Source organism: Pogona vitticeps, chromosome 1 (genome assembly GCF_051106095.1).
Source record: "Pogona vitticeps strain Pit_001003342236 chromosome 1, PviZW2.1, whole genome shotgun sequence".
Lineage (NCBI taxonomy): Eukaryota > Metazoa > Chordata > Lepidosauria > Squamata > Agamidae > Pogona > Pogona vitticeps.
Genome location: NC_135783.1, coordinates 246,470,296 through 246,599,931, shown reverse-complemented (window position 1 = coordinate 246,599,931; position 129,636 = coordinate 246,470,296). Strand labels below are relative to the sequence as shown.

The 129,636-nt window shown below is 42.5% G+C and overlaps 3 protein-coding genes and 1 long non-coding RNA gene across 9 annotated transcripts; 1 reads left to right on the top strand and 3 right to left on the bottom strand.

Annotated features, from left to right (window-relative positions):
• Window positions 1–18,595: 18,595 nt before the first annotated feature.
• Window positions 18,596–40,368, top strand: MPEG1 (macrophage expressed 1). 2 transcript variants are annotated; one of them, XM_078383543.1, is made up of 2 exons: window positions 31,745–32,520; window positions 32,900–40,368. In XM_078383543.1, the coding sequence occupies exons 1-2, from the start codon at window positions 32,486–32,488 to the stop codon at window positions 34,683–34,685; spliced, it is 1,821 nt and encodes a 606-aa protein (XP_078239669.1). In that variant the 5' UTR covers window positions 31,745–32,485; the 3' UTR covers window positions 34,686–40,368. The 2 variants fall into 2 exon arrangements, with proteins under 2 accessions (XP_078239668.1, XP_078239669.1); XM_078383542.1 differs by having other exon boundaries at window positions 18,596–40,368.
• DTX4 (deltex E3 ubiquitin ligase 4) lies at window positions 38,072–90,643 on the bottom strand. 2 transcript variants are annotated; one of them, XM_078383544.1, is made up of 10 exons: window positions 89,452–90,643; window positions 80,501–80,611; window positions 59,604–60,363; window positions 55,652–55,713; window positions 54,438–54,599; window positions 50,894–50,955; window positions 49,762–49,914; window positions 47,225–47,386; window positions 46,954–47,043; window positions 38,072–41,174 (listed from the first exon to the last, which is right to left on the bottom strand). In XM_078383544.1, the coding sequence occupies exons 1-10, from the start codon at window positions 89,660–89,662 to the stop codon at window positions 40,941–40,943; spliced, it is 2,007 nt and encodes a 668-aa protein (XP_078239670.1). In that variant the 5' UTR covers window positions 89,663–90,643; the 3' UTR covers window positions 38,072–40,940. The 2 variants fall into 2 exon arrangements, with proteins under 2 accessions (XP_078239670.1, XP_020647948.3); XM_020792289.3 differs by lacking the exon at window positions 80,501–80,611.
• On the bottom strand, window positions 84,256–89,439 carry LOC144586018 (uncharacterized). The gene is made up of 2 exons (XR_013540699.1): window positions 87,698–89,439; window positions 84,256–87,647 (listed from the first exon to the last, which is right to left on the bottom strand). It is a non-coding gene; the product is annotated as an uncharacterized LOC144586018 (long non-coding RNA).
• Window positions 90,644–102,459: 11,816 nt separating the features above from the next.
• FAM111A (FAM111 trypsin like peptidase A) lies at window positions 102,460–117,721 on the bottom strand. Of its 4 annotated transcripts, none has more exons than XM_072985445.2 (5): window positions 115,621–117,721; window positions 111,453–111,570; window positions 109,881–109,954; window positions 106,986–107,097; window positions 102,460–104,513 (listed from the first exon to the last, which is right to left on the bottom strand). In XM_072985445.2, the coding sequence occupies exons 4-5, from the start codon at window positions 107,058–107,060 to the stop codon at window positions 102,615–102,617; spliced, it is 1,974 nt and encodes a 657-aa protein (XP_072841546.2). In that variant the 5' UTR covers window positions 107,061–107,097; window positions 109,881–109,954; window positions 111,453–111,570; window positions 115,621–117,721; the 3' UTR covers window positions 102,460–102,614. The 4 variants fall into 4 exon arrangements, with proteins under 4 accessions (XP_072841546.2, XP_072841547.2, XP_020648064.3 ...); XM_072985446.2 differs by having other exon boundaries at window positions 115,652–117,721; XM_020792405.3 differs by lacking the exon at window positions 109,881–109,954.
• Between the last annotated feature and the right edge of the window lie 11,915 nt (window positions 117,722–129,636).

Below are 129,636 nucleotides of genomic sequence, written 5' to 3'. Positions count from 1 at the left end.
AGGACTGCCTCCTTCCATATGAACCTACCTGGCAGTTAAGATCTAGCCAGGCAGCCCTTTTGAAAGAGCCGTCCCTTAAGGAGGTAAGAGGGATGGCTTGTAGACAAAGGGCTTTTTCGGCAGCTGCTCCCAGACTATGGAATGCCCTCCCGACTGAGATTCGTCTGGCGCCAACGCTGATGACATTTCGGTGCCAGGTGAAAACCTTCCTGTTCCAGAAGGCTTTTAATTGAAATAATATTAGCTGTGGGTCCGATGGCAATTTTTATATATATTTTAATTATATTTTAATTGTTCTGTATTTTTATTGTATTTTAAATGTTGTAAGCTGCCCAGAGATCTTTGGGCAGTGTGGGTGGCATATTAATTAATTAATTAATTAATTAATTAATTAATTAATTAATTAATTAAATAAATAAATAAATAAATAAATAAATAAATAAATAAATAAATAAATAAATAAATAAATAAATTGTACTTTAAAATGTTTCCCCTCCTTTGTGTCTCTGTATATATGTGCAGGTGTGTAAAATTAAATTTGATTAATTGATTAATGAAAGCTTAATTAATTCATACATCCCAAGATGTGCATAAAATCCTTTAAAAACTAGGGTTCCAGGAGCAAGGCATGATGTTCCCACCATGTGGCATAGCACTCAGCCCCTGACTTGCCCACAGTAGCATTGTGCACGCACACACAGAGTCATTAGATTAAAACAAAGGGGAAAAAAGCATTGTAACTTGGAATGTACAGTATGTTAGAAATGACCTTGCACCCATTTGCAGCTCAACCACTGTAAATACATCTTCTTTTCCTTATTGTGAAGGTGTAGTTCAAGCCCAGGTCAGGCTGAACCAAGTGTAGCTTTAGATCTAAAGAGATTTTAGGTATTGAAGCTTGGGCTAATTTTCACTGGTCTGGGCTGGTCATTTCTTCCCCTTCCCCCCTTGGGGAATGCAAATGGCCCAATTCTAGCAAAGTCCTATCTCTGCAATGGCTTCTAGGTAACAGTTTAATTGCTATGCCTTATTGTTCAATCACAGTATTTTATGAGTAGAGGAGAAGGTTCAGAGTCAAAGCCTGCTGTTTGTAACCACCCAGTGTTCTTTTACATATGGGATTTTCCTGTGGGTTCCAGGAATTATGTTGTTCAGTCTGGGGGAGGGAGTACTGAAAACTGTTTGAAAAGTTGAGACACTCTGAATGACACTCTGAGTCATTGGTGTTGCTGTCAAAAGGATCAGTTGGGACTGTTGGGAAAGGGCCTTCTCAGCTTTTGAACTGTGCTTCTCTTCAAGGCTTCTTAAGTCCATGTGATGCATCTTATGGTCCTTCTACCTGGGGTCTGCTACTGCATGTTGCTTCACTTCTTTCTGGCCTCCTAAGTCCTGCTCAATGTTGGTTCTACCTGGATCCAAACATGAGCCTATCTTTTATCACCTGACATCCACACTGTATTCTTGGTCTGTTCTTTTCATTCATCTCCTTCCCTAACTGCAGTGCATCCCTGCAGTGCCCCAGTGACAATACAATTAAGGCTGTATTTAAAAAAAAAAAAAAAAAAAGATTATTGTGATTGAATGCTAAATTGCAGTATTACCAAAACCCAGGTGAAACTGAAGGTGTCCCATCACATCTCTGCCCGGCTCTCTCCCTCTATCTATAGTGCTATAGTTCACAAGGAATGATGCTTGTGGACATAAGATGTTCTGAAACTCTTAGCTACTTCTCCTCTCTTATCAGCAACAAGCATAGACATTTCTTACCTCTTGTTTTCCTGCTTATTTGTTTACTCCCCCAGCCTGTAAACAAAAATAGATGACCTACTTCCATTCCTAGCAATGATGAGAATAAAAAGGTTTCTCTGCGCATCGCTAGGGATAGACAAATCAGCTACTTTCAGTTACTCCTTCTTCCAGGCTTTTCCATCCTATTTCTGCACCAGTGTGAAATTTTTAAAAATTAGGTCGCATGAAAATTTCATGTGCATTCCCCACACAGTTTTTCCTAATATATGCATGTTTCAAGTAATTTTTGCTTAAGATACATATTCTTGCAAGCAGCATTACTTAATACAGTGCTTTCTGTACATTATTTTTCCTACATACATATTTTGTGAACATTTTCTCCAATATCTGCATGTTTTTAATTGGAGAACTACATTGTATAATTTAGAGAAGTACATTTTTCAAAGGATAACTCAATTTCAAATTATGGATTAGTTTGAAAGTGCAAAACAAGGTACAGTAATATTAAAATGTGAACCAAATTCATTGTTGCCCCTCCCCACCTACCGAGCACGTTTGGGGAACAGCCAGAAAACACTGGACTGCATTTCCCATCATCCCCAGCCAGTAGGATCAGTGCTCGGGGATAATGTGAATTACAGTGTGAGAAGACATTTGGAAGCTACCAAGTTGAGAGAGACTGCTCTGATTGGTTAAAGCTAAAAAGCTAAAAATGAGCTCTTTGCAACCTTTCTGGCTCTTATAATATCCTTGGTCAGTATAGATTGCTTTTCAGATTTTCAGCTCTGGGCCAGCCAACATGGAGGCAATTCCTGCTTTGCACTCCTTTGGGACTTGTCCAATAGGGCCTGCAAAAAAAGGGGGGGGACTATTATTTTCTAAAACTTTCTTAAAGCAGATTCCCAAAAGAAACAGGCAACCTTTGATTGAAAACCTAGAAATTCCGCTGTCTTGGAGAGGCACTCTCCTGAGCCACTTTCTACCTTGGTGAAAAGGAGGCTCCTCCGTATTTCTGGCTAGCTTGGAATTTCTGATTTTGGTTTTCAGCAACTTAGGGGCGACTGTGCTCGCCACAGCTGCCGGAAGAACAAGCTGTTCTAAACACAGTCCGGTTGTTGTGAAATAAGCTCTTCTGGTTTAGAATGGCTGGTTCTTCTGGCAGCTGTGGAAAGCACAATTGCCCCATGAAATATATTTATTTATTTATTTTATTTATATCCTGCCTATCTAGTCAATTAAGACCACTCTAGGCGGCTTGGAAAGAGAGTCACACCAATACCACTCCATTGCATCAATGCCTTACTCAAAATTATGCCAACATTCAGATCCCTTACTCAAAGCTTTCTCCGAAACTCATCCCTGAAGGCTTGGTTTTTTAACTACTCAAGAACTCTTCCTTTTGTTTGTCTGAATAGAATTGCAAGCAGCGCAGCCATTCAGCATTCCCTTCCAGAAACCCTGTGGCTTTTATCGCTGGCAGGCTGGTCGAAATTGTTTATTTTCTTTCTTGGTGGTATTGATTTATTTCCTGACTTTCCTCTGTGAACAATCAAACATGGCTGTCTTCCTCTCCTGTGTGGCAGAGGTTGAGAAATAAAAAATTGGCTCAGAATCGCCCATTCAAACCACTCTACCACATTGGTTGGCCTGGTGTCTTCCAGGCATAATCTCTTAGTACCTACCCAGCCCAAATGATAACAAAGGGGATGTGGGAGCAAAGAAGCCAGCAGAGAAGCCAGATGTGGGAGCAGAGAAGCCAGACAGAGAAGTCTGTCCTTTTAACTCTGACCTCTATGTCCTCTTGCATTTTTTTTGACATTTAGGGCCTTATTGACATGCACTTTTCTCTACCACATCCTCACTTTTAAACCAGTGTCGCCATTCATACAAGTTTAATTATCCCAGAATGGTGGATTTCAAGTGTCCACACTCTACATATCTCTACTTCCCTTTCGTCCTTCACTACCATTATCACCACTTTCTTACCCATTTCTTATGCCAACATTCAGATCCCTTCTTTATTTATTTATTCATTTTATTTCTATCCCGCCTATCTGGACTTTTTAGACCACTCTAGGCGGCTTTAAAAAATATACTGAAATTACAAGACAAGGTAAGCATTAGAATTACAGTAGTACTGTGTCAATTTAGCATTAAAGTGCTAAGCTTAGTACTCCTAATGCTAAACGAGAAAATACAATTTACAATTTGTACTGTAATCTGTACCAGTGGAAGCAGAAGGCAGGCAAAAGGAACAGGGGTTCATTCCCACGCTTCAGCCCGCTCTGTGCATAATCAGTGATGTCATCTGTACACTCCAAACAACTGCCTCAAAGGATTGGTAGAAGCGATCACACACAACACAAAGCAAAACAAAGTAATGCAACTGAAACTGCTAACCCCCACGCACACGCACACACACACACACCAAAAGTACTGTTGGGATGAACAAAATATATTGTATATTCATGCCTTCACAGCATTGTCTGACAGAGGCAGCCTTTCCCTCACTATGTCGTCTACATTGGTGAAACTGATGGTTGCGTCAGCTGTGAAAATCACAGGAGCACTTATCTCAGATAAAAGGCACCCCTCCATTCTCTGATGTGGCCTCCAAAAGTACTAGACTTCCAATGGGAACACGAAAAATCATGCGTCACATTTTCTCACCTTTGTAGATCTAGGATGTGTTTCAGGATGGGAAAATAGAAGGAGAAGGGGTTCAAAACACCTCGCGTTACAACACCACTGTTTCAGTCTGTGAGACAGGGGGCGAGAGTAGTAACCCTCTCGCCAAAGTGCTGTCCCTCCCCCACACTGCCGAGAAAGAAATACAGACATGCCCACTTCATCCCCCAAGAGAATAGAACAGCAAGGGACAGACACGCAAGATTTAGAAAGAGAAATACAAAGGTTAACGGTTGAAGGAATGACGAGAACAGAACGGAAGAAGAGGGTAGAGATAGAGGCGGGAGCACCAGATATAAAGAGGAGGGAAGAACAGTTACCTCCAGGTTGGGAATGGGTGTGGATGGAGGATCTCTGGACTGGAGCTTGGGAAAGGATGAGGGTGCCCAAAGAGGAGGCAGATTACAGGAGAAAGAGAGAGATCCCCCTAGACCATCATATTGGGGAGAAGCAGAAGCCAGGGAGTGGAGATGAAAGCTGAGAGAGGAGAAAGAAAATGTAGAGAGAGAAAGGAGAGAGAGGTTGGACTGGAGGGTGAATGAAATGCAGAAGAAGGACTACCGGGAGGACCTTGGAAGACCCTCACACCCGTTGGATGCTCCGTGTGGGTGGACAACTGAGACGATGACACCATGACCCTGTTGGAAGATGATGTGGGACAGGCGGTAGACCCGAACTTGTCTAAAGACTGGCCGGGTCCATGGGATGCAGGTGAAAGGAACCCGTTCCTAGATGAAGAATGGAAGTCCCTGACTGACCCGTTGTCGGAAGGAGAAAGACGTTGGGAAAACTTTGTTGACACTGGTTATTTGTTAAACGCGCTAATAAACCTTACCGCTGTTTCTAAAGTGCAGAAATTTCCTGATTTATTTGAACAAAGAAAAGAGCCTAAAATTGAACCCTCACACAGTTTTATTTAATCTGATGGGAAAATCCCTGACTATAAAGCAATGCATTGTCTCTGGATTATCTGAAGGAGGTCAAGCTAATGAGGAACTTTCACCGTTTTTACTGGAACGTGGCCATAGCAATGTGTGCCTAGCTCAACATTAGTTTGTGCTATGCCAAACTAGCACTGTTTTAAAGACTATGAAGTCCAGCAACCAAGATGCAAATTTCACATGAGGAGGTAGGTGGTCCTAAGACCTAGGGATGGGAAATGCATGGCCCTCCAGATGTTGTTGGACTATGGCTCCCAGCATTCCTTCGATCAAGCCAGCTATGCTGGTTCAATCCAATGAAAATTGCAGTTCAGCAGCACCTGAAGGGAAGCCACGTGTTTCTCATGCATTTTTAAATGGTTCTGACTAAAATCTAAGGAGATGGGAGCTTTCTGCTTGGTTGGCTTACCTCTCAATCCTAAAACCACCATGCACACACCTCTAGCTGTCTGCCTGTGTTCAGGTGGAAGAGATACTTTAAGAGAAAAGTGTGGGTTGTTGCAATGGGGGAAGACTTTCAAGTTTGGCAACCCTAAGGCTATTCTAGGTCTCATCAATCCCTGCACAGTCAGTTTTCATGTGAAGGACAAAACACTCAGGCCCTATTGACCTCAATTGCTCAATAAAAAGTAAAGTCCTGCTTTCGAATCCTCTGGCTATTTCATTCAAACATTTGTTTGTTTGTTTGTTGTGGGTATTTTGGGCTCTTTGGCCATGTTCTGAAGGTTGTTCTTCCTAACATTTCGCCAGTCTCTGTGGCTGGCATCTTCAGAGGACAGCACTCTGTGCTCTGGTGTAGTTGGCTTGGGAGTGGAGTATTTATGGCTGTGAAATGGGCTTTTGTCTTTTTCTCTAGGTGGGTGATTAGTGTGTCTTGTTGTGGGTGTATTGTTGTGATAAGAAGGAGAGATTATCTGTCACTGTGGTTGATGGGTTTCATTAGCTGGTATTTTGTGTGTAGTGATCCCCAATCCTTGTGGCTGGGTAGAGTTTGTTGACCTTTTGCACTCTGTATTTCTCAGAGCTGGGAGCCAAGTTTTGTTGAGTTTCAAACTTTCCTCTTATTTATTTATTTATTTATTTATTTATTTATTTATTTATTTATTTATTTATTTATTTATTTATTTACAATATTTTTAGCCGCACCATTACCAGTGGCTTCTTTGTTGAAGTTCTGCTGGTGCTTGTGGATTTCAATGGCTTCCCTGTGTAGTCTGATGTAATGATTGCTGGTGTTGTCCAGTATTTCGCTATTTTGAAATAGAATTTCATGTCCAGTTTGTTTTAGGGCATGTTCAGCTACTGCAGATTTTTCTGGTTGTTTTAGTCTGCAGTGTCTCTATTGTTCTTTAATTCTGGGGTGGATGCTTCGTTTTGTGGTTCCAATATACACCTGGCCACAACTACAAGGTATCCAGTATACTCCGGCAGTGGTGAGGGGGTTCCTTCTGTCCTTTGCTGACCGTAACATTTGTTGTATTTTTGTGGTGGGCTTGAATACTGTTTGTAGGTTGTGTTTTTTCAAAAGTTTCCCCAATTCTAGCAAAATGGGGAAACTCCCAAGCCAACTACACCAGAGCACAGAGTGCTGTCCTCTGAAGATGCCGGCCACAGAGACTGGTGAAACTTTAGGAAGAACAACCTTCAGAACACAGCCAAAGAGCCCCAAAAAACCACAACAACCAATAGATCCCTGCCATGAAAGCCTTTGTAAATATATTTGTTTGTTTATTAATTCATCGATTCACTTGCTTGTTTATTTAAACTATTACTAAACCACTTTAAAGTGCAAACACTCTTTAAAAGCCTCTTAGCACACAACACTTACGTTTTATTAACATCTAATTTTCTTGAAACAATGCGTTAACAATGCTAGCCTGGGCATGTCTCTTTAGCCATAGGCAATGATATTCAATGTGTTTGTCTAGGAGTTTCTCCCACTGTACTTAATGTGGTTTACTGCAGAGTAGACATGTGTCCAGTTGCTGTGGAAGTCACACCAAACATGTTGGAAGAGTTCCCTGTGATTTTCCCTCAACTGGCTTAAGAACCTCACTGTGTGTATCTGATATAAACCCTCAGCCACTGTAAAATTCCTGTCTGAACACCTGAAGAGGTCCCAAATAGCACCAAGAATGTATGCAAAATACTGTGTACCCATTCTTGGGTCTACTGTTTGCATTACAAAGGTTTAGGGGCCAATCAAAAACATACTAATATAGAACTCTATACTCTTGATCATATGATTGCTACTAATAATGAATTGCCGTGTCTGAAGTACTTTCATGTGCATGTGTGTGTAAGTAGGTGTGTCATGTAAATATATGTTTCTAAAGGTTTCAACTTAAGTTTAGTGTTACAATGTGCTGCCTGTGTACTAGAAATGTCAAAAGTAATCATAATTTAGAACATATTATGACTCAGAATACTTGGTGCATATTAATTATGAGAAAATCCTCAAGGCTTAATTCCCACTAATTAACTTAGTTGCTTTCCAGCACTTTACGGGGGGAATTAGCATGTTAGAGAATTTGGCAATGAATGCAAAGCTCATTAAAAGTAATAAAAGACCCAGAAATAGAATAGATGATAATATAAGGATTACAAAATAAAGAAATGATAACATTTGAAGCATGTAAAGACAAGAAAGCATGAGAAACGTCTCTCTCTTGATGGCAGGGCAAACACCCTCAAACCAGGTGGGAGCTTAATTGATTATGAGAGAGGGCTCAGTCTAGAATCTTAAGGGAGAAAGACAGAAAAATGAAACTATCTGCTTTCTAAGGCCAGCCAAAGAAAGGTTGCTGCTTGAAACAAGGGACAAAATGCCCCTCTACTGTTTCAGAAGTTGACTGGACTGACACATTCAACCCAGCCCTCCATCATGCCTGAAAGAAAGGATGGGAGTTTAGGACACACAGGACCCCCTTCCCCACTTGGAGGGTCTATTATCCAAGAGAAGAGGCAGACCCTGGTGCTTCCTAGTCCTCACTGCCTGAGCCACTTGCCTTGCTTTGCCTACCTAGAAAACTCTGGGGAGGGTTGCTATAAGAACAGGAGCAAGGCTCGCCCTAGTTTGCTTCCAAACCTCACGGAAAAAGCCACGTCTTTGAAACAGCTTCTGATGAGGAAATCTTTGCGATTCTTCTTTAAACCAGGAAAAAAAAATACACTTCCCTCACAAAGCTTTCATTCTAGCGCTATTTCTTGGCGCAGGGGTAACTGAAGCCTTAATTGAATGCTTCTGACCAGGAGGTTGCAATCAGTAAATGAATTTCCACTGGGAAAGCATAGCGCCCTCCTCTTATGAACTAAGCAGAGAACAAAAAGCACACAAAGTCAAGGATTTTGTGGCTGACATATCGAATTGAGCCTTACATCATAAAGAAGAAGACCAATAGGGTCCACCCTGGAATTGTGTACAATGCATGCACACACAAAAAGCTCCTACTTACCTGTATAAGCTTCAGTCTCAACTCCCCTTTTTTGTCTTTATCTCAGTGGCTGAAACTCCTAGTCATGCTGGGAATTTCATGTGGATTCAGGGAAAGTGAAGGTGTCAAATGTTTCCACGACACGCAGAATTTTCTCCCACACAGGCATGGTTGTGAGGGTCCGTTATTCTTCACCTCCCCCGAACAAAATAAAACAGGAGACGTTTTTGAACCAAACAATTTGTCTTCATTTATTAACTGGGGTAAGGGAATAGAAATGTCTATCAGCTTGGGAATGAACTTCTCCTGTGGGAGCAACGGCTCGTACAGGGGCACCCAATCTTCATCAAATGGGTTGCTTGACCTCGATGCCCATGGGCCAGCCTGAACCCGGGAGGGTTCTTCGGGTTCGAAGTCATCCAGGTCCATTGTTAATAGTGGAGTTGTCTCTTCATGCCCTGTATATCCCCAGGGTACATGGTTCTCTGCCCCGGTGAAATCCCAGGGTCCTGGTAATAACCCAGTTTCCTCAGCTCCTCTAGATGCCATATTCTCTTTTCTTCTCTCTCTTTCTCTACTCTCTTCTTCTCCTCAACCAACTTGCGCCACCACTCTCTAGTCTCCCTTTCTCCCCAGTACGAGGGTCTTACTGTCATTTCCCTCCTTCTCCTCTCCTCCGTCTCTCGCTTAGTGAGACGCACCTGTTCCCACTTGCCAGTCCAAGGGTCTTGGATGGACACCCATTCCCATCCACCCTCCTCAACGTCCCTCCGGCGACTGACTTCTCCCACAGCTCCCTCCTCTGGATCTTTCCATCCCCTTCCCGCCCAAACCAGTGGAGTCTGGGTAGATATTGTTAACCCCTTCATTCCCCGTTCTAAATCCAAGGTGTCCACAGCCTGATGTAGCATCCGGGGTGGGAAAGGCATGGGAGCGGTCTGGGTGCCTACGGAGGCTCTAGGGCGAGACGGCACTCCCAACATCACCTCACGACCCTGGGTACGGGTGTCACAATGGTCTATTATTATTTTTGGCTGCCTCAAGCAGAGCAGAAATGGTGGGGCCCACCCATTCGCAGGAAGGTGCATATTGCAAAAACCCAAGCAGGTTGTTTTGCTGTAAGAGAAGAGAAGTCTTGCAAGTCTCTCTCCCCATTTCTAGCAGTAAAAATATAAGATTAGTAGCCGAAGTCCCAACGTAAATCACTGAGCAATCACTGCTGAAGTGGAGCTAAGCAGGTCAGACCCGTCAGAGGCCTTGGTGGGAGAGGGAGAGAATAAATGAAATCAGGGCAGAAGAAGCAGGCTTCTCTCAATCCAATCTTACTCATGGGCCTGCTGGCACCAGTACCAGTGGTGCTCCCCAGCCTCCCTAAACCCCCAAGGTGCTTTTAACTTTCCTTCGTATAGCCTCATTAGTCTTGATTATCTGTTCAGACAATGATGCTTAAGAGAGTTGAGAAGGAGTATAAATTGAGGAACATCAGTGTCAAAATGTTCAGAAAGTCCCTTTAAGCCCTTTAGGATACATGGGGGGGGGTGTGATTTTACAATGTTTTGAGTTCCTCTCAGTCTCTATGGAGCCCCCTATGTCCCCCCCAATTTAATTGTTTAAACTTTTTTTATATACTCTAGAGCACAAAGGTGTTTTTCCTCCATTTAAAGCAAAGCAAAGCGTGCTGCTTATATACCGCCCCATAGTGCTTCAAGCACTCTCTGGGCGGTTAACAAGTTAATTATGCAGGCTACACATCCCCCCCTCAGTGAGATGGGTACTCGTTTTACCGACCTCGGAAGGATAGAAGGCTGAGTCAACCTTGAGCCGGCTACCTGGGATTGAACCCCGGGTTGTGAGCACAGTTTTGGCTGCAGTTCAGTCGTTTAACCACTGTGCCCCAAGGCTTTTAATTGCATAAAACTTGTTTACAAAGCTAAACCCATTTTTTAGTTAACAAATAACCATTGCAGTGACCTTTTAAGAAAAGGCAGATTAGCCTGTTCAGCCACACCCCACCCTTACCCCAGGATCATATTCTGAGTGGAAGCAACAACACAATGGAAAGGAATAATCAATGGAAACCAAGGATTTTTTTTTCTAGCTGAGGTTGCTGCTAGTGGTCAGGGAATGGCCTAGAGACTCTGGGCAGCTGTATTGGAAGAGCAGCAATTCTGCAGCAATTCAGGAAGTTCTTTTTATGCAATTAAAAGAAAATTCCCCTTTTGCTGCTGGTTCTTCTTCCTCATTTGATTTACCACCTACACATCTGTCTAGAAACAACATACTGCAATATAATTTTAGCAACCTGATCTGAGGTTCAACAGAACTTTTCCTTATTCCTGTACATTTTGTGAGATGGTGAGGTTAAATACTGGTTAACTTTTGCCAGACAAAAAGCTCTAAATGTAGGTTTTCTCTCAACCCTGAGTTGCTGATCTGACACAAGGTTCATAGAATTGTACAAGATGCACAAAGGTGTTAAGTGAAGATGCAATTCTAAATGAAGGACATGGAACAAGTGATTAAAGCTAAGCTAAACCAAGTTCAGAAACAAAATTTCTAGGCTCACATTTAGGTCTCTCACCCCCTTGGGTGTTTGGTCCATGGGCTGCTAGAAAATCTGAAAAATGTTCCTTAGTGCCAGTGCATTTGCCAGCCTCAGGTGTATTCTGAGGCATGAACAGTTGGGATAAAAGTTCCAGATAATTGAGATAGGAATTATTTCTGAATTAAAAGACATAAAATCAAGTGGCATTATGATATTGCAATAATAAGCAAGAACTCCCTTGGTGCAGCCTCATTAATTCTGATTATCTGTTTAGACAAAAGTACGTTTTGGAAAAACTAAAGGTGAGACTACACTGGAAAGTCGAAATGGAACAATTTGGCTTTGCTGCAATTTGATTTGCAGCCTGTATTATGTTTGAAATCACAGTCAGTGCTCACACAGGAGCTGCAAATTGATTTGGAAGTTTACCATCCATACTGGATGCAATTTGATTCACATTCCAGCCCAGAGCCTCCACTTCTCTCCTTCTTTCCCCTGCTGATCCTTTTATGGGGCATAAATATGGGAAATAATAATAATGAGGAACCAGCACTGTGATAGGATGATCTAGCACTAATCTCATATATATGGGAAATGTTTAAAAATTTTTAAAAATGTGAGGGATGATTGGGGGAAGGAAAGAATGCAAGGGTATGTTCCCCTTGTCCTGAACATCTCTTCCCAACTGCCCACATCACTGAAACTCCCACCCACCCACCTGTCTTTACAAGAAAGTATCACACAATTAACTACGTGGAAAATGTGTATTTGAATCATTCCCACTGGAAAAAAGTATAAGTCCTCCAGCAAAAGGGGGAAAAAGCTGCTCTGGGAGCAAAAAGGGCTTGACCAATTCAAATCAACCTTTGCATCATGTAGTTAATTAAAAAATACTTCAAATTTACAAGTTTTATAAGCTAAGCCAAGCCTTTGGTGTTTGATTATGTAGTCACAGGCTAAGAAAAAAGAGTAACATCAAGCAGATGAAGAAAAATCAAGTAACATCAGTGTCAAAGGATCAATTAAGAAGTAAAAAAGATCCATAACTTTGAAAGAGTCTTCTTGTTGTTGTTATTCCTTTCTTTCCTGGACGCCAGACAGCTACACTGACTTTAGATGCCAAACACTAAACAAGGATGGGTTGTACCAAAACCAGCCTCCAAGGGTGACGAGCCAGTAAGCTCTTCCTTCCTGCACCTCTTTTTCTACTTCTTTTACCTTTAATTTATAGGCATCCTTCAGTGTCAAGAGAATATGGTAACGTGCTCTGAATACTGGTCTTGGAACAGCGTCTAGTGTGGCTGAGGTGTAAAATCTGTGCTTTTCATTTCATGTTATAAGACCCAAAAAGTATTCTATTTTTTCTGTGTTTTGTGCTTTATGATAAACCTCTGATGGGAGACATGGAAGGAGACTCCCTGAAGAACGCATTTGGGTGTCTCCTGGGTAAAGACTGGGTGCAAGCAGATGAGCAGGAAATTATTCGCATTAGGGACAGTTTATGGAGTCGTCCGGTGCAAGCTATTTGCAAGCAATCAAATTACACGCAGATGATACCAATCAAGTCTGACTCTGATGTGTGCCCCAGATGGCTCTTTTTGGTCCTGTGGCAGGGCTACTCTTTTTTGACATCAGGCTGGAGCAAGTCCCGCACAGACAGACAGGCCACTTCCAGCAAAGGGACTCTTTTGGGGGTGATTAGACACAATCCTTTCTCACCATTTGATCTCACTCTGTGTCCACTGACCCTTCTGCCCCAGAAGCACCAACATAAGACAGCTTGGTGTACAAAAACCACTACCCCCTGATACCTTAAAGCTGCAGCCTCCAAACCTCTTACTCTGGTGTCACCTCACTGAATTCTGGGGAATCTGTGGCTTTCAGGTAAATGACGGACTCCTGTTTCCATTGGCCTTACCAGTGGTGAGGGCTAGTAGAAATTGTAGTTCTACTAGTAGTAGTACTACTGGTTTCTTACCTTATTGGTACTGGAGGGGGGAAAATTCATTTTATAAGCAGTCCAAATTTGTACTCACTTTCTGTATAGTATGGGAAGCATCACTGATAGCCGCAGAGCCAGCTGGTGAGTCCTTTTCTATGATAGCATTCCTCTTCAGTGAATTACTTAAAACAGGGCTGTCTGCCTTCATTGTAATTCTTCTGGTGCTTTAGTTTTTTTCCACAGTACGTGGCCGACAGCCTAGTGCACAGCTGGCCCTGTAATGAGGGGAAATGAAAGTGACAAAAAATCTAGGCAATCAGAAGTTCTGATGCTCCCATCAGTACCAGGCCCAAAAGCAAATGTAAGTGAAGCCGAGGATGTCCAGCATGGCAGTGGGACCTCCCAGGATACTCGTGTTTGCCAAAGAATGCCATATGCTGGCAATAAGATCTGGACACACATACTGGCTGAGGGATTCTGGAAGCTGTTGTTCAAAAAAGTAACTTTTTCCAGACTCTTAGCAGTTGGCAACCAAGAGGTTAAGTTCTCAGGTGAAGTCTACTGCGCATTATCCGAGGAGCAATGTCACTGCATTGTCATCTTGCTGTACTATTTCGTTCAGAAAGAATAATTCTGTCCAATGTATTCGCGAAGGCTTTCACGGCCGGGATCTAATGGTTGTTGTGGGTTTTGCGGGCTTCTTGGCCGTGTTCTGAAAGTGGTTCTTCCTAACGTTTCGCCAGTCTCTGTGGCTGGCATCTTCAGAGGACAGCAAACAGCACAGTTTGCTGTCCTCTGAAGATGCCAGCCACAGAGACTGACGAAACGTTAGGAAGAACCACTTCCAGAACACGGCCAAGAAGCCCGAAAAACCCACAACAACCAATTCTGTCCAACTTTCACCAAATCATTTAAAGTGGAGTCACAATAAACCGCAAGGATAGATGCATGTTGTCAGAAAAGAACCCTTCATGTGCCAAACCCTTTCAATTTGCTCATTTTCGCGTGGTAAATACAGTACTATATCATGACTGCAAACATTTCTGTGAGCTCCAGAAAGCTACCAGAATTCCTCAATGAGGTTGCTGTCATATTTTTGCCTAAATCAAACGTTGTTATCAGGAATACTTGAAAGAACAATAAAATTCCTATAGCTGCTCTGATTTCTGCTTTTATGCAATTTTTAACCAGCTGCAATCCTCGTTTTTAATCAACTTTTTTGTACTAAAAGAACAGCAGCAGCAAAAGCTAGAGAGGATGTGGTTTGGTGACATGTTCCACTACAAAATAATACATATTGTAATTTCAAATTCAGCATATATTATTTCTATGCAAGCTAAATATCTATTTTCAATATGTTATAAGCTGCAATATTTTTATAAACACATCACTTCCTGTATATTAAAATTAATGTAGTATTTCAGATCTAGAGGACATAACAAATAAAGTTGCAAGATCCAGTCACTCAGTCAGAAAAGACTGTAAGTTCTGGTTTCTACTAACACAATTGGCAGATAAGCTCTAAAAGCTCATAAACATTCAAAGAGCAAAAATATATTATATTTGCTAAATAGGTGTGGTTGCCCAGCTTGTGTTCCATGCAGTTAAATCTTAACAATACATGTGGTCTTGCCATATTGTCTGGAGGTCGTTCCCACATGTAACAACTGATTTTGTCATAATGCCAAGTGACACCAGGTGGTGCAATTATACAAAGCAATACAAGCCTGCTGTCAGACTGGCTTTGGAAACAGAATTTGTCACAGAAAAAAAAATGTATTTATCAGGTAGGATGACCATGTGCCGTATCCTATGTAACAGAGCATAATCTTCTTTCTGTTGGGGAGCACTCTGTATTTGAAAGACTGACCTGCCAGAGTCCATTTTAAAACTAAACGTCCCGGAGAAGCCAAGGCAGCAGCTAGCCCTTGGATAGCTGACTGAGCAGGTACTTAAGTCACCTAGCTACAGTTTTCCCCCACTATGGTGGAATATGTTGTATTTTTAGTTAAATCAAGGGTGGGCAAAATGGACTGCGTTTCCCAGAACTCCTCATCATTGGCTATGTTGCCTAGAGCTGATGGTGTTGGAGTTTTATTTGCAACCTACCATGTGTTTGTAGTCTGAGTGACTAGGAGGGATTTTTTTCTGGGCTGGGGTAATTGTCACAATAAGACAGCACTAGCTAATCATTCCTTCCATATATGAATGTTTTTGAAATTCAAAGAGAGCCCTGGCTCTCTGCTGAGTGTTCTTTTCCTTTTCTTTTGTGGATTGGTAGCAGCTGTTTGTTTGTTGTTGATCTGTTTGGTTGGTTGCTATCTGTGCAGTAAAGAAAGCAGCATACACAAGCCTGAACTTTCAAGCAACTGGTTTTTGTGGTTTTTTTGGGCTCTTTGGCCATGTTCTGAAGGTTGTTCTTCCTGACGTTTCACCGGTCTCTGTGGCTGGCATCTTCAGAGGACTCCTGTCCTCTGAAGATGCCGGCCACAGAGACTGGCGAAACGTTAGGAAGAACAACCTTCAGAACACGGCCAAAGAGCCCGAAAAACCCACAAAAACCATTAAATCCTGGCCATGAAAGCTTTCGCGAATACATTTCAAACAACTGTTAGCGATTTTTTAAAAAAATCTTTCTCCTATAAATGTCTCTGAGTGAGTTACTGACACTTCAAGTGCCAATTAATGAGAAAGAGGTGGGTTCTAGGGAAATTGTAGCTATTCTCCTCTGTTAGTATCTATGCTTTTACTGAGAAGCAAAAATAATTTTTTATCCGGAAATTCAAAACTCTGCAATAGATGGGAGTTGCAGACTGGCAATATTTGAAAAGCTGCCCTTTGCCCACTCCTGGGCTGAAACTACACTACTGAAGTAAATTGAGAAACGTACGGTAGTTCCTGCAAACTTGTAACTAATATCCAAGTTGCAGTGTTTGTACAGTGGGAGAAACTGCAGTATGCATGGATATGAACATTGTTGCTCTCGGTGTGTCAGGAGCTGGGTGTGATGTCACATGATCGAAGCATCATGTCCAACCCCCTTTAATTATTTTAAAACGTGTTTATGCAGATAAGCGAGTTTAAATACAGATGTGCTTTTTAAAAAAGGGAATTGTTCAGGTGAACAGAGGTACAAAGGAAAGAAATTTGTCCTCCATATGTGCAAATGGAGGTGCAAAGCAGGGGGAGAAAAGGAAGACATGACAGCGAGGGCAGACGTACAAGGCAGCTAAGGAAAGAGCAAGGGGTGGTGGTGAGTTCTGGGTGGATGGGAAAACACAGGCATAGAACTGGTAGGAAAAATGAGCAGTGTTATACTGCCCAAATGGCAATGTATCCATAAACCTATTACCTTGGCTATTACCACAGCCACAGAAATTGACATTTTTGGCAGCAGCAGCAACAATAAAAAGCATTTCAGTAGGCCTTTGCCAAAATGAGAGGTGAATCCCCTGTCATCATGCGAGAAGACAAGATCGAAAGAGCACTACAAGCCACCTGAATTACACCCCTAGACAATAAAAGGAAGTCCATGGCCAAGCAGCACATTGTATGGGTAACCACATCCTTGTTGTGACTCCCTTTTTAATGGCCAGGCGGGAGGATCCCACAGCAGCCCCTTTCCTTGAACAATATTTAAAGCGTTCAGCTGTCTCTCCTCAGGATGGGAGCACCTGTTTCCTGTAGCTGAGGCAAGTCATGTGGGCTGTGGAACAGCTGGGGCTGCAGCCAGAGGCTGGCGGGGGAGGGGGGGGAGGGGGAGCCAAAACTCACCGAGAAAAGACAGAGAGCTTCTTTGACATTTTGCAAAAGCGTCCAAGTAGTGGCATAGTTCAGTCTTCTCAGTATCCTCCCATATACTGCATACTCTCTGGAATAGATCCCCAGTGCCAAAAGCATCAGGAGAGGACAAGACTTATCCTGAGATTGGGTGGCTTGAAACAGTTATGGAGCAGAAATTCAGCCCCAGAACATGTTTCCAGGCCATGGAGTATGAGATACAATAACAGGTGTGTGTTTGCAGTAAGGCGAGGGCTGCCAAAAATTTGGCTCTGGGGCTCTACAGGACAGTAGCAAGTTTTGCATCCATTTCCAGTGAAAACAATGAGGTGGCAAATCGACATACTAGCCTTGCTGGTCCCTCTGTGACTATTTATTTTGCAAGGACTGGAGAGAATTTGCAGCACACTCACCTACCCTGCATCGCCAGTGGCTCTTTGGTAGAAGCTAAGGTAAAGGTAAAGGTTCCCCTTGACAATTTTTGTCCAGTCGTGTCCGACTCTAGGGGGCGGCGCTCATCCCGCTCTTCAAGCCATAGAGCCAGCGTTTGTCCGAAGACAATCTTTCCGTGGTCACATGGCCAGTGTGATTTAGACACGGAACTTGGTAGAAGCTATCATGGTTAAATTCCCAACAACAGCAACAGCACACTTTTAAGGACGAGCATAATCTGTTTTATAAAAAGTTTGAACGCAGAAAATAGCTTTCCACTTGGGAAAATACACAGGACACAACGGTTTGTGGGAAGAAGAAGGATATATTTTTTTAAAAAGCAGTTTTCTAATGTTGTGCAGCATTGAATGCAACTCTATGTAGGAAAATATATAGATTAGCAGGGATCAGACTGACACATGCGGCTTTGCATGTGTAGACGTGGTCTAGAGGGGGGTATAAATAAATAAATAAATAAATAAATAAATAAATAAATAAATAAATAAATAAATAAATTTGCCTCTCTAACCTCTGTCAGCAGTGCAGAATGCAGTGAGGATACAATATTTAGTTGGTTAACTGGCATGTATATGTTAATGCCTAATTTGTAAGCATATTATTAGTAAAGGTAAAGGTAAAGGTTCCCCTTGACAATTTTTGTCCAGTCGTGTCCGACTCTGGGGGGCGGTGCTCATCTCCGTCTCCAAGCCATAGAGCCAGCGTTTTGTCCAAAGACAATCTTCCGTGGTCACGTGGCCAGTGTGACTTAGACACGGAACGCTGTTACCTTCCCACCGAGGTGGTCCCTATTTATCTACTTGCATTTGCATGCTTTCAAACCGCTAGGTTGGCGGGAGCTGGGACAAGCGACAGGCGCTCACTCCGTCACGTGGATTCGATCTTACGACTGCCGGATCTTCTGACCCTGCAGCACAGGCTTCTGCGGTTTAGCCCACAGCGCCACCACGTCCCTAAGCATATTATTAAAAAAAAATAAAAATAAAAATAAAATAACCATTTATGCATTTATCAAATGCTTATTTATCAAATGTATATACTGCCTGAATGGCAGATGTCCTTGGGGTGTTTTGCAATAATAAAACTTCAATAGACATCTCTCTACAGGGTTATACTGGTATGCATATCGTTGGTCCGGGATTACCTTGAGAAATCATCCCCTCATCTGAGCCGTTGGAAGCACATTGCACCGAGCAATCCTATATGACCACCTTAGCTTTGGAATTGTCAGTATGTTCAGGTAAAGAGGCAGATTAAATTGGGTAGAGTATTTAATTCCCAAATGAAGTGGTGAGCATTTCTGCCTAGCATCCTCTTGGAGGGGGTTCCAATCTTGCTGAATCAATTTCTCCATAAGTAGTCGTGGCCTTATTGTGATTATTTCCTGTTAGAACTTGATACTCCCTCCCATTTCTTCTTTTACTGTCCGAAATACACAACAGCAAGAGAGCGATTCCTCCAAAAATGGCTACTGAAACATTCAGCCTTCTCAGATACCACAAGACTAAAAGTACTTTTGACCAATCTTTGCAAAAATTGAGTTGTAGATGTGGCAAATTTCTTTTTTAACATATTTTAAACTCCAAAACTTGACGTGGTGTATGTATGGCCCATGGGCTATTAAACCTCAATAAACTTGAACTTGAAGTACTACACATAGTGACTGGGCTGGATTGGCAGTGGTGGATTGGCTGTTCAAACAATTGGGAGAACGGATAGAATGTGAACAGTGTGCTAATGGGCCGATACACTGTCTGGCTGTAGAGATGCTGTTTTATATATCCAGAAATATATCAATTTATATAAATACATATAAAAAGGGTATATGTGTGAGAGAATTTCAATTTAAACTCGAGACGAAAAGAGGCATGAGATAGATGAGAGCTCTGTTCTGGAAGGCATTAAGCAGGGTTTTAGTTTGTAGAAGTGATTGTTGTTAGGCCAGAGTCAGGGGAAACACTGAGTTGCTAAGAGCTGAGCTATTAGAAATAGCTGAAGTGTCTGTTTGTGCGAAGAAGCTGTGAAGTCTAATGGATGTTCTTTTTGGAACTTGTGTAAATAGAAGCACCTATACAAAAAAAATGTGCTTGAACTAGGAACAGAGGGGAAAGAGAAAAGGAAAAGAGCTCTAGACTATCAGATGAAAAAAAAACTCAACATGGAGGCTGAAATCCTGTTGTGCAGTTATGCCAATAGCGTAACATTTGCAAGCAACTTGCCATACTTTATAGTAGTGATCCCCAACCTTACGCCTCCAGATGTTCTTGAACTACAACTCCCAGAAGCCTTCACCACCACCTCTGCTGGCCAGGATTTCTGGGAGTTGAAGTCCAAGAACATCTGGAGGCCCAAGGTTGGGGACCACTGCTTTATAGGACTCAGCATGTGACAGATAATGCCTATGGAGATTTCTTAACTTACAGCAATTTGTCTCTCAAAGTTACACTTGCATAACTGGGCCAGAGGACTTCAGCCATCATAACAAGCTGGTCCTAAGCTTTTTCAGACTTGAAGACTAACACCAATGCTTTGACTCATGTCTAGAAACAAACCAGTAGCCAATGCAGTTGACATAGAACTCGCGAAATATATGAGAAATAGCCAATCCTAATGAGCAGCCTTTTAGTTCTGTTCTTAGTAACAGATCTTTCTGAACAGTGGGCAGTTCTGCAAATTATGTGCCACATAATAAATAAAAATAAATAAATAAATAATGCTTACAATGAAAGGTTACCAGTGCACAGATAGCTGTCATAGAAGGGCCAGAGCTGGTATATCAGCTGAAGCTAATAATGGGCACTTTTGTTGGAGCAATTTGGAATTTGGTTATTCCCTTTCCAGCGCAGAGAACAGCATGAAAAGATCTGCTTGTCTCACCCTTTTTTCTTGGAAAAGGACAAATCATGGAGTCTGCTTGCTTCTTGGTTAAAGGAAACAAAAACATTTACTTAAAGCTCATGGCTTTGTTCTTTTACATATATGGTATGGCACTACGATTCTTTTTTGGTAAGCAGAAAAGAGAGGAGAGAGGAAAGCCAGCTAACAAAGGAAGCAACCGGAAAGGGGGGTTGAGAGAGGGTCCTGGAGCATTTAAGGAGACTATTGAGTTGCTTTGAGCTATGAATGTAAAGTGTCAATCTGGGTGCGACCCCTCCCTCCACCCCAAGTAGTTTCTTACTGGAGTCTTGTTGTGCAATTGCACTCATTATTATTCACAAAATTTCATGTGCTATCCGGACAGAGCTGCAGCTAGCAATTTTGGTGCTTGTTGCTTCTCTGGCCTGTTGGTTGAACTTGGGGCATGTGAGATGGGCCTAAGCAGGGAGAGGAATGGGGAGGAAATCCTGGATATGAGCATGAAGCAGCCATATTGTTTCCATGCTGGGGCCAATCCCTGTGCCCGCGGAGGTGAGACCGGAGGCAGCACATACAAGTTGGGAGAGGAAAGTTTTGTGTCCTTCCAACAACAAATACCAATGGGCAGGTCTGTACCTTTCCAGCAGTACTGTAGATTCATTGGGCTCTCTGCACATCAGGCAAACCCCCAGCTGTTCCACCCTGCTTCCACCTCTGAGTCCACATGCTTTCTGCTTGTTCCACTTGGAACAGTCTGGTCTCCTCATCACTTCTTGTTTAGCAGAGCTGGTAGCATGGCATATCCCTCTTAAGAGGACTTGGTTTGCAGATTCCTCGTGTTCGTCCCTTGGACTAAGGGAGCAAATCCCAGGCTTCTGGCATTTCCTCACTTAGCTCCAAAAATGTGGAATTCTCTCTCCAGCACCTTCATATGGAACCAGAATTGGACAAATTTAGATGAGGTTTCAAAATCTATATGTTTAACCTGAAGCCATAAGTGTTTGGTGTGGGGAGAGGTCAGCAACCAGTGTAGTTTATTTGAACTTTTTAGCCCTAATTTTTTTTAGAAGTTGGTTAATTCTTCTTGATCATTTCTTAGTCTGAAGAGCTTTATGTTGACGTACAGGTTGTTCATGCACTCAGGTGTAGACGGCAATATAAATTATTATTATTCCTCCCTTTTTCTTATTTTTTAATTTTTCTTCTTCTTCTTCACCATCTACCACAAAAGACACTTCCCATAAACAGCATTACCAGTCAAAAGGGTTCACATAGCTGCTATGTGGAGTACTTCCCTTATAACAGATTTCTATAATAAGGAAAAAAGGTAGAAGCAGTTGGGAGGAGCACAGGAGGGTTACAATGATTTAGGGATCCCTTATAGAATTCTGTGTGCAGGGTGACTGCACAATACAAGCTTCATTTTCAAACTTCCAGAAAATCCATTAAACAGGAAAGGCAGAACATCTGCATGGCATCTTTTCATAGGTAATGCTAGGGGCCCTCTGTCTGGAAGCCCACACAACCTGTCTGGAAGCCCACACAACCTCTTACACCCACACCCCCTACATTGCGCCTAAAATATATTTCAATTTTGGGGGGAAAAGTCATTCGGTGGTTTGGGGATCTGGCTAGACTTGTGACTTAAGATGTGCTTTTAAGTCCTTGGGGATTTCCCCCCACAAAAATCCTTCTGAAAAGGAAGGCTACTCAAACAGTTCAGAGGTTTCTTGCAAACGCTGGTATATCTTAGAAAATGAAATTTCCTTAAATCCTTGGAGGAAAATTCTAGCATGTGTATAAAAATAAAAATAAAATATAAAATATAAAATATAAAAATATAAAAACTGCTCCTTTTATTTGAATAATTATAACAGGTGTGGACTTTGTTATTATGACTGGTTCCAAGCAAGGCTTTTATCATACCATCACCCCATCTCCTTCACTGAACGTGAGAAGGAGATGACTTCAGACAATGTTGTCTCCCACTCATAATCCTCCCTCATTTGCTGCCACTTCTTCTATCCTTTCCCTTACCACAGAAAATCTACTCAAGAGAATGAGGTGGAATAGCTAGCTATACAATGCTGCCTGTCTCATCATGCTGTGTGAGAAGAACCTCAGCTGACAAATACCATCTGTTTTGTTCAAAACACAATTTCAAGAGATTTTGGGGAAACATTCCATTAAAATATTTAAAATTTAGTTCTTTGTAGACATTCACTCATTTCACACGCTAGCAAGGTTATGCTCAAAATCCTACAAGGTAGGCTTCAGCATTATGTGGACCGAGAACTCCCAGAAATACAAGTTGGATTTCGAAGGGGCAGAGGAACTAGAGACCAAACTGCTAACATGCGCTGGATTATGGAGAAAGCCAGAGAGTTCCAGAAAAACATCTACTTCTGCTTCATTGACTTCGCAAAACCTTTGACTGTGTGGACCACAACAAACTATGGCAAATTCTTAAAGAAATGGAAGTGCCTGACCACCTTATTTATCTCCTGAGAAATCTATATGTGGGACAGGAAGCCACAGTTAGAACTAGATATGGAACAACTGATTGGTTCAAAATTGGGAAAGGAGTAGACAAGGCTGTTTATTGTCCCCCTGCTTATTTAACTTATATGCAGAATACATCATGCGAAAGGCAGGACTGGATGAATCCCAAGCCGGAATTCAGACTGACGCAAGAAATATCAACAACCTCAGATATGCTGATGATACCACTCTGATGGCAGAAAGTGAGGAGGAATTAAAGAACCTAATGAGGGTGAAAGAGGAGAGCACAAAAAATGGTCTGAAGCTCAACATCAAAAAAACTAAGATGATGGTCACTGGTCCCATCACCTCCTGGCAAACAGAAGGGAAAGATATGGAGGCAGTGACAGATTTTACTTTCTTGGGCTCTGTGATCGCTGCAGATGGTGACAGTAGTCACGAAATTAAAAGATGCCTGCTTCTTGGGAGGAAAGTGATGACAAACCTCGACAGCATCTTAAAAAGTAGAGACATCACCTTGCCAATAAAGGTGTGCATAGTCAAAACTATGGATTTTCCAGTAGCGATGTATGGAAGTGAGAGCTGGACCATAAAGGAGGCTGACCGTAGAAGAATTGATGCTTTTGAATTGTGGTGCTGGAGGAGGCTCTTGAGAGTCCCCTGGACTGCAAGGAGAACAAACCTATCCATTCTGAAGGAAATCAACCCCGAGTGCTCACTGGAAGGACAGACCCTGAAGAGAAGACTCCCTGGAAAAGACCCTGATGTTGGGAATGTGTGAAGGCAAGATTAGAAGGGGATGACAGAGGATGAAATGGATGGATAGTGTCATCGAAACTATCAATATGAATTTGACCCAACTCTGGGAGGCAGCGAAAGACAGGAGGGCCTGGCATGCTCTGGTCCATGAGATCATAAAGAGTCGGACACGACTTAACGACTAAACAACAAAGACATTCGCTAACCTTTTTTAGTGTTTGTATACTCACTGTTAGCATTTATATTGTCTTTTAATGATGTTAGCCACCTTGAGTCCTTTTTAGGACAAAGACTGTCCTTTTTAGGACAAATTTCAAAAAAATTATGAATGAACAAATGAATATACAAACTATCAAACAAATGAATTTTGAGCATGGTGGGGAGAATGCTTTAGCACTGTCTCAGTCCATCATTGCTTTCCTTTTGTCTGTACAGTGGGGTCTTGACTTGAGAACTTACATGGAGGATGACTTTTCTGAAGAAAGCAGCCTTCTTTATCCATGGAGTCTCTTCCCATGTTGTGGAATGCTGTTTCCTGAACATTGCGGACAACCTGCCTGGACAGGGGAAAATCTCATCTTTAGAAAGTTGCCCTCCACACATCATAGAGAGCAACAAAAAAGAGGCAAAAGGGTATGGTACTCCTGCTCCTCATATAACTCTCATTCTTTATTAGAGAGTGCCTGAGAAGGCATATAAAATTGATTTTGTAGGCAGATGTTTAGAGATAGGTTCACAACACAATAAGCCAAAAGGAGACCAAATGTAATGATCATAGAAAGAGAACAAAACCTGAGAAGCAGGGATAATTTGTCTATCAAGTTGAAGGTGTCTGGTCCATTCACAAACAAAAGGAAGTGTTTAAGAGCAAATCTAAGGGCAACATTAAATGTAAGACCCTTAAACTCGAAATCATCAAGGATTCCAGCTCTGTCTCTTATGGTTTGAACAAAAAAAGGGCAGTTTTTCTCATAAGATTTCTATTAATCATTTCACCAGTTAAGGTAGTTACACCTGTACAGTACTTGCTTTCTCCATAGCATTTCCTTCTGGCCTAATGGTTTACAATTTTAAGCACACACACAGAGAGAGAGCTAACTGAAGGTGACCTTTATGCATCTCATAAAGTGGACTGTTGTCAACAAAAACTTATGCCATAATAAATTTGTCTTTAATTACCACAAGTCTCTGCATTGTTTCAGCTGCAACAGGCTATCATGGTTCAATACATTGTTTGGCCTGAGGTTTGAGGTGAGTGGATATTTGTGCTTACTGTTTGATCACACTATATTGTTTACAACTCCAGGACACCAGAGTTTTGAGAATAACCACTGTTAATAACAAAATTTTCTGTACTTTAGTGGTGAACTTTTGACTTCTCAGATATTTTAGACTTCTTCAACCAGTACAGTAGTTCAAACTACCATGACCAGTGGTAAGGGATAATGGGAGTTAAGTCCAGTAACTCCTGAAGGGGCAGAGATTGTCCATCTATTCCCTAGAATCCAGTTTGTAGAGCACAACAGTAAAAAAATAGAAAGTATATAGTTCACATATCTTCCTCTCTGAAATCAACTTCAATGGCAGATTTTATCTTTTCAAAAATGGGTAGGTTAAAGAGGAGAAAAGGGGGAACAGCTTGAGAACAGAGATAAACCCCAGATAAAGATCTTTCCAAGAAATACAAGCATTTGCCTCCCATTACATTCTGAAGGAAATCAACCCTGAGTGCTCACTGGAAGGACAGATCCTGAAGCTGAGGCTCCAATACTTTGGCCATCTCATGAGAAGAGAAGACTCCCTGGAAAAGACCCTGATGTTAGGAAAGTGTGAAGGTAGGAGGAGAAGGGGACAACACAGGATAATACGGTTGGACAGTGTCATCAAAGCCACCAACATGAATTTGACACAACTCCGGGAGGCAGTGGAAGACAGGAGGGCCTGGCGTGCTCTGGTCCACGGGATCACGAAGAGTTGGACACGACTAAACGACTAAACAACAACTTTTTATCCATTAGATAGGAAAATGTCTGAGTTGAGGCAGTATCTTATCAGTTTTTGCTTGAGAACTCCCTTAGTCTAAATGTGGAGTAGATTGTATTGCAAAATAACTGATGGATATTAATTCAGTGAACTAGCAAAACAGAGAGTAAATTGGGTTAAATGTTGTATTGCAATCTTGGGTTTCAAATTTTAATGTAAGAGAAAACTTAAAATAGCAAAAGAATCTACAGTTTGGAGGTAGGGAACAAAGTGTTTGACCTTGGCTCTCGTTTATTTTTGCTGTCTCAGTGATTATGGCAGCAAACGCAGCATAGCCACAAGACATAAGCAGCTGATTGCCCTGTCCTGACCTAACAAGCCAGTTGCTCTGCATGATGTTAGGAAGCCTGAGAACACAATGGCTGAGATTCTGTTGGTTCTTGTGGTAAGCTGCAAGTGAAGTAGACCTACTGAATCAATGAAACTTACATAAAGGAATCAACTGAGTTATTCAATAGGCCTACTTCACTTGCAGCTTACCACACGAAGCAACAGGAGTTCGTCCAGCATTGTTTTTATGTGCCATCAAGTGACCTCCAACTTAGGGCAACTCTATGCATTAATTACTTCTAGAAGATACTGGTATTAAAAAACATGATCAGGTCCTGAAAGCAAAAAGCCATGGCTTACTTTATTAAATTAAATTATTCCATGGTAGAGTTTCCACTTTTCCTACTACTTTCCCCTTTTTCCTAGCATTATTGTATTTTCCAGTATTTTTTGTTTACTCATGATCTGAAGTATGGTAACCTTAGGTTAGTCATTTGTGAATTTCCCTTTGTTTTCTGGGAGCTTATAAAAAAGGCATCTTGAGTTTCCTGTCTAGTTCTTATTTTCTACTTCTTCACAATAATTGTTATAATAGTTCTAATGATTTTAATTTGTCCCTATGTGCAAATTACTGAAAAGCTGAATTTAAGATGTTGACCCTATTTTTGCCACCTTTTAATTTTGCTTCTTGCAAAATGCACTAGACTTGAAGGAAAACTAATTGAGTAGGCTTTTCATGAAGTCTGATCAATATCATTTGATCAGACTTTACATTACATTGCTTGTGCAATGTCTTGTGTCATCTGGTTTCTTCTGAATTTGTCATTTCCAGAGGATCATCCCTTTAACCTCTTGTGCATATCAGCATCTAAATAGTTTTTCAGCTTTATTCCGGTGGCTTCAGTAGTGAAAGTTTTTTTTGTTCTTGCCCTCATGTTGCCTCTGACTTATGGAGACCCCATAAATGGGCGACCTCCAAAATGCCCTCTGCTCAGCAGCGCTGCTCAACTCCTGTAAACTCAAGCCAGTCGCTTACTTAATGGAGTCCATCTTTATTATTTATTTATTTATTTATTTATTTATTTATTTATTTATTTATTTATTTATTTATTTATTTATTTATTTATTTATTTATTTGTATGCTGCTCTGCATTTGTGCTGAAGCACTACTCTGGGCAGTTTACAATAAACAAAAGAGAACCAAGAGAAAACTAAAACTGCGTAAGACCAGTATAACAACTCACCAATAAAACCAGATGGCACTAAAGCAACAGAAAAGAAAAGTGGCAGTCAGCTAGGATGGATGTAGGAAGCCTCCCTGAGAAGCCATGTCTTCAGTTGCCTCCTGAATGTCCACAGGGAGGGAGAGCCAGGCAATGCTCCTCCGGAAGCTGGTTCCACAAAGTTGAGGCCACACTGGAGAAGGCCTTACTTCTAGTAGATGACCTATGGGCCTCCCTCAGGGGGGAGCCACTCAGAGAAGTCTCACCTGTGATGATCTAGTGGGTCAGGCAGATGACATTGGGGAAAGACACTCCAACAAGCAATGTGGGCCCAAACCATGGATTGCTCCTATTTGGCCTTCCCCTTCTCCTGCTGCCTTCAACTTTTCCTGACATTACTGCCTTCTCCAGAGAATTTTGACTTCTCATGAAGTCAGAGAATCTTGACTTCTCATGAAGCCCTGATTTGCTCTAGGACTCACATGTTCATCTTTCTCGCAGTCCAAGGTATCTGTAATTTCTCCTGCAGCACCATATTTCAAACGAATCATTTTTTTTTCCTGTCAGCCTTTTCTTGGTTGCACACCTAAATTTGGTGAGGAGGTTTGTGAGCATCAGAGAAGTTGAGAGCAATGCCATCAGGAGGCTAGACTCCATTATGAACCTGGACTCCTATCAGGGTCACCCAAGGGGGAGTGTTTATAGCCAAGGCACCAGACTAAGATTATCCACCCTCTTCGGGAGTAACAGCAGCATCAGCAGAAGAGAATGGATAGTTCCAATGGGGATGGAGATGGAGAAACCTCTAGGGAGGGCAGCTACTGATCTGTAGCAGTAGCTGAAGGTGAGAATGGTGGAGGATCTTTGATAGACAACTACAGACATGCAAGCTAACTTTTGTTAGTATTGCTGAACAATACATACCTTTAAAACTCTATGATGAGACAGTCCAAAATGAAAAAAGAAATATTGCTGGATAATTATATTCTCAGGTCAGAAATTGCTCAATCAGCTACAGGGCAAGGGCAAGGGACAAGTACAAACAGTGCTATCACTAATGATGCAACTAGAGTAAAGCCAAGAGGATAGCTCAGGCAGTTAGTGGCTATAATACAAAGTTTGACCAAATAATATCAGTCAATCTCCATGGAAAACCTATGAAGATAACCATTATTCAAGCCTATGCTCAACAATTAGCTTGAGTGTCAGCTCTTTCATCTGTCCCAGATCCTCTACTACAATCACCTTTCACTGCTGCTGTTGTCCAATACCTGCCCTTCAAGAATTCCTTCACCCTCAACAGTGTTAGCATTAGCAATTCTTTTCTGCTGATACAAACAGTGGATTTAGGAAGGGCATAGTTATCTTGTGTCTCAGTTTTGACTATTCTAGACTTTGGTGAATATGCTAGGACGCACGAGTCTCACGTCCTCTTGATGTTGTTCTCAGCTTCCCTGACACACTCAAACCTCCTCACCATACTAAAGTGTGCATCCCAAGACAGAGGAATACACCAAAGCAGGAGAGAAGTTACACAATCAGTGGCTGCCTAATGTTAATGGAATGTCCATGTTTAGTTCTGAACAGATTTCAAGAGCAAATGTCCATTTGTCAAGTCCCCTGCCCCTCCCTTGGGCCTTGCTCTTGCAATGTTTCTCTTCATTCTTATTGACGTTTCCTGTATTTATGAATCTTTCTAAATCCCCACCTGTGAGGGCTAACCACACATTAAAAATTGTGTCAGCTAAATTGGTTTTGGAAAGAGGAAGTTAAAAACAAAAGAAGAAATGGCACAGGAGAGAGCAAGAACATTACTCTTTATTTATGATATGAAACTAACATGATGATGACAGGAATGGTTAATGGTGGAAGTCAGTGCTAACTCTGTTTCCTAACAAACCAGGCAAGCACTCTTTTTCAAATAAAAGTCATCACATTAAATTATAAAATGATGACATAAAGATTATGTGTGTGACAAGTCTCTCAGCTCCCACTCAACCCTTTCCTCCCAGGCTTGCTCTCCTGGCCCTAGATTTACTGTATTTTGTTTCCTGCCCTCTGTGACTAACTGGCTCAGAACATTCGCAGTTTCATTTCTGCTGACAATGCATTCATTTCCACCTTTTTGCAGAGCCTCAAGGGATTGACTTTGGTCATGAGCAAGTGAGAAGAGGAACTGAAGGCCCGAGACCATCTGTATAGCTTATTATATTAACAGAACAAAGTAATTGTTCCTGTGCAGGCATTATCTATCTATCTATCTATCTATCTATCTATCTATCTATCTATCTATCTATCTATCTATCTATCTATCTATCTATCTATCTATCTATCTATCTATCTATCTATCTATCTATCTATCTATCTATCTGTCTGTCTGTCTGTCTGTCCGTCCGTCCGTCCGTCCGTCCGTCCGTCCGTCCGTCCGTCCGTCCGTCCGTCCGTCCGTCCGTCCGTCCGTCCGTCCGTCCGTCCGTCCGTCCGTCCGTCCGTCCGTCCGTCCGTCCATTCATTCAATCATTCAATCATTCAATCATTCAATAAATTTATACCCCACCCATCTAGACCAAAGTCTACTCTGGGCAACTAACGATAAAAAAATCGAGTAAAAACAGTATAATAAAATAAAAAAAATAGTAATATAGTTCAAGATGGGGAAAAGAAAACAAAATTAAAGTGAAAGGCATGCCCTTGTGCACATATATGTACACATAGCCTTGTGCTGGTTGGCTACATTGGAACCATCTCCTAGCCCTTGGTGTGTGACATTCTTTCAGAGGTTGGAGAAGTACATGTATGGAATGACAACCCAGAACCCTTCCAGACAGCATAGTCATAGACCAGGCTGGTCCTGGCATTCTAGGAGGCATGCTCCCAAAAAGTCACTTTCCCAAACTCTGTGTTCTTTCTGAATAGCCCTTTCTGCCTGATAAAGGAAGAAGAAGAGGAAATGAAGAAGAGTGGGATGCAGAGACCATCTTGTGGGGTTGTAATAAGAAGCGGATGGTAAATCAAATGAAATGTCATAGCTTCGACCACACCAAAATGTAGCTCAAGGAGAATGAGAGATACTTCTGTGCCATCAAGTTGCTTCTGAATTATAGTGTCTCTAATAGGGTTCTGAAGGTTTGTGAGGTGCTCAAGGAGTGGTGTACCATTGTCATCCTCTGGGGAATTTCTAGGGCTGAGAAGGGGTTTGACACCAGGTCTCCTAAGCCAGTGATTCTTAACCTTTGTTACTCGGATGCTTTTGAACTGCAACTCCCAGAAACCCCAGTCAGGACAGCTGGTGATGAAGGCTTCTGGGAGTTGCAGTCCAAAACTCCTGAGTAACCCAAGGTTAAGAACCAGTGTCCTAAGCCATGGTCTGATATTTCAAGCAGCACACCTGGTTCTCCTTTCATGCCTTGCTGTTGTCATGTGCCCTCAGGTTGCCCCCCAACATATGGTGATCCCATGAATGAGCAATCTCCAAAATGTCCTGTCCTCAACAGCCGTGCTCAGCAATTGTGAACTCAAGCCTGTGGCTTCCTTTAGGGTGGTCAATCCACCTTGTGTTTGGTCTCCTTTCTGACTGCCTTTCACCTTTCCCAGCATTATTGCCTTTCTAAAGAATTCTATATTCTCATGACATGCCCAAATTAGGACAGACCCAGTCTCATCATCATCATCATCATCGTCATCGTCGTCATCGTTATCATTATTGTTATTTTGCTTCCAGAAATAGTTTAAGCTTGATTTGATCTAGGAACCACTTGTTTATCTTTCTGGCAGTCCAGGGTATCCACAAAGCTTTCCTCCAGCACCACATTTCAAACAAATCAAATTTTTCCTGTCAACTTTCTTGACTGTCCATCTTTCACACCCATGTATGGTGATTGGAAATACAACAGTGTTTCGTACATTGTTGTTGTTTAGTCATTTAGTTGTGTCCGACTCTTCGTGACCCCATGGACCAGAGCACGCCGATGTAATTTCGTACATTACTTGGCAGCAAACATATGGTTCCCACCAAGTGTATCCATAGGTGCAGAGCCACAAGAATATTTGCCTCTTTGACATGCATTATTCCCTTAGTGTGGAGGCAGTTTCCTTAGGCTCACTGAGGCACTGTCCTCCCATCTGATGGCTACCATCTGTTTGAGGTCTGGTCTCTCTTCTCATCCTGGCAAACGAGAGCAGTCATCAGCTGTTTGTAACCAGGATCCCGGCTTGCATAAGGGCAAGCATGCAAAAGTGGGCTATCCCATATTACTGCACTAGCTAGCCTTTGTGCTCTGCTGACGTCCAACAGGATTCCAAACGAGAAAGCATGGAGATGAAATTTTGTATTTCAAGGATACTGTAAATCAGTGGTCCCCAACCTTGGGCCTCCAGATGTTCTTGGACTACAACTCCCAGAAGCCTTCATCAGCACCTCTGCTGGCCAGGATTTCTGGGAGTTGAAGTCCAAGAACATCTGGAGGCCCAAGGTTGGGGACCACTGCTGTAAATGGACTTTGAGGTTGAGATGCTGCTATTTGCGATCCAAGCATTGCAAAGATGACTGCTTCTTTTGGGGTGTCTATGTCTGAAATACCTCCTAAAAGGTTAATAAAGAAACAGACATTTGCAAATGCACTGCTAGTCTCCTTGCTATCTCTCTTCCAAAAGCAGAGGAGCCATATTTGTAATTTGATGATATGTGTGCAATTGTGTGACTGCCAAAGAATTGATGCTTTTGCATTGTGGTGCTGGAGGAGGCTCTTGAGAGTCCCCTGGACTGCAAAGAGAACAAACCTATCCATTCTGAAGGAAATCAACCCTGAGTGCTCACTGGAAGGACAGATCCTGAAGCTGAGGCTCCAGTACTTTGGCCATCTCATGAGAAGAGAAGACTCCCTGGAAAAGACCCTGATGTTAGGAAAGTGTGAGGGCAAGAGGAGAAGGGGACGACAGGAGACGAGATGGTTGGACAGTGTCATTGAAACCACCAACATGAATTTGACCCAACTCTGGAAGGCAGTGGAAGACAGGAGGGCCTGGCGCGCTCTGGTCCATGGGGTCATGAAGAGTTGGACACGACTTAACGACTAAACAAGAACAAAAGTGCAATTTTCATTGCTTTAATTACATTCAGTACTCTTGGTACTGGTAAGGTGAGGAAAAGAAAGCAAAAACTTTCTTGAAGGTTCCTTCAATCTGAGTAGGGAAAATGCAAAGCAGTAGTTTTGCTTCCTGTTTCAATTACTAGTTAACCATGAAAAAGAGGAAGCCTCCACTCAGTTATTCACTTTGGGACGGGAGCAGTGTACACCCTTCAGATGCTTGCTTTTCTTCTGCACTTTTTGAGGCATGAGTAAGTTTAGCACCTTTTTCTCCTTGGCCCTCATATTTGGGGTGGGCTGGGCAATGGACCAACCTGCGAGGCATCCTCCATTTATTGGATTACAAGGATGTATGCAAGCGCTGAAACTCCCTGTCCTTGAAGTTCTTCCTGGAGGTGGCTGGGACAACCTGAGGAATGTGGATATGGGGAGAGTGATCAATCTGAATTACTCTTTGTGCAAAACTACAGAAGATGGGTCTTATATCATCCCCAACGAGGTCTTCAGCATTGCCCTCAAGCATAGCTTTTTGGAGATGAACTCGGAGATCATTGATTCTTGGATGGATTACCAGTGTATCACCGCCGCTTCTATTAACTTAGAGCTGTCTTATTTGAATATTAATGGCAGGTTCTCCAGTGATTTCCGCAGGATGAAAACACACCAAGTGAGAGAACAGGCTGTAACCACCAGGGTTCAGGTCAGAAATTTGGTATACACTGTAAAATTTGACCCTGCAGCAACCTTAGATGAAGGTTTCCAGCAGCAGCTTTTTACCATTGCTGGTCATCTAGAAAACAATCAGACTCGAATGGCTGACTACCTGGCAGAGGTCTTAGTGCTGAACTACGGGACTCATGTTATCACTGATGTGGATGCTGGAGCTAGTCTGGTCCAAGAGGACCAAATCAAATCCACCTTTGTGAAGGACAGCCAATCTATGAGAAGTTCCATCACAGCTGCTGCCGGGGTTTCTTTCCACAACACAATCAACTTCAATGCTGGATTTTCAGTTGGCACAGAAGATTTATTCACCAAGCAGTACCTGGCCAACCGCACCAATTCCAGGGTGGAGAGCATTGGAGGATTTCCTTTTTATCCTGGCATTACCCTAAAAGCTTGGCAAGAAAGCATCACCAACCACCTGGTGGCTATTGACCGTTCTGGCTTGCCTTTGCAATTTTTTATCACCCCAAAGAACTTGCCAGGATTGCCCCATCTTATAGTGAAGAAATTGGCCAGGACTGTGGCGTCTGCCATCTCCCGCTATTACAGTTTCAACACTTACCCTGGATGCACAGATCCTGCCTCACCCAACTTCAACTTCTATGCCAACACTGATGACGGGACCTGTGAAGGGACAATGACCAACTTCACTTTTGGAGGAGCCTACCAAAAGTGTGCTCAGCTGGAAGGACCGGATGCTGCCATACTCTGCCAAGGCCTGGAGCAGAAGAACCCACTCACTGGAGCCTTCTCCTGCCCAGCAGGCTATACCCCCATCCGACTGAGCTCCCAGCAACGGGAGGAAGGATACAGCCACTTGGACTGCCATCGAGACTGCTTTGTCTGGAAGTTGTTCTGCAAGCTGGTATGCAAGGATGTTTTCACACTCTCAAAAGTGCAATTTAGCTCTTATTGGTGTGCAGCAAGAGGCACGGTTCCCGAGAACTCAGGATTCCTCTTTGGGGGCCTCTTTACCACCAAGAGCACCAACCCCATGACCAATGCTCAGTCCTGTCCCTCCAGGTATTTCCAGATGAAGCTTTTTGATCAGCTCAAAATTTGTGTCAGCCGCGATGTAAGGGGGCAAAGGTACTCTGTGCCCTTCGGAGGGTTCTTCAGTTGCCAGGTAGGCAATCCATTGGTGGGATCCCATAATGGAACAGATAATGACCCATACCCCAAGAGGTGTCCTGTAGGATTTAGCCAGCACCTGGCTCTGATCAGTGATGGATGTCAGGTAGAATACTGTGTCCAGGCTGGGCGCTTCACTGAAGGGTCCTTACCCCAAGCCCGGCTCCCACCCTTCACTCACAAACCTGTCATGAGCTTCATCGCTACTGACACTGTTATGGTAATAAACAGCAATGATGGTCAAATGTGGGTCAAAGACTCTCAGACCCAGTTGTGGAAGATAGGCAACCCTGCTGAGGTGCCTCATAATATGAAGAAAGGTGTGGATGTTGGTGGAAACCTATCAACAGGGGAGGCAGCTGGGATAACCATCAGTGTCACCATTGGCTTGGCCATTCTGATTGGTCTGGGTGTCTATGGGTGCAGAAGATACAAGACAAAAGAGTACCATGAGATAGAGGAAGAGGAGAAGAGCCTGATCCTGAACCACCCTGCTCACAGCCACCAAAATGAAATGGAGGATGCTCCCCAGCAGATACAGGAAAACCAAACTGTTTAGTCTCTCTCTGTGTGTGCATGTGTGTGCGTGCGAGAGAGAGAATTATGCCAGTTTTTATCTACCTGATACCCCCCAGCTGTGTTAGATTAAAAACCTCATCACCTTCAGCCAGCTTGCCATCATCCTGGCTCTGAATGGCAGGAATTGTAATGTAACTGGTGTTGCTATTAACCGTTCCTATTAAAGTAGCAAGACCATAAGAAAAACTCAGCAGAGAACAGGTGCTTTTAAACCCTTTCTTAAACATTTCTGAAATATTTTTGAACCAATTCTAAAAGGGGAGATCCACTGGGAAAAAGGGAAGTGAAGCAAGCACTCCATCTGGATGAGCTGTGCAGTGTGAGTGGAAGCAAGAGCAAGGTCAGCAGCTACAAAATTCACTTTCCATTAGATCAAGAACACAGGAAGCTGTCCAATATCAAGTCATATTTGGTTTACCTAGGATAGGCTTGTTTAAACTGACAGGCAATAAATCTCCAGAATTTCAGGCAGTGGTAGGACTGTATCTGTACATGACTTTTAGAGAAGTTTAGGACATAATATGCTCACTTGGTGTAACTGAAAGCCTAAACTCATTCTGATGATTACAAGGTGGTGGTACTCTGAGACTGCCATGGGCATACACATGGACTTATTTTGACCACAGGTGCTACCCAGTGTGTCATTTTATTAAAGCAGGTTGGGTTCCCCGAAGGAAACAAGGCAAGTCACTCACAGATAGTTTCAATGATTGAAAGGATACCTGGCAGAGATGCTTAAGACTGGCAGGGGGCTGGTCTTGGTGATCCGTGGTGTCCCTCCAGTTCTGCAATTCTATGACTCTGTTGTTCTTTCTAGATCTCTCTCCTTGAAGGTCTTCTTAAAGTAACCATCGTGTTTAAGATGCTGAATTTTATAGATAGTCTCCAGAGGATGCTCAAATTTCAAGGCAGATGGTGCTGCATATCCAGTGCTGGTAAGCAGCCCCGAGCCAGGAATCTGCATTTTTGTGTACTCAAGCTGATGCTAACAGTGCCTGAACCCAATACAGTGAATATTATGGGATCCCCAAATGAAAGAGGAATGATGCTGTGCAGGGATGCTGCTCTACTGAGTAGATGAAAGCTCAGGAAAAGTACTTTCTCACCTTTACATCATTAAAAGCCTCTTAGCAATTTCCTTTGCTTATCCACTCTCAGCATCCTGTGATTTAGGGCCTGTCCACACTGTGGAATTTGGTGAGATCCAACCAGTGCTTTAAAGATCCTTATCTTCAGTGCAATCTATTTTAATGAAGTACCCATCTGTAAAAGCAGAACAAAGAGCTATTTTGCATCTCAATGAATCATCCCAAAGATTGCATGCCCTAGCCCTGTGCCAGAAAGGTAAGGGCCAGCTGTTAAAGGGATGGCTCGTTTTAAACAGAAGCACAAGCAGAGGAGATCTTTTTTTTCCTGTGCCAAATAATGCTATCCGGGAATCATATACCTCAACTGTACGTCAGTGAGGACAGGCTCTTAGTCACAATCATGCGTGGAGGTTGCAAAAACTGCTACTGCTGCAGACGATGCTTGGCTCCTTTTTACCTCTAAGTTTATATTGCAGCTGGATAATGCAACCTGACAAGGACACTCCACTTCCCCACTCCCTCCCCACTTTCTAACAGAAGATGGATAAGACAAGAACACAGCAGTCTCTGATTTCTTATCTTCTTACTAACAAAACTGTAGACTGACTAATAACAGGAGCAGGCTTTAATTCCCACATAGTAATGCCAGCTAGAACAGAGCGGGAGAAGGTTTAGCTAGCGTTTGGGGGCAAGGGAACACTTTGAATTCCTGAAAAGGAAAAAGAAAGCATGTTTTTGTCCCTTGTGTGTATAGCCCTTAAGCTCCGAGGAGGAAGAGGAAAAGCAAAGAGGGAATGGGTAGGGAGAGGATTCAAAGTAACTTTAAAGCTCAGCCCACAAAGCACAGGGGCTCAGGGAAGCAGAGAAGCTGCAAGCTGCTTTTATCTTTGAACAGGACTGCTCTTCCACCCCCTCCTTTTTCCCTTAAGCCCATGCCACAAATGTAGCTTTGAGTGCACAAGGCTGGTGCATTAACACAATTTTATTCTATTGAGACTAGCTCCTGTGTTCAGTCAGTAGTCTGCGTGCTCCATTACAGGAACATATATCCTCACAGGAAAGGATGACAGGAAAATGCACTCTTCCATAATGTACCAATGAGTCAGCTACGGATCTGCCTGTAGATCACAGCAGGTTGTCTACAGTATCTTAGGTTTTTTGCTTTATTTGATCTATCAAAGGCATATAAAAGTGTATTCAAATATATTCCAGAATGCAAAAAAGATATATTGTGCTCTTTTACAAATGTATCAAACATGTCTGATAGGTATTGGCAACATTTTGCATACATTGCAGCAAAGAATTTATTCTTTCAAACTTGCCTCAGTGTGATTGTTGCATTTTACTTTACTGAGCTGGTGGGGCATCAGTTTTGAAGGCTGTTAAGTTGCCCTCCACAGATTCTGGGGATTCAGATCAGCCCACACCAAGATCCTGTTGCTTAGTGTAGTAAGTGGTCTATAGTAGACCTACTGAATCAGTAGAGATTTGGTGAGTCAACTCTTCTGTAAGTTCCATTGATTCAAATGGGCTTACTTCTACCAAGCACCAAGATGGGCCTCAGCCATCAGCTTGCATTTTCCCGAACCTCTTCCTGACAGACTTTGCACCACAGGCATTGAGCATCCAAAATTCCCAGTGTTGCATTTTAAATAGTGAAGAAAATGGTTGTTGTAGGTTTTTCGGGCTCTTTGGCTGTGTTCTGAAGGTTGTTCTTCCTAACGTTTCACCAGTCTCTGTGGCCGGCATCTTCAGAGGACAGGAGTCAGAACTCTGTGCTTGAAATGTCTGTGCTTTGAGAAAGCAGTGAAGAAAATGTTTAACTATTTAATTTCTGCTTGTCACACAATTGTATATGGCACAGGATCTCTCCCAGGAAAAGAGATAACACAATCCTAGATTACTGGGATTACAAATAGATTCTGAGATTGATTCCAATTGATTTCCTGCTTCATCCCTTCAAAGGATCCGGCCACCACCTCACACTAAAATGTGCAAGATTTTCATTCTAACCACATAATGGAAGCATGTTCCTAAACACTAACGTTCTTCAAACTGTGTTAAGAGCAATTAGTGGGTTTTTCTATTAATATTTGGGCTGTACATCAGCCCTTGTTCCCATTTAGACAATGCCCCTCTGTACTTGTTTGAAAGCTGCTATTCTCCTAGTTAAGCAAAAGTGTACACATCCACCTGTTCAGGAAACAGAAACAATGAACAAAGGACAGACACGCAGATTTAGAAAACACAGACACAAAAACATTCCTGAAACTGGCAGTAGAGTTTTCCTTTTATTGTTACACCCCCAAGGGTGCCATCCTTACACAATGCAACAAACTAGAGACGGGCAAATGCACCGTTCACAAACAACAAACAAACAATATATAGCATGGTTCCTCCCACCATGCCCCCTCCCTCCCTACTTACCTACCACTACCAGCACCCACACATCCTGCTTTTGGGACATGACAAAGACAAGACAGGGAAAGAAACCCTGTCCATCATCCCCAATAACAGTGTCACCTCAGACTGATCATAATTTTCTGTGAAGTATAAAATCCTTAACAGCTGGAGAATTAAAGGAAAAATTAATCAGCCAAAAGTAAAATAAAAGGTAAATTGACTCCCTTCAGATGGGAGATGACAGTCTCTAGAAGGTCACCCTTCAACATATTTACCCTATCCTGGAGGCTAAGTTGCATCTGGGGGAATGCCAGAGTTAACTGAGGAAGAAGGAAGATTCGTGGGGAAGAGAGGAATGACAGTTTTAATATATTTAGAGGGAACATTGAAACCTGCTTGTAAAGAGATTCTCAGTCAAACCAAATCTCTAGAGGGAAGACACAGGTAATTGTGAATTCAACAGGGAAGCTGATATAGGAATTATTTTGTACAATGGAAGCCCAGGCAACTCAGATCTGGTGATATGTCCTTGTTACTATTATTACGGAGTAAGTGATTTAAAGATTAAAGAATGTAAGTCTTATGAGACACAGAGAGTTGGAGAAGGACAAGCAGAACATAATTTTAGCTACATTAATGGCCTATAGGAAGTGATTTCTGAAACCAATTTAGATTTTCAGAAAGAAGCAGGCATACTGGAATGTTAACATCCTCTTGAAGGAAGTGCCACTAAGAGGCTTGAGGCAACATGGACCTAGGAGCCCAATAAAATTAAGAACCTTAAAGACACACCGCAGACTTAACAACCCTTGTGACATCTCTGGGCTTCTCCTCTTTCACGCACACCCAGCCACCACCCATGGGGGCAGGCATGCAGTCAGTCACCTCTGCAAACATGCCCCTTTCTACCCTCACATGCTTCTCTTTTCAACCTGTCCCCTTTCTCTCTCTTCTCATCCGAGCCTACCCAACAAGATTTCACAAGGGTTGTTAATACATTTTAAAAACAACACATTTCCAGTTAAAATACCAAGGGTAGAGAGAGATGTGTATGAATATATCATTGGTCTGGCAATTTCAAAATGGCTGCCAGTCTTACCTATATGCCAAAAAACAGGCAACCTGGTACCCTCTTATGTTTTGGACAACCATTTCCATAAACCCTGACTCTTTACCAGACTAGTTCAGGCTGATGGGATTTGCGTTCCAACACACTTGTGATGTTACCAGGTTGCTCGCTCCTGCCTATATTGTTATGGCAAAGGGCAATCGTCGTAGTAGTCGCACTTAGCCTCCAGGTCTATCTTAAGTACCGTTATGTTATGCATCCTAGCTTCAGTCTTTCTCATACATTACAAATACATATATAAATATATACATATATACGGCAAACCCTCCAAAATATGAGGTAAATAAATTCAAATCAGAATCCAGGGGACTCCCCCATACAAATAGTTCAAAGAACCCACCTTGAGAGTACATGAGGAAAAAAACAGTAAGCATACCACCTCCACCACTTCCATAACTTCATTCTTTTTAACCCACAATAGGAACAGATCAGACATAAAACAACACCTGGGATGCAGTTCACAAAATGGAAAAAGAGTTTGGGCCACACAGCTCTGTTACTGGTCTGTATACCTGACTTTAAGCTAACCAAGCCGATTATGCATCAAGAAACTCAGCTGGATTCAGCAGATTCAGCTCAAGAGGACAAAATACTAGCTCTGATTGGTCTGGAATGGGCTGACTTTGGAGGCAGGTTCAGGTGGCCAGTTCAGAAAGGCCAAGTTCAAGGAAGCAAGAGGTGAAAGCTCCTATTTGAGGTTCAAGTCCAGAGGCCAGCTGTAGTTCTTTGATTTTGTTTAAGACCACTTCAAAGTTGGTTATGGAAACTTGTATAAAAGCTGACCCAGTTTGGAATGTTATCAAAGAGAAGGAACGTCCAGCCTGCTTTCCTAAGGGACTGGTACAGATTCAAGTAGGCAGCAGGCTAGCTTCTTTGCTGCCTTGGAATGGAACTGTAGGTGGGAGCAGCAGCCATAGAAAGTGGGAGCCTGCAAGGAGAAAAGTACCAGACCAGCAACAGTACATTTCTGACTCACACTGAGCCCACAACATGAAAGCAGTGACATGACAACAAGGAACCAGGCACCTAGCTGGGTAAAGAAAGAGAAAGAGAAAGAGCGAAAGAAGACCAGGGCTGGTTTTTAATTTTCAGTGCCTTTGAAAAGAGCCAACTTGTTGACTCCTTAGTGGTGCCACCAGCAATCCCTTATGGAACTGCTTGCCCCCAAGGCATACTTTGCATTTCACAGAATTTAAAGTGGCTCCCTTATTTCCCCCCACAAAGATGCCCCTGCATCCCAGAAAAGGATAAGGCTAGGGATCCGAACTACGAACATAAAGCAGGTTTAGGTACTGAGGTTAATATAACCTCAAACCACACCAGGACACTCTATGCTGGGAAAAAAATCTCCCTGGTTTGCTTGCTCCAATGAGCCAAACACTGTGGGGGGGGCATACAAGAGTAAGCCAGAAGCTTCTCATCTGAGGAAGCCCCTCAACAAATTGCTGGAGAGGCAGAGCTGGCTCTTTTAAGAGGCAAATGGTGGCTGTGGCAAGAGGAGGAGAGGACAGAGCAGGCACAGCAGAAGAGGGAGGAAACTTGATCCATGGAATATGGCCATCCTTGTAGCTCCACCCCCTATGGGCCAAGGCCCTTCTCCTCTCCTCCCATATTCTCAATCCTTCTCCTGGGCCACACTCTCCTCTGTAATGCCCTGAGCTACCAGCTCAACCAGCACATTGTCTAGGTAGTTGGGATCAGGGTAGCCATGGCCAGTAAGGTTGGAGCCAAACTCAGTCTTGTGATGTATCTCGTTCCAGATCACTGTGTCTGACTCGCCAGTGGTGCTTGACGTACCAATGGCAAAGATCAGCCGCCGATCCCAGGCTACCAACAGCAGTTTCAGCACCTACCGAAGGGAAAGGATATGCATTAGACAAGTTGTGTGCCCAAGTCTGAAGGGTCATTTATGGTCATCGATCACACTTGTGTGCACTTCTACACTCGCAAAAACTTATATGCTGGTAGGCAAGAATCTAGCCAGAATGCATGGATAGATTTCACAACTCATGCTTGTAAAGCTGTGGTAATATGACAAGCTCACACAGGTCAGTAGCATACAGGTTGAGCAATAAGCCCAAGCGCAATTGTCTTTTCCAAAATATATTAGATCAAAGCTGGAGAACCGTTGTCTCTCCAGACATTGTTGGGATGTCATTTCACATCAGTCTTTCTAGATCAAAGAGGAGTCACAGTCCTTCAGCATTTGGATGGCCACAAGCTTCCTATTCCTGCCTTAACCAAAAAGGAAGCGTCTTTCCTTTCCTTTCCAAAAGGGAAAAACACGTGTTAGTAACAAATGAATGCTTCAGTAGGTGTTACTTTCCCATCAAAAAAATAGCATTCTTCTGTTGGGAAGAGTTGCCTAGTGTGCAAACTGAACTACTGTCCAGACAAACAGAATTTCCTCTTCCCCACTGCTGATATTTAATCTACTAAAAAACAGGCCTGGAAGGACCAGCTACTCTTTACACTGGAAAAAAAACTCTCCCCAGACCTTTCCTCTTGTCTAAGGGTGCAAGGATGACACAGTGAGGGAAATGGGATTAACTCTTCATTCTTTTGCTATAAAATCACGGTGGGGTGGCGAGGGAGAGAGCATTCTGTTCTCTTCAGTGTAAGTGGCCACACAGGTAGAGGAGGGGAAAAAAGCCTTCTAACTGCAGTTCTATTTGAAGTACCTGTAGATTGGCAAGTTCAAAGGAACTGCCTTAAGAGGAAATGCATGATTGATTCTGTCTTCAGTCACTCATTTCCTCATCTTATCTTGCCAGCAGTAGAGCTTGTTAAGTGGTAAAATAATAATAATAATAAATAATCAGTAACTCTGCCCAAGAGAAGCTGTTAAAAATGATGAAATGTCTTGGGAGAGGGGTTTTGCAGAAAGAGGTAAGTGCGGGTGCTGCTTTCATGTGTGTGTGCGTGTGCATGCTCTCTCCTTGTCCTCTCTCATGAAGCAGAAGGTGAGGGAGGGGAAGTGCTTTGTCAAAATACACTCTCTCTCTCTCTCTCTCTCTCTCTCTCTCTCTCTCTCTCTGTGTGTGTGTGTGTGTGTGTGTGTGTGTACGCGCACACATGCATGTTAGTTAGAGATGCTGGTTTAGTGGTTCATGTTGTTTCATCCTCCAGAGGAACAGGTATTTGGTGGTTCCCAGCCCCACCTCCTCTGGCAGGCACCCACAGAGACAGCATCCTGGCTTCCCTGCCACGCCTCCTCTGCTTGCTGTCTCTGAGTGGGCACACACCAGAGAAGATGGGACTGGGAAGCACTGAACACCTGCTTGAACAAAGGACAAACCAGCATGAGCTGGCAGTTCATGCCCATCTCACAGGTGTGTGCACGCGCACGTGCTGAAACTGCATTGATTCAGAGTGACCATACACTTTGAATTGAGCCAAAATGATCTCTGACTTGTAAAAGTAGAAGACGTCTGATGGGGAGGAAAGGCTATAGATTTGCACTGTGGGATTCTGGGTTGATTCATATTTCCCGCTGTGTTACGTGATCAATGGGAAAAATGTGAATCAGCCCATCCCAAACCCATAGTATTTCCAACAGTTTTTGGCTGTGTAGTGAGACTCTCTTCTCTCCTATCCCTCTTTGAAATTCTCTGCATCATATTAATGCCACTTATTAGAAGGCAGCACCATAAGCTAATATTTAAGAAAAAAGGGTTTCATGTTTGATTCAACAATATCTGGGCTTTTGAAAAGTTATTCAGCAGAGCTTCAAAAGCTGGTAATACCTCTGAACATCTGAGAAAGCAAAGCGCTCTAGCTGCAGGACTTAAGACTTAACCTGCTTTCAAAGGTACGCAAGTGCTTTGTTTCAAACACAGGAACTCTGGAAAAAGCTCTGATGGATTTTATCGGAACTGCGACTTCAGAATACTGTAACAAGGCAACTTAGGAAGCTTCTGAGATGGAGATATTAAAATAATCTGCCAGGAAGGGAGACTGATGCCAGATTCAGTCTAAACCTGTGGTTTCTAAACTTGGGTAGCCCACATGTTCTTGGATTGCAACTACCAGAAACTCCAGCTAGCACAGCTGGTGGCAAAGGCTTCTGGGAATTGCAGTCCAAGGGCAATTGGGATACCCAAACTTGGAAATCACTGGTTGTCACGGAGTTCTTCTGGACCCGGGGGGGGGGGGGGCACTGGTGGTGAAGGCGGGAAAAAGACACGGAGGCTCTTCGTAATTTTCAACACAACTGCGTTTATTAACAATTGAACTCAACGCGTCCGAATCAAAAGGGTCTTGCAAACATTCTTCTGGCAACAAACGGTATTTCTTGGGGCGCACACTTAACGGATTCTCGAAACCTTCTAGTAAGGTGCCGGTCCGAACCGCTCCCGATCTGTCATGGGACCGAGAGGGGCACTCCGCACTGCGCACACCGTGCCACAGCATGGGTGCCTCGCCCAGTCTCCCTCGGGGGGCTTCTGTTGAAATTCTGGCCCAGGTCTGATTACTCTCCTCCCACCAGGGATGGTTCCGTGGATGGACCGTTACAGTCCATTCTAAGGGCTCGTACTCAGTGTGACAAACCCAGACCTACTGGGATCTATCACACAGTTACTAAGCTGCCACCAACCATTCCCTATAATAAGTCACACAGACCAGGGATGGATTTTTAAACAACAAAAGAATAAGGTTTATTTTAAATACAAACAGGGTAAATAAAACAATCAGGTGAATAAAATAAAGTAACGTGGCTTATTCTCACACACACAAGCATACAGTTTGGTTCACCTAGAACCTTTAACTTAAAGCACAGACCCTGAACCCATCAGTTCTGGCTAACCAACAGACCCCTGAACCTTTCAGGCTGGTACTCTGACACACAGTAGTACCCTGTCAGACACCCAGACTCCCACAACAGCTTCTTCTTCCCCAGCTGCTGCTTCGTCCCAACCCAGTGTCTCACAGTGTCTGTCTCAGCATCCCCTCTTCACCACACAGGCATCACATATTTATACAGTACAGCCCCTCCTCCTGATGTCCCGCCTTCCACTCCCCATAGGATGGAACTTTCCCTCCAAACCCATGACAGACAGGTAACATCAGTGCTGTTATGTAACACCTCCCCTCTTTAAAAGTTGTTTTGTAGGGGGAAAGCTAAAAGTGCTTTTCACCAAAAAAACAACCTGCATAAAATACACAACAACATTTATACATACCATATAATACTTACATATACTTACACTCCAAGTTAACCATAGCAAATATGCATTTAAACATTTTACCATATACAGTACATCAATTTACCTTTATTAATACCAACCAAATTCAAAACCAGGTACATTTTAACTTTTTGTTTTCATTATATACATATAGTCCATGTTCTTTCGCCGTCTTCAGTCTTCAGGTCTTCTTGATAAGGCGTCAGCAACACAGTTCACTGACCCTCTGACCACCTTCACTTCAAAGTCATAGTCCTGTAAGTTCAAAGCCCACCTCATAAGTTTGCTATTGTGGGTTTTCATCGTCTTTAACCATTGCAATGGTGAATGGTCAGTACACAGAATAAAATGTCTTCCCCAGATGTAAGGCTTGGCCTTCTGGATCGCGTAGACTATGGCCAAACACTCCTTCTCCACGGTTGCCAAATGTCTCTCACCTTTTTGAAGTTTCCTACTCAGGTAGGACACTGGATGCTGGTCACCATTCTCATCCTCTTGGCACAGAACTGCTCCTACCCCGCTGTTAGACGCATCGGTGTAGATGATGAACTCCCGGTCGAAGTCTGGAGCACGCAACACAGGATAGTTGATTAACGCCTCCTTCAACCTCTGGAACGCCGCCTCACAGTCGCTGGTCCACGGGATGCGGTCATCAGCCTTCTTCCTCGTCAGATCGGTCAGCGGAGCTGCAATCTCGCTAAACCTCGGGATGAACTTTCTGTAGTAGCCCACCAACTGTAGTAGCCCACCGGGGAAAATAGGATCCGGAAGCAGACCTCCTCCTGTTACTAAGTTTGGAAAACCCGCGGTATCTCCAGACGCTGCCCCAAATCCGAGCATGGGCTCTGTCTGCACCCCTCGGTTCACCAGTCTCTCCGGGTTAGTATCTGTCCAAACATTAAAGAGGCGCGCGCTTTTTTCCTCCTTTATCTCCTCCCACAGTATAAGGTCCAACTCCTCCCCCCCCTTCGTCAGCAAGACACACCTCCGCAGATCTCTCCTCTACTACATCAGCCTGTTCTATCTCAATCAATACCCCTTCTATACATCCTTCCTCTTCTGTGGTAGTTTCCTTTGTGGAGGACGGCGCACTCCTTGTCTCTCCTTCACACTGGTATAAACCATCAGGGTAAATTACGAATGCTGTTACTGAATGTCCCAGTGCCATATTTCTCCTTAGCCAATCACTTTTTATCAATTCCTCCCTCAATTTAAGAAGGGCAAAACTAAAATTCTACAGATTTTTCTAGTAAAAGCAAATAGAGGACAGTTCTGCAGAAGACTGGGATCTGACATCTTGGTTCACCTAATCCATTATGCTGTTCTTCACAAGAGCTCAGTCTACTACAGTAGTTGTCTTTAAGCTGTCCTAGGGGAGCAATTTATCTAGTTGAACCTATTCACCCACCATTTCTTCTCCAAGATAGGATGACAAATGCAGTTGGAGCCCAGGACCCTGGTGTTGAATCCTGGGGAGAAATGGCTCCCAGTAGTCACTTAATGTCAATATTGAAGTGACGGCCTACAGGTGAGAGCATAACATTACCCAGATTACCTTGTACTTCTTGAAAGAAGAATGGAATGTGCTTTATTTAAACCTCAACATCAATGTATTTTATTATTCACCCACAGGCTGAAATTCAGTTGTGTAACTTACACCTATGTAAGACTGACAAAGGCACCAAGTAGGAGCTCTTTTTTTTGGCAACTGAACATTCTCTACTTCTGTCCTGAGACTCCCATAGCTCCCATGTAATCCCTTTTATTGTTTGGAAGATATGGGAGCTATAGTACAGGAGGAAGTCTTTAATCACCAAAAATTGCTGCTGATGGTACTGGAAGATTTCAGGTATACTATTTTAATACAAAATTTCAACCATAATCATTCTCTACGTGGTACATTTTTCAAAGTGTTCACAAGGTGAAAGAGTGTGTTCTCAAAATGGTGCATCATGTGAAGAGTATCTGGTGTATGTGCAAGAAATTTGGAGCAGAGTTGAAATCTCAGTGTCTCAACTACTGATCTAGTTATCTCTATATATCTCATGTATATATATTTATTTTTTATTATGAACTTAAAATATTTTTATCCTGCCTTTCTCCTTAAAAAGAACCCAACCCATACAGCATTTAAAAACAACTTATTTAAAAGCTAAAAACAGTGGGTGTACGAGTATTAAAAAAAGAATTAAAGAAGTATACTAAAAATGATAATAAAATCAATACTAAAACACATTGAAGACAACAGAGCACAACAATCCATTTTTAAAAAAACCCTCCCTCTACAGGGTGAAATCCTGTTGCTTAGTGTAGTAAGTTGCACAAGAGTGAGTGCAGTACAGCACTCCTTACACCAGCACAGATGTCCATCCAGGAGCACAGTCTGTTCCAGAGACTTCTTCCTAAGCAAGTGTAACACATATAGTAAAACACTCCACTTACCTTTCTGCCTCGTTCACTGTCTGGGAGATAACAGTGTCGAGGAAAACCCCGTGCAGTGAAGCTCTTCCCAGGATTTGGGTGTTCAGGTCCCTGAGGATGGGGCCAAGAGAGAGAGAATTTTAAGCAAAGCTGAATAAGGGCTACAGAATGAGAATGATACCAGTAATTTCTAAACACCACACTAGTTATGGGTGGAGAGCCAAATGTAGGATCTTTCAAGGACTCTTTACATTTTCTCCCCACCCCTACCCCCATGGAGCACAATTCTTACCTGGACTCCTGGTGGGATGTTGTAGATGATTCGGATGGTTTTACAGTCAGGGTGTCCAGGCAAAGAATGAGGAATAAGGTGATACTCCATCTTTCCAGGAGGCTGGGTGCCAGTTTTCACCCCATAGATGGTTTTACAGGTTGGGCACTGCAAGCTCCCATCCTTAGAGCAAAATGAATCATCAATTAGACCAAACCATATTTTTACAATAGCATTTTAGGGCTAACATTAATTAATGGTTTTCCTAGCATCATAAAATAATTATCAAGGGAACATCACTGATGGTTCCTAACTCACTCTCCAATGAAGTAAAAAGCATGCCACAATTCTCTTACCCCCAAGTGGAGAAGCACAATTCTGGATTAGAACCCAAATCCCCTCTTTCCACCTAATTTGCCTCTGTTTATGCCCTTCAAATGTCTCCCTCAAATAACTACTGAGGATCATCCCATGCACTCTAGCTAAGTTAATCTGCAAACTCTGAAATGCAAAATGTGTTCTGTCACTGAGTTACAGTATTTTCCTGCCATGTTTTACAATTCAACTTACAAAATAGAATCCCCCCAATTGAAAAGTCTGTAATTGTGGACTTCAGTAAGAATATTATATCTCTTACATACATATTTTTAAAAGCAAAGGAATACCAACCTCTACAATAAATGATGTATATGTATTATTGCTCTAAATCTGAACAATGTATTGTGTTTTGCTAGCCAAGACAGAAATAACAGTGCTATGCAAAATAACAACAACAAAAGAGAAAACATAAAAGAACACCTACCTATACACTACTCTATGTATGCAACCATAAGGCCTGGAACAGACATGCAGAATGATCCATCCCCCCCCCCCAATTTTATTCTAAACAATTCCCAGAAGCCTCAATCACCATGGTCCATATTAAGGAACTGTGGGAACTGCAGTGCAAAACATTTGGTTCGTCCGGCAACCCCACCCAGTAAACTTAATTTTGATTTAAAAAAAAAAGATTGAAATAATTAGTATACTTATAACATTTCATCAAAGGTGTGTAAATTCCCAGAACCTAGCTCTCACTTACTAATGAATGAATCTTATTACTGTATTGAGTGTGGGAGTGTAGCAAGAATACTGTATATTACATATTGTAGGTGTGGCAATGACAGGAAAAAATATACAATGGTTAAAATCTGACAGTAAGTCAAAACTAGAATTGGCCCACTGAATCGGCGAGACTATAGTGAATCAGCACCTATGTATGGTATATTCCATTGATTCAATGGACCTATTTTAGCTGCAACTTACTTCTGGATTTCAGCCATTGTATGAGAGTGTATGAGTATTATACATTCTCAAGCTGCTCCTTACTAAAAAAAAACCTATACGTATAAATGCAATTTTTAAAACAGAATTGCAATTAAAAATTAGCAGAACAAAATACAACGGATGGTGAGATACAGGACTATGTTTAAACACACAGACACACACTCCTGAAATTCACCGAATAATGAAGGCCAGCAGAGCACAATGATCTTTATCAGCTTCCCTAAGGTTGACAAAGAGGAGACTAGATGGTCTCCCAGAGAAGGAGTTATGGACTCTGTGCCTCACAACCAAAAATGTTGCCCTGTCCTATGTATCCACAAACCACAGTTCTGACAAGAGTGGAAAGTGGAACAGGGCCTTCTTCACAAATTTCAGTAGGAGGAAAGACCAGTGTTGTACCTGGCATGCTCCACATCTGTTGCACTATAAAGGTAAAGGTAAAGGTTCCCCTTGACAATATTTGTCCAGTCATGTTCGACTCTAGGGGGCGGTGCTCATCCCCGTTTCCAAGCCACAGAGCCAGCGTTTTGTCCAAAGACAATCTTCCGTGGTCACATGGCTAGTGCGACTTAGACACGGAACACTGTTACCTTCCCACCGAGGTGGTCCCTATTTATCTGCTTGCATTTGCATGCTTTTGAACTGCTAGGTTGGCGGGAGCTGGGACAAGCGACGGGCGCTCACTCCATCGCATGGATTCGATCTTACGACTGCTGGTCTTCTAACCTTGCAGCACAGGCTTCTGCGGTTTAGCCCACAGCGCCCACCCACGTCTGTTGCACTATAGCTCTCATCAACTACACCTAGCATGCACAATGCTCTTTTCTAGTTAGAACTGAGATGAGATTTTTAGTCCTACATATCTTAATGGGGGAAGCCTGATATTGCAATTACTTTGTTTGATTCTGCCCTAGGGAGGTCTGGGTCACCCAGCTTTTTCTACAGGGAGAGAAAGGCATCATATATTCAATATGTTGAAACAGATTTGCAGAGGCCCCAAGTCTGTGTTGCCACCAGGGTGTACCCAGTAAGTGATTAATTCTTTAATCAGAAGACTGCTATATTTCCAAAGTTCTACATCACTGACATCTTCATCAGTCAGCACTGCAGAATACCAACAGTATTTGTTTGCTCTTCAGCATCAGTGTTCATGGGCATTAGCATCCACCTAATGGATGGTGTATCCTGCCATCTCCACTTTGAGAATTAAACAACCATCCCCAAAAACATACCTTGTTCCCATTATTGTACATGGCCACAAGGCAGTGAAGGTGGTACATGTGGCCACACTTGGAGAGCTTGCCCACCAAATCTGGCTTGACGGCTGGCTGAGGTCCCTTGTAGCCTGATGGGGCAGAAAGGCGTTCCATGCAGATGGTGCAGTCCTAAAAGATCAAAAAAAGTCAGGATACAGTATTAAACAAAGTACAATATATGTATGACCACGCACGCGGGCACACACACACTCACAGAGAGAAAAATCAGTCTGAAAGATGCCTGAGCTGGAACTCTTCCCACTTCCAATATCCTCTGTGGAAGCAACGAAACATAACTGGGCAAAACTCATTTATCTTCATGTCTGTGCCAAGAGTGAGCAAACCTGTGGCCCTCTAGCTTTTACTGGACCACAACTCACATTACCTCTCATCACTGCCAATGCTGGCCAGGGCTGATTGGGACATACAATTCAACAATACTTAAGAGAACCTGTGCCTGCTCCATTTCATCTTTCTCAATGGATGTTAATATCCAGAATAGTCTTTGCCCATATAAAACAGAGCTCAAAAGGACACAGAAATCTGCCTTCAAGCAGGTAAGGCTTTTGGCGGTATAGCCCAAGATTACTCGTTCTGAGCCACAGTGACTTCTCTATCTCTCTTCCTTGTTAGCACAGCCTCTATCAAGCCACTTTAATGTTACTAGCACCTTCGCCAAAACTCCCCTGCTCTATCCTTACTAATTATTTCTGAACCCCCAGCCCCTTGCTTCACCCTGAACTCATTTGCAGAATATAGATTATAAACCTGCTGGGCAAAGACTGACCCACTTTTCTATCCTGTTCAAAGCCCAGCACATCAATGCTAAATAAATGTTCTGCAGTAATAGCAAGACTAATGTTCTGAGTTGATACACAATGTACAATATAAAACAAAGCAAATGCGCAAAAACTGTGCACTGAGGAAAACACAAATTAGCAGCAAGAAGTCTGAAGTTTTTGTCAATCAAAGTCTCATATCCAAGCCTAGCATCTCAGCTGCTGTACTACAGTTCCCTGATTATACACACATAGATTGAGGTATTACTTTAGAGAAGGTGAACAGTAGAAAATGACTGAACAATTACTAAATAAAGAAACAGACTTACCTCATCAGGAGGATGGTGCACTTTCTGTAGGTACTTTTTCAATACTTCTTCAGGACTTTTACCTGGACAAGGGGAAGGAAAAGAGAGTGTTATCATGTTGGAGGTATAATTTCTGAGGGCTAATGATCAGGTAAAAGGCACAGAAGTATATCAGAGGGAGGCAAACCTCTTGCAGCTTTTTAAAGGATCAAAAGGATATATAAGGGAATTAGACGGATATGCCAAAGAGGAGTTAAGAAAGTCACATTCAAGACAAACAACTCAGAAGGATATCACAGTAGATGGTACAGAAAGTTTTTGAGCAAGCCATCAGAACCGACAGCCCCCCCCCAATTTGTTCTGTTCCAGCATACATTGTCCCCTAGGGTAAGCAAAGCATGGCCAGGCTTGAAGACAGATGGGAATGGATTTAGGCTATGTTGTCCAGAAAACCTTAACCATAGTTTGGTGTGACATCCAAAATATCAAACCAAGGCCTATGGTCAGTTGCCAAGACAGACTTATGTTTGAAATGAGTATGCAAAGAAGTTTGTTTTAACCGTGACTTGGTATGACATCCTAACTGATGAACTATTCTGTCTCCAGAAGCCTCCACACCCTAGAGATGCAAGTGTCAAATAAACAGAAAATGAAAGCATAACAAGTAACTCTCACTGGTAACTCTGTGAAAGATAATCTGCCAGGCACTCTGCCCAAAGATCAGCTAATGATTACCAGCACAACAGAAGTCACAGAGTAATTAACTGAGTCAAACAAGACCAGCAATTACATTCGTAGATCTTCGTAAAATTAAGAAATAGAGCAACTACGGAAGGACAACTCTCCAGTTCAAACTCTTCATTCCAATTCACTCTCAACTTCATCTCCATGCTCAAGCATGAAGTGTGCAAAAATAACCCATGGTGTGAGTGTACCTGTCTCTTGGTCCCTCACAGGGATGTTAAGATATTTCTAGAAAAGTCTCCATACCATTTGTAGCTGTAGTCTAAATCTGAGCTAAGCACTATTCCTCAATTATGTCCATGTCTACTCCAACTGATTTGTCCCTGTGATAGAAGGACATCCTGCCTTTTGCTGCTTCCACCCATGTTATCTCAGGCATTTGAGACCAACAAGTGAAGATTTGACCAGAACAAGGACCACAACTGAAGAATTGTCTTCTGAATAGATGGGCAATGATAGGCTATGGAAGAATTTTGGCCCAGCACTAAGAGAAAGTGAGTCTCCACAAGAAAGAAAAACTAACGAAGGGAGAATTAGTTACACAATATTCTTGCAGAGATTGAAAAGAAAACAATGTACCTTTATCCCACACCAACCTGCTTCCTTAATAACAGGAATTATGCCTTCTATGGGCATAAAGTGGCCAGACACTGGCTGGCATATAAGATCATCACATAAAATGCTCAGAAGACTTCTGTACCTGCTCAGCATCTACTGGCACCATGGCAGCATTCCCATATTGCCCAAACAGAATTCCCAAATAATTAGTTGCACAGGGTTGGCTCACTATATTTAAACTCGTATGGTAATGTTTTCTTATGTGCTCTACTAACTCCATCTCACTCTCTTTCAAAGGATTTCTAACTGTCTAGAACACTGCTGTCAAGATCAAACAGCTCTCCATCTTCCCCACAACATACAACCAGAGATGTGCTTAAAAAGAAAGTGCAACAACACACCACGGGCCCTGCATACCTAAGTTATGGAGGAATGGCTTTCACTAACACCCTTTGTACCTTACAACTATCTTTGGTAGCCAGTTTTCTCTTAGAACTATGCCTAGTTTAGTCACTTTGCAAACCTTTCGGTACAGGTTATGTTCGCTGACTGGGGATTGTACAATAGAACACAGAGTGAATCTCAGCAATAAAACTATAAAACTTTATTATTTTCAAAAACAGGAAGATCACGCCCACACACAAAGAATAAGTATAAAATGTTTCTCCCCAAGTAAACAAAAATAGCCTTCAGGAATACATTAAACAAAAACAGTTGCACTGTTAAAGATGTAAGCAGAATTATCCAAAGTACAAGCTAAGCAAAAGCAGGAATGTATAATATAACATAACCACCAAAAGCAACTTATAAGGAGAAGCTTCTCTGTTAAGCTGTTCAGGAAATGTTTATCTATCATAATACCTCTGTTTGACCTGGCCCAGTGAATATAAACTTCCACATCTATTGTGATGCCCAAATATGGACACTCCCTCATTCCACATTTTCTCTCTCCCTCATCGATATTGGCTGGGATTTATAAGAGGTGAAATTCAAAACATCAGAACACCAGGTTCCCTCTCCCACCTCTAATTTCTAATGTATGGGACGCTCTAGGAAATATAATCAGTACTGGCTGTGCGCCTATAAACATATTCTTCGTTTACATGGTTCTATGGCTGAGCCTGGATATCAGACTCATCAGCCTTATTATAAGGTGAGAGGCAAAAGACTGAATAAGATGCCTTCTTTGTTAACAGTATTATTCCAGCTTGTTTACAGACACACAAGAGACACCAGAACAACTGGTTAGGTGTTTGGCATATTCCTCCCTTTCCTCTGCAGGTCACACCGAAATATGGATTCTTATTTGTCAAGCAGATGTGAACAACTCTGGAGAAGGGACAATTATAAAAGGTGGAGGAAAAAAACATATCAGACATAGAGCACAGTATGCTTGCCACAGCTGGGTTGGGAAATTACAACAGGGTGGAGGACATGTATAAGTCAACAGCAGGAGACCTGTTAGGTAATGCAACAGATGGGAATCATCCAGGAGAAGCTTTTTTGGAAAAACACTGGTTGGATATCTGCCATCGTCTCTGGCTATCAACAGATTCAGCTGTACACTGAAGCGGGACATAGATGGGGGAACAGGAGGGAGCAGTGCAGGGGAACAAAATGAAGTCCTCTGAGAACAGCTTTTGAGCAACACCAATAGCAGAAATTTAAAAATATGTTCTTATTTTAGATGAGAACTCCTAGGGAATTTTGACTCCGAACAGTAACTTCACTGAACTCATACATCATAGGCAATCTTAAGAGAAACTGAGATGGGACTGAGGAAATAGTCTCTAGTCTAGTACTTGGGAAAACAAGAGTAAACTGTGCAAAGCAGAGAGTTATTGCAGGATTTCTGAGCAGACAAGTTCTAGGAGGAGCCAGTTAATGCTAACAGAGCAAAACACATGACTGACACCCTTGTACCAGAAGGCACGGGCAGCTTGGGATTGCACAGAGGGACTTTGGCTGAATGTGAATGAAATGAAGGAGGGGTGTGATATGATCACAAGATTTTATGTAACAAACTGAACTGTGACGTTCCTGTACATCTCAAACCATGGTTTGACTTTTTTCCCTGCACTTTGCATGGTTTTCATGATGTTGGAATTGTTATTTTCTGCAACGCACCCTTATATGAGAAGGGTGGGTACTTCTTCAACACTACAATGGGCTCGCCATGGCCTTTTGGTGCCTTCAAGGTGTACAATTCTATGAGAGCTGAAAAGATGCGTGTGTGTGGGGGGGGGGAATTCTCCATTCTTACCTTTCTTTGTCTGCTTTTTGGTAGTCTTGCGGCAAGAACTGGAAATTCCAGGTATGGGTTTGATTTCACTCTTACTGACCGGAGGGGGATGCAGAATCAGCTTTGGGGGTCGAGTGAGGCAAACAGGCAGCCCTGCAGCACTCATGAGGATCCCTGTGATTCCTGTGTGGGAGAGGGAAGAAAGGGGTCATTTGAGATACTGATTTGTCCTTATCCCCCCTTCATCCCACATGCTTCCCCAAATCCCCAGATACTCCATTCAAACATCCCCACATTCCAGAAAAATTAGAAATGAGAAAATCACCCATCCCACTCTCCAGTTTTCTCTGCAGGACATCCTAAACTTTTGGTTAGTGGTACTCTACAATCTGGGTCAAAGGGCAATTTTCCTCTTTGCAACTTCCACCTCTTATAATATATCACACAGTAAAAACCGGACCAAAACGAAAAGCTGATAAATTTCAAAGATCTAGGCTTGCTTTCCTTACACTAATGCCCTCTAGGCATGGGGAGTCATAACATTCAGGGTGCCTGAGGATGATGAACATTGCACTCTATAACATCTGAAAAGCACCCAATTGAGAGGGCTGACAATTGCTATTTTTTCCAAATTGAATTTCAAGTTTTAAAAAACATATGCTGAATATGTATCAATTGTTACCATGAAATACAAACAACAAAGTAAGCTATGCAATACTTCAAATGTATATCATTATTATTAGTTTTATTTGTATGCCGCATTTCTCCCAACAAGGGACCCAAGGCTGTATGTAGATACAGGTATACTAGAATGACAGCACAAATGTGTAGCCTGCATAATTAACTTGTAAACCGCCCAAAGAGTGCTTGAAGCACTATGGGGCGGTATATAAGCAGCACGCTTTGCTTTTTCTTTCCATATGCTGGACTACAACTGATGTCTTTTTCACCCTCTTAGAATATCATCACAACTTCATGAATAAACCAAAAGGCAGGAAGTATTTCCATGTCCCTATCACAGTGGTCTGATAAATACCTCTAAAATGCCTTCCAGTTCCTAGGCGTTCCCTTATTTAGGCCATATAACAGTCACAACTGTTTGGGGCCCAACAGTGACTTGTGGTCCACTGGGCACTGTACTCCTGCCCTACCTTTCTCATAGTTAAGCACGCATGCATATGCTGCTCAGAGTACAGACTGCTTCTTCCAGCCTTGCAGTGATTCTTCTTCCCTACCTGCCAATGCTGGGTTGACTGGGCTGGAGCCATTGAGATTTTTAACAGGAACTGTGGGAACCCTGTGAGGAAAAACATGGGGCTGTCAGAAGCAGCTATGGAGCAATTTTGTGCCAGAGAATTAAACAAATCATGGAAGGAGAATATTTCTAAACTTCAAAGGACATAGAATCCTGAAGAATGGAGCTGGAAGCACTGTGAAAGCTAAGCAAATGGCACATAACATTTTCCGCAGATACTACATGGGAAAAGCAAGTTCCTTTGTTCCTTTGATCCTCAGAGTAGTTTCTGTTAGGACCCCAAAAGTGATAGCACCATGCACCTGCCCAACAAGCCTGGCTGGTTACCTCCCTGCCTTCATTTGCTGGTAGCCTGAGGCTCAAAGACACTCCTCAACTGAGCAAGAAGACCCAGTCTGGGAGAGGTGGCACAGATGTATCTGAAAGAAGAGTGTGTGCCAGAGACAGGAAGGACTGGTTTGGTGAAAGAACAAATCTGTGAGTGTGACAGGCAAACAGCTCCTTAAATGGGAGTATGCATATATCTCTCTGTATGAAGAGACTGGGAAGGGGTCAGGTATGCACTGGAGATTGTCTGAGTTCTGAAATGCTTCATTTCTGGACTACCAGCTTCCAAAATCCACCCCTGGATCTGGGAGTTGTAGTTCAAAAAGGTAACTCATTCAGTCTGTGGTTCTTCCAGCCATAATGATCTTCTGCTTCTTCAAATCACAGACAGGATCAACTCTATCAGACTGGGAAATATATGAGCAAGGCAACAATGCGGAACAATCCTCACAGTGCAAAAATTCCTTTCTTTTTTCCAGAAAGCACTACTTCTTGCAGCACTTCAATTTAATGCTTATTTTCTGTCCCAAGATATGTTATTCTTCAGTTTTAACTGAAGCATCTCCTTTAGGTGCCTACCTATAGCTCTATACCAATCAGCAACAGCTTGATCAGCAGGACTAATCCTTTAAAATAATAAAAAAATAATAGTTATGTGCTGTCCCCTCATTTTGTGCCACTGCAAAATAGAGGAAGCCTTAAGAATTAAACAACTTTGGAAGGAGATTATTCCTAAATGTCAAAGGGCATATCAAAATCCTGAAGAATGGAGCCAGAGGCGCTGCGAAAGCTAAGAATATTGTGTGTTACATCTTCCACAGATACTACACGGCAATGATGGGGACAGCAAGTTTTGTGCCATTCTGTCATTTGGACTTATGGTGATTCTTTCCAGGATTTTCCAGATACGTATAACGTACTCAGAAATTATTTGCCACTCCCTTCTTTTGAGGGCACTCTGGGGCGTGCAGGTTGCCCAAGGCTACAGAGGCTAGCTCTTCTCCACAGAGACACAGTGGGGAGCTGAAACTCAAACTCTGGCTCTGTAGCCTGATACCTAACACACTGAGCTATCACATTTTATATTCCTTAAGTGCAAGAATACACATGAAGTAGTAAGCATCCATAACTGTCATGGAGAGAAGCTGTACAATGCTAATTTCTCCACCATGATATTCTTGCACAGCCACTACCTTGTTAATAGAGTTAGAAAGACAAAGATGGCATTTAATCTGCTTCCCTAAAAGATCGCTACATTACATCTTTCTCTGCTCTCAACCTTGCAGTACCCCTGCAAAATGTGAGAAGCGGATCGTAATCAAATTTAGATATGCATGAGGACACCTGAGAAAATTTAAAAGGAACTGGTAAATTTAAAAGAATGGTCTGATTAGGGTTTTATTTGTAGAGAAGGAACAGAACAGAGGATTCTGAAGCTTATGACTGAAGGAAATAAAAATTTGATTGGACAAAGATGTTACCTTGTGGTTAAAAGTGTATGCCCACAACTCTCTTAGCATGTGCCCATGTGACAGCTTTGTACACTCCTCACTCAAAACGACAGTGCAGGCATTGTCCCAATGACACCTCAGTTAAGTTCAAGGAGGACTGCAATATTTTATGTCAAGCTTTATCAGCAACTCAAGGCCACCAAAAGGCAACCCAGTTTGAAGAACTCTGCCTGTCTCTTGTCTTTCGTGACAGTCTTCCAGCCAAACCATGGCTTCAAATATTAGAAAGACCTGAATTTCAGACCACAAGTTAATATCATTTAAATATGACCATCGTAATTTTGCCTCTCAGACAAAAAAAGGGAAGTGCCGCCATTATGGAAGCATCTGGACTAAGGATAGATGCAAGTATGTATGAGAGAGCTGCGGGCTAGATTATAGACAGAGCAGGGGACCTTTTTAGCTGGACAATGGTTGCCATAGTGACAGACCAAGGCCTAGCTGGAGACAGAGAATTCTCTAATCTAAAGACAGCAGCATTTCCCCACCCTCCCCATTCGACAGTCCTCTTCTCACTGCTTCTTTCTCCAGCTCTTTAGAAACTGTGGTTGTGTCTCCAAAGTTATTCACAGGGCCTTTTGTTCTGAGAAACATCGCCTTGGCCCCTTCCTCCCTTACTCTCATCCATGGGAAAGTCTTTTTGGAAGGGTCACGGGCAGGGAGGGGGCTGCAACCAGGCGACAGAAGGCCGATGGCAAAGTCAGACAAAAGGGAAGAAACACGCTAATTAGACAGCCAAGAAAGAGTGTTTTGGTCAGAGTCGGGGAGATTGAGGATGGGGTGCCTTCTAGATTAGGCAACAGCCTGAATAGCTTTCTATAGGCCTTTTGATAGGAATCCTCCCCAGATCTGAAGAGGAGAGAAAGAGAATGTTTCTCTTCCTCATTAAAATTCAAAAGCAGTTTTCAGGCCTCCCCATTTTATGGTTAGAGAGGTCTGTGGCATTTGCTACAAGGATAGAGGGGGCCTGAGGAGGGTAGCATGGACGTGTCAGCCACAGGCAGTCTTAGCTCTTCATCAGGAATTTTTTGTATCACACTGGCAAGTGTCAACAGCATGCAGCACCAACACAGCTCTATTCCATTGCCAGGTTCCAAATGCACTTTTTGAGATTCTCAGTAGGATCCTTCATTTCCTAGGGATTTGTGTTCCACAGATATGACCAACTATCCTATTTTAGAAGTCCTTTTCTTTCTCCTCATCCCTAAAGCAATATTTTTACATTCCCAGCTTGTTTTTTTAGCACTACATTTTGAGGTACTAATTACTGGTTCATCAACTGAAAACTTTTGCCCTAACTGCACAAAAACGGAAACTTGGCTTTCCAGCAATATGGCAGGCAGTTCTAACATGAGATAAGGTTACAGTAGTTTGATTCATTCCTCTACACTGAATTCAGAGATAATAATCCAACACTGGCTTCAAGTATTATTGATTTTACAGTAACCCAGTAAGAGACTGGTGTTGGATGCCAACCTCCAAGGGCCAAACTACTTAGAAGGAGATCTTGAAAAAGAATTTCCCCAGATCATTCTTTTAACTAATAAGCCAATGTTCCATGGTAAAAATGCTGATCTTAAGAAGTAAGGATGCAACTAAAACTAGCAAAAGTTCTAATCTTCAACACAAAGGGTTTCTTGACACAGAAACTCCATAAAAAAAGAAAAAGGAAAAGAAACCTATCAACTGCTACAAGATTTTTCACTCCTATTCAAAGAAGAAATCGGCAATAACAAAAAACAAAACAAAACTTTTTGGTGCAAAAATGCATATTTTGCTGGAAAATGTTATTTTGCATAAAACCATATATTTGATGCAAATTGCAAGGATGTGGACACAAATGGGTTTCTGCAGATTCTCCATTTTAAAAAATTCTAAAATGTGAAAAATTTGCAAAAACTCTCATAATTTCACTGGATGGCAGGGAATCTTTACAATTGTTTCATTCTTACCCACAAGGATTAAACAAAAGAGGATCCACATTCCTGAAAAACTGTGGATCCCACACAAAAGTGAGGGGACAGCCAATGAAAGGAGTCTGCTGTGGAAAACCGGGGTGCTAGGCCTAGACAATAGCCATGGGCAGTTACTTACCCTGAAGCAATTAGCACACGGGACTGTGCAATAGCCAGGCGCTGCAGGTTGGTACGATTCAGTGTATTAAGGCTGGCACGTGTCACCTTGCCATTGGCACTGGGAGGGCTGGCAGGGGAAGTAGTGCTGGCGAGTGCTGGTGTGCTTGCTGCCTGCCTCCGGGTCACTTGAGAAGCCAAGGTCTTCAAGGAGCTGCGCATGGTGGCTGTTCCATCTTGGGGTTTGTGAACTGATGCTGGAGTGGGGAGTTTAGCGCTACCAGAAAGGGAGACAGCTTTCCTTGGGGGGAGTGGCGGCTGCTGCTGCTGCAGCTGCTGCTGGCTGGCCACAGCTCCAGGTCCTCCGTAGCTTCCAGTCGCTACTGCTGCCTTGATGCTCATGACCAGAAGACACTGCGGACAAGTGCAGGCAGGTGCAGGGGGCGTACTGGCTACCCCGGGGCTTGTTGGCCATGACTGGGATTTAGGCAAGGTGCCAGTGACCAACGGATAGACCATGTCAAGGCGACGGCGAACACGACGCTTGCGTTGTGTCTGACGATTGATCTGTCCCATTGTGCTGAAGTCTATGATGTAGCAGAAGCCAATAGATGTGAGATCAATCCAGGGATGTTGTTTCTCATAGGCATGCTGGATGGTGATGCCCACCTCCATGTCATAGGGGGTCCAGGTGCCATTGTCATTCTCCCACTCCCACACCACGCCCTTCCCTGGTGCTGACGAGGGGTCATAATAGCTGCGCCGCACTGGGCGAATGGTGCCTGCAAAGATAGGAACAAGAAGCAGGTAACAAAAGGATGTCCAGTTACAGCTCTGGGTCACAGAAGCACACATGGAGAGGGATGCTGTAAGGAAAAGGTTACTTCAGGAAGTCTAGAGAGGAAAGAGAGCCAGTAGGCTCTTTCAGCTAGTCAACAGTTAAGAAAACACAGTCTGAAGCTTCATTACTCACAAACTAATCTGGTAATCTTAGGCAAGTTTCATTTTTCTCAGCCTCTAGAAACTCTATACAATATGGGGATAACCTTATTAATCTACCTTACTGGGGTATTGAAAGGACTGCTGAGCTCATCTATCTTAAACATCCATGACCATCTTAGAACTGCAGAGCTGGAAGAGACCCTATAGATCATTTAGTTCAGCCCCTGTCAAAGAGGCACAGTAGGGAATCAAACTACTGCACCAACCTCTGGCTTAGCAGTCAGATACCTAAACCACTGAGCTATCCAACAAGCACGTGCAAGCAGTAAGTAAGGATTAAAGAGAAACTGAAAAGGCTACCAAACTAGGTCCTACACATTAGGCTCCATCTTTCTGCCCATCACATAAGAAACTGTAAAAAGGTGTGCCTGCAGAACACCAGTTTTTCAAGCTTACTGCAGAGGTGGGCGATGGCACTATATAACTTCATTTGGCAATTAGGAAGTGGACAGGATCTGGATCTTGACTGACAGAGAGCATGTGGGAAGCTCGGCTGAGTTTTAAAGACAAATATCAGCAAAATCCAAATACATAAGCTCTGCTACCTCATGAGCTCAAGTTCCATTCCACTGCTTTGTCTAAATATGCAACATTTAAGTCAATGGCTGAAATCCTATTGCTTAGTGTACTCACAATTAGAAGAGACCCACTGAACCAATGGGGATTTGGTGAGTCAACTGCTCCATTATATTCCATTGATTCAATGGGCCTACTCTAGTTGCAGTTTATAGGATATCAGCCACTGATTAGATGAAGCCCCATCAGTTTTTGAAGCCCCTGCTTCAAATTCATAATCACTGTGTTTGTATGGAAGCAAAATGTCACCTTCTAACTTTGACTGGACTGTACAAGATCTCTCACTTGGGTTTCATCCCAGAGCAGATGTGTTCTGTAATTAAACTGAAAACCATGAAGACATTACCAAACACTTGTTATTTCTACCATTCTCATTATTCTGATACTAGGTGATTATATATTGAAAAATTATATATTTGCATAATACAATATGCAATTGAAATTACTGCTTTCTATACAGTTCTGTGATTCAGGGATTATTTTGCTGTATTGGTGCAAAAGTTACTGATGTACACATTTGTGAACCATGCTGCACTCCCTTTTTCATGTTTTATCTGATCTTAAACCACATTGTCAGTCCTTGCTGTCATGGAAAGGCAACACTGAATATGCGAGCAATGCAATCTTGAAATGGAAGGATATCTGGTGGTCTGATGGGAGCTTTATGCACTCTTCGTCAATAAACTTGTAACGTATTCTTGTGTTTTTCCATGAGGGACCATTATTAGCTAAGGACGCTACATGTACTTACTGTGCACACGGAAAAATTCTACTCAGTGTAATTATTATGTAAAGAAATAGAGAAAGACAAAGGGGAAAAGGCAAGACATCTCTTTCAGAAAATCTGAGAAATGAAAGGGTAATTAAAGCCTAGATTAGGAATGTTGAATGGCCAACAGAGAAGCACACCTATCTGAGCTGGAGAAAATAAAGAGAAGGTGGAAACAATATACTGAAGACCTATACAGAAGAGACAAAAGGATGACAGACTCCTTTGAAGCCTAGAATGAAGGACCTGCAGTTTTACAAAGTGAAGTAAAAGCTGCACTGAAAGCATTAAGAAGAAATAAATAACTAGGAGTAGATGGAATAGTGACACAACTATTTGATGCCACAGAGAATGAATCTGTCAACATCTTAACAAGAATATGTCAACAAATATGGAAAACAGAACAATGATCCAGTAACTAGAAATGCTCAATACACATTCAAAACCCTGAGAAAGGAGATGCCAAGGAGTGCAGTAACTATAGGACCATTGCTTTAATTTCTCATGCAAGCAAAGTGATATTCAAGGTGCTGCAACAAAGGCAAAACTTATATGAAGCGAAAAACATCTGGTATTCAAAATGGATTTCAAAAAGGAACGTACACTTGAGATCACGTTGCAAATATCCAGTGGCTACTGGAGAGCACCAAAGAATTTCAGAAAGTCAGTGTATGTTTTATAGCACAGGTTCCAAACCTGGGGGTTCATAAAGTGTTTTCTGGGGGATCACCACACTTAAACAAACCAGTAGTTTCTATCTGCATGCCTATGATGAAGCTAATAGGTTACTAGTTGCTTTGCTTTCTCAATAAGGGTTAGAGGCACTGAGTTGGGTTCCGAGAGATGACGGGAGTGGGCTGGGTTGGTGGGATGAAGTGTGCAATCAAAAAGAGCCCCTTTCTTTCTTTTTTTCTTCCTCCAAAGAAATGCAGGGATTCTCCTTTCTTAAGTGCTGCCTCTCCCTTCCAGGACCTGGAGATTCCCTCCCCAATTGTGCCTGAAGGTGATGTTGATTGATCCCTCCCAGCTGGACTAGGGAAGCTAGGAAAGCTGTGGACAGAGTAGGAGCAGGCAGAACCCAAATTGCAAGCCCAGCAAAGCAGAGGGGAGAGGACTCTCCCCATCAGGCAGTAGATATCTGTTATGTGCTATCAAATTGCTGCTACTTTGGGGAGGTTCTATTAATTAATGCTCCCTCAGGGCCCCCAAAACCTCACTCCTATAGTCAAAAGCCCTGCTGCAGTCTTGTATAATAAAGACTGTGGTTTATATATTGAGTCAATCCATCTCAAGTTGTCTTCCTCTTTTCCAATCATTATTGTCTTTTCCAAGGAATTTCGTTTTCTCACAATGGTTTAGTTGTTGTTAAGTCGTGTCCGATTCTTCATGACCTCATGAACCAAAGCACACCAGGCCCTCCTGTCTTCCACAATGGTTTATCCACTGAAAATGCGTTTTTATGCAAATGTAGCGGGGACTGCAGGTTATTTGGCTATTATAGAAGGGGGCTACAACTAGCAAAATGTTGGGAAACACTGCTTTATCAGTTACAGCAAAGCCTTTTATTGTGTGGATCATAAGAAACTATGGATCATTCTCTGAAAGGAATTAGTGTGCCTCAACACGTGATTGTCTTGATGCATAACTTGGATTGTGAACAAGAAGCAACTGTTAGAACAGTATTGGAGAGACAGAATGATTTCCTATAGGCAAAGGTGTCAGACAAGGGTGCATTTTATCCCCTACTCTGTTCAATTTGAATGCAGAAGATATCACATGGAAAGCTGGACTACATTTGGATGAAGGAGGAATGAAAATTGGTGGAAGAAACATCAGTAATAATCTAAGATACACAGATGACACCATCTTATGAACAGAAAGCAACAATGACTTGAAATTTGTGTTAGGAAAGTGGTAGAAGGAAGTGCCAAAGCAGGACTGCAGTTGAATGTTACAGCAACAGGCATGAATACAGAAGAACTACACAACTTTAGCATTGAAAATGAAAAAAATGAAATAGTGAAAGATTTTGTATACCTTAGTTAAATTATCAAACAATGACTGCAGCCAAGAAATCAGAAGAAGGCTTGAGACTCAGAAGGCGGGCAATAAAGGAATTTAAAAAGATAACTAAGTGTAAAGATGTGTCACTAGGGACAAAGATCATGCACACACTTGTATTTTTGAACACCACATATAGGTGTAAAAGCCGGAGAGTTAAAAAAGTTGATAGCAAAAATTTGATTTGTTCAAATGCTGCTGTGGAGGATAGTTTTTTGTGGAAACCCTGGACTGTCAGAAAGATGAACAGTTGGGTTACAGAGCAAATCAAGCCTAAACTATTTAGGGAGGCAAAAATGCTGAAACTGAGGCTTTCATACTTTTGGCACATCTTGAGAAGGCAGAATTCTCTAGAAGAGACAAAAATGTTGGGAGATGTTGAAGGCAGCAAGAAAAGAGGAAAATCAAAGATGAGATGGACTGACTCCCTAAAGGAAGCCATAAGCTTGAGTTTAAAAGAGCAGAGCAGGGCTGTTGAGGACAGGATATTTGGAAGATTGCTTATTCATAGGGTCATCATTAGTAGCAGGTAAGTGGTGACACATAACAACAACAACAACAACAACAACAACAACAACAACAACAACAACAACAACAACAACAACAACAACAACAACAACAACAACAACAACAACAACAACAACAACAACAATTAACCCCCTCTTCCTCCCACATGTTTTCACAGTAAAACAAGGTTCCCTCCAAGCTGGGTGTACACACCTCCCTCCATGCAGCTGTCTTTCTCCTCCACGCAGCAATTGTGTTAGGTTCTAGTGGCAACAGAACTGTGCGTGCATGGGGGCAGAGTCACGCGCTCAGGAGCAAAGTCACAAGAGAGAAAGGCAGAGCTGAAAGTTAGAGGGTACATTGCAGTGAAATAAATCTTTATGGTTTCCAGTAATATATAAATTAGTCTTGACGATGAATCTTACTACTTTGAATGTGTTTTGGTATTACTTTTATTTTTAGTATGGTATTTGTTTGATCCTTTTCATACTTGTATACCAACCATTGTTAGCTTTAAATACTGTCTTTTAAGGGTCCATGGAGAAAGACATGGTAAAAATATTTTAAATATATAATTAAATCCTAACCCATACTTATTTTTTCTAATATCACTGGCCCATGCCAAAGAGATGAACAATCCTCAGTTGCCAAGCCCTTTCCAAACTCTCTTAGCGACCATATTCTTGCCAAAGAACTTCAAACACTTTGGCCCACTTGGAAGAAGAATCAAGTACACATATGCTCCTTCACACATTTATTCTGGGCACACTATTTGCCTTATAGTCCCTGCCTTTGTGTTTCTGGCACTCCAATCATGTCATTTATTACAGTTCAGAATTCTAGGTGCTACTTAAATAACAACTGGATACTCCAGAGACAAAACTCTGGTAGAAAACAAGGAAATCCCAGCCACCCCCATAGTTCCACAGACAATCCTCTCAATAAACACATCTTACTCTTCCTGGGCAAAATTATCCAAAGCCTGAGTTTGGTAACCTTCTTAATACCACTACTATTGACTAATTATGACAATAGCATTAATGTCTGCCAGTGGTGTTTAGATAACGGAATGATCCCACCAGATATTCACTGACAAAAGACACTCATAATATTCCTGTTAAGGAAATCACACCCAGTCACAAATATTTACACAACCTGCAACTGCTGCACTGTTGTTGTTCCACTGCTGCTATTAACCTTTGTTCCCACAAAGTTGTGCATTGCTATGTTTATACAGCCAGCTACAGAAAGCACATGATATTCCCTGGACAATTTGGCTGCAAATACTGTATAGGCCTGCAGTACTTTTGTATGTTTTACTTTTAAATATCTAGCTTTATCTTCCTCTGCATACTGAAATATGCTCCATGGTGGGAAAAAGTATGTGGATAGTTATAATAAACTATTGACCAGAAATACTACTAATAATATAATACTAATTTACTAAAAGTAAATTACCATAGCAGATAATATATGGATTCTCACAGGAGGTTATAAGTGCATATGACATTCCAAAATACAGACATATACAACATTCTACCACACAGAGAAAGTATCTTGAGGCTTCTGACACACCGTCCTATTTCATCCACAGAACTTGCCCATTGAGATTTCAGGACTATTTTATCTACTCCTGTAGAGTTAATGGACTCAAAACTAATCAGATTAGGTACATTCTCGAGCATTAAATCCATGGCTCTCATACTGAGGGGTGGGCCTTCCAAAGGAGATACGGGTGGTTGCTAGGGAAAGTATAAGGCCTGCTCCCCAGACACTGGCAACAGCCTCACTTTTCTCCTTGTGTGGCTCAGAGCACAGCTACACATTAGAAGGAAAACTCAGGGTTCCTAACGTCATTTTTGCCTCATAACACCATTGTAGGTGAAGAAAATGCGGCCGAGGATTGGTGGGCACAATTAGAAACATTTACTGCAAATACAGGATCCACTACTGCCTGCCACTTTTCAGCTGTATCTGATGCCAGGGCATAGTCTGAGAGCTCAGAACTTCCCAAGCCAGCATGTTCTGATTTTTATTTATTTATCACACTGCCCATTCTGGCTAGGGGATTCTGCAAGTTGTAGGCTACCAGTTCAAGACAGTGGCTTTCAAAAAGCTAGCTGTTTTAGCAGGTATAACAAAAAATAATGTATGCTGTCTGATTTCTGGAGTACAACATTCAGGTCAGAGATATATGATATACATGGTGTCTGCAGTTGTGGGGTGGTATCATACCAAAATGAGATAAAGAAAACAACAATTGTATTATTAACGTGGGCATTGAACTTAAAAGTATTTGTTACATGTGATAACCAATGACGCTGGGGACCAATCCGATAGGTCCTCCTTAGTGGCTGTGTTGCTGCATAATTTGAAAAAATGTCAACTAAGAAGAAATAGTAAGGCAAAATGACAGTAATAAAAAAATAAACTCAAAACTAGCAGTATGATTTTACTAAGCTGAGCCCTGCTAGATCATGTGGTGAATGAGATTATGACGTTAAATAATACAATGCACACTGTACATTACTGTAAGACAGCATCAGCCTTTATGTGATCCATGGGTGTCTATCATATAAAAAGGACTAGGCATCCATCTGCAATTGCACTGATCCCCAGACCATTTGGGGGTCCAAACTAAGGCACTCACTTTAACCTTTAAACGCCTTAAAGGCTTGGGTATATGATAACCACAAGATCACTTTCACTCACATACCTCTGTTTGTATCTCACAGTCTTTCACAGGAGTCCTCTGCTGGCACTCAAATGGAGCAAGGCATGTAGGCACAAGCAGAAGAACCCCACACGTGCAATGCCCTCTTCATCGGGCACCTTCTTAATTCACCCATCAGTGCTAGATTATTTTTCTCTATGTTTTCAAGATCTCTGTGATATTAATTTCTAAATGACTGTTCACAGGTGCTTCTACTACCTGAAACTGCTCATGCTGCCAAAGGTTATTTTACAATTTCACCTGCCTTTGATTTCAGAGCAATCAAGAGAACAATGCCCCTGGGCAGCCTTATGTAAATACTGGCCAGGATCCAACAGGATGCTTCATGGAAACCAAAACTACTATGCAGGCCTGAGAAATTCTCTAGATACTTTTTTTTGCGGGGGTGGAGAAGAGGGTTTGAGGAGGATGGGTGTGGAGGGCAAGAAAGTTATTTTGCTCTGATGCGCATCCACTACCACAACACTGGTTGTATGTAAACAAACAAACACTATCTCATTCTAAGCTCTTCAGTACAAAATATAGGATTTAACTAGTTTCATTAACATACACTGCCTAGGTATCTCTGATGGTAAAAATCAAAGCCTTGCTCATTATCCAAAGCAAGCAGCTGTATGGCCCATAACTGTCGATACATCACTTATCTGTATCCACCTCTTGAACTGATGAGTCTCACTCTTTTACAGTGGACCCTTGACTTACAGACGGCTTGACTTACAGACTTTTTGAGTTACAGACTTCTCTGGCCGCAAAATTTAGGTTTGACTTGCAGACTCAGATTTGACTTACAGACCAGAAAAAAACCAAAATGGAACAAAAACGGCCTGTTACGGGATTAATCGGTTTTCAATGGAGACTTGACTTACAGACTTTTTGACTTGAGAACCGCCTTCCAATACGGATTAAATTCTCAAGTCAAGACCCCACTGTATACAGAATTGACATGCAAGTAAGATAATTATTACCAGAGGGCTTCATCACCAAAAGCCACCTTTTTCAAATTTCTCAAGAATGACAGCACACACCAGGCCCAAACACTGCCTATATCGTGGAGAGCATCAAGTCAGTGAGGAGAGTCAATAGTAGAAAGTTACTACAATTCCTCCAAAAGCGATTTTAGCCTTAACTAAGTTGTAAACAATGTCATAGAGAAGCCATGATCTACCAATCAAACTATTCAACAGGAAGGGCAAAAGGTCACTGCAAGCTATCGATCGAATGCATTTATTAAGATTGAACTTTTTGTTGCAACAAAGCTTCTTTCACCTCAACTCACTGGGTTTCTAAGGGTTTGAAAGCTTTTCAAGAAACATGGGACCAGTACAGAGCCATGGAAGGCATACAGGTGGCTCTGCCCTCATAGGCGGTACTACCAAAAGGCCTTCAACTTCCACTTGATAACGCCAGTATAGTATAGTACAATGGACAAATATCTTAGTCAGTAGTTATTTTCTGCAGACAATGTTGAGATATTAAGAAGACACAGGGAACCAAAGCTACATATATTTATAGTTCTATTTTCATATATATGAAGATGGCTTGTACACTGAGGTGGGGGGGTCAAGTCAAAACATTTACCAGAGTGTCCCCCTTCCTCCTGTCACAAACTGCCTATGCCTTGATATTATTCAAAATAGCATTAAATAAAAAAGAAAGAAAAGTATGGGTTCTGTGAAATTTGTGGAAAGGAATAGTTATATTTACACTTAGAATCTCTTCTTATCAGCCACACCTCAAACTGTTATTTATTTATTTATTTATTTATTTATTTATTTATTCATTCATTCATTCATTCATTCATTCATTCATTCATTCATTCATTTATACATACCCCACCCATCTGGTCTAAAAGACCACTCTAAGTGGCTATAACTCTGTCTCCAACTCTGCACTCTCCCCAGACATACTTTTCAACCCAACGTCTCCCTGTTCTCTAACCCCCTAAAATGTCAAATTATATCTTGTGGTACAGTTACAAATTTGGAAGCCCAAGTACCAACATGATCATCACTATAGCCAGTGTTCCACCATAAGGAGAGTCTAAAACATGCAACCAGCTGGATCAGTCCATACCAACAAATGAGAAGCAGGTGATTCGTGAAGCAAATACTAGCTCCTGATTGCCCTACCATATGTTCTCCTACAAATGGGCCTTGAGTTTGTTTAGAGGTTCTAGCAAGGAACACAGCTATCATATACCCTTAACCAAAGAACGATACTGTACATTCCTTTTATCTGGGATAGTTGTCCTCTTCCACTGAGCATAGAGGTTCAGGAGAGATGCACACAGAGCAGGAAGGGAGGGGACACCCATCTAGCCAGCCAGATCAGATAAATCAAGCCCTGATGAACAATGGGGTGACAAATTTCACAGCCCAACCACCTTCACATCTGGTTCGTGACTACCCATTCAAGAACAAACCACCCGCAAATACTCTGCATTATAATAGGGATGGCTTCCAATACTGCATTATGCTTGGGGAAATCTGTATCTGCCTCCTGTGGCAACTGCATCTAAGCTCTGAGGAAACAGGGAAGCCCAAACAGCAGCAGAGGACATCACAATCCCAGCTACTCAGAAAGTGATTGGGGCATCAATCCTATGAGTCGTGGCTCCTCCCTGCCACTGTGAATCTCTAAACGGCAGCAGCTGTGTTTGTTCTGTATGTCTGTGCTGCTCACATTCAAAAGGAACAGATAAAATGACTTTGATTCTCACATTTAAAAGACTTTCGTTTAGTCGTTTAGTCGTGTCCGACTCTTCGTGACCCCATGGACCAGAGCACGCCAGGCCCTCCTATCTTCCACTGCCTCCCGGAGTTGGGTCAAATTCATGTTGGTTGCTTTGCAGATACTGTCCAGCCATCTCATCCTTGGTCGTCCCCTTCTCCTCTTGCCATCACACTTTCCCAACATCAGGGTCTTTTCCAGGGAGTCTTTTCTTGTCATTAGATGGCCAAAGTACTGGAGCCTCAGCTTCAGGATCTGCCCTTCCAGTGAGCACTCAGGGTTGATTTCCTTTAGAATTGATAGGTTTGTTCTCCTTGCAGTCCAGGGGATTCTCAAGAGTCTCCTCCAGCACCACAATTCAAAGGCATCAATTCTTTGGCGGTCTGCTTTCTTTATGGTCCAGCTCTCACTTCCATACATCACAACAGGAAAAACCATAGCTTTGACTATTCGGACTTTCGTTGGCAAGGTGATGTCTCTGCTTTTTAAGATGCTGTCAAGATTTGTCATCGCTTTCCTCCCAAGAAGCAGGCGTCTTTTAATTTCGTGGTTGTTGTCTCCATCTGCAGTGAACATGGAGCCCAGGAAAATAAAATCTGTCACTGCCTCCATATCTTCCCCTTCTATTTCCCAGGAGGTGATGGGACCAGTGGCCATGATCTTAGTTTTTTTGATGTTGAGTTTCAGACCGTTTGCACTCTCCTCTTTTACCCTCATTACAAGGTTCTTTAATTCCTCCTCACTTTCTGCCATCAGAGTGGTGTCATCTGCATATCGGAGGTTGTTGATATTTCTTCCGGCAATCTTAATTCCGGCTTGGGATTCCTCCAGTCCAGCCTTCCGCATGATGTATTCTGCATATAAGTTGAATAAGCTGGGGGACAATATACAGCCTTGTCGTACTCCTTTCCCAATTTTGAACCAAGACTAGCCAGGTGAGAATAGCTCATCCTTCCTTTTCCTTCACCTTAAATTCACACCGTTCATCACTACGGACACTTTCCTCCTAGGCTGATCTCAATATTGAGATGATCCAGAAGGGAATGGGGGGAGGAGGCAAGAGACAGTGGAAAAAGATGCAGATTCAGTTTTCCTCACTTGTGCACACTTTCAAATGTAAGAATCAGGTCCCTTTAATCTGCTTCTTTAAATATGAACAGGGCAGAAATCTAGGAGGTCCCCTCAGTTTTCACTGCCTTCCCCCCCCCACTTACTCTAAAATTAAGTTACTGAGTAATTCAGAGTAGGCAACATGGTATCTTCCAAATGTTGTGAACATTAGTTCCCATAAGCCTCAGCCCTCACGGGCCAGTAATCTGGGCTTATAAAAGAACTGTAGGACATCACTTCGCCATTCCACCGCTCAACACTGCCCATCATCTTGTTTAACTCTCCTTTAAAGAAATGGAACTTCAACTTCTTCCTTTCAAGAAATATGCGGAACTTTGGCTGGCTTGTGTATCTTTTAATGTTTCAATAGAAGTGAAATCTAGCTACTTAAGAATCCTGGAGTCTGTTGCTTCACAATTTCAACCCTTCTATTTTCCAGGATTTTAAAAAATAAAATATTGCATGTATGCTAATTCAGTATCTATTAAAAATCTATGTTAAACATTGATCCTCAGTTCCAGAGCAATATCCTTATATGACGTAAACACAAATACTTATTCAGGCATGCTAAATGACAAAACTGAAATGCAGTTTGACAACACTACTGATCTGGAGGCAATTCAGATATCCTAGCTTCTGATTTCTAATTTCTGGTCTGAATAACTTGCTACCTAGTAACTAAAACTGTGGAGAAGACTGAAGATGCAAAGGGCTGGACAGAAGGATAATTAACTTTGACATAAGACACATGTAACTGACAGATGGATACAAAATCACTGCTATCATTATGTGAAGAATGCAAAATATGAGCATTGTGGTTTGGGGATTTATGTTCAATGTAGCTGTCTTTGTTTATAACTGCAGCTTCATGCAAATAAATATTTTGATCAGAAATTTCCTCTTCTTAAAGAAGTACTCAGAAAACAGGACTGCCATTTACTGAAGTGAGATTCACCAGAAAAAATGTGTCAGGGTCATTTGTGCTTTATGGGTAGGTAGGTGGTGAGAAGCTAATGAACAGAAAGTTGGCAGTTTCCTCAAAAAAACTAGTTTAGAGGAGAACACTAGGTAAGGAATTATTTATATCCATTTGCAGCCTATATTTACTAATGCCTTGCCTAGAACAATGAACAAGGGAATATAACTTTAACATGGGCTCTGTCCTAGAAAAGCCTATTTAGCAATTGCATAGATTATACTTTTAATCTGAAATTAATTTAAAAAAAAAAGATAAATGCTGAAACTGAGTTAACATCCCAAAATGATAGTAACTAACCGGTTCAGCATTTCTACTGTTGTTTTCTTCTTGGTTTTTAAAGAAGTATTAACTCTCCATTGCAAAAAAAGAAAATAAACCAGCAGTTAAAGTTGCACATCACTACCTGAGAGAGATGGTTAGCTGGAGCGTATAACTGCAAAAAACGAGGCCATCTCTTTTAATCTGGCAGAGTTCTTTCAAGTGTTTCTTTGCAAAGATTTCCCCAGCCATGACCAAGAGGCTGAAATGTGTGCATGAGCACACCTCAAACAAATGTAGATCACCCTTTTTCCCTTTAAGCCCCATTTGTGCAGGAGTCCTAGCTGTGCATCAAACTGGAAACACGTTCTGGATCAGAAGAGTGGCTAAGGGGTGTATCTGCCCATAGGATTTCAAACAAGACCATGTAATACTCCTTAGAACTTTATAACGCTGCTAAGGAATCGATGCATGCAGCATTTTTGGTGCATCACACAAGAGTCAGGGCAACAAAATCAACATCAGTGCAATATGTATGACTGCCTTTCTCCAACAAAAATGCAGTGTAGCAGGAAGTTATTGCATGAATACACCCTAATGCTGCAAACCAAGGTTGGCTGTAACATTAGGCAAAGTAAAGCCATTTCCTTGGGCAATGAGCTTTCGATACCCTGAAAGGATAACACATTGCTACTGTTGATAGTTTATTCTTACTGTGTATGTGCTTTTTCCTGTTTTGTTTTTTTACTGTCAGAGAGAAAGACAGAGGCACCTACAGTACTGGATACTTTTTGCTTCATGTGCCAAAACAAGATGGCTCTCTTTAGGCTCAAGGTTGACTCAGCCTTCCATCCTTCCGAGGTCAGTAAAATGAGTACCCAGCTTGCTGGGGGGGGCAATGCGTAGCCTGTATAATTAAAATTGTAAACCGCCCGGAGAGTGCTTGTAGCGCTATGGGGCGGTATATAAGTCCAAAAATAAATAAAATAAAATAAATATGAACTTGTGTGGGGCATTTATTGTTCTGCCCAAGGCAGCAAAATGTCTTTTTTGCTGCCTGAGGTTTGCAGCCTGTTTGCAAACCTAAGTATATTTTAGTACTAACATAATTATGCGTGCGGTAACGTTCATGCCTAGGGAAATAAGCACTAACAACCAGAGTCTAGCCAGTCAGAGAAGCCACCTTGAGGAGTATTATTCCACAATCTTAAATGTGCCAACATGCTTCCTCCGTGTACCTCTCAAGGCAAGGTGTACAGTGATTTGGATTGCAGTTCATGGGTTCTAGCTCATTAAATATTGAGTTCTAAATTTCCAACAAGACATGGATGCCTTTTGGCATCTGAAGCAACAAGGAGACAGAATTATCCCTCAGACTCTGGAATTGGAAGATAGGGAAAGAAGTGGCTGAAATCCCCATGCCTAAATGTCTTAAATGACTTTAAATTTGCCCAAGCAAGTTATCTTCTTAACATTTCAGTGTATCCTGATTTTTTTCAGGTTGCTATATTTTAATCTTGCCCTAACTAATATGAATACAATGCTAGATCTACTTAAGAGAAAGGATCAAAAGCAACAACAATGCTGATAACAATGTTGCTCAAACATCACATTTTCCTTCCCTCATTCCTTCAGAGTACATACAGTAGCAGCAGAACCTAGTTAACCAGCTAGGGAGCAGGTGCCTGATATAGACGACTGAGTAGTGTAGATTAGCAAGTGATCAAACAATCAAGGGAAAGGACAAACCTGGACCATCTAATCCACTGATGGTAGTTTTCCAGGAAATGTTTTATGATTTAGTAATAAATGCATGGTGGCAACCACAGCACAAAGAAAGACACTATTCGTTCTGACTGGATTGGGTTCCATTCTGCAATAAAATGTTTGAGGAAATTACTTTGAGGACATATGAAGGTGGGAATGAATTAATAAAAGCTAATAGCTTTGCATGGCTATTCTCCCCCTCCACAGGTTCTGATCTCTTGCAAAATCCCACGACTCATTAGGCCTGAGCAGAAGTAAAATCCTGCCATCAGGAAAGACCACACACACCAGAACAAGGCATTTCAGAGAGAAAAGGCGATTTTCTGGGGAAATTATGCAGGGAGGTGTACTTTAAGGAATAATCAGGCATTACACAATGCTAAAGCCTGTTACAAGCTAAAGCACAGTACCTCTAGTAGCACAGATCCTATAATTTATTATAATCCGTCACGAGAAGTGGAAGGAGACAAGCATTTGTGCAGAGGACGGGGCATACTGGAATGTCAGCATCTGGTCCCATCCAGCTCCATCCATTAACCCTGTGGGAAAATCCTCCGCCTCCCCTCACTCTCTGGGTCATTCTGAGCCAGGCCATCAGCCTCCCATTCAAGAAGGAAAAGAAAGGGGACAATAGCTATTCAAGACTCTGCCAAGGTCACAACCCCTCTACCATCAGAACTCCTTAATGACCCCAAACAACAACATTCATAGCAACTAGGGAGGGAGAGGAACGGAGGAATTGCAGAACAATTGCTCATTCAACCAGGCAGCTTGGGGTGCAAGGAGATGGCTGTCCAGCCTCCTCTGAGGGAGCTTCACAACAGGGCATTGACAGCATTCTCTGTTCCTAAAGGAGCCACTGGAGCTTTCTCTGCCAAAACTGTCCAACTATCTTTAGACTTGAACTGTCTCACTAAAGAGATCCCACCCTTAAGAGGATGTATAATTACTCCATTTTTGCATGGATCATTAATGTACTTTCATCTTGCCAGTATGTACTCCCTGTGAAATGCCTGAAGAGAGAATAGAAGGAACACTGAGAGACAGTGTGGTACAGTGGTGAGAGTCCCACACTTAGAAGAGTCAGAGTCTAGTTCCATGCAAATCTGATGGGTGGCACTGGATCAGTCATGTTCTCTTAGCCTGACCTGTCTCTGGGATGAATGGAACTGTGTACTGCCTTAAGCTCCCTGGAGGAAAGACAAGGCGGATCTCTAATAAATTAGAGCTCGCCCTTAAAAGAGTACACTGCCCTGCAAAAATGATAATTCAAATAAGTTACTATTACATGTCTTGTTTTTAATATGGAATTCTTTCATACATTGCTCTCTCTCTCTCTCTCTCTCTCTCTCTCTCTCTCTTTATATATACTGTATACACACACACACACACACACACACACACACATACATACATATATACATATACAGTGGTGCCTCACTTAACGATGTTAATTGATTCCAAAAAAAACGTCGCTATGGGAAACATCGTTAAGTGAAACACCATTTCCCATAGGAATGCATTGAAAACCGGTTAATCTGTTCCAATGGGAACGGATTAACGTCCTTAAGCGAAAATCCCCATAGGAAACATCGCTAAGTGAAACAATGTTTCCCCAATGGAAAGCCATTCAAAAGCACTGAAGCCGGCTTCAGTGAATGGCTTTCCGATGTCCATGTTCGCTCCAATGGATTTCAATGAAGGAAAAAACAAAAAATCACCAAAAATTAACGAAGACTCAGAAGAAAGCCAAACTAAGTGTGCATAGGTTTCACAAGGTGGACTACCGAATCCAGCCATTTAAAACATGTTCCAAACATTGCAAGACACTTAAAAATGAGCAAACACGGACATCGTTAAGTGAAATTCCCCCATAGAGAACATCGTTAAACGATGCTGAAAATTCCTCAAAGAAACCCATCGCAAAGCGAATACATCATTAAATGAAGCAATCGCTAAGCGAGGCACCACTGTATGTATACATACATACATACATACATACATACATACATACATACATACATACATACATACATACATACATACATACATACATACATACATACATACATGTGTGTGTGTGTGTGTGTATATATATACACACACACACACATACATGTATGTATGTGTGTGTGTATATGTATATATGTGTGTGTGTGTGTGTATATATATATATATATATATAAAACAGTGCCTCCTCCTTCATCTCCAATATAGGAAAGGTACTTACTGAAAGGACAGATCCTGAAGCTGAGGCTCCAATACTTTGGCCATCTCATGAGAACAGAAGACTCCCGGGAAAAGACCCTGATGTTGGGAAAGTGTGAAGGCAAGAGGAGAAGGGGACGACAGAGGACGAGATGGTTGGACAGTGTCACTGAAGCTACCAAGCTACCAACATGACTTTGACCCAACTACAGGAGGCAGTGGAAGACAGGAGGGCCTGGCGTGCTCTGGTCCATGGGGTCACGAAGAGTCGGACACGACTTAATGACTAAACAACAGCAACAACTTTTTATCCCCTGTGTATGCTATAAAAACTGCTGAAGAGAATCATAAGCAGCTTTGGATACTGGCAATCCAATATAAAGTAAAGGAGATATTGTTTCACCCTGAAATTGCAACAGGAACTCTGTGTTAAGTGACCCAGAAAGCAGGATTAAGAACTCATATTTAATTTGAACTAATACTTCATCTGGGAAACTTTTTGCAAACCTGATATTCTCCAAATATTTTACTCTACATCTCCTACCAGCTTCAGCCAAAACAGCTAATTTCTGGGAATGAGAGAAGCTATAGTCCAAAATAGGGATGTGCCATTCTTTCAGAATTCTCCAAAAATGCCAAGGACAAAATTACAGGAGTTCCAGCCCTTAGATTCACCTACATACATTCCACTACCCAGAGAAGGGTCTGCCTCAAAGGTTCCATTTCCTAATTCTGGCCTAGCTGTCTCATGTACCTCTCACTGGTACATGCAGATAGCCCACTAATATTCTTGACCTGGGCAGACGCCACATTACCTTAGTTTCTATAGATTGCACCTCTCAAAGAACCTCCCAGGGAGAATTAGGATTCACAGATCGCACCACAGCAGCTTTCTTTTTTAACAGGAAGCTAGAGAAGAGATAAGGGATGTGGTGGCGCTGTGGGCTAAACCGCAGAAGCCTTTGTGTGCTGCAGGGCCAGAAGACCAGCAGTCATAAGATCGAATCCATGTGACGGAGTGAGCTCCCGTCGCTTTGTCCCAGCTCCTCGCCAACCAAGCAGTTCGAAAGCATGTAGATGTGAGTAGATAAATAGGTACCACCTCGGTGGGAAGGTAAATAGCATTCCGTGTATAGCCGCGCTGGCCACGTGGCCACAGAAACTGCCTTCGGCCAAACGCTGGCTCTACGGCTTGGAAAACGGAGATGAGCACCGCCCCCTAGAGTCAAACACGACTGACTAAAATGTCAAGGGGAACCTTTACCTTTACCTAGAGAAGAGATAGGCCATGAAGCCTTCAAGCTAAGCGCTTCTCCAGGAAATGAAACGTAGGTGTGAGCATATAGGCTGGATCTCCAAGAATTCTACTGGAGCAATTCTTGGAGGATTATGAGAGTTGGGAGTCCACCCCGAATGAAAATCACATCCCCAGTCTGAAGCATCTGTAGCTCACCACACTGGGAAGACTAATTTGACAGTAGTTTATAACCTAATAAAAATAACCATGTGCCATCCAGTCAGTTCTGACTTAATGGTAATCCTTTTCAGAATTTTCAGAATACTCAGAAGTGGTTGACTATTCTCTTCTTCTGGCAGCGCCCTGGAACTATGCAGCTTGCCCAAGGCCACCCAGGTTGGCTCTGTTCATAGGAGGCACAGCAGGGAATCGAACTTCCAAACTCTGGCTCCACAGCCAGGGACGTAAACCACTGAGCTAAGACAGGCCTTCAAATAGTATAACGAGTCTAGTCTCCATATATATATATATATTTTAAAAGAACAAGTAAATGGACAGTAGTGGTGCACCTTAAAGTAGCAACTACATTTCAAAACAAATTGTTTCTAATCACCTGTATATTACTGACTGACTGACTCATTTATTCATTCCACTTTTTATACTGCCCATTGAGCTACCAAGGCCACTCAGGGTGATTCACAGTGTGATAGAACAATACAAAACCAAAATGAAACATAATAATCCACATACAAAAACATCAAAATAACAAACTAATTTTAAAAGGCAAGATAGCGGGACAGATGATAGAAGCGCCTCTATACTATGCTGTTGTGGTCTCTGGGAAAGCCTGTCTAAAGAGACGTGTTTTCAAGGATTGTTTTAAAATTCCGAGTGAAGGGGCCAGGTGAACTTTGGATGGAAGAATGTTCCAAGGGGGGGACCACTGAGGAGGCCCAGTTTCTGGTCTTCTCTTTCGCATCCTCTCTCAGGATCAGTGCTCTCAACTGCCCGGCCTAGGAAGATCAAGTAAGTCAGGCAGATCTCACTGGAAGGAGGCGTTCTGTCAGGTTATCAAGGTCCCAAACCATTTAGGACTTTGTATGTCAGCATCATCACCTTGAAGCTGGCACCGAAACGAACAGGTAGCCAGTGCAAGGCAGCTAGGTAGGGGAGATATGATGGTATTTCTCCACTCCACTCATTAATCTGGCCACCATATTCTGGACCTGTTGAAATTTCCGTATCAGCCTCATGGGCAGCCCCACATACAGAGCGTTACAGTAGTCTAATCTTGAGACTACCAGTAGATGGATCAGCATGGTAAGGGACCTGGTGTCAAGGTAGGGACGCAGCTGGGCAATCCACCTCAGGTGGAAAAAGGTGGAATAGAACACAGATGCTACCTGTGACTCCACTGACAATGCTAGGTCCAGAAGTATACCCAGACTGTGGACCTCATCCTTGGTGGAAAAGTTCCTCCCCCCGCCCCGGCCCCGCAAAGGAAAGGGAGGCTCGGGTTCAGTCTCAGTCTCTTTTCCCTCATCCACCCCAGCACAGCATCCAGGAAGTGCTCAAGGGATGGGATGGCATCAACTACAGAAGCGTGGAAGGAGAGATAGAGCTGAGTGTCACCCACAAATTGGTGACACAAAGCTCCAAGACTCCTGATGACCTCCCCCAGGGGCACCGTATAGATATTAAACAGCAATGAGGAGATGATCGACCCCTGTCGGACTCTGCAATTAAGAGGCCAAGTTGTGGGCTTCATCTCCCAGAGCTGCACTCTCTGAGGATGGTTCTCTAGGAAGTACTGGAGCCAGGAAAAAGCCAGGCCACTGATCCCCAACCCAGAAAGCCTCCCCAGGAGGATACCGTGGTTGATGCCAAAAGGCTGAGGAGAACCAGCAGGGACATTTTGCCCCTGTCAGTTTCCCTCAAAAATTCATTCCGCAGTGCGACCAATGCCCTCTCTGTGTCATAACGTGGCCTGAACTGACCACTATTCTCTCTACTAGCTTGCTTTAAAAAGGAACATTGATGATGGGTCTATTGTTGTTAATATCATCCTTCACCAAGCTTGTTTTTTTTTTATGGACTCGCCTAATGAGTGTCTCTATGAGGGCATGGGGGAACCTGCCCTCCAGGAAAGACTCATTAATGATAGCCATGACCCATGCCATCGTTACAAGCCTGACCACTTTCATGAGCCAGGCTGGGCAAGGATCCAGGGAGGCAACAGTGACCCTGCAGAAGTCAAGCACCCTGTCAACCTCAGCTGGCATCACAGGCTGAAATTGTGTTAAAGTCACCAGACAAGGCAGCGCAGTGGACATCTCTGATCAATCTACTGAGGAGGAATGGTGGTCAAGGTCCTGATGGATGGCCTCCACTTTATGTTTTAAAAATGCAGCAAATTGGCCACAGGAAATACTATTAGGAGGCCTGTCACTGTGATGGATAAATCACATACTGTATGGGATAGGTCAGCCAGATGGTTTTGAGCTGCACTTATCTGCAAAGTATGTTCTCCTTGTGGCCTTCACCTTAGCTAAATAGATACTCGACTCAATTTTTGTGGCTTTTCAGTTAGATTCCATTGGGGCCCGCCTCCAGATGCTCTCCAGCCTCCTCCTGTTTTGCTTCATCGCCCGTAGTTGTTGACTGTACCAAAAGGGTGGGCGGGCTCAGCAGTGGAGGGGGACGTTTGGGTGCAATCCTGTCAGCAGCCATGGCCACAGCAGGATACCATCCTTCAACGAGAGCTTAAACAGGAGCGAAACCAGATCAGACAGCACCCCACACACTGCACCATGGAAGCCAACTGGATCCAGTAGCCCCTGGGGGCAGACCATCTTAATGTAAAATGTAAACCAGCCTTTACTTAAAAAATTACTGATGCTACTTTAGAGAATACTGACTAAATGATCTCTACAGAGTACTGTACAAAACACAAGTACAGGGAGGCACAGAAACATACCTACCAGAAAGTTCATCCTGTTCTTGAATAGTTTTACTCAGAAAATGAGTGGGTCCTCCCCAGGAACATAAATGCCTATTCCTATCCTGATGCAACCTTTGTCTCAGACCCTTATCTGTAAAGTGGGAACAGTAACAACTTCAGTCAAGAACACAGGTAATTTATGAATTATAAAACACTCTGAATTTTGAAAGTGAACATGAAACAGGTCGCTAAATGAAACTAAATATCATGGATCGAAATTCCTTAGTCTTTCTTCTTACTTCTCCAGGCAAACTGAATCCCCCTTCTTACTCGGGGACCTCAGGGCTTGAAAGAAACTTTTTGTTGTTGTCGGTAGATATTCTTCCTCAGCCTCTCCTTTTCCAAGAGCAAGGCGAACATTAATCTCTGCCTGTCTTGGAGCTGACAAAAGGCCACAGACTGATCGGCAGCTTGCCCAGCCTTGCTTTCTTTTCTGACCCACTGGCTCTAGCGCTGAGCTGGGACGAGGTTAGACTTCAAAATAAGTTTGACTTTGCTTCAGCACATTCAGCCAGAGAGGTTGGAAGGACAGGCAGGCAAGTTGCTGCTATTGTTGAGGCAACCACTTAAGGAGCTAGTGTAAGGGCAGCACTTTTATTCAAAGTAAAAGGAGTGAGTTTGAGAAAAGGATGGCGGGCGAGGGAGCCCTGATGACCTCTATGCAGACAAGGAGTTAGCTGGCCTGCATACTAATTACTTTTTAGGAAGGAGCAAAGAGCCTTTGCTCAGTACAAATGTATTGATGGCAAGAATCTTGCCACAGAAATCGTGATGTGAATTTCACACGTACTATACTGTGAAATGGACTAATGAAAAGGCTATTATATTTGTAACAGATTTACTATCTACATGCCCACATATATACAGATATCCAAGACCAAGCTTTGGTCTAAGAATAGTGTTACTTTCTCCTCTTCATGATGATTGCAAAAGCTCTAGAACTGCTATAGCTTAAATGGTCCTATGAAATGAATTAGCAGCAGATTTAGGATAAAAAACTCCAACAACATATTTATTCATAGAATGCATATTCAGCTTAAAGGATTCACTGCTCCATTCACAAAGCATCTGTCTAACTAATGCTGAAGGGGCAGGGTTGCACGTCACAGCAAGACACAGTGGCTAAACTCATGCTGCTTAGCATAGTATGTTGCACTAGAGAAGGTTCACTCAAACAGTGGGGATCTGGTGAATCAACTCCTCCATAAATTATACTGATTCAGACGGGATGCTAGTTGCAACTCATTAAACCAATGTAGGCCCATCTGAGTCAATGGAACTTACAGAGGAGGTCAGTGTCTCCCGAAATCCCCACCAATTCAGTGGGCCTACTCTAGTGTGACTTACTATGATAAGCAACATAATTTCAGCCAATTTCTACAAATTTCATTTGTTGTGTTAACCGCAGCTTGGTTTTGCCATTTCCAATTTGTTTCTCTCTTACCTCTTTCGTCAATTCCTTTTTCAGGTTGCGTAGCCAAGGAAAAAAGCCAGACACAAGTCATGGTTGTAGTTTCAGGTGTCACACAAAAGCCAAAAACATCAGGCTGCTGAGGTTGTTGGTTATCAAACCATGGCTTCTGAGCAGAGGTGGCTTTCCACATTACAACAAGCCAAATTTCAATTGTGGTTTGTTGTAATGAGCGAACTTATGCGCAAAGTCAAGCCAGATGGAGCTCTGAAAATAAGGCAGTTCTTACAAGGTTTTTAAATCATCTGGTCACCCACACAGAGCAACATCTGAACCAGTACTGTAGACTAGGATGGGCAAACTGCAGCCCTAAGGATACATTTGTGACCTTCAGTCTTCCACTAGCCCCCTTATTTGATGATGATGATGATGCAGAGAAAGCAAACTGTAGCTCTTGTAAACTCACAGGAAATGATAATTTACCTTTCAAAAAACCACTGCCCCCCTCCACTTAATATGCCTCAAACCCAGTCTTCTATATTTAAGTCATTTTGGGTGTTGTGTGTAGCCCTCAGAGGGACCCAGGGGAAGAACCCTAACCCAAGAACACACCAAAGCTGTCTGTTCCTTTAACAGATGAAGAGTAAACTGACATGTTAAACCAGTAGACGGGGGGGGGGGGGAGCGCAGCCTAAAAGCCACATCAGGAATCTACCCAGCAACTACTGCTTTCCCTCCTCTTCCAATGAAAGTATCCTAGAAAGCATAAATGTACCTAAAACTGATGCAACTGAGATCCGAGTCAGAAATGATCACCCCATACTAAATTATAGTCTTAATCCAGGATATTCCACTTTCTTGTTGGGGTTCTTGAACCTACAGTGGTGCCGCGAAAACGCTGCACACGGCCGTTTTGGGGGCACGCGGCGGCCATTTTGGACCCGCCGATCAGCTGATCGGCGGGTCCAAAATGGCCGCCGGAACAGCCGAAATGGCTGCTCGCAGCGTTTTCGCGCTCTCCCCTTGCTTATCAAGGGCGCGAAAACGCTGCGCCTGGCCATTTCGGCTGTTCCAGCAGCGTTTTCGCGCCCTCCCCTTGCTTACCAAGGGCGCGAAAACGCTGCACCCGGCCCTTTCGGCTGTTCCGGCGGCCATTTTGAAGCCGCGGAACAGCTGATCGGCGGGTCGCAAAGCGAAGGTTGGTAAGCGAGCAGCTAACCGACCTGCGTTCTGCGATTTTCGCCTATTGGGGCCATGTGAGGCTCCCAAGATGGAGGCAATGGTAGGAGTGCCGTCGCTCCCAAAGAGTACCCATCACACCCAGACATCTCCCCCACCATCCCCACCGCGACGGGAAGAGAAAGGTGTGGAGACCCCTGATTGGGGGAAGGAGAGCGTCGGATCCCTTACCCTGAACAAAGGGGTAGACACCCACGATTTGGAGGAGGTCATGAAGGAGTTAAACATCACCCGGGAACCGGGGCGAGTTCGGGCGGGAAACCGAGGGGTGGAGATTGAGGCTGGGGTAGGAGATATAAGGGGGAAGCCGAGGGATATACCAGGAGGTTGGGAGTGGGTATGGATGGAGGATCCCTGGACCCATAAATGGGAACAGGTCCGGGTTCCTCATGAGGAGGCCGAGAAGCGTCGGCAGTTGGGACTAAAACCCCGACCTTCTTATTGGGGGGAAACGGAGGCTGGGGAGTGGAGGAGAAAGCTTCGCGAGGAGAGGGAAGCCGTTGCCCGGGAGTTGGAGAGAAAGAAGCAATGGCATATCGCCGAGTTGAGGAAACTGGGGGGTTACCCAGCCCCTGGGGGGCAGATGGAGGAGATGGGTCATCCTGGGATGGATGGAGCGGAGATGAAGAGACATTAACGCTGATTTCTTTGGAAGAAGCTTTGGACCCTGGGCTGGGATCTGTGCCGCCTACAACAGGTCCCTGGAACCCAGAGACGACGAACCCGTTTGTAAATAGTTTGTGGACGCCGTTGAAACCAAGCCATGTTTTGCAAGAGTCTCTGAACCCCTTTGTAGGGGGAAATCCTGTTGGCGTTAACGCAGAAATAAATATAGAACCTTTTGATCTACCTCCACCGTCTCGTCCATTTATTGGGGAACAAACAGCCCTTCCCAACGAACCCTCACAGGCCATCGCTGTGCGATCGCTAATGTTGTGCGAGGCACCACTGTATTTGGTTTAAGGAGCTTTGGCACAACTCCAAGCCAGAAATACGCGCACACAGGGAGAGAGTTCCGTAAGACTTTAGTCGGCACCAACATTAGCATTAGCGACAACGAGACGGCTATTTAAAACAGCAAACACTGGGCATAATTAAAGGGTATTAAATTGTTAGTTATGCAATTTGTTATCATTGTATTTTTCACTGCTGAGGGTGAAAAGAGGTGTTTGTGGGATATTCTATGTCATGTGCCAAAAGAGGTACTATCCTCTTTAAATTGGGAGTGGGTATCATTTGCTGCTCTGCCTCAGGCAGCAAAATGTCTTGGGCTGGCCCTAACTACTGAACTGCTTTAGCCACCCAACACATCTTTCTTCTGTGAGACCTGTTTGAGGAAGAAAAAAAAAGGCATCACCACATATTTCATTTCACAGTTTCAAATGTTAAGTACCTGTACATTATTGCAGAGATGGGCTCCCTTCCACTTCAGAGCATGCCTTCATATCGCATGGCCAAGTCTCTCTTGAATCACAGAATCCTAGAAAAGTGAAGTTGGACGGGGCCTACAAGGCCATCAAGTCCAACCCCCTGCTCAAGGCAGGAATACAATCAAAGCATATCTGCTAGGTGATTATCTAAGTTTTTTCTTGAATGCCTCCGGTGTTGGAGCACTCACCAACTCCCGAGGTAACTGGTTCCACCAGTTACTGGTTCTGAGGTAACTGGTTCCACCATCACCAATAGATTTTCTGGAGGGTGCAAAGTCTATCAGTGATACCTATGAAAGAGGCCCATAAGGCTAGATTCCCACAATTCCAGAATGATATTTCAATCTGACTTCAGGCCTCACTGAAAAATTGCCTTCAGTCTTCTTAATCAGAATCATGTTCTGTCAATTCAATTCCAACTTATTCAGCAAGGCACATTAAGTCTACCAGCCTCCACCACCCCCCTTCCACATGCCATCCTAGCTAATGATGTTCATCTAGAACAGTAACCAAAATCCTGTTGCTAAGCGCAGTTCATTGCACTAGAGTAGGTACACTGAATCAAAGGGGAGGTTCCACCGATTCAAATGGGTCTGCTGCAACTACAATTTAATGTAGTTGTGAAATTTACTATGCTATGCAACAGGATTTTGGTCATTGCATCCACATTCATTCTTCAATTTTTTTTTCATAACCTTCAATATAATCAACCCTGGTATTCCTTCTGGACTGTCCAAAACGGCTGAGTTTTAAGTGTTCTGTGTCTACCTCATGGAGACAGCTTTGACCAGCTGCCATAGGGTTCCATCCTGCACTCCATTCAGAAATAGAAAAAAACTGACAGGCCTAAGGGTGAATTTTCTGACCTAGGGCAATGGTTCCATACTGTGGGTAACCCAGGAACTCTTGAACTACAACTCTCAAAAACATTCACCACTAGTTGTGCTGGCTAGGGAGCTGCAGTCCAAGAACACCTGGGTTACCCAAAGATATGAATCACTACTCTAGAGCTACACAGATCACCAAAACTGTAGTGGTGGGAAGAGGGAGAGCAAACAATGAAACAGGAAGGTCATGGCAAGGCCATTAACCGTTATGAAAATCTTGTGGTTTAGGTGTAAAGCATCCCAGAAAATAGTAGGCATCCTTCAGTCTCAAGAGACTATGGTAATGTGCTCTGAACAGAGGTCTTGGAACAGTGTCTAGTGTGGCTGACAATTGCAGAAAAACCTTGCAACCTACTCACAAGGAACCTCCAGGAGCAACACCCCTTTTTTTTTGGTGCAATGGGGGAGAAGAGCCTGAGGGGAGCCTGGGGCTGCAAAAACAGCCTTGGAGAGCTGTATCCGCCCCCAGTGCTGCCTTTTCCTTGTTCTAACTCAGAGCCTGGCACCATCAATATACTGATAACCAACAGCTATCTTTTCTCAAAGTGACTTGTTGTGGGTTGTCATGATTGGTATCTAGAGTTAATGGTAGCTTCAATGAGCATTAATGAATTAAAAATTGATCCAGGTAAAAGCACATTAACAGCAATGAGTGGTAAATCTACAAGCCAAGGAGAGGCCTTTTCTGGATGAGATCACAAGCATCAAGTTCACAGTTTTGTGGTATTCCTGGAACTCATTTGGATGACTGATTTAATTCCAACTGTCTCTCTTGATATCTGAACCCCTGATCTCAGCAATCACGACTGAAGAAGCTACTTGGAGGAGTAGCGAAATGTTTCAACCTAATAAGAAAGAAGTCCAGTTGCCATGACCCAACTTCCAGATAACCACACCTGGATGACTGAGAGTCTTCACAAATATTCAGTAATCATGGTGGGGTGATCTAACCCACCTGAGATATATGAGTGAGGCTGTAGTAGTTAAGAACCAAGGGCACCCACAGAAATAATGTGGAGAGGGCAAAGTCTATCAGTGATACCTATGCATTGCTCACCTGACTGTAGTTTTTACCTGTGTACATTTAAGGAAATAACAAGTTTAGGATTCTGGGAGTGAAGCGTGCACTTTCCCTTACCCTCCCCTCATGGACACCCATCTCTTAGTATGTGCATATGCATATGTGATGATGATGAGCTTCTATCCATATGTGTATATAAGGTCCTCAACCATCTGACACCACATGTTTGCCTATTCCTGCTACAGGACATGAACTCTGGAGGTCGTGCCAAAGCCCTCGCAGAAATGGTGGCAGCTCTGAACACAGAAAGTGAGGTGGCACCTTGTAGCTACACGAGTTAGCTAGTTCCAAGTGTGTGAGAGAGCAAGAAAGGATGGAGTCTTTCAAGGGAGCAGGAGCCCTTCCGAAAGTGAAGAGTAGTAAGCCCAGAGGAATGAATGTCACAATACAGTGATGTAGTGTCCAGTGCTTTATGTTCAGCTGGAGAGACCTCACTGTGAGCATCACCATTCTCTGATGTTTACAGGAGTTAGCCTTTGAAGGCCTTCTCTGTCAGGGCCCTCCAAGGTCTCGCAAGACTTTGCAGTTCTTGATTTTCATCATACTAAGGCTGAACTAATTTTGGTTGCCAGTTTTTTTAAAAAAAGACTTTTATTGTAAAATAAACAAAACTTAAAATGCACTTCAGGTACTTTTAGGGCACATGGGACAAATTAACTGATTCATAACTACAGACCAAATTCAGAGTTAATTTGAACCTCCAAGTGTTCAGAAAAAAAATGTCCAGATGGTGGACTTCTGATCCACTACTTTCAGTTTAGTTCTCTCTTTAATAGTTACCTGGGAAGAAACTTTTTCTTCTATATTGACTCAATCTTCTATACAAGTCTGTGAAGTTAGAAAATTGGCCAAACATCTCTTATTGTGCCCCCTCTGCTTTAAAACATCAGCCCCCCCCCACCCTCCAACAAGCTCCCTTTCCCTCCTTGTTCTGTTAGCCTTCTCTGCCTCTGACAGTTTTCCTTCTTGGAATATCTGCCTCTCTAATTTCTCAGTCTTCAAAGCTTATTGTTCATCCTTTCCCACTTTCTCGCTACCTCCAACCTCAGCCTGCTGAACGAGTATGCAGCCCACTGCACCTCGCTACCTCCAACCTCAGCCTGCTGAACGAGTATGCAGCCCACTGCACCACAACAAGAGAAATGGCATTCCTACGCACGTTGTGGTGGCCTGATTCACCTGCTTATCTCCTCCCAGCTGCTCTCCTGATCCAATAGATTTCCTGCTTCTTGAAGTGAGCTCACCATCGCTAACAGGGATTCCCAGCCAAGGAGGCTGCTGGCTTTCCCAGGGTATTTTCCTTTTCTTTCCAGCTAAGATAGCTCCCCATCCAGACCAGATTCTTCTTTTCAGCCAAGAGACTGCTATTTCTAAAGAATTTCAGAAACATTTTTCTATGGAACCACTCAGCCCCCAGTTGACTGATAAATAAAGGTGCTAAAGAAGAAAAAGCAGGAGGAGGAAGGGCTATCCAGCAGTAGTTAAGATTGAAGCACTACTCATATCTCTGCCCATTTACCCCAAAAACTTTAAATACAACCCTTTTCATCAACATGACTTTATACAACCTTCTGTACAGTATCTTGCTATAGTTGATTACTGTTTTGGTCTTGTGAATTTCTTTTTGGGTCGACATCTCTGATTTGTAAACATCAGCATTCATGCCTGATGACTGTCTATTATAACGGGAAGAGCCAGTAATTCACACTCACCCACGCAAAAAAACACATACCTCCCCCCCCCCTTTTCTGAGAAAGCTCTGCAGTCCCTGAGACTACAGACCTCAAGGATGATCACATCTGGGACAATTCCAAGTGGATCTGTTAAGAAGTAGCAGCAAACAGTGCATTTGCCCCATCTTTCAACCGACACCATTTAAAGCAGAGCAATCAACATCTGGTGGGCCAAAGCCCCCCCCCCCGTTTTCAGGATGGGTATCAGTGATACTGTACTTCCACATCAGAATACAATACACTAGATTTGTAAGTTCCTTTACATTTCTCTGGGTAATCATGACTGTGAACTGCTGATCTGATTTATTGCTCAGATATGCTCTAAAAATTCCATATACATAAAAACAGCACTCTTACTTTCATTACATTCCCTAATCGCACTGAATCTTTGTCAACATATTTTTCCTCTCTCCCCCCCCCCATGTTTCACCTTTATGCATGCTGATTTTTAAAAAAAGGTCTCAGTGAATTCAACTCAGTTTACCTCGAAGTAAACTCGTCGCCTCCCGCCTTGGACATGTTACAGCCGTGCACTTGGTTTATTTCCTGGTGTGCACACGCTGGGAGTTCTTCACACCTTAAGCAAGGCATTAGAGAAGCACCGCACTCTGTCACTTTGGGCTCTGGCTATCAACGGGGGGTCGGGGTGGGGGATCCAGCAGAGAAGCTAATGCCCAAGACTGGCGAACATGAGCGCTGTTACCGGTTTGCTCGGAAAAAGGAGTGGGATGAAAAGCCTCTTCACTATGGGCAAAACGAGGCTTCCCGGGACCTGTGACACGCGATCCGCACTAAGCACCCGTCTGGATCTTCTTCCTATCGGTACTGGGGACCTGTTTCTTTCAGACCGAGCGCTTCTGCCACTGTCCCCCACCTCATCATGCCCTCCCTTCCCCAACTCGGCGCTTGCCGATCCTTTTAGGGAACTCCGCGATTAAGCCCACAATCGCTCTTTCTGCTTTACTTTCCCCCCCAGTTCCTCCTTCCAGGCGCTTAACCTGGCCTTTGCTGGGCGGCGGCGGCGGCGTTTAACATTGGGCAAGGCAGGTGGAACCGGACAGGAAGGGCCCGGACTCTCTTCGCGCGCTCCCCCCCCCCGCCCGGCGGACCAAGTGAGGTGGGCGCTGCGATAGCCCCCGGTAACACTCACCGGTATCCTGGCGGAACTGGTGCATGGATTGCAGGTCGATGATATAGGGCGAGAGCCGGTTGTCCACCTGGCCTAAGACCACGCTGCCGCCGGCTCTGGGTCCGGCCCGGACCACCGCCTCGATGTGATGGCTCACGGCCGGGCTGTAAGGTCGCCAGCGCCCGTGCTCGTTCAGCCATTCCCAGACCACCACGGCGGAAGCCAGCAGCATATTTGTCGTCGTCTCCGCTCCGAATCCCGCGCGCCACCGAGAGCCCCCCCCCTTTTTTTTCTTTCGCCCGGTCAGGGCGCGACCCGTCTCCTCTACTTCTCCCCCTTTAAACTCTGCAGGCAGCGTCACGGCCACAGGCTGGCCGAGTTCCAGATTTTCTCCTTTTTTTCAGAAAAAAGACTCTCTTTTCCTCTCTAAGAATATTTGGGTCTTCTTGTGGTGTCAAAAAAAGAGTCCGATTAACGTTTCACGTAAAAATATTTAAAAGGTTCTCCAAGGCTTTCATCCCACCGACTTCCAACTCTTCGTTGCCTCACTGCCTGTAAAATCCCTGCATTTAAAACATAACACCGACCTATCCACTCAGCGAGCTGGAAAAGCAGGTTCCGTCATTCGCTCGGGAAAGTGCCTCTGAGGGGAATTTCTCTGTCTCTCTCTCTCTCTCTCTCTCTCTCTCTCTCCGACGAAAGGAGGGTGACTCAGTTACACCAGTTGCATCTCCTCCTACTTCTGGTTTTCCGTCTGCAGTTGCACGGGCTATCCTTCTGAGCAAGCCCTTCTTGGAATTTCATGCTCTAGTTTCCCACCTCCCCACCCCTTCCTTCTTTCTTTCTTTCTTCTTCCCTCCTCCCTGTGCACTAGATGCAGTACTCACTCACACCAGCTCCACCTCCCTGTTGCTTTTCCTTTCTACGAGGAATCCGGGTGAGTGCGATATTCTCGGCACGCCAGCAAAAATGCAAACCTCCACCAGAACCGATGCCCCCTTTCCACAGCGGAGAACCAATCGTCCATTGCACGGGTTCTGGACTTCGCTCCTGCCTATTGCAACCCCGCGGGCTCGGCCGCCGCTACAACTTCCCTGCCTTCCCTCGCAAGGTTTTTTGGAACCGAAGCCGCAGCGCGAGCTCCGCTGGAACGCAACGTCTCGCCCGCCCGGCCTTCGTCCTCCTCCTCCTCCTCTCACCACCATTACCTCATGCTCGCCCCCCGCCCTTAAGCCCACCCCTCTGGCCTGCAACAGAGCGCCATCTGCTGACCAGACCAAATGAGCAACAGCTGCAGGCGAGACCGAACCACCACAGTCAAAAGCGGGGGGGTGGCAAATCGATGGCTACCGCGGGCCGGGAGGAGAAGGGAGAGGGAGGCCAGAGAAGGAGGCAGTGCTACGCGCCAAAGCTTCCCTGCGGACTCCCTCCTGCTCATCCTTTTCACGCTTGTCATGCGCTCTGGTGATCTTCACGGCAGCCTCTAGTGCCCTCCGGCGCTGTCAAAGAGACGGGGGAGGGGGGGGAGAGAAAACAAGGGAGGCTCTTTGATCTCCGGAGCCGGCCCGAGGTATTTGGCTGCCCCAGGCAGAAAAGCGAAAGTGCCCCTTCCCACCTCCCGAATCTATCCAGGGCCCCTAGAGCCGGTCAAGTTTCTTTGGCGCCGGAAACAGAAAATCTACCAAACACTTCTCCCCATTGTATTTTTTTTCTGACAGTAAAAATACAATAGCACCAAATCTAATAAGGAGCAACATGCTGCCCTTTCCTCGCCGTCAAAGGCAGCCGCTTTTACTCAGCCTAAAGGCAGAGCGGGTCGGGTTTGATGGGGAGAGGAACTCTTTCCCAGCTGCGGTCCAGCCATGGCAGTGGGGAGAAGTTTTGGCGAGCTTTCCTGGCCCATTGTGGCCAAAGGAAGGAAGGCAGCCTTGACTGGCTTGAGTTTTGGAAACGCTGGCTTGGGAGAGGCCGGTTGGAGGTTCTGCCTTGGACACACACACACACACCCAAAAGGGCTCCCAGACCTCAAACAGGCTCCTTGTTTCTTCCCATCTCAGAAAAGGGTAGGGCTGACCCTAACCAGGTCAGAGTGTAATCCCTTCAAACCATCCCACGGATCGTCAAGAAGCTGGTCTCGCTCAGTGGGTTCGAGCACCTGATCGCAGCAGAGCCAAGGGGCGGAGTTTGTGCCTCCTGGGAGCCGAGCCAGCCGAGATCAACTGGGGCTACGTGCCAACTTGCCACCTGTGCAGCCAGGCACAAACTGCTCAGTTCCCCAGCGCCGCCAAGAGGAGGGACTGGGAAACCGCTCCCGAGGACCTTCACCCTCCGAAAAATCCTAGGAGGGTTGACAGAAGTGGCACAGTAATTGACTTCACGGCACAGAATTATTAGTAGTAGTATTATTCAGAAACACCAGGCACAGTCGACCTTATAAAAACATGGATCGGTATTATATAACAGATACAAGTTTTCACCAAAAACCTAAGTCTCTCTTAAATAGCGGCACACTGTAATAAATTCCCTGATAAATAGCTGTGTATCTTTAAAACAAAACAAAACATTGGTTTACTACTGCCTACAAAACAAATCATTTTAGAAAATGATAATTTCATATATATTTTTCACCCAACATTGCTGAAAACCTATTTGAAACCTAATTGTAAATTAGGGACATTGATAGGGGCTGAAAATTCTAGCAACAGCTCCAATATGATCCATAAGTATTTTATACAATTATTATTTCAAAAGTGCTTTCCAGTACTCAAAGTGCTTTACATTTCTTCACTTTTGTTTTTCCACCAAGGGTTTGAGATTGGTTAACCTGTGGCGTTAAGTCATAAACTCAGCACACACATAAATCTAATGCATGATACATGTTGCCTCACTGTGTGTTTTACTGCCCTCTTCCCCACAGCAGTTGATGTAGGGCACAGACAGGGACACACATGATGTGTGACAATGGCATGTCACGGATGAAACTATACATCAGAGGGAGAAAGGGAGCGGGGGTAAAAAGAATGTGGAGAAGCTGTCTCCCAGTCTCAGTCATAATCCCAAAGTGTTATCTAAATACTTTGGGATAGCACAGTGTAAGCAACAACACGTTATAAAAAAGTTTTCCCAAGAAGTTTAAATACTAAAATTGTTTATTATGAATCCTTGTCTAATCCCAAGAGTTCAGAGCAATAATCCACAAAATCAGCCGTTTGCATTCTATGAATTCCATGTACTTAATACTTAATTATACAAACAGCTGCCTGAGCACATGATTAAGCCTTTAGATCCGCTTTTAGGTACGGAAGGCACAGATTGGTTTTTATTTTATTTTTCCTCCTTGTTGAGCTTCCCATGTGCCTATATCTGTGACCCCGACACTAGTTGTACTCCAAGACGAGGAATCCGATGACTGTCTAATGTGCTGAACACCAACTCCCATCAGCCCGGCCAGCCTGACCAAAAGCTTAGCCAATATCTGGAGGAGGAATTGGCAAGCCACTCCAGTATTGTTGCCAAGAATACCCCATGAACAGAAACAAAACCTCTTATGATGCTTATCAATACAGCACCTGCAGGCAGTATCTTGTTGTTAGTTCCAAACAGAGGACAGCCACTAAGAGAGTGGGATTCATGTACGTCTTCATTTTTGATTCAGCAAGCAACTCAATAGGTGTACTAGCAATTGGGTACTGATCTCAGAAATCCTATTACTCCAGGTTTACAACTCCTATCGCAGATACATGTCTCTCTGAAGATTGCATGTTTTGTGATGAATTAAGCCCACAAGGAAACTAACCCCATGTCTTGACAACCACAGAGTAATGGAACTAAGGCATATCCCAACATTTTTGTAGGAGGGACAGTTACTAGTTCCATACTTGGCATGAAGTTGGGGCCATACGTTTTTAAGTGAAAGGCTGTTACTCTTTGATCCATGACCATATACCATAATAAGCAATATTCTGGTTGCATTCCTCTCTCCCCAACACCCCCAGTAAAAATATAAACATAAAAATTACATTCCAGGCAAGGCAACTTTGTTCTGAGAGACAGGTGTACATGTGTTATAGGACATCATTAAGAGATTCCAGGCTTATTTTCAATGCAACCATAGTGCCTGCTAGCTATCAACCAGTGCCTTAAAGTTTGATTTATTTGAGCTTAATTGTCACATTTTGGATCACCTAGTTGTGGCATTATTCCTTTGTTGCTGTTACAGTGCTCTCTTCTGTTTTCTTTGTGGAATTTCAACTCATCGCACATATATAACTTCATGATAAACATAGATACTATTTTTTAGTTTCCATTTTTGCTCAAAATAGGCAAGGGGCCATCCTGTTTGACTCCTCTTTGCAGTGCTGCACTTTTTAAAAAAAGACTGGGAGCAAAATGTTGTGATCTGGAAAGAGCTCCCTATATAACTGTCCTCTGTGACTGTCAGAAGCCACAATGAATGCTGCAATGCTACCTGAAATACTCACTAGAGATGGCTGCCACACTTTGGCAGTTCAGCCGGGTTCAATGCAGCACCTGCACAGGTGTTGCACAGGCATAGCATGTTTCCCTCCTCCACCTCCTCTATTCACTCACTGACTCACAGTTAAGAATTCCTGGCTAGACATTTGTAACCGTAGGGGTGATTTTTAAATTATTATGATGCAGAATATTAACACTGCATTATGACCTATTAAGACAGTCTGATAGGATAGGATTGACTCTGTTAGTCCTCCTGAGTCTCTCAGTGTCTTTTGAGACCATCGACTATGGTATGCTCCTGGACAGGTTCTCGGAGGTGGGGACTGGGGTTAGGCACTCAGATGGCTCCAGTCCTTCCTTAAGGGTCATGTCCAGAGAGTGAAGCTTGGCGATGATTTGTCGGCCCCTTGGAACTTCAGTTACGGGATCCCTCAGGGGTTGACAATCTCCCCAATGCTGTTTAACATCTACTATATGTTAAGCCATTGGGGGAAGTCATCAGGAGATTTGGAGTACAATGATACACAACTCTGTCTGTCCTTCTCATCCTCTGTAGTGGATGCCATCTGGACGCCCAAGCACTGCATGGCTTCGATTGTGGAATGGACCAGGGCAAACAGGCTCAAGCTGAACCTGGCCAAGATGGAGATCCTCCTCCTGGAGTCATTCTTCAGATAGGTTAGGCTGGATGGGGGTAGTTTTCCCACTTAAGGATTGTGTTCAGAACCTGGGTGTGTACCTGAATCTCTCTCTCTCTCTCTCTTGGGACTCCCAGATTTCAGCCGTGACGAGGTCAGCCTATAACTAGCTGAGGCTAATCAGACAGCTCTGCTCCTGCCTCAACAAGGGAGCCCTCAGGACATTGGTGCACGTACTAGTTATCTCCGGGATCAACTGTTGTATCACTTTCTTTGTGGGGCTTCCCTTGAGGTTGACTCAGAAATTGCAGCAGGTCCAGAACTCAGCTACCCAGCTGGTGGCAGATGTGCACAAATTTGACCACATCATTCCAGTTTTGGATTACCTGCACTGGCTACTTGTCACATCCTGGGTCAAATTCAAGGTGTTGGTGCTTACCTGCAAAGCCCTCCACAGTTTGGGACCTTGCTACATGGAGGAATGCCTTTCTCCAAGATCATTTACCCATGCCACTAGATCCACCCAGGCAATGCTCCTCTGAGTGGTAATGTCAAAGGCAGCCAGGAAAACATCAAGTAGAAACCGGGAGTTCTTGGCTGTGGCATCTATTCTTTGGAAACAACTTCTGTTCAAGTTGCATCTGGCCCCCTCCTTGCCTATCTTTAAGAGGTTGCTGAAGATAGAACCCTTTAGAGATGCATTTCACAGCAACCTCATATGATAACTATTTGCTAATGCCCTGCCATTTTATTATGAAGTGCCGCACTATTTTGGTGGTTCCGAATTCTTTTGTACTTTGTGGTTATTTTATCATTTTGATTTAATGGCTATTGCTATTGTTTGACTTTTAGTCTATAAACTACCCAGAACAATGCATTGCACTAATGGGACAGTATAAAAATAAAATTAAATGAAATGGAAAACAAACAAACAAACAAATGTATTGTGACATATATATCTGTGAAGAGTCAAATGGTAGGAATGGTTAAAGCCACAATAATAAAGAAATATTTTGCTTAAGGAATTCTTGTAAAATCTCTACAAAGACACCACCACTTTTTATTATCCTCTGATATGTCAATAAAACATAGGTGGAGTCTCAGTGAGCAACTACAAGGACTTGAATCAAAGCAAAAATTCAATAAAAACAGTCAAGAGCCTTCAGAGAAGCAAGGCATATCTCCATAGTAGGGACTTCAAAGCCTGGTCTTTAATTCAACACAGCAACAATAAAAATTGCTGCAATGAAATAACGTCCTGGAAAGAAGCCCTTTGATTTGCTTTCACTGAGCAAGGCTTTGTGAGTAGTGATGCCAGGTGGGCTACTGATGAATTCAATTACAGTCGGTACTAGACAGACTTAAGGCCTCCCAGTGAAGGAAAGAACTGGCTATTTCAGGCAGCTAGTAGTGCAAGAAGGCATGTGATTTACTGCTACTTAATGCCATTGCTGCTAACAGTTGGGGGTGGGTCAGGGCCTTGGTTTCTGGGATGAAGTCAGACAAATACTAAAAGATTTCAGAAAGGGCCGTAGAATCTTAAACTGTCACTTCATATATTCCATGGGTTTACAGCTATATTTTATGCTTCTAAAAATGACCATTTCTCTGCCTTCTAGCTCCCACCGTGTCTAGGAGTTACCCCAGATGAAACCCCAAACCATCACAATTGAGAAATGGAGAAGACCGACTGTCTGCAGATCCCTCCTCCCTCTTTCTGTCTCGGGACCACAAGATCCTGTGGACACCATGACATTTAACAAGAAGTTCAGCTGCTGCTCCCTCCTCCAAAAAGGCTTACCTAATGAAGTGATACAGAGATTTCAAAAGCTTGTAGATATATTTCTGCCCTTTTCGGCCAACCTTATGAAGCTTTTACTCCCAGCAATTTGGTTTACAAGCCGCAACTAGTGTAGAATGTGGCAAATAGGCAGCCATCTGGGACCTCTTACCATAAACATACGACTCCTGTATTAAAAGGTATGTATTTGTCATTTAGACACAAAGTTACAGTAGGTTCACGATGTTACATTTAGTTTACTAGGTCATGTATAATCCAAAACTGAGAACCATCCCAGTTTTCATGCTCTGAGGGAAAGGCAGGGCAGTAAACTAGGCTGAGGCGATGAGGTCTTGGACCTGGGATGTTGACTAGAGGGTGCATGGACCCACCTGTTGGTATTTGCCAAGGGTAAAACCACCCAGCTGGAGCATTTATACTAGCTACTCCTCTCCATACAAAAGGAAATATAAGCAGGCTCATTATGGAAACTAAGATGGCTGTTCTATGCTCAGATCTAGACATTCTTCTCAATTCCTCTTTCCTCTCCCTGCATATGCTGATCTCACATGAACCAAGCTTAACCCTCAAAGGTGCTCAGATCAAATTGCTAGTTATGGTTCTGGGGGAGATGCTGTAGAAACCCCACTGTGGCTTAGTGAGGCTCTTGTAGTTGGAGAATGGAGGAGGGCCCTCTCTGTTGTGGAATGGACTTCCTATTGAAATTAGACAGACTCCCAGGGTTGAGTGCTTCTGTTGCCAAGAAAGACCTATTTATTTAATCCTGCCATTTTCCTGATATAATCCTGTTTGTTAATGTTTTAAACAATCAAGATTATAATCCTTGTTTTTAATGAGGCATTTAAAATGGATTTCATTATTTTTTCTCATTTTTAGATACTACTTTTATTGTATCTGTCTTGGAATTATTTTTACAGTGAGGACAACTACTTATGCTAATTTTTTTTAAAAAGTATGTATATTATACTCATACATCATATGGGTATAGGGATCAGGATTCACTACTCACCATACCATGCGTGATGTAAGAAAAATGAATTGACTTGCTCCAACATGGGTCTTCAGTTTTCTTCAGAAATACATACTGATTGGTTAATCTAGATTTTTTTTTATGTTATGGGAACAAGGTACAGCACTTGAATGCTGCAAAGGAACTTTGAGAAAAGCGGTATCAATAGAACTGAAATCCTTACTTTACCATAGCATAGTCAATCGCAACTAGAGCAGGCCCATTTGAATCAGTGGAACTTATGGAGAAGTTGATGCACCAAATGCCTACTGATTTAATGGGCCTGCTGATTTAAAGGGGACATCAGAGGATGAGATGGTCGGACAGCATCATCAAAGCTACCAACATGAATTTGACCCAACTCCAGGAGGCAGTGGAAGAAAGGAGGGCCTGGCGTGCTCTGGTCCATGGGGTCACAAAGAGTCGGACACGACTAAACAACAACAAGTTGTAACTTACTGCGGAAAGCAACAGGATTTCAGCCAAGAAGTTTAAGAAGGTCTTGTATTTGCCTCTCACATTTTGAGAGACATTAAACAAACTCCTGCTTTTGATAAAAGTTAAATCATCCCAAGAGCGATAAAGAGGGCTGATTCCACCATTAATTAGGTGAAGCTCTAGGTTGGGCAGCAAACACTGGAGATCGGAGAGAGACCATGTTAATACATAATGAACTGAACAGTAGGCTCTTTCAGAGTATGTTCTTCACATTGCCTAATTTAGGGCTGGTGTTATTGCTATTTTTCTCACCATGCACACAACATTCACCTCAATTAGAACAATGACAACATCTATCATTTTCCATACTTTTTATCCCTCTTGAGTGCAGTTCCTTTTATTGTTTAGAGAAGCAGAATTTAGCACCATGAAGTTCATTTCCACCATCACAGAGAGTAGTCAACAGCTTTCAAGTTGGTTCTCTATTAGTTTCAAAAACAGAGAAAAAGAGCTCTAAAGGAGACGCTCCAGTCAGGATAGATTTAATTTAATTCAAACCAATTTAAATCACAATTTAAATTAAAATATGGATTTTTGGCCATTTAGATCACTGGTTCTTAACCTTGGGTTACTCAGGAGTTTTGGACTGCAACTCCCAGAAGCCTTCACCACCAGCTGTCCTGACTGGGGTTTCTGGGAGTTGCAGTTCAAAAGCATCCGAGTAACAAAGGTTAAGAACCACTGATTTAGATAATTCATGACGCCCCCTCTTTCCTCTCTTATTGTGTCTTCTGTTCTGTGACATGCTTTTGTTAGTTGAATTGTTATATATTTTTATTGTCTCATTTTATGATTGTTAGCCACTTAGAGTGGTCCTGACCCGACCAGATAGGCAGGATATAAAATAAATAAATAAATAAATAAATAAATAAATTTAAATAAAAATTGATATTTTTTGTTTAGATTCTGGTCCAGCAGAAAAACAGCCAATCGGATTGAGTTTGCCTGGCCCAGACTACATTTAGGAAAAGGAACTCTTTCTTTCAGAAGCTGTCCCCACACAAAACTAAAACATACATTTCTAGACATCGTATTTGTCTACAGATAATACATGTAATTGTGTGATTTGTTGCCTAGGGTAAATATAGTCAACCAGCTACTCATGGGAATAATGAGGTGAAACCATCGTATTTACATAGGGATATGTTTTGGTCATTATGGGATTGGACGTTTGATCTGAATGATTTCTGGGAGTACCCCTCAGCCCAATGGCTCCAAGTGTAATAGATTTTAGCTCAATGGGGAGCCATGGTATTGCTTCAACCAATAAGGCTAGTTTCTAGGTTCCCTTACAAACCTCTTTGGGAGCTGTGAATTTTGAGACACTTTTATATAAGTGCTGGACCCTCAAAGCATGATACAGATTAGAGATGTGAGGTGGAGGTTGTGATAGATGGTGCTTTGTCTGATGGTTTGGACTGCTTTGGGAACAGATTGATTTGTTTCTTTTTCTGGTGACCACACAATGTACAAGCAATTGCAAACTAGACCAATCCTTATCCATGCCTACTGGAGATGGAATATTTGTATTCATGTCCTGGAGGAGACGAATGCAAATATCACCACCAAAGGTGGCCGGGCTAATTGGACACACACACACACACACACACACACACACACACGCTAATTGGACATGGACACACACACACACACACACACACACACAGACAGACACACACCAGAACTGGGCCATCCACTTACCACTTGCAGCACAGCCCATTGTTGTTCACACTGTACCAATCATGGAAGTAGCCCAGCAGAGGCTTCCCCACCTCCCTGTGCTGCTAACCACTTAGCGGTTAAGTAGGGAGGCTCGTCATCCTGCCTCCTTGCTGGATTGCTCAGCAACACAGGGAGGTAGGGAAGCCCTGGCTGGGCTACCCATACCTTTCTGGATCTCAGACACCAGCTAATTTTTTTTAGTTCAGGTAGGATTGCTCCATCTTAGTTTGATTCCAGCATGCTAATATTGATTCCAGCATTTAAGTAACATTGAACAAAAGCAGATCACTTAACAGTCACTTTGCTTAAGCCATTATAGACTCTAACCTCTGTGCAGGTAAAGAATGACATTAATAAAATTACAAAAAAATTCAGATCCCTCCTGTCGGGGACACTCATCACAGAGAGGACCCAGTCACCACTTAGTGACATTTCCCTTGTGCTACCTGGTGTGGGGATTCCCAGGCAGGTTAGTGCACTAGTGATTGGGAAAGCTTCCTGTGAGTCCTCCTCCTAAAATCCTCTGAGCCACTTGCTTCTTGACATTTCAGGGAAATAAAAACAAGCAGGTTGTTGCTCCTGGTTGCAGGGTAAACCAACCCTGCAAAGTAGAAGTGTGAAAGACCCACAAAAGTACTCAAAAACCTACAGTAAGTGCATAAGAAACCAGATTCAGTACCTTCAGCTATTCCAGTTGCTTGAATGAACACAGCTGTAACATTTTAATTTTATTAATAATAATTTTAGCAAACAAATAAATTCAGCAGAAGACTTACTGACACCAGCAGTATGAAGAAGTTACAATAAGAAATAAGAACAGTTTCTGAATCTGAGGCAAGTAGAGTTTAACCTCACTGAAAACAAGAAAGCTATCTAGATTTAACTATACTTACAGAACATAAGCAGAGTTCAGCATAACAGCATTATTGGTTACATACTGAAGCAAGCATGAAGAAGTTCTTGCTAGAAACTGCTTGCCTAACTCATTGTTACATTCCACTTTATATCCCCTCATCTCCTCATGAACTGACTTGGATGTTCCACTGATCAAATAAGACCACTTGATTGGTTTCTGGCGTAACTACACACCCCAGATCTTCACAGGTGTAAGGAATTCATGCATCATGAGAAGCTAGCCATGGGCCTCATCTTACAAGACACGCCAAGGTCATAGATAAAGTTTTGCTCCATTTTGTTCCATAGCAGTTCCAGAACTCTCTGCCAAATTAGCCAAATTTATTTTTTTCAGTCAGCTCATCTCAGCCAATTTACAGAATTTAGAGAGATGGTAAGACATGGAGATAATGTTTAATCCCATTTCTACTGGTTTCACAACTCCCATTCCTCACCACAGAGGAGAGACAGCAGAGGATGTATGATGGAACCCTCACCTATTTTGCCTAGCAACAACAGAAGAAAAACGATTGGCTGGAAGTCAGAACCAATCCAGAGGTGCCAGCGGGTGATATAAAAATATTGTTTCCCCCAAAATAAGACCTAACCTGAAAATAAACCCTAGTATGATATTTCAGGATGTTCATAATATAAGCCCTACCCCCCAAAATAAGACCCAGTTATGTGAAAGCCTGCCCTCCACCATTGTGCAGCATTGTGCAGCAACCAGATGAGCCTCGACTTAAGAACCAAAAAGGGGGGGGAACCACCTTTCTTGCCCTTTTTTTGACCTAAGTTCACCTTAGGTCAAACGAAGAAAAACATTTACCCCCTAGTGGTAGATATGGATTAACTGGCTTTGCATTAGTTCCTATGGGAACTAATGCTTCGACTTAAGAACAGCACCTCGACTTAAGAACAAAAAAGAGCAAATATGGATTAAATGGTTTTCAATGCATTCCTATGGAAAATGGTGCTTCGACTTAAGAACATTTCGACTTAAGAATCAATCCCAATATGGATTAAGTTCTTAAATTGAGGTACTACTGTAACTACTTTGTAGCAAAGAGAGTTGGTTCTGGCCAAGAAAAGTTGACATGTTGTTAATGTAACTTCAAGCTTAAAAAAGTGCCTTTTAACTGTTGTGCTATTTGAATAAAGAACTTATTTTTATGTTTCAGTTCAAAAACCTCTTGGCTCTAATGATTTGGTCTTAAGGCACTGTATGGAGGACTTGGAACAGCGTCTAGTGTGGCTGAGGCTGATTCAAGAGTGACAATCCCTTCCACACTGTGAAACAAATCCAATCTGTCCCCTGTCCAGCTCCCTGATTTTGCTGCTTTTGTGACTTCCTCTTTGCTTCAGCCTGCTGGATAAGGGTCTCTTCAAATTGGGAGAGGCCATGATGCACCGCCTGCCTCCAGGCTGAACGCTCAGATATCAGGGTTTCCATCTGTTGAGGTCCATTCCTAAGGCCTTCAGATTCCGCTTGCAGATGACCTTGTATCACAGCTGTGGTCTCCCTCTGGGGTGATCTCCCTGTACTAATTCCCCATACAGGAGATCCTTTGGAATCCGACCATCAGCCTTTCTCACAACATGCCCAAGCCAACGTAGACGTCGCTGTTTCAGTAATGTATACATGCTAAAAATTCCAGCTCATTCTAGGACTACTCTATTTGGGATTTTGTCCTGCCAGGTGATACAAAAAATGTGTCAGAGACAACACATATGGAAGGTGTTCAGCTTACTCTCCCGCCATGCACAATGGGGGCGGGAAGGACCGTTTAAAGGTGATTGGCCAGGTTGGACTTGTGACAGGATGCAGAGGTTGTTTGTTTTGTTTTAAAATCCTTATAATCTAGTGCTGAATCAGTTAACTGGCAGGTCAATTCAGTGATACCCCACTTAGGGTTTTTTTTAATGCAACTTTGCTCCTCCATGGAGGTGGAGATAGCAAGGGGTTAGGGAGGGGGATATTTTCTGTTACGTATTATTATTTTTTGCCTTTCAAAGGGAAGAACACACTAAATAGGATCACTTGAGGATCACCTCAAATGGCATACCACACCTCAAAGCAATTCTGTTTACCCTGGCCCGGCCCAGGACAATTTGACTGTCCAGTCACACCCTGAATCTCAGTATGTCATCTGGTTCCATCCAATTCCACTGGTTCCATCTCCACATCTTGAGGGAAGTGGTTATCATGGACAACGCCCTCTCTAGCATCAGGACAAGCCACCAGAAAAGGAGCAATTTCTGACCGATACCAAGATTCATGCTTCTTTTCAATATTTGAGAGGACTGACATCATTAAATAACCAAATTCAATTATGCTGCCCTGTTTGTATTTTCCTCCATAAAGATATCCTGCAGCATGTAATGCGACCAGGTTGCCATTTTTGTCAAACACTGGTGAACCTGAAGACCCACGGAAGAAAGAAGTATCATAGGTAACCGTATCAGGATTATTGATTATTTCTGGTAATCTTGGATTGTACATATGGATGCATTTTTTACCCTGTTCCTCATAACCACAGTTGAAACAATTACATTCCTGCTGCAAACGACGAGTACACTCCTGCTCGCGATCCCAAACGCTGACAACACAACAGCCATCAACTGACTTTGCTTCTCCATCTGGATGGCCAATGATGTAAACAAGACCATTAAATGGAGGAACAGAAGAGAACTGCACCAATCCGGCTGGAATCTTAGTTCCGTTTCCATTTTCCTTCAGTTTCAGGATAGCAAAGTCAAGCTCCTTATCTGATATTTCAAACCATTCCTCAAGTGAGAACCAGTCATTTCCCTCAGGGTGTCTGTCTTCATAAGAGAAAGTCACTCGGGCCAGCTGGCTAATTTTGTGTGCCCAGGACTTTTCTTCAGTTCCTTCTCCAACTATCATGCTGACCACATGGTGGCAGGTTAGTATGTAGCGACCACACAGGACAAAGCACGTAGCAACCCCTTCTGTCCCAATCGTGCCCCACTCGATATACCCAACTGATTCACTGCGATTAGCATGGCGCTTCAGCGCCTTCACCAGAAGGGAATTCTTTTTCTCTTTACCAAAGACGTCTTTGTATACACTAAAGACGTCTTTTCTCTCCTGTTGCCTGGCAGTTTCAAAGAAGTTGTTAATTATGCCACTTTGTTCCTTCAAGTCGGGATAAAAGGTCAGCAACTTTTTGTTAAAATAAAGATAAGTTTTATGTTGCGGCTCCTGAGAGGCCAGAGGGAGCTGTTCATTTTTTGGACCCTTCCTAGACCTGGGTTGTCTCTTAGTTTTCACATGAACGGAAAAGGTCTTGTTAGACATCCGTTTAACTGGAAGAATGTTAGATATGACCTTGTTTTTCTTCATTAGATACCAATCTTCTTCCTTTAGATTAGGCACAAAGCGGCCATCATTACACAAGGCATCCTTTATCGACTCATTTTCTGGTGCAAAGATACACAAATCACAGTTTTCTTTCAAAAGTTGTTTGCATCTAATTATTTCACGGGATAGTGGCTGATTGGTCTCATATTTCTTTGCAGTTGGGGTGACATAGAACAAGACACAATTTGTCCTCCTGTCGTCATATTGGCGATACTCTAACTGACCACTGCTTCCTTTTCTCTTACAACTGTAAAATTTCATTTCAATTTGGGAGTCATTAGGCATGTACTTCAGAGGCATCCCAAAATTAATGCAACCTATAATCCCTTTCTTCCCTATTAAGTAGACCTTCTTGCCCTTCTCTTTGTCCATCAGAGCACTAACATCCTTAGAAGCCCTGAGGGCAGTTAGAATACTGTCATGGATTTTGCCTTTCACAACATGTTCCTTCACATCAACACCTAACTTCACAGTGAATTCTCGTTCTTCATCCCAGGACTCCTCAATGCTAGGCATAGACTCTCCTGCACAATGGCCTTCAGTTTCTCCCACAGGATTTCTTCTCATGCTGTTGGTGTTTGTACCTTCTGCAGTTTCCACCAGCGGGCTTCTCCTCACGGTACTGGCATCTGAGCCTGCTGCAGACTTCACTCTAGCACGCTAGCAAAAGACAAGAAATTCACTAAAACTTCACATGTTATAATTGCTTTTAACTCATTAAAAACTGTCCAAACATCTTAGCTCACTATCCTACACAATTCTACATATGTCTGCTTTCAGGCAAAAAAGTGCTGATTTATAACTCCCACACTGTTTCTAGTTAGCATTCTAGAAAACCAAATGATGTTTTCCCTCAGCATCATTTGCTGTAATTATTAAAGATTCTACATATAACTGACATAACGGCAGTCTTGCAAAAAGAAACAAAGAGGAGCTAAGAACTGACATTAACTGTGAAGGTATTATTTGCCAAGTGCAGTGGCAAAATATATTTAGATGGAACTCATTCTGCCCTTATTCTTAAGCATGATTTAAAATGAAAGTGTTTTTGATTCTAAAGTGCAATTTAGACCAAAGGCTTACCAATTTTGTGCAGAATACTTTGTTACAGATGGTTTTGTGCAGGGTGATTTTTATCCCAAAAGAAAAATAATATTTCAAACAAAGAGCTCTGCATGAGAGATAACAGTGCAATCTCAACATCAGTTTTTTCTGAATAGAAACTAGATTCTAATAAAATCAACTCAGCATTTCCAGATTTTATCCTTTTAAGTTCAAATGAGAGATAGCCTTACATTGGCACAGTTATGATTGTATTATGGTGAAAAATGAGCAGGTTCAGGTAACGTGGTGAGGAAAGACTGGAAGAGTGACCATCTTAACCTTAATTTCATCTTGCCCAACCATGGGAGAAGTCCCAGCTTCCCTGCCAGTAACAATACTACAATCATCTTACTATATGGAGCAAAGAAGGGAGCAGGGGTTTTGCCCCAGAATGTGCAGATTCAACCTGGAACCAGCGGAAATCTGGGTCAGTAATTTGCTCAGGCAGAGACTCTATTTCAAGTTCATGGGCAGCCACCATCTGGTGGTGATGGTCCATGAAAGACTGAATTTCCTCTGTGGATGAAGGGGACTGAGTTTCCCCACCCTGTGCATATGGAGAGGTTTGTGATGGACTCTTCATTTCCAAAGAAAAAATTGGATTATTACAAAGGTATCATTTCTGCTGTATTCCTTCCAATTTGGTAGTGTTGATGAAAATCCTTGAGAGAAACCTGATGAGATGCAGTGTTTCAAAATAAATAGTTGGATGAGAAACACAAAGAGAAGCAAGAATAGGTACACTGCACCTCATCACCTTCTATGTGTTGAACACAGTTGTCACAGCAGTTCTGTCTTCTTTCGCCACAGCATCCCAAAGCAGAGATAAGCTGCTATACTGTACTTGTGCCAAGAGGAAAACACCCACAGAATGTCGTCTTCCTCTTGTTATCAGAAACTGAAACCATGTTAATGTTACAGTGACTTTGTTGTTCCTTAATTCATCCCTAAGGGATCAGACTTGCAAATGAAGTCCAGGTTTACCTCCAAATCACAAAATAAAGTAACTTGATTTGCAAGGTATGGGAGTTAAATAAAAACTTGTGCAATGACAATCACATGTATTTCAGCTCTTAAGGAATTCTTGCTCCTAACAATGTGGTAAGTGAACCATCTGATCTGAGCCTCAAAATGTGCATGAGTTCATGTATTTGCCTGAAGAACACGCTCGTTAAGAAAGTCTTGATGTCAGTGGAGAAACCAAGCAGACTGCTCCTTTCCCTTCTTCACAAATAGGCCATAATGGAAAAGGATACTAATCAACTCACTGGCTAAAATTCAGTAGTATGTCACAACTGGATTAAACCAACTGAATCAATGGGGATTTGGTGAGTCAACTCCTCCATAAGTACCACTGACTCAATGGGTCTACTGCAGCTGAGACATACTGTATTACTGGATTTCAGTCTCAGTAGCATGCCCTCAGTGGTATACAAGACCCAAGAGAGAATACATATTATATTCTGTGTAGGTAGTGGCAGAGTTTAATCAGAAGGAGTGAGTGTTTTTTAAAAGAGTTACATTTCCTGTTACTGCCATCAATTTTGGTGCTGGAGGAGATTCTTGAGAGTCCCCTAGACTGCAAGGAGAACAAACCTATCCATTCTAAAGGAAATCAACCCTGAGTGCTCACTGGAAGGACAGATCCTGAAGCTGAGGCTCCAATACTTTGGCCATCTCATGAGAAGAGAAGACTCCTTGGAAAAGACCCTGATGTTGGGAAAGTGTGAAGGCAAGAGGAGAAGGGGACAACAGAGAACGAGATGGTTGGACAGTGTCACCAAAGCTACCAGAATGAATTTGACACAACTCTGGGAGGCAATGGAAGACAGGAGGGTGTGGTGTGTTCTGGTCCATGGGTCACAAAGAGTCGGACATGACTTAACAACTAAACAACAACAACTGCCATCAAAAATTCTATTCTGTTACTACCTCATTCTTGCACATGTCATTTTGAAGGCTGAATTGGGCATTCCCTCTTCAGGATAAGCCAAAGAAACACTTTCATGTAAGAAAGGAGAGTAATACCATATAAGGCAGGATATTTCCTTCATTCTTCCTTTTTTCAACACGATGCTTCTTCCTGCCACTTGTAGGATTCATATCAACTCAAGCAGATGCACGTAAGAGTGGATGAAATCTGAAAGTTCAGAAATAGCTGATAAAATAAGAGATTATTTTGAGGTAACAGTCCTTCAAGAATGTAGCCCATTAAAATACCCCAATGCCATGCCTCACCTTCAATGGGAAGAGGCAAATCAAGATGTTCTGTTGAACTCCCACAACATTTGACAACTCTGAATTTTATCCCAGTACCTTCAATGAAAGGTTATGATGTTATGATATGCCGTCAAGTTGTTCCCACTTATGGCAACCCTAATAGCATTTTCAAGGTATGTGAGATGTTCAAGGAATAATTTGGCATTGCTGTCTCCCAAGGAACTTTCAATGCAGAGTGTGGATTTGAACCCAGGCCTTCTAAGTCCTAGGGTGACTCTCTATCCAGTAAACTATACTGGCTCTTGACTACACAGTAAGACATAAAACCTGAAAATTATTATTCCTTTCCAATAAGGCTTACCTGAACCCAAACTAGTTTTGAAATTACAATAACATATCATGTTAACAACTAGAGTCCAAGTATTTTTTAAAAGTTATTTTTAAAAGATCCATAGCCATCATCTCTACAGTTCTCTTTCACATAATTCTTTCCCCCCCCCACACCTTTAATTTTTGATTAAATATTTTTCTTTCCCTTTTGGCATTTCTTCTCAGGGCATGACAAAGTAGAGTGACTGTACTGCACTTATTACTGCCAGGTAGGTGGGGCTCGTCAGCCTTGGAAGGCAGCCCATCTAGGAGAAGGAACTCTGATTTCAAACCTCCCCTGCCTTGTGGCTATATCCACTCATGGAAAAGGCTTCAGGAGTTAATCTTGAGGCAAAATCCGGAGCCGGAGTCCCAGAGGCAATTTGTGTCGTTCTGGCAACTCCTGCAACGTTGCTGGAACCAGTTGTATTGGCTCTTGCCTTTCCACTGGACTATTTCAGCGATGTGGAGAGGTGGGGTTTGCTGCTTGGGTAACAGCCTATCCTCCATATTATTTTACCCAGGCTTCGTGCTCTGGAGAGGACACTCTCCAAGTCCTCCATACAGAGCATGTTACCATAGTCTCTTGAGACTGAAGAATGCCTAATCCTAATCCTATTATGTACTCCATAGTCATAGATCTTATTAGTTGTGTGAGTCACACAACCATGTTTGTTTTTGCATAGGATGCTGCAGTGGGTGATGTGTATCATCTTGCAGCACAATTTTCTTTTTTAAACCATCAACTTATATAGCATGAAAATTGTTGTAGTTTTTTTTCCTAAAGTAAAGTTCTTTTAATGATACTGCAAAACAATAGGAAGAGGCAAAAGTCTTCACTTTAATACCATTCCTTACTGTATAGAGCTTGATTGATGCTCCACTTACTTTTTTCCCCCTCAGAACTATATTGCAGGAACATTTTTTTATTCCTTCTAGAATATGGGGGAATGTCTTGAGAATGCAGATTGAGACATTAAATAAGCAATAATTTTCCTTTATAATTATTTTTAAAGGATGCACAAAGATTCTAGCAGTACATCAACTGACAATTTGGACAAGTTTTGTGCTGTACTGATATAGTAATAAATCATTTGGTCATTATTGCTTTTTTTCTTTTAAAAAAAGGATCAGCAGCTATATGGAGTGAAAGCATGAAATCATAGACTCATAGAATAAAGGAGTTGGAAGGGACCTAAAAGGCCTCTGAGTCCAACCCCCTGCTCAATGCAGGAATCCAAATCAAAGAATATCTGACAGATGGTTGACCAATTTTCTTATGAATGTTTCCAGAGTACAACGAGAAATTTGTCCTTATCCTAAGTGAAATAATGGTTTCAGTTCATAAATAAGGTTTGTGCTATACTGCTATATCAATTTCTAAATGATTTCAGCACAATATTAGCTGTTAATTTTTTTAAAAAAGAAGTAAGTACATTGAATCAACAGCTATATGTAACAGAAGCATGAAATCAATGTTCTGTAAAATCAATTGATAAATCCATATGTACAAAACCTGTGGTTGTATCCACTTATGTGCCAGGCCAAGAAATGTTGCAAATATTACCCAATGCAAGGTCAACTGAACTACAGCATTCTAGGCAAAAAGAAACAAGGATGGGTGAATCTTACAACCAGTATGATTTGTAACAATGTGGTACAAGGCGTACGGATCAATGCAAAATAACCACCCTGTTTGGCTGCACCCTTATTCAGAGCTTTGTCAAAATGATTAGCTATATTTGTTTCAGTAAAAGCCCAGAGAAATATGGTGCAGAGCCAGAAAATAACAGTAATATGCTGCTTTAATTTTCCCAAAGTGAAAGTGCAGGGCTGTTTAGCTATCGGAGAACATTTGCTTGAGTAACACACAAACATTACAAGCATCTTGACTGCTAGTTGGAAAGGCCCACAGGCATTCTGCTGTTACAACACAGGGTTTGACTAGACAGTTGATAGCCCTAGGCTGGATCAGGTTAGAAAAGGTCACTTTCAGGTTCAGTAAGGCATTTGGGGCCAAATTTGGATCTACACACAAGGACTGGGTGGTTTCGGGGCAGGAAACCACACTGCACCTCCAAGTCACCCTACTTAGTCCATTCTTCGCTTTAAAGAGAAAGAAAAAAATAACAAAAACAACTCTCTTCTAAGTCTCATCTTGTCTCCCACTTTGTGAGGGAGTGGGGGAAACTGCTGTGTGCGTGCGTGTGCATGTGTGCGCACGCGTGTGTAATTCATACATGGCACACTGCTGAATTAGCTGGACACTGAAGTGATGCAGCACAGGACTTCAAAAGTACAGTGGACCCTCGACTTACAGACAGCTCCACTTACAGACTTTCCGAGTTACAGACTTCTCTGGGTGCAAAATGAAGGTTCGACTTGCAGCCGGAGAATCGCCCTACAGACTGGGAAAAAACAACAACAACAAGATGGAACAAAAATGGCCAGTTATGGATTAATTGGTTTTCAATGCATTGCAGGTCAAAGGAGCCTCGACCTACAGACTTTTTGACCTGCAGCCACCATTCCAATACGGATTAATTATGTAAGTTGAGGGTCCACTGTAATAACTACCACGAAGAAAAAATAAGTCCCACCCCCTGCTTTGCATCTTTGTCTGTCTCTCTCTCTACAAGGGGAGTGGGAGAAAGGCAGGTTTTGTTGCTTGCTTGCATTTATGGATAAGCAGAATGCTGCTAACACTTTGGTTCAATGCTGGCAATCACACATATTGCAACAGAACTAAAATACAGCAATTCTATCTGCACTAAAAACAAACCAGACAAAACCCAGGGACCCAAATAGGTGCAGGTAGGCATGGATCAAAGGGGGAAGTATGCTCAGGTTATCATTTTGAGTCTCAAAGGGCTGAATTCATGCACTAATGTTGCTTTAATTCCTCTGCATGTGTACCACATAAAGTGTGCATGCCTTAAAACTGACACCTTAAAAACCATTTTTGAAAGGTACTTCCAGACGCAGCCTCCCACGCAAGCATTTCCCTGTCAGCAAGTAATGGGAGCATTGTTTGTCTGGCAAGTAGGAACTGCCTGTGGCTCTGATGTCAAAGGGTTCGAGAAAGTATAATTAGCAGACTGGCTCTAAGGAAAGAAGTGGAGCCTGAAACTAGCAGAAGCAGAAAAACCCTTTTTGCAAGTTTTAGTTTGCTGGTGGAGGATAGAAAACACTTATTTTCTGAACTCCAACAGCAGTAAATCCCTATTTGCAAGCTTTTCATTTAAGCCAATGCTGGTGGTGTGGTCTAAGACAGTAGCTGGTTTTGAATTTTGGATATAGGAGAACAGCTTGTGTGGAAGTGTGTGTTAAAACTACTGAAGTAGTGTAAATTTAAAGATACATAGCAATAAAGGAAGAGTGGATATAGCATCTATGTCTACTCAGGCTACACAAAACCAGAAGAAGAAGATAGCTTACACTGAGTCCTTTTTACTCAAGCAGGTAAGTAGGCACATGAAATGCTTTACCCAGCCAGTGCCCCAAATACTTCAGAGAAGTTTGGGCATAGCTATCCTTGGGCTAACACCTAACTTTTAAAAAGTCTTTTTAACACATGGCAATATTTGATAGATAGATAGATAGATAGATAGATAGATAGATAGATAGATAGATAGATAGATAGATAGATAGATAGACAGACAGACAGACAGACAGACAGACAGACAGACAGACAGACAGACAGACAGACAGACAGACAGACAGACAGACAGATAGATAGATAGATAGATAGATAGATAGATAGATAGATAGATAGATAGATAGATAGATAGATAGATAGCGTCTATCATTACTAATGCCTAGGAAGGAGGGATACAGTGTGAATATGTAATATATTTTAGATTAAGAAAAACAATTTTAATAATCTAACATTTTTGTATATATTACCTGAATAATTGTGTCCAGTTCTGGGAAACAAGTTTATGAAGGATATCAGCAAGATGGGATGGGTGCAAAGGAAAATATCCCAGGTGTCCTGGAAACTATGCTCTTCAAGGAATGTTCCCTGGAAAAGAGAAAACTGACATTTGATATGAGAGCCATCTTGAAAGATTTGAAGGGCAGTTAGATAGAAGATGGAGCAAGTTTACAGTCTACAGATCAAGAGGACAGGACCCAATCTAATGGATTCAAATTACAATGAAAACAGATTCTAAGTACTGTATTAGGAAAAACCCCTTCATGGATTGCTGCCTTGTCCTGGCAAAGGGACTTGAGTAATTCAGAGAAGCTATGGGCTATGCCATGCAGGGACACACAAGACAGACAGGTCATAGTGAAGAATTCTGACTAAACGTGATCCACCTGGAGCTGGCAAGCCACTCCATTATCTTTGCTAAGAAAACCCCATGAAGATATGACGCCGGAAGATGGGCCCCTCAAGTCGGAAGGCATCCAACATGCTACTAAGGAAGAGTGGAGGACAAGGACAAGTAGCTCCAGAGCTATTGAAATGGTTGGGCCAAAGCTGAAAGGACACTCAGCTGTGGATGCGCCTGGAAGTGAAAGGAAAATCTGATGCTGCAAAGAAAAATACTGCATAGGAACCTGGAATGTAAGATCTATGAACCTGGGAAGCTGGAGGTGGTCAAACAGGAGATGGCAAGAATAAACATTGACATCCTGGGCGTCAGTGAACTAAAATGGATGGGAATGGGTGAATTCAATTCAGATGATTATCATACCTACTATTGTGGGCAAGAATCCCATAGAAAAAATGGATTAGCCCTCATAGTCAACAAAAGAGTGGGAAAAGCTGTACTGGGATACAATCTCAAAAATGATAGAATGATTTCCACACAAATCCAAGGCAGACCTTTCAACATCACATAAACTGTAATCCAAGTTTATGCACCAACCACCATTGTTGAGGAGACTGAAATTGAACAATTTTATGAAGATGTACAACACCTTCTAGAACTGACACCAAAGAAAGATGTCCTTCTCATTCTAGGGGACTGGAATGCTAAAGTATGGAGTCAAGAGATAAAAGGAACAACAGGGAAGTTTGGCCTTGGAGTTCAGAACGAATCAGGGCAAAGGCTAATAGAGTTTTGTCAAGAGAACAATCTGGTCATCACAAACACTCTTTTCCAACAACACAAGAGGCGACTCTATACGTGGAAATCACCAGATGGGCAATATCAAAATCAGATTGATTATATTCTCTGCAGCCAAAGATGGAGAAGCTTTATACAGTCAGCAAAAACAAGACCTGGAGCTGATTGTGGCTCTGATCATCAGCTTCTCATAGCAAAATTCAAGCTTAAACTGAAGAGAGTAGGAAAAACCACTGGGCTACTCAGGTATAACCTAAACCAAATCCCTTATGAATACACAGCGGAACTGAAGAACAGATTAAAGAACTAGATTTGGTCGGCAGAGTGCCTGAACAATTATGGATGGAGGCTCGCAGCATTGTACAGGAGACAGCAACAAAATCCATCCCAAAGAAAGCAAAGTAGCTGTCCAACGAGGCCTTACAAATAGCTGAGAAGTGAAGGGAAACAAAAGGCAAGGGAGATAGGGAAACCTGCAGAAAATTGAATGCAGATTTCCAAAGAATAGCAAGGAGAGACAAGAGGGCCTTCTTCAATGAACACTGCAAAGATATAGAGGAAAAGAATAGAAAGGAAAAACCAGAGATCTGTTCCAGAAAATTGGAAATATTAAAGGAACCTTTTGTGCAAAGAAGGACAAAAATGGTAGGGACCTTACAGAAGCAGAAGACATCAAGAAGAGATGGCAAGAATACACAGAGGAATTATACCAGAAAGATTTGGATATCCCAGACAACCCAGATAGTGTGGTTGCTGACCTTGAGCCAGACATCCTGGAGAGTGAAGTCAAGTGGGCCTTAGAAAGCTTGTCTAACAACAAGGCCAGTGGAGGTGATGGTATTCCAGTTGAACAATTTAAAATCTTAAAAGATGACACTGTTAAGGTGCTACACTCTACATGCCAGCAAGTTTGGAAAACTCAGCAGAGGCCAGAGGACTGGAAAAGATCAGTCTACATCCCAATCCCAAAGAAGGGCAGTGCCAAAGAATGCTCCAACTACTGAACAATTGCACTCATTTCACACGCTAGCAAGGTTATGCTCAAAATCCTACAAGGTAGGCTTCAGCAGTATATGGACTGAGAACTCCCAGAAGTAGAAGCTGGATTTCAAAGGGGCAGAGGAACTAGAGACCAAATTGCTAACATGCAATGGAGAAAGCCAGAGAGGTCCAGAAAAACATCTACTGTACATCTGCTTCATTGACTATGCAAAAGCCTTTGACTGTGTGGATCACAACAAACTATGGCAACTTCTTAAAGAAATGGGAGTGCCTGACCACCTTATCTATCTCCTGAGAAATCTATATGTGGGACAGGAAGCAACAGTTAGAACTGGATATGGAACAACTGATTGTTTCAGAATTGTGAAAAGAGTACAACAACACTGTATATTGTCCCCTGACTTCTTTAACTTATATGCAGAATACATCATGCAAAAGCCAGGACTGGAGGACACCCAAACCGGAATTAAGATTGCCGGAAGAAATATCAACAACCTCAGATATGCAGATGATACCACTCTGATGGCAGAAAGTGAGGAGGAATTAAAGAGCCTCTTAATGAGGGTGAAAGAGGAGAGTGCAAAAAATGGTCTGAAGCTCAACATCAAAAAAACTAAGATCATGGCCACTGGTCCATCACCTCCTGGCAAATAGAAGGGGAAGATATGGAGGCAGTGACAGATTTTACTTTCTTGGGCTCCAGGATCACTGCAGATGGTGACAGGAGCCACGAAATTAAAAGATGCCTGCTTCTTGGGAGGAAAGCAATGACAAACCTTGACAGCATCTTAAAAAGCAGAGACATTACCTTGCCAACAAAAGTCTGAATAGTCAAAGCTATGGTTTTTCCAGTAGTGATGCACGGAAGTGAGAGCTGGACCATAAAGAAGGCTGACCGCCGAAGAATTGATGCTTTTGAACTGTGGTGCTGGAGGAGACTCTTGAGAGTCCCCTGGACTGCAAAGAAACAGGAGGGCGTGGTGTGCTCTGGTCCATGGGGTCACGAAGAGTCAGACACGACTTAACGACTAAACAACAACAACAACTTTTTCTAACAGAAGGGGATGGAAAATGGTCCTCAGGATGAAAAAAGCGTAACCCCTTGCAACTCCATAGATCTATGATGACGGTGCTAAGAATGTAAAAAATAACAACCCTGCATCTCAGATCAGCATCTCTTTAAAATATATGCATACATATAGAATTTAGTCCATAATAGTAAGATTCAAAAAGCATACCACTTAACTAGAGCATCATAAGAACATATACATAATGATGGGATGAATCTCTCCTAGTGTATCAAAAAGCACTGCACTGTACAAAGCTGCACATCCTAAACCTGCTGCAAAATTGCAGTTGTAAACCTGCCAGCATTTTGCAGCATACATGTTCAGTAACTCAAGAACTTTTCCTTAGAGTGAAAAAGTGAGAGCTTCTTACACGTTTTGAAAATTCAGTAGCTCAAGTATTTTATGTGTATGAGAAAGTCTTGAGATGTGGCGGGCTGAAAGTCACCACTGGCAGATGAGTAAAGAAAGCGAAAGTAATTCGTGAGGATATTATGAAATAGCCTGGGTCCCCTCTAAGTTCTCGGGCATGCCTGCTCGGGTAACCTTGCCAGAAACTTCGCCGCAACTTTGCCAGAAATCACTGGCGTATGAACGGGTCTCCCAAGACAGTTGCTCAGTAGGCGCTGAAAAGACCATCACTAACGTCACCTCAATTTGAACTCCCAACAGAGAAAGGCGGGGGGGGGGAAGAGACTCAGATGGAAATAAAAACGAAAAACAATCACAGAAGTATTGAAAGAAGTGTGCCTGACGTAACGCTCCGCAGTTCTTTCCCCACGTCAGCTGATCCTATGGATGGCCGCCCCTCAATGACGACGGCGACATATTACGCCAAACGCCCGGCTCTCTTTCCTCGAAGAACCCGAACTTTCTCAAGCCGTCGGAGTCACACACAAGCGCTCCCACAAGTCATCCCACGCTTACCCTCCGAAAAAGTTGTAAACCAGCGAGTTACCGATGCCTTTTCACTTGGGTCCGGCCACTTCAGATTTCCCGAAACGATCTTTGCAAAACCCGCGGAAAATGGAAACCAACCGGAAATAAATACGTCCAGCTCCAATTGGTGCATCCTTTTTTTTTTTGTACTTTTTTTTTTATATAAGGGATAACAGAAAGGAAAAGGGAATTGGGATTGATGAGGAAGAGGGAAGACAATAACATACTTTCATCCATTCTGTACCTATTGCCATATCAAGATTTTAAATTATTCTATTTACTCTTTTCTGCCTTCTAGATTCAGTTCTCCTTTCAATATGTACTGTTCACAAGCTGCCTGTTGATTCTGTCCACTTGTTAAATAGATCCCATCTTTCTGTTGCCTTTTGCAAGGGATAGTCCTTCATGACTTCTGATAAAATGTCCATTTCAGCTATTTCCCGTATCTTTTCAATAAGATCTTCTTGTTTCGGTACCGTTGATCTTTTCCAATTTTTAGCATATAAAATTCTAGCTGCCGTAACTATGTATATAACTATATAATTCTTTGACTTATCTATATTTTCAGGTATCATACTCAATAAAAACAGTTCTGGGGTTAATGGCACTTTACAGAGCAATATTTGTTCCAACATTACATGCACTCTTTTCCAATACTGTTTCGCTACTCCACATGACCACCACATATGATAATAGCTTCCCACTTGTGATTCACATTTCCAACACTTATTTGATACATCTGTATACATCTTTGACAATTTTTCTGGGGTCATGTGCCATCTACGTATAAAACATCTTATATATATTCTCTTTAAAGTTCACCGATCTTGTAAGCTTTATATTATTTTGCCATATTTTCAGCCATTGATCAATATCAATGTTATGCCCTATATTTTGTGCCCACTTAATCATACATTCCTTAACCATTTCATCTTGCATCTTAATTTCCAACATATAATTATACATTTTCTTAACAGTTTGTTCTTTTGAACCTAATAAAAGTTTGTCAAAATTCGTTTGCTCTAAGTAGAAGCCTTCTATTTTATCTTTTGTATATCTAGATTCTAGCTGTGCTCTAGGCCACCACTCTATATATATATTCTGTGACTCTAGCTCTTCTTTAGACTTTAGTTCACCATCCTTTTTTAATAGATCTTGATATTTTAAAAAGTTTGTTTTTGTCATAAGACCAGGTTGGATAAAGGCCTCTAACGGTGACACCCATACAGGTATTTTATAATAAATTTGTTGTACAATTTTTCCTCCACATTCCCAGTAAAGCTCTTCTTATCATATGTGAATTAAAATTTTTTTTTTCTTTGTCCTTTTTATACCATAAATAGGCATGCCAGCCTAATTGCAAATCATGTCCCTCCAAGCTAAGTAATCTATCGTTTTCTAGAGTTATCCATTCTTTTATCCAATCTAGAATACAAGCTCTATAATACAGAACCCAGTCAGGAAGACCAAAGCCACCCCTCTGCTTAGCATCTTGCATTGCCTTAATTTTAATTCTTGGTTTTTTACCTTGCCATATAAATCTCATGATTATCTTATTAAATTCTTTGAAAAATGACTGTTTTAATATTATAGGGATTGACTGAAATAAGAATAGGATTTTTGGTAAAATAGTCATTTTAATTGCTGCAATTCTTCCCAACAACGATAGTTGCAATTTGTCCCATTTCTCCAAATTGTTCTGTATCTCCTTCATTAGTTTCATGTAGTTATCTTTGAATAATGTACTTGTCTTCTTTGTAATTTGTATTCCTAAATATCGAATTTTCTTCTCCTCATGAAAGTTCGTCTTCTCTATTAGCTCTTGTCTTTCATGTTCTCTCATGTTTTTGGTAAGTAATTTAGTCTTCTTTTGGTTTATTCTCATTCCTGCCATGTCACCAAAAATTCTTAACGTTGTCATCAGGTCCTCTATTGAATCCAATGGTTCTTCCAATATGATAACTAAATCATCCGCAAAGGCCTGGAGTTTGTAGACTTGACCTTTCACTTTTAATCCTTTCAATTCTTTTTTGTTTCTAATTTGTTCGTTTAGTATTTCCAGAGTCAAAATAAACAGGAGTGGGGAGAGTGGGCCAATTGGTGCATCCTGTATGACGGCCAGACACGCTGTGTTTGTTGACTGAAGATTAATGTTGCGGAAGAAGCTGTGATTCGGGGAAAGAAGGGATTAGGACCAGGAAAGACCGTTTTATTCTGGCATAAGTGAAAACAGAAGGTTGCTGCATTTCATCTCTTTTCTCTAATCCTGTGCATGCAAACTAGGAAGAAAATTCACTGGGCAATCCATGGGTAAATCAAACAGCAAAATTCACTAATAATTGGACCATCAAAATGGGGGAAGGGGGGGGAATGAAGGAAGGAAGGTTGCAAAACGGAGATTGCAAGCTTGGAGACCTTCTAAATCGTGAAGATCTCAGTTTAGCAGTGCAAAGGATCGCGAATCAAGACGGAATTCCATCCTCCGCACACGCACACACCGTGTTTAATGTGCACCTTAACGTGATGAAAGGGTTTGCATGTGTCTGGGATAAAGGTAAAGGTTCCCCTTGACAATTTTTGTCTAGTCGTGTTCGACTCTGGGGGGCGGTGCTCATCCCCGTTTCCAAGCCATAGAGCCAGCATTTTGTCCGAAGGCAATCTTCCGTGGTCACATGGACTTAGACACCGAACGCTGTTATCTTCCCTCCGAGGTGGTCCCTATTTATCTACTTGCATTTGCATGCTTTCGAACTGCTAGGTTGGCGGGAGCTGGGACAAGCGACAGGCACTCACTCCGTCGTGTGGATTCGATCTTACGACTGCTTGGTCTTCTGACCCTGCAGCACAGGCTTCTGCGGTTTAGCCCGCAGCGCCACCACATCCCCCGCATGTGTCTGGGAAGCTGGGAGCAATATCCCAAGGAGGCTAGACTGGTTACCAGGCCAAATGGTCAAAACTGCACCCATCCTTTTCAGGAACTAATGACAGCATCAGCTGAAGCCAATTAATAGTTCCAGAAGTATTCCAGAAGGAGAGCTACCGCGCACAGTAGTGGAAGGTGACACTGGTGGAGGATCTTTCATAGGCAATAGCAGTGCCACACAACTAATGCTTGTCAGTACTGTGTAAAAGAAAGCAATGGTAAACCACTTCTAATTATTTTATATCTTTGAAACCCTATGATGAGACAATCTACATGAAATAAAAGATAGTGTTGGAAGATGAGTCTCCCAGATCAGAAGGCACCCAATCAGCATGTGGAGCAAAGGACAGGTATGAATAGGGTGGCTATTAAAGGAGGAACTCAAGTTGAAGTGGAAAGGACATCCCATTTCTGATGTAGACAGAAAGAAACAGGAAGTCTGATGCTGCATGAATCATAATTAGATCACGAGATGTGAGCACAAAGCTTGAAACTAAAACAATAAATGGACTGTTGAAACTTTGCAAGACTTGGTGTGAGTGAACTAAAGTGGAATAAGACTTTAAACTAGATAATTAAAATATTTTACTCTGGAAACAAACTCAGAAGAAATGGGGTGGCGCTAATTCTGAGGCAAAACATTACACAAGCAGTTAAAGGCTCTAATGCAAATTGTGACTGAATAATATCAATCAGAACATTATTATTCACACACAAAAACCAGTATCAGCGTAACCATAATTGAGGTCTATGTTCCAGCTATAGTTGCTGAAGAAGAAGACATTGAAAGCTTTGATGAAGGTGTCCAGGAGGAAACTGATCACACATCCAAGAGGATATGCTGAAAATTATAAATGAATGGAATGGAAATATAGAAAATAAAGTAAAACCAGTCATAATTGGAGAATTTGGTCTAGGAGTCAGAAATGAAACAAGAGAGCCACTCAGAAAATTCTTTGGAGCCAGCAGTTAGTTTATTATAAATATATGCTTTAGCAAACCTAAATGTTAATTAAACACAAGGACATCACCAGGTGGCCATATGGAAATAAAAAAAGAGTATAGGAGTAGTAGAATATGTAGAAATTCTGTTCTGTGAGGGCTTGGTCTCCACCTCCATTACAAACTTCTCTACTTGAGTTCCAAACCAGCAACATTTATTTCCATTAAGTCCAAGAAATTGTTAACATCAACAGGTATGAACTGGTTCTCTTCCTCACACAATGATGTGAGGAACGAGTTGTTTTCTTGTTCCATAAACAGGTTGCTAACATTGAACTCTAACTGTTCATCACCATCAAGCCTGATGGTAATGGCAACAGGGGCACCCCGTCTTCTCTGCATATTTCTGCACATCTCGTCTCCTGGGTCAGAATATTCCCACAACAGTGGGTCTTGGTCCTCTCAATCCCAGGGGTTCTCAACCATCCGTCTCTCTCTTGTTTTTCCCTCAGTATTTTTGCTCTTTTCTCTCTTATCCTTCTACCCCACTCTCTTGCCTCTCTCTCACCCCAACAGGATCACTTGAAAGGTATCCCCTCTTAGCTCCTCTGTTCAGCCTCCTCTTTGGGTACCATCAAACGCTCCCACTTGTTCGTCCACAGATTCTCTAACCAAATCCACTCCCACCCAGGGGGAAGGGATTTTGGTGCTTTATGTGAATCCGCTTCACCAGCTTCTACCAGTTCTTTCACTCCGCTTGCCTTATATATATCTCCTCTCTCCTCCTCCATTCCTGCCTTTTTAAACTGCCCTGCTGTTTCCTCTAATATCATTCCTGCCACCTCTAGCGGTTCTGTTTTCTCTGGTTCAGCTGTTCCCACCTTTTCTAATGGACCCATCCCTTCATCCACCTTAACTCTTGCCTCCTTTTCTGTTCTCAGCTCTTCCCTTTCCACAACAAATGTGGTCACCCTCCATTCCATCTTAGTCCTTCCCAGTTTGGGCTCTCCACTTAATCCTGGTAAAAGGGACGGACGGCACTTGGGCAAGGACATTGGCTGTTCTGCCTCCTTCCTCACATGGTCTCTTTGCAAAAACAAGACCAAGAGCAGATTATGGTACAGTGGCAGAGAAGAAATAGTTAAGGATTGGTCAAAATCATCTTAATAGTTACACCAGCATAACACATTTGACACAACTTTTGGAAGTGAGTTGTTGCAGTTGAAGAAATTACTGTACTATAAATGTGTTGTGTGCCCAGTCATGCAATTCAATAGGCCAGTGGTTCTTAGCCTTGCGTTACTCAGGTGTTTTTGGACTGCAACTCCCAGAAGCCTTCACCACCAGCTGTGCTGGCTGGGGTTTCTGGGAGCTGCAGTTCAAAAACACCTGAGTAACCCAAGGTTAAGAATTACTGCAATAGGCAACAGGTTTCTCCAAAGTTATGCTGTTTGCATAACTACATGAGAGGATTTTGGCCAATGCCTATAATAATGTCTATACTTTGGTTCAATCATTAGTCCAAGTGGAGTCATGAAATCGGAAGAATGAGGCTTGGAAGAAAAGCTAAGAAGGAACTAGAAAAGATCCTAAAGTGCAAGAATATATCACTGGAGACCAAGGCCAAGAATGAAATATTTAGCCACAGGTTTATATAGGGAATACATTATATGTGCTGAAATATACTAACACAGCTACCCTTTGAAAACTGCTAAAAAATAAAAGGCCATTCTGAATGATTATTTCCAAAAATTTCTGTATTTTGGGGCAGGGGAGGCTGTCTTTTCCTCATCGCCACCATCACATTGCCCTAGAACAGTGGTTCCCATACTTGGGTAACCCAGGTGTTCTGCAACTCCAAGAAACACAGGTCAGCATAGCTGGTGGTGAAGGTTTCTGGGAGTTGCAGTCCAGGGTCGCCCAAGCTTGGGAACCACTGCCCGAGAATGACATGAGGTAGAGGGAAATGTGGGGAAGACAAAAAAGGTGACCACACAGTGGTTGCTACTGCCCTTTGTATTAGCAGTCTAAAAAGAAAAAAAAGTATTGAGGGAAAAGAGCAAAGCTTTACTACAACCATTATTAATGAGGTCCACCTATAAGAAATCATTGGAGGATTTCTTTGTCCTCTGGAGAAATTTCATGAAGTTGTTCCCCAATTAGACAGTCCACAAGAAAGTTGGAGAATTTCAGAAAGCTATTTGTGCACAGCTGTGCCATTCATTTCTCACCTGCATATTTATTATTCAACAAATAGATTTCTATAGAGGAAGTTGTGTTTGTTTCAATAAAGGGAACAGAGATTTATGTGTCACATTTACAGGGCCAGCCTGAAGAGATTTTATTGGTGGAGGCAGAGCAGCAAGGGTGTCCTCAGTTCCCTTGAGTCTAGAAGCACAGAAGCTAAAGCCAGGTTAATTATTCTGATATATGATGCCGAAAAAAAATCACCACTACCTCTGTCTCCCAGTAGCTATAAAAAAAGAGAGAAGAAAATAAAGACTATTGGTTTGCTGCTTTTTCCTGACACCAAATCTGCTGCTTGAGGTTGTCACCACATGCAATGATAAGGTTGACTTACACTTTTAAAAGACTGAACAAATTTATTATGACACAAGGTTTATGCCAGAATTCAAGATTTGTGCTTTCGGTAAAGCAGTTATTTGAAAAGAAAGGGCCCCTTGTTGCTTATAAGATGAGAAATACTGTACATCAAAACTAACATGATTAACATGAAAAATACATGCTTCTTGCTTATCACTATTTCTGCCAGTAGATGATGCTATAATGAAGTATAAAGACTCACCTAGTGAGAAAACCCATGCTTTCAGTGAAATGATCAATCATCATAATCATCATTGCTTTTATTATTATTATTATTATTATTATTATTATTATTATTATTATTATTATTATTATTATTATTATTATTATTATTATTATTATTATTATTATTATTATTATTGGGTGGGAACAAGGATAAAAATAGCTGCTGGTCTTTTAGACCCATGGCCTCTGCACTATCTGTGCAAGCCAAAGAAGTAACAGCCACAATTAAAAACACCCCAAAAGGGGTTTTAAACTCTTGTTTCAGCTTTTCAGTTTACTAGAAGCCTATAATTTGATTATACATATGATTTTGCATACGATAACTGGTTCTTTTTTACCACATACTATACAATTAAATTGCCTTATTTTCATGCATATAATGTGCCTGTTATATGGTTCTCCCACCCCCAAGCTGTGGGACCCACCATATGTCATATTTTAAGGGGGCACTCTTATCTTGGCTCCTAGGGCCTTGGATGTTGATGACCTCTAACTTTCCAGCATCATGGGCTTTCCTCAAAAGGTCCATGAAGACTGGAGAGATCAGCCTCGAGTAATGGCCCTGAAGCAGCGCTTTTGCTGCAGCCCTGGATGGAAGGCATTCCCCCCCCCCCCAAGTTCCATTTTGGTAAATTTGAAATTTGGGAAGTGTTGATGGGAAAGGAAGGGCTTCACCCAGGACATTGCGGCTTATAAATATGAAGTTTGTTCCTCCCCAGTGCCCACTGTCTCTGCTTTATTTTGTGGTAAAGTGGATCCATAGCCGTAATAACTCAGAGGGCATTAGCACCCAGAGCCTTTAATCACGACTGTGCATCCTGGGAGAGGGGCACGCGAAGATCACCAAGAGCATGTGTGGCTGGGTTGGGTTGGGGTTTGTGTTGCTCTGACACTTGGGCCACTTTGGGCAAAGCTGCATAATCCCCAAGCACCGCCATAAGGAGGAACTGATAAACCACTTTTGAGTATCTGGAAAAGCCTAGAAAAAATCAATAGGAATTGATGGCTCATGGTTATTATTATGGATTATAAAACTGATCCATTATACCCGGAATCTCAAAGTCTGTACCCGCTGGGATCTTCACAGAGGACTTGAACTCTAAATGGAATGCAGGCATCTCATTTTTCTACATATTGATATTTTCAGGGATCCCTACAGTCTTCACCAGGAAGGATGAAACAGCAGAAAAGGTGGCTGATGCTATGAAATTACCCATTTGTTTTAATAACAAGATTTATAAGTCAGACCTATGTACTTACGAAGAAACATGAAGACCAAATGTAAGCAAGCTGTGTCTTTGTTCCTGTCTAACCCCCAATAAAAGAGTTGGCAAATTGCTTCAGGGAGCAAGAAGAATATGAATCATGCACCGTGGTGAAAGCTGCTTCCATGTTCTCTGCTGTAGGGTCTGGGAAGGTATGTTACTTCCTGTAAGGACAGATGGGGAAAATATGGCTCTCCAGATGTTGGCGATTACAATTCCCACCCATTGGCAATCTGTGATCTAACATGGATCTTTCTTCAGCCTAGAAGAGCAGAACAAGTTGCCCTCCTAGGCTCAGATTTGTCTGCCAGGGCTTTAATGGCTAGGACTGGTGGAAGGATCAATTGTTCTCCCCTCCCGTTTTCAGTTTTATTATTTTTATGAATAGAAAAGGTTGAAAAAGAAGGCTCAGATGTTCTTGAAAGATCAAGAGTAAAGATTTAATGTATCAAAAATCAGGTTTACTGCTTTGATCCCTCCAAATATCCCTACAAATATTTAATTAAACACTGAAGTAAAGCACTTTTTCTACTGGGTACCTGATATCAAAAACTGAGTCAAGCCATACAGATATTAGTATTATGGTTGCAAGTTATTGATCACTGGACAATTCCCTCCCTCCCTTGTTACTTCCTGGCTTTTTATCTGGGCTAGGTACCATAATTTGATGTATGAAAAAGGTGTATAGAGCTAAAAAAAACTATACATAAACGCACATATACATACCATATCCCTATAACAAAGTTCTGTGTGGGGTTTATGTGTTCAGTATGTTACACAGTGCAGAAACAAGTTTCCTTAATATTCTTTTTGGCAAGCCGTTAGGCTCTTTACGCTGAACTCCGAAACCTGATGTTGTAAAGCCATGGGTGATATTTCCCCAATCCATCTATCCATGCCAGAAGACTGTACAAGTGAGATGCCAGACAATAGTTTGATTGTTTTGTGGCTTGTGGGCAGCCCTTTTACTTTTTGAAAAAATGTAATACAACAACCATATAACAGCCTCCTCTGTTAATAATGTGCAAGAACATGAGATATGTGCCAAGACTGGGGGTGCTCCATACCAAGAAGGTCAAATTAAAGCAGGCACATTGCCTTTTGCTTCACAGACTCCAATTCACATTCTGCTTTGGTGATAATGGAGGAAAACAGTATTTTTCCCCCAATCTTACATGAAGGAAATAAAGAACTGTAACTATTATCTGGTGCTTTAGAATGTTGGTACCCAGAGTGTGGTGTAGTAAGGGATCCAGTGACCAACGAGGATGCTGGAGACCAGGGTTTGAATCCCCATTTAGCCTTGAAAGCTCACTAATGGAATGGAATTGTTAAAACCACTCAAAGTTCTCACTTGCCTTGAAAGCTTTATTAGGGTTGCTGTAAGTTGGTTCTGACTTGATGGCACATAACTAACAGTAGGAAAGAAAGGAGTAACATTTTTCCTTTTGCTATCCCTAGGAGTGCACCTGTGTTTGCATTTGGGCCACCATGATGAACCCAAGCAAAATAACTATATAAATGGACCCTACCAAATCCTATACATTGGGATGAAAAAGTTGCCATCATATTGTATTAGGGTATCTAAAAACAAACAACCAACGACCACTCACTGAATGCCTGCACAGTTAACAGATTCTAGCTAGGAAATTAGAAGGCCGGATGTGCAACAGAAGGGTGCTTGAAAAAAGACATTTGGGCCATATTTGTATGGCTTATATTTAAGAGTCATTGCAGGATAGTGGCTAGAGTGTTACTGAGATGCAAGAGACCCAGGTGGTTGTTTCTGTTGACCCATGAACCCTTGCGGGGAGCATTGGACCCATCATTTTCTCTCAGCCCGACATACCTCACAGGGTGGTTGTGTGGATGAAATGGGGAGGAGATGCACATACGCTGCCTTTTGGCAGACAAGAAGCATATCAATGCCATTTAAAAATGCAAGCAATTGAGACTGGAATAGTGGCAGGACCTGTGATGCTGGGATATATAAATAAAGGGACTTCACCTTCACCCTTAAGTGGCTGAGATACCACACATTTGTTGTATCGAACCATAGGGATATGTAAAAATATCTACACTGGATTTCTCTCTGGGCATTTGTGCATTAATGCAGCCCATCTAATTCGTGCTGAGAAGAGTGTGGATGCATTCACTTTATGAACTACAGCTTCCCACTCCCCTGGGCAACAGGGCCACTGGCCATGTTTTCAGGGGATTCTATATAACATTTCCTGATCTGCTGCATGCTTACACAGCTGATTTTCAAACAATGCTCCTTCTAGTCTAGGAAACCCTGTAGTTCTTGCAAAGTGTTTTGGGGATCCCCACAATAAGAAGATAATTAACAGATGGTAAATGAATGGGTCATTGTAATGTTAATTGTCTCTGAATTCTGTTGCTCTCAAATAGGAATTTTTAACCCTGGAAATGGGAGGGGAGATGGGAAAATGTGCAGGAGGAGAAATGGAGTGGAGTGTCATGAACAGGAGCATTTCTCACTACAACATTTTGTTGCAGATACCAACAAATTCCCATGAATAGGTGTGCACCTCGCATGTGGTAACATTCTCCTTCCTGCACAGCCAAATGATATGGATGACCGAGTTATTGGGAACAGAGACTAATCCAGAGCTGGCTGTGGGATTTGGGGAATTGTGATTCCCAAAAATAGCATCGTCTCCAAAATGTTCTGTCCTCAGTAGTCTTGCTCAGCTCCTGTAAAGCTTGTAGTTGCTTTCTGGTGTCGATGCATCTTGTATTTGGTCTTCTTTTCCTGCTGCGTTCCATCTTTCCCAGCATTATTGTCTTTTCTAAAGAATTTTGCCTTCTCATGATGTGCCCAAAGCAGGACAGCCTCAGCTTCAGTATTTTTGCCTCCAGAGGAAGTTCAGGCTTGATTTGATCTAGGACCCCTTGTTCATCTTTCTGGCAAAGCGCTCCTCCAGCACTATATTTCAAACAAATCATTTTTTTTTCCTGTCAGCTTTCTTTACTGTCCAGCATTCACACTTCTACATGGAGATCAGAAGTACAAGTGTGCAGATGATGTTGGTCTTGGACTCCAGTGACACATCCTTACATTTATTATCTTTTCTAATTCCTTCATTGATGCCCTACTTAGACTCAAATCTTCTTCTGATTTCTTGGCTACAGTCTCCATTTGGATTGAAGACTGAACATACAAAATCTTTAACAATTTCAATTTCTTCATTGTAAAAATTAAAGTTGTGTAATTCTTCTGCATGCATGATTTTGGTCTTGATGTTTCACTGCCATCCTGCTTTGCCAATTTCTTCTTTCATTTTCACTAAAAGTCTTTTCAAGTCATTGCTGCTTTCTTCCAATAAGATGTTGTCATCTGTATATCTTAAATTTTGGATGTTCTTCCACCAATTTTCAATTCTCCTTCATCTGAATCTAGTCCAGCTTTTCATACGATACGGATTCAGCATACAGGGAAATAAAATGAATCCTTGTCTGACATCTTTGCCTATAGAAAATCATTCTGTGTCTCCATTGCAGGACAATCTAATGCTGAGGCACACCAATTTCTTTCAAAATTATCCATAGTTTTTCATGATCCACATGTTGAGATTTTGATATGAACATGTATTAAATATTAATGTTGTATAGTTAAATGTAAAATGGCTGATTTTACCTGAGTCATGTCTATATTGTATAGAGGTGTGGTATCAAGGATTAAGACTTAATGTTGTATAGCTGTGGTACATGATGAAACGTTGTGTAACAGAAAATGAAGTAATGTATTTTCTGATTGGTCACAGAACTGTACTTAAGTCCTGTGTAAAATGAACTTCTTTATCTGCTGTAAGTCAAATCACTTTTTTCAATGCTGTGTGTTGCTTTATGTCATGTCATACTGCCAGAGGAATGTCTAGTCTCTATGTATATATGTAAATAGACTAAGCTGTTGGTTTTACTCTCTCAGTGTCATAGTGTCTCTGCTAACCAATATCTCCTTACTCTGCTGATGTTATGAGAATACACGTTATAATCAAAATTCTCAACACCACACAGTCAAAGGCTTTGCTGAAATCTATAAAGCACAGACTGAATCTAGCTTGAACATCACACGTTTCTTGCTCCATGTCAGGTAAAAGCCTTTGTTGCAACACCTTGAGCATCACTTTCTTTGCATGTTAGATCAATGGTCCTATAGTTACTGCACTCCTTGGCATCTCCTTTCTTGTGGACTGGAATATATATTGAATATGTCCAGTCTGTAGGCAATTGTTTTGTTTTCCATATTTGTTGACATATTCTTGTTAGGATCTTGACAGATCCAGTCTGTGGCTTGAAAGAATTCTATCAGTATTCCATTTACGCATGGTGATTTATTTCTTCCTAAAATTTTCAGAGCAGCTTTCACTTCACTTTCTAGTATTGCAAGTTCTTCATGATAAGATTCCTCTCCAAAGCCTACAGCCAAAGCTACAGCTGTTGATTCAACTGTGGGGTCGTTTCTTAACCAGCCCTTTAAGGTGAAGCAAAGAAAAGATTTTCTTTAACTTTATATAACTAAGTTACTGCATCAGTGATTTGTATACATGCAGTCAAAAAACCTTTTCCCCTTCTCATGCCCTCTGATGAGCAGGAGAAGTGATTAATTTGCCAATATCCTGAACGGGCTTACTTATTATGCCACGTCATTTATATTGTCAAACTGAAAGAGGAAGGCTTGCCAGTGATCACATGTAGAGCTGATCCAGACCAGAGAGATCCTACCCACACCAGAAAAGCCCCTTGACAAAGGCCAGAAGAGTGAGGGTAGGAATGCTTTGGGGGCAGGACGGTGTGCTCTAACAAAGATTTCATCTGATCACCGTCTTTAAGAGTGCATCAGCCCATCCCTGCAGCACTTCAAACAGCAGACTAAGCAGCCTGTGTAGTCAGCCTCTGAGTCAGAGGTTGCCATGTATCAGTGTCCCACCTTAGAGACAAGGGGGCCATATCCTCTCCTACTTCTGGTAGCTGCCCTGGTTGACATTTTCCCTCTACACAAGGCACCCGTGGTCTCTTTTCACACAAGTGTTACAATCACAAAGGCTTTTCCTCTCACCAGAATGATCATCCTGGTTACTCTTTAAATGGGCTATCTATCCTACAGCCTTACTTGTGTCTTTTAACCCAATGGCTCATGTACTGGTTGCACTGGTAGACCAGTGTTCCCCCTCACAAGCTCAAGAGAAGGGAAGTGTGAGGCTGAGAATCATTCGTCTAATAAAGACACCTGATGAGTTTTGTGGCTCAGTAGGAAACTGCCTCTGGCTCTCCAGTGTCCCAGCACCATCCCTCTAACCACACCCACTCTTGACTTCGTGGATGTACAAAAATTACATGGGAGCATATAACCTGCTTTATAGATTGTGGATAAATATAGAACATGAGTCTTGCTGATAAAGGCCTACCTAATTAGGGTCCTCCATTCACACAGTTGCCAACCAGTGGCCTGTAGGAAATGTGTCCATATGAACACAACTTCTCCCTTTGTCTTGTGTTTTTTTTTCAACTGATACACAGAGGGAGAGTGCTTGTGATACTGGAGTTGATGTACTATGTAACCCATTTGCCTAGCAGCCACTGAAGGCCCTGCTATGCATGAATTGATCTAAACTTCTCTTAAAGCCATCCAAGTTGACAGCCAGTTGACAGCCATCATTGCATCATGTGGCATGGAGTTCCGCAGATGAATTATGCACTGTGTGAAGAAGTACTACTTCCTTTTATCTATCTTGAATCTCCCGTAATTCCATTTCAGTGAATAACTTCTAGTTCCAGTATTAGCAAAACTTCTCCCTACCACTTCCTCAAACCATAATGATATACAATACTGTATACTACGTCTCCTCTTATTTTCCTTCCCACCCACCCCTCCGCTGAGCTAAACACAAGAGAGTCAGTGTGATGTAGTGGACAGAATGATAGTGAAGTTAGTACTTGAAAGATCTAGATTCAAATCCCTCCTTGGCCATGGAAATTCATGGAGGGGATGCTGCTGCTAAATATCTCACATACCTTGAA

Coding starts and splice junctions, on each gene's coding strand:
- MPEG1 (XM_078383542.1), top strand. CDS start 32,517: ATGAGTAAGTTTAGCACCTTTTTCTCCTTGGCCCTCATATTTGGGGTG.
- DTX4 (XM_078383544.1), bottom strand. CDS start 89,662: ATGCTGCTGGCTTCCGCCGTGGTGGTCTGGGAATGGCTGAACGAGCAC. Junction 47,387..49,761: donor TGTACAATAATGGGAACAAG/GTATGTTTTTGG, acceptor TTTTGCTCTAAG/GATGGGAGCTTGCAGTGCCC. Junction 41,175..46,953: donor ACAGTGAACGAGGCAGAAAG/GTAAGTGGAGTG, acceptor TCCCTTCGGTAG/GTGCTGAAACTGCTGTTGGT.
- FAM111A (XM_072985445.2), bottom strand. CDS start 107,060: ATGAATCCTACAAGTGGCAGGAAGAAGCATCGTGTTGAAAAAAGGAAG. Junction 104,514..106,985: donor GAAATATCCTGCCTTATATG/GTATTACTCTCC, acceptor GTCTTTTGCTAG/CGTGCTAGAGTGAAGTCTGC.